Source organism: Talpa europaea, assembly GCF_964194135.1.
Source record: "Talpa europaea genome assembly, chromosome: 11".
Classification (NCBI taxonomy): domain Eukaryota; kingdom Metazoa; phylum Chordata; class Mammalia; order Eulipotyphla; family Talpidae; genus Talpa; species Talpa europaea.
Window position 1 is genome coordinate 7,488,069 of NC_140078.1, and position 135,609 is coordinate 7,623,677.

At 49.0% G+C, this 135,609-nt stretch overlaps 2 protein-coding genes and 1 pseudogene across 3 annotated transcripts; 2 read left to right on the top strand and 1 right to left on the bottom strand.

Moving 5' to 3' along the window:
- Positions 1-8,577: 8,577 nt before the first annotated feature.
- Positions 8,578-91,269, top strand: KCNB1 (potassium voltage-gated channel subfamily B member 1; the record flags this gene model as incomplete). Its single annotated transcript, XM_084247441.1, has 2 exons — positions 8,578-9,144; positions 89,260-91,269. The coding sequence occupies 2 exons, from the start codon at positions 8,578-8,580 to the stop codon at positions 91,267-91,269; spliced, it is 2,577 nt and encodes an 858-aa protein (XP_084103567.1).
- Positions 91,270-116,111: 24,842 nt separating this feature from the next.
- LOC311179398 (somatomedin-B and thrombospondin type-1 domain-containing protein-like) lies at positions 116,112-125,073 on the bottom strand (annotated as a pseudogene). Its single transcript has 3 exons — positions 124,989-125,073; positions 122,271-122,424; positions 116,112-116,235 (listed from the first exon to the last, which is right to left on the bottom strand). The product of its transcript is annotated as a somatomedin-B and thrombospondin type-1 domain-containing protein-like (transcript).
- LOC311179912 (mortality factor 4-like protein 1) lies at positions 118,615-119,629 on the top strand (the record flags this gene model as incomplete). Its single annotated transcript, XM_084247526.1, is given in 2 exon segments — positions 118,615-118,908; positions 118,912-119,629. Coding segments are annotated over 2 exon segments (969 nt in total). The 3' UTR covers positions 119,587-119,629.
- Positions 125,074-135,609: the final 10,536 nt, after the last annotated feature.

The window sequence follows — 135,609 nt, forward strand, 5'->3', positions numbered from 1 at the left end:
TCACGACTCCATCTCTTCAAAATTCACTGCATGTTCTTTCTCCTTCGCCAAGTATGCATTTGTTCTAATATAAAAAAGGAGCGGAATCAATTAAATTAACTTTGGGGAAAATTAAAAAGAGGAAATTGGTTTGTCTCTCGAAACTTTGAGTGAAAATAATGTCCCTCCCACTGTTTTCCTCATCTGTGAGGCTTGTGGAGGTACAATGGGTGGGATTAGGCCTGGTTGGGAGTGACAGACATCTCAAAGTAACGCAGCAGCGTTTTAAATTAACTTCATAATAGAGTTTCCAAAAAGAAAGAGAAACTAGCCAAGATCATGGGGAGGCAGTGACACTAGATCTGGGTTTAGAAAGGTGGGTAGGAGTCCACCTTGTGGGAAAATGATTGGGGCGCATTCTAAGCAGCAGAACTGCAGGAGCAAAGACCCTGTGTCCATGACCTATTGCTGTGTAACAAAGAACCCCAACATGCTGTGGCTTCAAACAAAATGATTTTACTTATAGAATGCTATCACACTATGCTGCTTCAACTAAAAAATTATTTTATTATTTCTTATGCTTTTGTGGGTTGATGGGGCTCAGCTGGGTGGGTTTTCTGGTCTCACCTAGGGCCTTTCAAGTAGCCACGGTCACATGTCAGATGGGACAGCAAAGCCAGGACGGGTGGCATCTGCTCTCTCATTCTGAGTAATTTTGGGGCGTCTCACTCTCCTCGTGGCCTCTCCAGCAGGGTAGTGGGAAAGACTGTAGGTGGTTCAGGGCTCCCCAAAGCCAAAAGTGGAAGCTGTGCAGCCTTCTGCTGGCTCAGGTCTGGAGTTGGCCTCACTTCTGGCACATTCTGCAGTAGATGGGAGTCTCAAGGCTGGGCTTGGACTCAGTGAGAAAGGGACTATACAACAGGGATGGCCAGGAGGTGGGTACCAGCTACTATTGGGCCAGCGAATGGTAAGTCTTTGCCTGAAATACAGGGATGCAGCAGTAGGTGATGATGATGCTGGGAAATAGAGAGGACCAGGGTCAGTCAAATTTCTGTGCCCGCAATCCTAGGTTTATGTATAGGAGAACTTGTATACAAAGGAAGGAAAAATCTAGAATTCTGGCAACTCTCTCCAAAAAAAAGTTATCAGTTGTCTCCCATCTACCTAGAGGAAGTGATGGGTAGAGGCTTCCAAGCTCATACGGGAGGAGCCCTTAGCAAGCCTAGCACTGGAGGGGCAGTATCTTCCCTACAAGGAGGGCATTTCTCAGCCATTGTCCTCAGCTTGGAAGTTCTGAGGCTAGAGTAGAAACTGAGACTTCTCCAGTCTTTTACATGCTAAAGGTAAAAATTAGATCAACTCCTCCTTTGTTTAAAACTCTTCAACACTCTTGACATAAAATCCAAACATCTCCCCACAGGCCTCACCTACATGATTTCTCTCTCTTACCTCTATTTTTTCCTTCTGCCCTTTCTCCGCCCACTCTTGCCTTCACACACTCCACCCTGGCCACACTGCCGTCTTCATCTCTGTCAACTCTCCCTCCTGCCCCAGGGTCTTTGTACCTCCTTTCCCTTCTACCTTTAGTCAGAAAACCCTTCCCCACAATTTCATGGCTTGATTACCCTGGTTTACCATTCACATGAGTCTTCGTTGCCCCCTCCTACTTTTGCTTTTATCCCTCACAGCAAAGATCACACTAGATTCTTTTTCAATGTCTCTGTTTATGTCTCCATTAGAATGCGAGCTCCACCAAGGCTGCGTTCCCAGCATGCAACATGAGCTCGGTGCCTAGCAGGTGTTCAGGAAATATGTGCAAAGTGAGTGAATGGTCTTTTGCTGGTCTTGGGAGAGTCTTGGGGGAGTCCTTTATCCTGGACGATGAGGAGTCATGAGGATGGAAAGCAGGAGAGACTTGGTGAGACTTGTGCCTTTAAAAGTCTACTCTGGTAGCTGGATTAGAGGAAGGGTAAAACTGGGGAGGGAGACAAGAAAGGAGGCAGATGAGATCGGGAAGGGGTGGTCAAGGGCAATGGACAGGAGGTAGGGAAGACATCAGTCCCCAAAGGGCAGGGGAGCTGGACTTTAATGAATATTATCTTAGGAGCATCAATTAATTAGCTGTTGAGCTCTGTGGCTTTTATTTCCTCCTTTCGCTGACTTGCTCCTTTTCCATTGCATCTTGGAGTACCCAGACTTCTCTGTGGGGAAGAAATATGAGTTTACTTCTAATTGCTTGCTGGAACTCCAAGCCTCAGTCCTCATCCTGGGAGTCAGTGGCTCTGGCAAAGCCTGGGCCATGAACAAGTTCACTGGACTATATGAAGTTCACCTCCTTCCCTCTGTGGGACCCTCTGGCGGCACCAACGTTTCCTCCCTTGGAATGGAGTGCAGGGATATATGCCAAGGGTTAGCACCAAACATTTAATATAGAAAACACTCCAAACATTCTATATAGTAATACTCCAAATGTTTGGTGGCAGATGTATAGGGATGGCTGGGTGAATGGGTAGATTCATGGACAGATGGATGGATGGAGAAATAAATAGGCAAGTGTTGGACAGAAATATGAATATTTGGGGTTGATGCATGATTGAGTGAGCACATGGATGAGCAGGTAGATGCATGGGTAGGTGAATAGATAAACAGATGGGTGGTTGGAGAGTCAGAGGGTAGATGGACGGTTAAATGAGCAGGAGGGTAAATGTGCGTGGAAAGATGGGTGTGGGTGGAATGTGTAAATGAATGTAAAGAAAAATGGATGAGAGAGTACATGAATTGAGAGGTGAGTAGGTAGATAAATAGGTGGCTATGTAGTTGAACAGTTCATGGCTGAGTATATGGATGAAGGCATCAGTGGTTGAATTGATGGGTAGGGGATGGGTAAAAAATGGAAACAAAATTTAAATGTTTGCATTGATCAGAAAACTAGGTTTACCCATTTACCTGGAATGTGGACCAGGAAACCCCCCAAGGTTTGATAAAGGTAATCAGACTTGTATATAGACCAGGCACTGGAGTCAGACATCTGGTCACTCAAGGATCATACAACAGCTAATAATAGGTTTTTTTTTTTTTTTAAAGATTTATTTTATTTATTTATACAAGCACTGGGTATAGTCAGAAACGCAGGAGGGTGAGAAAATTCACCAGAGCCAGAGCGGGGAACAGACCAGGCAGACTGACGAAGTACACTGCTGAGGGGAGCAGCGGGCGGCAGGAAAGGTCTGCGCGCCATGTGGGACCCTTGCTTGGTGGCCGGGGATTGAACCGGTGCTGCAGAGGCTACGGGCAGCTTCGCAACCCAGCGCTCAACTGCTGTGCCACCGGGGAGGCCCTAATAATAGGTTTTTATATCAGAATCTTCAGCCCAAAAAATGAGAGAGTTAGAATCTTAAGTGAAGTCAGTCACAGGCAAAACCTTTAGCACAGTGCCTGGTATTTAGTAAATGCACAATCAACAATAGTGAGTAAATACCAGCCTTAGGCATGGTGCTAAACACTTTATGTATATGATCTCATTAGTCCTTTCAGCAGCCCTGTGAGGTACATTATGCCAGAAACCCCATTTTGCTCATGATTATATTATTATTATTATTATTACTATTATGATTGGGTAAATCAAAAGAGGAAGGGCCTAGAAAATGAAAGTCCAAGCTGGGAGAAAAATCCTAGACAAGGCCAAGGCAAAGAGCAACATCCACTCAGAGTAACCCTGAGTCACAGCCATTCTGAGATGCATATGGTTTCCCTCGAGTCTTGGGGTACCCCCCCAAGCACCCTCATAAAGCAATTATTCCTTCCCAGACGTCTGTGGGCAAGAGGGAAGAGGGGATTAATTAGTCCTGTAGAGTGCCCAGGAGGGCTGAGAAACCTGAGCAGGACACTCAGTGGGATCATAAATAAATGATGGCTGGTATTCTGGAATCCAAGAAAAAAATCTGACTTCAAATGGACACATCTCTTGCCAGCACAATTTAGAGGGGAATTCACTTGTATTTACATGGACAAATTGGGCCAACTCGACCTCACTTAGCCTCAGGGAAAAATCTCAACCCCTGTCAACTGGAGGTATGCTAAAAGGGTGCGCACAGAAGACATTCTGAAAGGTTTTCAGCCTGGGAGGCTGGGGGGTCCTGGTGCTGGTGCTCACTTGCTGCCTAACCATGGGGTGTTGTGTCCCTCAACAAGCTTTTTTGTTTTTCCAACTGTAAAATGAAATGGCTACACTTGAACTCTTATTGAGGGGGTTCCTTCTTAATAGAACATTTGAGTTTTACTATTTGTTTTGCCCTGCTTCAAGTACATTCATTTTCTTTTGTAGATAAATGACAAAGTGATAACTCTGTCTGGCTTAGGTTTAAATAAAAAGGGGGCCCTATTTACTAGCTTACTTAATGGGAAAACCCATAGTTACTGGCTTCAGGCATGGCTAGATCCAGGAGCTCTAATGACATAGGCAAGATTCAGTATCTCAATCTCTGGGGTCTATTTTCCCCTGTATTGACTTTATTTCTAAATAGTATCTCTGTCACGAAGACAGAATATTCTAAGAAATGAAGGCCAGATGCTTTCAAATAACATACAGTCTTTTTATTTGGGGAATTTTAAAAATTGGGCACTGTGCAGAGCCTGGGGATACAGAGACAAGATGCCTCTTTGGACTTCCTTGGCCTTTGTATGCAAGAAGCACAGGCCTACATTTTGCCAAGCCCACACTAGTAACGTAAATGAAAAAGTGACTTGAGTGGGGACCTGAGGGAGAATGAGAGACCATAGCAAACTGGAGAGCACATCCTACCTAATGGGGCCAGCTATGACTTAAGGGGAGCCACTATTCTGTGCATGATTGCTGTGTTTTACAGGAATGGGCGCAATATTCATCAATTTCTCTACTTTTTCAAGAAAAGCCAGAAATCCAGATTTTTTTAACATTTAAATATTAAGTCAATTTTTAAAAAATCGTGATGGTCAAACAACATGGGTCTGCAGGTCACCAGCTTGTGACTTCAGCTGCTCAACGTAAGGGATTGTCCAGAGGACTGAACTCTGCACACACTAGCCATTTCTTTTAAAAAATATTTACAAAAATCAGTTAGGTGACTTGAGAGTGTGGACTGGAGCCAGGGCAGAGGGAAATAAGAGAGTTAATTTCTGTCTACCCTGCCTCCAGTCCAACCAAGAGATTGGAAACTCCTGAAATCAGAGGTGTGTCTTATATATGAATTTCTTATATGTAGTCATTATTCTTATTTATTTATTCATTTTTTATTCTTATATGTAATTTATTCATTCTTTATTCTTCTATGTAGTCAGTATTTATTCATTCATTCAGCAAGCATTTTTCGAGCAGTTTACTCTGTATCTGGCCTCGTGTGGGGCACTGTGGGATCATTGTGAAAACACTGTTGGTGGCCTACCCAGCCTCAATCTCCACTTCTTCCTTGTTAAACAAATTTCACTGTTGTAAGTGCAGTGATGGGCCCATCCCTATTGGAAAGATCCCATTGCCAGTGATTGGGCTAGGAGGGGCCAGGTGGCCTGGATTAAGATATTTGGTCCCATTCCCTTCTCCAACACCCCTTCTCAAGTTCATTTTCACCTGGGAATCTTTGCTCTATTTGGCTTCCCGTGCCTGCACCTCCTTCTTCAGAACATCACATAGTTGTCTTCTGTTAAATTGACTTAGAATTTCTCAACCTTGACTCTATTTGCAATCTGGGCTGGAGAATAGTTTGTTGTGGGGGTCTGTCCTGTGCATTGGGAGAGAACCTTTGGCTTCTACCTGCGGTGACGACAACTTGGACAAGGATTATGATGGAGGTGACGAGAAGTGAACAGATTGAAAATGCAGATTATGTGCCACTCTGTAGAAATGAATCCTTTGATTTAATGAAATGAAGAAAAGGACCAGAGAGGAGAAGATCCTTACCTTGGGACCCCGTGGCCTCTTCACAGTATTTCTCCTCCAGAACAGGCGACTCACCAGCACCAATTTACTTATCCTGCAGTAAATATATATATATGAAGAAATGAAGGAGTAAACATGGGGTCCAACTATGCATCCCGGGGGGGGGGGTTGTTTTCTCAGTAAATTCTTCTGTTCTGTATTCATTTCTGGAGATTATTTGATTGGTTCTGTCTCCCCCACTGGACAGGCTACTCCACGGAGGATGGCCCTTCTGCGCCTGGCGCAGGGTCTGGCACACAGGGAGTTCCCCATCACCAGCTGTCCAGCTTGAATGAATGAATCATCAGGCTACATCAACCAGCTCGCCCCTCACTCTCTCTCCTCACCTCGCCTTATTTTTCTTTCCATCAATGATCCCCATTGCCAAATCGCATGTCTTTGCTGAGGTATTCACTGTCCACCTTTTCCCACTCGAATCTGGCATTCCATTCCAGAATTTGATTTTTGAATCTACTACGGAAGCTCAGGAAATCAAGAGGTATTTAAAATTGCAATCTGCTCCCACTCCCACGCCTGCCTCCTCGGCTCTCCTCTGCTTCATCATCCCCCAGCGCTTATCGCCGACATATTCTTTGACTTTCATGTTTATGGTCTGTCTCCAACCAGCTCCACCAGGGCCCCAAAGTTTGCGTCGATTTGGTTAATGGCCGTATCTCAGACGCCCGCGTGCTGGCACTCAACCCACGTGTGGACACAACCGAAGAAGGTGGGGATTGCCAGACAGGCCGTGGACGTAGCCGGGGGAGCAGGGCCAAGCGCCAGGTGCTCCCCCTTCGCCCCAACTCCCAGCGGGCCTCGCCAGCAGGCCGGGCCGGGCACGCAGGAGTTAAGCCGCGCGCGCTCGCGGCCCGCAGGTGGCGCCGTCCCGCCTCGGTGCCCAGCTCCCGGCGCCCCGAAGTGCGGGACAGAATCGCAGCGAGCGCGGAGCCGAAGCTCAGCCCCGACTTGTTGATCTCGCCCAAGCAGCCGCCGCCGCGGGAGCGCGAGCCGGAGCCGGAGCCGGAGCCGGAGCCGGAGGAGGTGGAGCAGGAGGCGCCGCCCGACCGCGGTCCTGCCGCCCGCGCCTCCAGCGGCCGCCCGTTCCCCCAACATCGAAGCTCACCCCAGCCCCGCGGTGCCTGCAGCCCCCGCGCGTCGCCTGCCCGCCCGGCTAGGCCGGGCCCAGCCCGGCCCCGGGGACGCCGCTGCCCGCGGGCGGGGGCGCCCGGGCAGCCGCGGCGATGCGCGGTCCCCGGCCCCGGGAGGCGGCCGTCCTGGGGGTGAGTGTTGGGGCGCGCGGTCGGCGAGGGGGGCCGCAGGGGGACACGGGCGAGAGGCTCGCCGGCCGCGCCTCGGCCTGTGGGCTCCGCCGCTCCAGCCCCGGGCGGGGGGCGGGGAGGTGGGGTGAGGGCTGGGGCCTGGGGCGCGCGCGCTCCCTGATCCCGAGCGAGGGGAGAGGGCGTGAGCCTCGCAAGCAGGGGGGCTTAGGGGAGCCCCGGAAATCACCAGTGCGCGGCGGAGGAGGGCACATTTTGAAAAGGCCAGAAAATTCAGCTCGTTTCCCCGCCTCCCACCTCCCCCACCCCTTCCCTTCCGAGCCCCGGGAAAGGCGCAGAACCCAGAGTTATAAAAAGCCATCGCAGGAGAGCGGCGAAGAGGGGGGGCGGGGGGAGGAAGAGGAGGGGGGAGGGAGGCGAGGAGGAGGAGGAGAAGGGGCGGGGAACAAACGAGGGGAGGCTAAAGCTGGTGGACCCTCGCGACCCTGCGCGCCCCCCTGCTCTGGGGTGGCAGGTGCAGAGGGAGGGCGGGACCCCGCGCGGAGCGTGGCCTGGCGTCCTCTGAGCGCACCTCCTCGCGGAAGCACCTCCGGGGATGCACCCGCAGCCAGGGGAGAGGGGTCGCTCCAGGACAGCGAGGCTGTCGTGACCCCCCCATCTGTGGTGACCCCCGACAGGTTGGCACAGAACCCCCCAAGATTTCCCGCAAATCTTGGGACATCACTGCCACCCACCCACCCCCCGCCCTCAAATCCTAATTCTCTTGGAGTGAGAGGAGGAACAGATGAGAAGTCTTTTTTAGAAAAAAAAAAAGTTTTCCAGGGAGCACCCCTCTTTGGCTATTGCGGGGCCTGGTCCTGGACTTGGTGGGGAGACCCAGAGAGAAGCGAGTTTCAGCACTCGAGGGGGGCGGACAGCGCCCCGAGCGGCAGGGTCGGGCCTGGCCCTGGAAGGCCGGGGTGGGGCCTCCCGGGGCCCCCGGGCGCCCCTTGGGGGCCCTCACTGCTCCCCAGGGGCGGCCCCTCCTCCCATCCGCGGGGCGGGCAGGACTTCAGCACCAGCGGAGAGGACAGCGCCCGGCCTCTCGGCCCCACCTGAGCCGCTTAAGCTGGGGAAGGTCAGGGCCAGCTGGGGCCCCAGCGAGGTGGGGCGGGGCGCCCCCCAGGTCCCCGCTTGCTGACCTGCGTCTGCTTTCTGCCTCGCAGCCCTCGGGATGGAGGTGAGAAAACGGCCGTGAGGAGCGCCCGCGCGGGCCCCTGCACCCCCAGCTGCCCACAGCGCTCCCTGCCCCCCTCCCCCGCGGCGGCCAGCCTCGCCGTCCAGTGACAGCGGCCTGGGGGGGCGGGGGGGGCGGGGGCGGCCGGACCAGCGATGCCGGCGGGCATGACGAAGCATGGCTCCCGCTCCACCAGCTCGCTGCCGCCCGAGCCCATGGAGATCGTGCGCAGCAAGGCGTGCTCCAGGCGCGTGCGCCTCAACGTCGGGGGGCTGGCGCACGAGGTCCTGTGGCGCACCCTGGACCGCCTGCCGCGCACGCGGCTGGGCAAGCTCCGCGACTGCAACACTCACGACTCGCTGCTCGAGGTGTGCGACGACTACAGCCTCGACGACAACGAGTATTTCTTTGACCGCCATCCCGGGGCCTTCACCTCCATCCTCAACTTCTACCGCACCGGGCGGCTGCACATGATGGAGGAGATGTGTGCGCTCAGCTTCAGCCAGGAGCTCGACTACTGGGGCATCGACGAGATCTACCTGGAGTCCTGCTGCCAGGCCCGCTACCACCAGAAGAAGGAGCAGATGAACGAGGAGCTCAAGCGTGAGGCCGAGACCCTCCGCGAGCGCGAGGGCGAGGAGTTCGATAACACCTGCTGCGCCGAGAAGAGGAAGAAGCTCTGGGACCTGCTGGAGAAGCCCAACTCCTCTGTGGCTGCCAAGGTGAGTCTGGAATCTGGGGGCTGGGGGCACTGTCTGCGTGCCCAGATTGTGCGCCCCATGGCTGGGGGACTCACTTAGTTCCCAAAGATGAAGACCAGGAAGGGGGAGTAGCTATGACCAGTCCTGGGAGGTGAGAACCAACTCCAGACTTTCCCTAGGTGGCAGTGATCATCCCGTGCTTTTATTATCCAACACTTTGTGGCCCCAAAGAAAAGAATCCACACAAACTTAAAAAAAAACCCAAACCCACCGGAAGAGCATGGACACTGGACAATAGGAAAGAGCGAGTAGGGACTCGAAGTCTTGCAGAGCTGGAGCAGGGTTGAGTTTGGTCTGTTCTACATGAGGCTTCCTTGTGGAGTCCCTGCCTGGGCTGGAGGTGCGTCACCCTGGGATTTTAATGCTTATCCCTATATTTATACCCTCACTTTGCCCCGAGGAAGGGATGAAAACAGCTTACAGACATGCCTGGAGGACACTGAGGTACTGCAGGCAGCTTTAACATAAGTATTTAACATAACATAAGTATATAAAGGGACTTGGGGGGCGGGGGGAGTGTGCTCGCCTGTCCCCGGCAGCAGGCTGTGGATGCCAGTGGGCGTAGGGTCCCCCCTGGTTTGTTCTTTCTGTATTTATGTGGTGAGTTTCTTCCAAGAATGGTTTGGTGCAGCTTATAAAAATGCTTTGGCTGAGAAGAGGATGCGAATTTCAAAATAGGAGAGAAAAAACGAGACAACGTGAGAAGGGAAGCAGGAGAAGGAGGCAGGACAGGTTCACAGGCCAGGGAGGTCTGTGCTCTGATGGGCAAAGACACAAGCTGCAAGGGGCTGGGAAGGCCTGGGCTGGGGCAGGGGTGGGGCTGGGGCAGGCCAGGCAGGAGGTCCCAGGTTGATGAGCAAATTCTCTGTGACAGGCTGGGATTCAGGGATGCCTCAGAGAGATGGGGGCCTGTCTTCACAGCCCAGCAAGCCAGGCGTAGAGTAAAGGACAACTACTCAGCACTATAAACAAAGATCGTGTGGGCCCAGGGCGAGCCAGAGAGAGAGGTGTTCCAAATCCAGGAAGACCATGCTGGGAAAGATAACTCCCTCTCTGACAGTCACTTGGCCTAAAGCAGGCAGGGAGGAGGTGGGGGGACATGTAAATGTGTTCGTGGTCAAAGTAGGGGTGTGAAGAAGCCCACAAACAGGTCCTGATGTATCAGCTCAAGGCCCCCCTGAAAGGCTCAAGGCCTCGCTCAAGGCCCCCCTGAAGGGCTGGGTCTGAAGGAGACTTTGTGGGGGTCCTTTCCCCAGATCTGGCTGCCCAAGGAGAGGCCCCTGAGAGCAGATGCAGGAGCAGGTGGCTAGTAGGAGCATGGAGGGAGGTCCAAGTGTTTTCTCTCTTCCCTGTCAACCCTAAAGAGGATGAAGAGATTCCTAAGCCTGTTTTCCTCTTCCGAGGCTGTGTGCTACCTCTGGCCATAATCCTGTCCCAGGTTTTGTGTCTAAAAAGCCTCCCTCTTAACTCAGAGTCACTTACCCTTAACCGGCTTAGAGGATCAACAGACTTATTTTGCTATTTCCAGGCCTGACACAGGTTCCTCCCATGCATACCTCCCGTTATGGCCAAACATGCTTTTCCCTCTTCCCTGTCCTGTCTCTAAGACTTGAGAGTGAGGGGCAGGGAAAGGGAGGTCCCCCTGCAAGAGAAGAAGCTGGCAAAGGGCTTTGTCTGGCAGCAGGGCGAGGGAACTCAGGCTTGCAAAAGGCATTATTTGGGAATAAACAGCTTCATCTCTTGGGTTAATCTGTTTCCAGGGACGAGTTTCATGACCTCTTCATGATCCCAAGCTCCAGCTGCCGGCTCACATTCCTGGCAGATGGATGGTCGAGGATATTCTGCAGCCAGAGCTGGAACAGGGAGGCAGGCAGGCTCACTGGCCCTCAGTGTGAAATCCTGACTGCCTTCGATCAAACGCTTACTGTGTGTGGATGTAACAGAATTACCCCAACTCTGTTATTATCCCACCTATCACAAATAGGGAAGCTCAGAGAAGTTAAGTAAATTGTCTAAGGTCACACAGCAGGCAAACAGGCACATCCAGAAATTCAAACCCACATGTGATTTTGAAGACCCAGTTCTTTCTACAATGATAAGTGGCACAGCTTCCTCCCAGTCTCCCTGCTTCCATTCCGCTTTTGCCCCCTGCAATCCATTGCCCACATAGCAGCCAGAGTGAGCTTTTCAAAATGTAAATTGGATCCCATTATTCATCTACTTAAAATCCTCCAGAGGTTTCTCATCACACTCAGAATAAAATTCAAACCCTTCACCGTGTTATATCAGTTCCTGCTGAACCCAGCCCCCATGACCTCTTTGAGCACATCTGCTTTCCTCTGGTTCACTCAGGACACCTACTGGTCTCCTTGCTGTTCCCTGAACAGTTCAGGTTTTATCCTGCCTCAGGACCTTTGCACTTGCTCTTCCGACTGCCTGGAATGCTCTTCCCCAGATTGCCCCAGGACTAGCCATTTAGCCTCATTCCTCATTCGAGCAGGTTCCTTCCTACATTTCTCCTCCTCAGAGAGATCTTTCCTGACCTCTGTCTAAAGCAGCCTCCTTCTCCATCCTCTCTAATGCATCGTGCAGCATCTTTCCCGAATAAGCTTACGAACCATCTGAGATTCTATTTGCCTCCTTGTGTTTCTCTGCTTCTCCCCCACAAGAGTGAGTGTCGGAGCTGCATGCACTGCTCTATTCCCAGCACCATGCCTGGTGCGGAGATGCTCCAAATAATGATGTGGAGTGAAGGATGGATCAGTCAGCTGGTGTTTCAGGGTTCAAAGATCTGCCACTCCTTTCTCGCTGCCCACCTGCGACCCAGTTCCTGTCCTCTCTCCCTTTCTGTCACCTGCACTTCGCCCACCCTGCTCGAATCCCCCCCCCCCAACTTAAATGTCAAGTCAGACCAGCCTTGCCTGTGGAAATTTCTTAGAGGTCACACAGTGAGAGAGTCAAATAGAGGATCATTTCTGGGTGGTTGTGAGATACAGAAATGGCCATATTGCTTATGTTTTAAGAGACCCAGCTTCGGCCTGGCACCACTACCTCCGCACCTCTGATCCTAGCAAGTTCTTCACCTCTCCAGGCTCTGGCCGTCCACCTGTAAAATTGAGATTAAAAAGTCCATCTTGCAGGATCATGAAATCCTAGCCATATAGCTTCTAGTAGATAGGGCTTATTATTAAAAAAAATTAAGGACAGAGTCCTTTCTCTGTGGCTGGTGGGCTGGCTTGCAGCAGACACTTCTTTTGCGGTATGGGAGACTGAGCTGCCGCTGTTAATAATTGATGGCAACTCAGAGACAAACCAAAGCGCAGGCCCTTGCCTTCACTGCCAGGGGAGTGGAAATCAAAATCCATTAGGCAAAAGGCAGCGTGATAGATTCTTGTTTGGAAGCCTGGGTCAGCCCCGCCTGAGTGACAAGGGTGGGGGTGCTGGGCTACCACTGGGCTTCTGCTTTCTCTGAAGACTGTGCAGATTGATCTTGGTAGGAAAGAGAGGGAACTGATGTGCCAGGCCAGAATTTGTGTGTTCCCTGAAACAGTCTCAGGGATAAAACCCTGTGATAATTTCCTAATGTCCAAAGTAGCTGCTGTTTGTGGTGCCAGGCATGGGTTAGCAGTACTTGGTATCCACCATCTCATTGCAATTCCTTCAGCTATCTCAACAGGTATTTGCTAGTTTGGGCTGCAAGTAACAGAATAGAAAACATGCAATTGCTTCTCTAAGGAGGAAGATGCATTGTCTCACATTGTTACCAAGCCATGGGGTCGCTAGATCAGAGAATGACGTCATGTCTTTCGAGAAAAGAAGTCCGCTTCATCGTCCGTCTGTGGACAAGGAGGCAGGAGGGAAATGCAAACCTGCCTCCCCCATTAAGAAAAGGAATGAGGGCATCGAGGTTTTTTTCCAACCAGGGCTGGCTGAGAACAAAGGAGTTAAATTTTATGGGCTGAGAAGCAGGCAAAGGGCAAAGAAATGCAGCCTTGGCTGAAGTTCTTGGCTCATCCCAGGACACTTCATACATGAAGGATGAAGAGGTTTTTCTTCAGTTAACTGCAGTTTTGGATTTCTGCTGGGGGCCCCTCGCCTCTAGGCAGCCCCCTCCTCTATATTTGTGTCTTCCGGCTCCCAGCTGGCCTTGGCGCTCAGCTCAGCCTTAGCCCATACGCCTATGGGCCCTGCTGTCCCCGTGAGAGCGCGTCTCAGAGAGTTTAGATCCTCTTTTTGCTCTCCTTTGTGCTCTTACGGTCTGACCGTTTTCCTCAGTTTCAACTTAACAGGACTTTCCAAGGTTTCTGTTAATGGCTCAAGGCTACCTCCAAGATTCCAGGCTGTTTTCTTCTTTCTCCTCCTCCAGCTCCTGCAGGTGGCTGGGGTTCAGGCTGGACGCCTCCTATTACACGATGGCGCCACAGTTCCAGTCTTCTAATGTAGACACGTGGTGTCCAGCCGGTGGAAAGGGGCATTTCCTCCTACACCCCACTCTCTCCCACTTTCCCAGGAACCCTGAACAGACTTTTCTTAAATCCTGGAGCAGGTCCTGTCCTCCTGCACTAGCTGCAAGGAAGCCCTGGAAGGCGGGTGGCTGGCATTTTCAGACAGGGAGGGCGTGGGTTTTATGAGTGGTCTTAAGACTTTTCCATGGAGAGGAAATGGAGGTTCCGAGCAGTGAAGGCACTTGCCTAAGCTCACACAGCTAAGTGCGCAGTAAATATTTGTCAACGGATGAAAATGGCAGAGTCAGGGTTTGAGTCTAGGTTGGTCTGGACCCCAAACCTGAGTTTCTTCATCCTCGATCCTAGGCAGATGGTTCAAGCTCCCTGAGCTCCAGGGAACTTGTCTGCTGAGTGATAAGAGCCAGCCTCTTGGCACCGTGTTGATGATTCAGTGAGATTTCAGAAGGCGATGTCATTTCCAATGGAAAGTATTTTGTAAATATGAATCGTTATTATTGTTATTGCTGTTATAATATGAAAGCGTGTCCTTTGGAGTCCGACAGATACGGTTCATTTCTCAAGTCCATCTTGGCCCACCAGGAATATGACCTTGGGTGAGTTCCTTTTCTGAGTCTCAGTTTCCCCATCTAGAAAATGGGGTTATCACACATCTGCATAAAGAGCTCAGCACATGGTCACTGGTCATGACAATGGCCATTCTTGGTGTTATTGCTGAATTTATTACTCCCCTGGCTGGTGATGTCTTCTACAGTGTTGCTGAGTGCAGGGTGACTGCATTTCTCCCTTTGGGATTTCATGCTTCTGATGTGACAATGCTTCCGCTTCCTTGCCCTGAGTCAGGGGGATTCATGTATTACATTGAGAAAATCAAGGGAAACCAGCTCAAAACACATGGGGCCCCTTCTGTGCTCTGAGTCTTCTGGAGAAACTTTGCTGGTCCCCGGTCTATGATCCTGGGTGCTTGTACCTATTCCTGGGAGATGAAATGCCAAAGATCCAGAATCCTGCGGTGGCTCACACAGACCTAGTTTGAGTCCCAGCCCTATCATTTCCCAGCTCTAGACTCTGGGCAAATGATTTTACCACCTATAACTTCTCTTTCCTAATCTGTCAATGAGGATGACACCGCAGCCCACCTCCATGGGTTGCCCCTATGAATCAGTGTGCCAGTGCATGTTAAGTGTTGAAGCCCTGCTTCCCGATCCTGTATCCTGCTTTGATAAAGGAAAGCATAGCGCTGCTGCAGCAAACTCCTGGGCCACATGACAGTTGGGGAAAGATCAGGGACCTTTTCTAGGTCTTTCGGTCCCTCTCTTGCCCTCATCAAGGGTTGGGGATCTTCCATTGTTCCAAGATGCTTGGCCAGGATGGGACTTTGGCAGCTAGTCGCTCAGGGGTTCTGAAAGGTTACAAGAGGCTGGAGAATGTGAAATGTGCTTACAATGCAAAAGTGCCGGCCAAATGAGCGGTTTGGCCAAAGTTTAATTAACTGGAAGAGACTGAGCATGCATTAAGCACCAACTCCATACCCAGCACTCTGTGTACTTCCTGAATGTGATAGCGGTCAGATGATTTGAGAGCTAGATCCCCAAGTTCAAACACTGGTTCTCCCCATTAACCACGTGATTTGAGAAGAAGCCACTGCACCACTCTGTGCCTGTCTCTACATCGCGGTGCCTTCTTTCATAAAATGGGCCAGTAGCAGCGCCTGCCTCACTGAATCACTATGGAATTAAGTGAGTTAATTCACACAGAGCACTTGGAGTAGTTCTGGCGCAGAGAAAGCCCTCAATAACCGTTATGGGGTTTTGTTTTTGTTTTTAATTGTCTTTGCCTCCTTTAATCCTCCTGACAATCCTGCCAGATAAATAAGCTCCTCTTCAAAGCTATTATTCATATAAAAAGAAACATGCTAATTATGAGGTGAGCTTAAGGAACTTGCTCATCAGGCCAGTGGGGCAGGGCCAGACCAACCCTGAAGCACAAGAGAGTCCCTGCCATGGGGACCTTCTCAGCCCTTAGTATTTCAGCTCCACCAGCCCAGCCCCTGCTGCCAAACCATATAGCTCTTTGCAGCCGCACAGAGGCTGCAGCTGCACAGGGAAGTCCAGCCAGGACCCAGGACCGGAGCTAGTGTCCCTCCCCTCCTCCTGATCAGTATTTTCTGGGATCATTCATTTCACACCTAATCCGCCTGTACTCTGATCCTTGTTCAGAATCTGGTTCTGGATCGCAAAGATCTGTGGGAAACCTCATTTAATCAGTGTCTCGATATTGAATTACGGGCTAAGAGGCATCTTACAACAAAGATCCTACGGGGATCGTCTTAAAAGATATTCTAGGTCTGACTGGACTCAGGCAGCCACAGCTCCAGCTCCTGGGAAAATAGCAACAGTGGCAGCACCCCTGGCTGTCTGGTGTTCACTGTGCGGGCGCCTGGCACAGTGGCCTGGTCCATTCATTCCCACAGTCACCGTGCAGGATTATCCCCATCTGACAGCCCTGGAAACGAGGCCCAGAGAGGTGAAGTAACTGGCCCCCAGTCACACAGCCGGCAGAGGCTCCCTGACATTGGCCTCTGCGGTGCCAATGACCCTGGGGAAGGGAGCATGATTCCTGGACACCATCCCAGCTTCCCCTTTTCTTGTTGGGGAACCTGAAAAGCTGGGAGGTGAGACCCGTGTTCCTGTGTTCCTGTCTCCCACCTGACTTGGTCCTGGCTCCAGATCCATGGAAACTTGTCTCCAAAGGCTGCAATTACCTGAGTGTTATTTTAACAGATCATTTAGTCGATGAGGCCCTGCCATCTCCCTGAGGTGGGAGAGGCTTGATTTCTGGCACCTCTGTTAGAAGTGGCCTGCCCAGGTGCTCTGGGGAGGGAGCTGTGCAGCCAGCCCCCGGGCACGGGAGTGGAAGCAGCCAGGGAGCCAGCCTTGTTAATATCCTGAGCACCAATTCTCCTGAAACATTTCCCCTGGTGACATAAATAACAAATAAGACGTAATGCCTGGCATATTCCTTGATGCAGGCCTGAGATTGGCCCCACCACCCCCGCTTCCTGGCTGGCGAGCTGCAGGAGGCTCCTCACCTCCAAGAGACAGGAAGTGAGAATCAAATAGGGCAGCAGTGCTCAACCCCAGCTGCTCTTACCGATCTTCTGACCTTTGAAAAACATGCATGACGGAACCTCACTTCCAAAACAGAGCCCCTGGGGGATGGCGTCTTTCATTTGTGCTAAAATACTACATGACATAAAATTCACCATTTTAACTACTTTTCAGTGTACCATTCAGTCTACCTAATTTACATCAGTATATTCACATGGGTGCTACGTATACTCACATCAGTGTGCAATCAATCTCCACGACAATTTTATCCTGCAAAACAGAATTTTAAGTGGGTTTGACTGTTCTAGGGACTTCAGGCAAGTGGAATCCTTCAGTCTCTGTCCTTTTGTCTGTCTTACTTCACTTAATACAATGTCCTCCAGTTTCCTTTGTTTTGTATCAGGTGACAGAATTTCCTTCCTTTTTAAGGCTGAATAATACGCCGCCATATGCACCTATGCTCCACTTCTGGATTTTCCATTCATTTGTCTGTGAGGCTTGGATGGCTTCTACCTTTTGGCTGCTGTGCACAACGCTGCTATGAACACGGGTGTACAAATAGCTCTTCCAGATCTTGCTTTAAAAGCTTTGGGGTCTATGGCCAATAGCAGGATTGCTGGACAAGAGACAATTCTATTTTTCAGGTCTTTGAGCCACCTCCGCAGTTTTGCGGTGACTGCATTCCCACCCGGCACGCGGGATCAGAGTTCCGCGCATCCTCGCCCGCTCTTGCTATTGTCTGGTTTTCGTTGTTGATTGTAGCCTCATTGTGGGTGTGAGGTGGTAGCTAGTTGGGGCTCCCATTTGCGTTTCTCTAATGATGAGTGATGTTGAGTACCTTTCCCTCTCTTGATTGGCCACATGTATGTCTTTTTTGGAGAAATGTCTGGTCAAGTAATTTGCCCATTTTCTAATTGGGTTCCTTGTGGTATGAGCTCTTTATGTATCCTGGATATTAATCCCTTATCAAATAAATAATTTGTAAGTACTCCCATTCCACAGGTTGCCTTTTCACTTTGCAGCCGTTTTTTTATTTTGATGAAGTCCAATTTGTCTATTTCTGCTTTTGTGGTCATATGCAAGAAATCACTGTGCAAGTCTAATGCCACGAAGCTTCCCCTGTTGTTTTCTTCTAAGAGTTTTGTACTTTTAGCTCTTTTGTTTAAATCTTACACCCATGTTGCGTTCATCTTTGTAAGTTCTGTGAAGTAAGAGTGGGTGATTTTGACTCATAGTGGGGGGCGGAGGCAGGAAGCCAGTCTTGAGGATGGCCCTGGGTGGGTGGGGTCTGAACCCTAACAAGCATGGAGCCTGTGCCCCGTGCTGGGGACAATTGTTACTGTAATTGTTGGCAGGATAGCAAGCAGTTTCTGACATACCCAGCTTCACCCCAACATCCTCTTGCGCTCATGAAAGCTTGAAAGGCAGTGAGACAGTGAAACTCAAGGGTGAGTGACACATGTTCAGGATGTGACCGCTTCTCCCCACCCCTCCCTGACCCAGGCCCCCCCCCCTCCCAGCTCAACCATTCCAGGAATCTTCCCATCTGCTGCTTCCACTCTCCGTCCTCAGTCTGTCCTCCACACAAAGCCAAGGGAACTTCTGTAAGTCGGACAGCTCGCTATCCCTGCTCAAAATCCTCCATGGTTCTGTCTCAGAGAACAAGCCAAAGTTCTCACCTCCCACCCACCTACAGGGCCCATGTCTGGCATCGCCTCACCCTCCCCCCGCACCCTTCCAGCATCCTTTCCTACCACTCTCCCACTTCATCACTCCATTCCACCCACAGGAGTAGCTCTGCTTTTCTTCAGACACACCAGGTGTTCTCCTACCTCAGGGCCTTTGCACATGCTATTCCTTCTGCCCAGCACAATCTTCTCGGAGACAAGACTCACCACCCAGATCTCAGCTCAAATGTCAAATGATATCCTATGTAAAATCGTTCCCCCAGTACTCCCTATTCCTGTCTTGCTTAATTTTGCTCCGCCATTCACAGCAAACAATTAATTACACAATGACTTTTTCTCTTCCCCGCTTGGATACAAGCTTCAAAGGGCAAGTTTTGTTCACTGTTGTGTCCCCAGTGCCTAGAACAGTGCCTGCCAAAGTGTGGGCGCTCAACAAATGTTGAATGAATGAACGATGTTATCCTAGAAATAACAGAATACATACCAATTGATGAAAAAAGGAATTTGTTTGCAAACTTTGGGACTTTCATGATTATTATTAACACATTTCTAGAAGTCCGACTCTTGTCCATGTCTCGGGGTTTTAATCTCTGGATGCAAAATGTTCCTGGTTTTTCAACCAGAGTCGATCTCTCAAGCTCAACACTATTGACATTTGAGGATGGATCATTCTTTGTTGTGCGGCCTGCCCTGGGCATTGTTTTAGCAGCATCCCTGGCTTCCACCCACTAAACGCTGCATGGAGAGTGGGCATTAGCGAAATAGAGCATGAATGGCTGTCAGAAGGATGTTGCAGTATTTCAGGCAAGAGGAGATAATGCCTTGGAAGAGGGTGATGGCTGGGGAGTCAAGGAAAAGTGGCTGGATTGGGGATATATGTGGGATGTGGAGCCGTTCCCGGATGTGGCTCAGCCTCCACCTGCAGCCACAGTTATTGGTCTGTGTGATGGGACACTGGCCACTTTCTAGCCATGAGTCCTTGAACGAGGTGGCTCAGTTCCCCCATCTGTAAAATGGGCTCTATCATAGCCCCTAACTCTTAAAGAGGAAGTAAGGATTAGATGAGATAATATCGTAAATAACAAGAAGCCTATAATACCCACAAGGTCAATCACAACTGTTATTGTTATGATTGGTTATGTTTATTCATTCGGTGAGATTTATTGAGCACCTACTGTGTGCTGAGCATTGGCCTGGGAGCTAAACAAAGACATGAGCCCCCATGGTACTGATGTGACAGGAGTGTGGAGAGAGTGGGTCATTCAAAAAATAAATAGGGATACTGACTGGAGCAAAATAACTGTCAGAGAAAAATCATGAGACAGGAAATTGAACAGTGACTGAGTATTTGGTGTTCTTAAGGAATTAACGCTGTTTTTTAGGTGTGATAATGCTGTTGCGATTATGTTTAAAAACTTTACTTTTGGAGATACATACTTAAGAACTTATGAATGAAATGATAAGATCAAATAAGTATGTGATATTGGGGTTGATGACAGGGGCTGGGAAGAAAGGTCAACAGGGAAAGGGAGGGAGAGCTCAGGGTTTTACCAGAGTGTCAGAAAAGGCCCTACCAGGATGAACCAATTAAGCAGAGACCTGCAGGAGTGGAGAGAAGAAGGCATGTCAGCCTAGGGGGGCAGTATTCCTGGTGGAGAACATAGCACATGCTAAAGCCCTGGGGCCGACCAGGAGCAACCAGGTGGCCTGTGTGGCTGGAGCACAGTCGGACATTGATGACTTTATCTTTCATTGTTGAACTTTGACCTGTCCTCTGAGTCTCTGAGCCTCCACACTGGCCTCCCTGCCTCCAACCTCCTCCCTCCATTCTGTTCCCTGCAGGGACCCAGTCATCTTTCTCAAGTGCAATATAATCCTGTTACTCATCCCCTTCCCCAAACCTTCCCATGGTTCCCACTGCCCCAGGGCGAAGCCCAACTTCCTTAGCCTGACCATCAAGACCCAGCCAACCTCTCCACCTGCTTCTCTTCCTCCTCATTATACTCCACTCACACTCCACCCACCTTTCTGCTTTTCCCAAATTCCCCTTCCTTCCCTGCTCCTGCTCTATATCTTTGCCCAAGCTGATTCCTCTGCCTTGCACCCCCTTCTTCCTCTAGTCTGCCTGCAGCCTCTCTCCTTGCACCCTTCCAGGCCCAGTTTCTCCCTTCCTCCACCACCCACACCCCCTTCAGGCAGCACTGACAGCTCCCTCCTCTATGCTCCAGAGAGCTGATGTTCATAGCCTCCTTTCTCGAAATACTGCGAGGTCAGCTTGTGGATTGTTCTGTGGATGCCAGGCCCCCAGGGACTGGAATGCTCAAGAGAACAGGCTCCGAAGCCCAACTTCTTGGGTTCGTCCCCGCTCAGACACTTTTGAGCTGTGTCCCCTTCAGGGAATGACTTAACCGCATTGAACTCAAGGTTCTTGATCCATCAAATCGGGGAGCCTCACAGCTACCAGGGAGATTGTGGCAATCCTACATGAAGCACTCAGAGCAGTGCCTGGCACACAGTGATGTGTTCCGTCCACATTAGCTATTATTGCAGAGAAGCGCTAGCAAACATTTGTTGAGTGAGTCAATAGGCAAACTTGCACGATCGTGTGACAACTGATCAGGGGGATCTCAAGGGTCTACCAGGTCTAACCCCCATTTCCTGCCACTTTCCTTGTCTCTATGTGCCTGCTACCATCCCCACACTTCCTGGGCCAAGGAGAAGTGACCACTTATTTTCCCTTCACAATGAGGAGAAACAGTTACATTGGACCCTGCCCCTGATGGCCTCGCTTTTGCTCTGCAACAAGGCTGGCCTCCACCAGCACTGCCCACATGGCCTGGCAGGTGGACACCGTCTTTGAGAGAGCGATGTTGCATTTGCCAGCTCCACGCCATCACTCACATCCGTAGGTAATGGACCCGGACACAAGCAGCTTCTAAAAATAGACCATCATATTTCACTAATTGCTACATAAGGCCCCCTCCTAAGGCTTTCCAAGGACTTTGTGATCCTTGGGGTCCTTGACCTTGGCCAGCTCTGCTTCTTGGAATCCTTGTAGACCCAGTTGTTCCAAAAAGACATGATTGCCCTGCCAGGGGCATGTGAGAAGCAAAGGAACATGGAGATGAGATGATATTTCATTTGCTTATCATGTCCAGGATTATCGTGTCTTTTTGAACAGATCAATTTTCTCTTCTCTCCTATACCATGGATATATTTATACATCCTTTATTGTTCCTTGAAATAGTGACCACAAATTGGATTTAGTCGCTCCCTCCTGTTCTTGGGAACAATCCCTTTGGTTTCAAAGGTAACTTCCTTTCTGGGCTTCTCTGGTCCTTATCCCTTTGTGTGGATATATGTGCATGTTTTGAGGTCCTGCTTCAGTGTTTTTGTGTGACAAACACTTGTTGCATATTTCTTTATGCCAGTCACCCCGTGGGGTGCTTGGAAAGCACTTGTGTAATTATTAGGATTCTTTTGGTTTCAGGTGACAAACATGCAACTCAAACAGACTTAAGCAAAAAATGTGATTGAAAAGTCCTGTGTTAGTTAAGGGTTCAGGTAGGGCTGGATCCAGGGACTTAAATATGTCATTAAAACTTGGTCTTCAATGACTCTACATTCTCTTCTATGTTGACTTCTTAGCAGGCTAGAAAGTTCCAGTAACTCCAGGCATCCCTCCTGGAGGAAAAAAAGCCAGTCTCTTTCCCAGTAGTTCCAGCCAAATCTCAAGGATGATTTTCATTTGCCCACCCCTGAGCCAATGACATAGGTTGGTCTGGGTCACAGGTTGGTCTGGCTGGAGCTGGGATGAGACAGAGAAAGGGAAAGAGATGGATCCCCAGAGAAAAATGAAGTACTAGTACCATGAGAGGGGAGAATGAATGGAAACTGGCAAAAGTAACCCAGAATCATCACAAAGTTTACAGCGTGCTAGAGGGAGGTGGGCATTAAACACAAATTAAATGAAAGAGTCATCTCAAGGTGTAAGATGTGAAGGAAAGAAGGAAGTGGATTTGACCAGGGCCTCTCAGCGTGGATGGCTCCTTCTGAGAACCTGGACTTCATGACTCTCCTTCCCGAACTGTGTGTGAACTGATCGCTCTCTTACTAGCTCACTGGTTCTGTCTCTCCTGTACCGTTTCACATGCTCCCTCTTACAGTCTGGTTTCTTCTGAATGTGTATTATGACCCCAACTAAAGCAGGAAGTTCTCAAAGTCCTCATCATAGCTTACTCACATTTGTTTCTAGAGCACAGGGAGTGAGCTGTCTGCTGTGTGTAGAAAGTCCTGTGGGAACAGCTGCCCCGTGGATTCACCTGTCATCTGTGGCTGCTCTCGGTAACAATGGCATTTACAGGAAAATTTTGCCAACCTGTGTTCTAAAGTCACCAACCCTGCCCACTGTGAGGAATGAGTCAGATATCCTATGGGTAGAGAGAAAGGCCCCTCAGTCCCAGAGAATCTGTCAAGGAAAAAGTGCCTCCCCAAGCTCCCTGTCTAGGGACAATGGGGGGCCCATCTCAAACTCAGATGGCTACAGGGGCCACATAGATGGTGGAGCAGCCATATGGAAGAGCTGCAGTAAGGCAAGTTCAGGGAGGAAGCCAGTTACATTCAGCCTTAGTGTCAAGGAGGCAGGAGGGAGTGGTGGAGACTGTGGCAAACTCAAGGCATGCATCTCCATCTGAGGAGGCAGCTGATATTCAGTCGTAGGCTAGGTTCTGGGCCCAGCCAGAAATTTTTATTTTCATGTGAGATATTCCAATTTTTAAATGTTGACAAATAATTTTAAAAAATTTTTAAAAAAATTGAATAGACCAAACCCTAGAACACGTCTGGGGACCAGATTCAGCCTTTGGGGCTCTACTTTTTGACCCTTACAGCATAGATCCTTAGAGGACTAAAAATGGCAGCGGAGGGGGAGTCATTTCTTGCCTCAGAGGACTTCCCGTCTGGAAGGAAAGGGTGGCAGAAGTCACAAAGCCCCCCACCCCTTTCCTTTCTCCTGCCGTCAAGCACAGAACAGAGCGGCCAGCATCACTGAATGCCCCATGCAGGTGGAACTTGGCTCCAAAACTTAAGACAGCTCATCCCTTGTGGATACCAATTCAAGTTAGGAAAATTAATGGGCAAATCCTGAACTTATTAGCTAAGAGGATCCGCTTGCCTACTCGACATCCAACAAGAACAGGAAGAAAATGTGACTGGAACAGTTAGAACAGGCACTAGATTTAGAGTCAGCAAACCAGATGACTCTGTACCTCAGGTTCCTCATCTGTAAAATGGGAATAACGAATTCCCCAGGGTGGTGCAGGGGATGAGATGAAAGACGTGAAGTACTCAGCCAGGTGTTTGTATTATCCGGACTGTTATTTCCACCCTTCACTTACCTCGTCATCCGTGCATTTGGTTTATTTCTCGGGGCTGTGGGCCCAGGATGTGCTTACTGTGTAGAATCAAATTTTATAGTCTTGTGAAGTAATATCAGCTCTACAAATTCAGGGTAGAATGTTTGGGGGTTCAGAAATTCTCGATAGAGATTGGGGTGCCTGGGATTGAAAGTCTGGTGTTCAAGGTTGGAATTCTGCATTTTAAAATCACTGCCATGGTGTTCAGTGTTGGAGCTCCGCCATTCAAGGTCACAGCTCTGAGGTTCAAGATCAGAAGCCCACCGTCTGTCTGCAGTCAGAATCCTCAAACCCGTACCTGGACCCAGGGAGTACGTGGCTAGAGTGTCTCTACTCACGGTGGAAACTCTAGCAGGCAAGGTTGGAATGCTGATGTTCCAGGTTGGAACTCATGTTCAGAGCTGGAATGCTGAGGTTCAAGGTCAAGACAGTTTGGTGGCATTCATAATAGGAAGCTGGCAGGCACCGTCAGAACGTGGGTATCTGGAGTCGAAACATTTGCTCTCCAGTCACTTCAGGGGTCTTGCCTCTATTGTGTGATTGGCATCAGCTTCATCTTTCAGCTGCCCCCTGGCCGACAGCAGCACCTGAAGAAATGCAAACCGCAGAAAGCCCTCCAGGCCCCCATTTAGAAGTGGGGTTCTGCTTCTTTTTCTTCCTGTTTCTGACACCCATCCACTCAGGAGGTGCCAGGAAAGCTGACATGATCCTAGCGGCCACTAAAGAGTGGCCCCCATGTCCCAACCCTGCCAAGGCCCCTGGAGCCCGCTGTCAACTGTGTCTAAACCCTCTTACTGGCTGACCTGGAGCAAGCCCAGGGAGGAAGCCCTGCCAACCTCCTGGGGCACCTGGATGCTCTCCCCACCCTGTTATCCAGAGAAAGGCAAATGGTGTCAGGCAAGGGGCAGAGCCAGGTGCCAAGGTCTTGTGGCTACCCAGCGGGAGGTGAGCGGCTGGCACGCACTTGAGGCAGTGAGAGGTTTGGTCACTGTGGTCACCACAAATGCACCATTGGTGCCAACTGAGGGCCAGCTTCATTGATCGTGGGGTGGAGAGGTGTGAAAAAGTCATCTTTAAAGTCTACTTACAGTGGTGCAAATATTGGACACTCAGTGGGAAGGGGTTGGCAGAAATGATTTGCTGGGTCAAGTCCCTAGAAAATGGTTATAACATAGCCTCCCATCTCCCCCAGCCTTCATGCTACACCCCTCTATCTCTCCTTATCCACATTTTTCCACCTGGGGTGTTATGCGTTTATCTGGCTCTTATTTTTCTCATCCACTGCCGTATAAGTCCTAGTAGAATAGTAGAGAGGGACTTAATTCTATCATCCACTGCTAACCCCATGCCTACCATAGAATTGCTGAATAAACTTTTGTTGAATAAATAGGTGAATGAATGAATGAATAAGTGACTGCCCCTTCAGCTCTGAACAGAATCTTGGAGGGGGGTGAGGGGACGTGGCCGTAGAGAAAGGCGTGAACTCCTTTGCGACTTTTCATTGCTCTCAAGGTAACTTCTGAAGTGTTTATCTGACCACGAAGGCCCCATGAGAAGGACCGCCCCATCCTTGAATTACACATAGATCCTGTGGTTCTTATCTCCTTTCTCAGATCCTCAAAATACCAGTTCAAGCCAAGCCTCAGGGCCTTTGCACATGCTGTGTCATTTGGAAAAAACTTGCTAGCCTTCCCCTAACCCCCTTCGCCTCCTCAGCCACCCTTTGTGACTCTGTTTAAATGCCTTTCCCTTCACTTCCCAAACTTGCTGTCCTTCTGGAACTCATTCTGGGCCCTCGTATTTCCTCTGAAATGTAGCCTCAGACCTCCTTGGCACTATTTTTGGATTCCAAAGGTCATCACTGTGGGAATAAATGATCTTTCCTGAACTGGAGGTTCCTTATGAGGCAGGTGGTCACAGCCCCTTCCCTTTCACTCAGAAATAAATCAGAACCTAGACCTTCCTCCAAGATACAGACATTCTCACTCAAGGGAAGAGGACTCTGGGTCTCCCGGGGAAATGGCTTAGCTGCCCCCCACGCCTGAGCCACACTACCCCATCCCTGGGGGTCATCTGTCCCCTCATTACTTCTCACCCTCCAACTGTGCAGACTGAGCCCAGGCCGCCCTGGGCCCTGGGCCCGTTTCTCTCATACATGGCTGCTGCTCATACCCCAAATGTTACAGATGTTAGCTCTCCCAGATCAGTGTCCTAAGAGGAAGGTTCGGTCATTTTGCGGAGGAGGAAAATGAGCCACAGAGAGGTGGGGTAATACCTCCCAGGACGCAGAAGAGGTGGAGGGCCATGGTGAGCCCAGGCACCTGTTCCAGAGCCCCGGGTCCAGCCAGCACAGCTCTCTCTGCCCCATCCCTCCCCGAAAGGGCTTCTTCCTTTTAGTCCCAGCTTTCTGGCCTTACTCTTTTTGCTCTTTCCCCATGTTCTTCTCCCTTTTCTCCTTAAGTAACTCAGCCTCCCCTAGTTATTAAACAGCCCTAACTGTGGGGATGTTTTGTTGTATTTTTTTAAATTGCAGAAATCATAGGGGCAGTGATTTTCTTCTGCATATCTTTCTGGTGTAAAGCAAGGAGGAGGAGGGGGGTGGGCGTTACCACTTAATTTGCTGGAAGGTATAAATCTCCCAGTGGCCTGCAAGGCTCAGTACATCCAAGCCCCCTACCTCTCTGACTGCCTCTTCTGCCCTGATCTCAAAGCTCCCCATGTACAGCCACACTGATCTCATACTTTTTTTCCCTGCCTTTGCACACTGTTCCTTCTGCCTGGAGTGCTTTTCCTCTGTCCTTCACTCAGGTATTACCTTTTCATCCTGAAGTGCCCAGATCAAAAGTCACCTCCTCCAGGAAGCCTTCTTCAATTTCTGAATAAGTCAAATCCCCGCAGTTATGGTTTTCTGAGTTCTGTGTACCTCTCTGATGGCCCTTGTTCCCATTGTCATTTCACATCTGTTTAAGTGGTTATCTGATAGTAACCTGCCTTCCCCCACCCTGTGTGGCACTCCAGCTCCCCGAATGTGAGGCCTGTATGCCATGTTTACCTGTCTCTTCTGTACCTATGGTTGCGGCTACCTGGTAAAAGCACTATGTAGAATGGCTTGGATAAATGGATGGGTGAATTTAGAGCTTCATCACAGTTGGCAGAAAACAAACATCATATTCCTTTGGATGGGGAGTGGGTGAGCGTCTGCAATGTCCAGCTGAAGCTCCAACCAGAAGGTTCTTATTACCCAGAAATGAAAGCAACAAAGGCACCAGTTCTTTGTTAACTGCAGTATCTTCCCTGGTGCCCAGAGCATGGTGAATGACAATTACAGCATCTTCTCTTGCTTTTTAGAGGTAGTTGCTTGGGTTTTATTTTATAGAGTGGTATTGAATTTTCCTTAAGTAAATGTCACATATGAAGCCTCCAAACTCAGAAAACAGAAGTTCTGAGGGAGGTTTTCAAATGAAGGAGCCCAGCAAATTTGCCAGAAATAGGGTTGACTTGACTTGGAAGCCTAGCTACCTTTGGGAGCAGGGGGACGTGGTTCAAGTCCCTGCTCTGCACCTCGATGCCTGCAGCCCGGGGGAGATGACATTTTTCCCAAGCTCCATCCTCTAGCGCAAAGCCAACAGAAAGAGAGGCCATCTTCCCTGGCTGTTCCAGAGAAGGTCCCTTCTCTGAATGTGATGGAGGGGGGCGGGAAACTTGGGTTATGTGCTCATCTCTGAAACAATCCCCTCAGGCAGAGAAGGGCAGAAGGGAGGGGACCAGCCAGGGGCAGAGATTATCCCCAGCCCAGGGGCAATATGTGGAATGGGATTTGCTTAATAGAGTGGTCTTCCTTACCCATGGGGGGTATGTTCCAAGACCCTCAGTGGGTGCCTGGAACTGCAGATAGTACTGAACCCTATTTTCCCTGTCCTTTTCCCTGTCACACACACCTATGATAAAGTTTAATTTATAAACTAGGTAAGAGATAAACAGCAATAACTAATCATCAAATAGAACACTGTGCTATAATAGAAATAATGTGATCTCTCCCATTATGCATAATGTGTTCAGATCATGGTTACCTGTGGGTGTGGAAAGCAACATTTCAGATGGGGGGAATACTATTTTCTTCTTTACATTAATCCATTTACTTTACTGAAATCAGTTTGTTTTAAGAGGAAATTTGCTACCATGAAGAATCTGGTACCATTTGCCATAAATCTTGTTATGAAATTCCAGTCAGATGCTGGAAGCTGACACCTGCTCTCTTTGGGTTAAAAGGGGAGGCGTAGGTGTGTTAGAGAGGTGTTGAAATCCCATTAGCTTCAAACAGGGACTTTCCCCTTAAGGGAGAGTGAGGGTTTCAAGGAGGATGGAAAAGGCTAGCACTTTCTCAGGCTGAATGGCTGCCTGTGTCCATGTGGGGAGACCTGTCTTGACTGCGCATGACAGCCTCCGAAGGGTCTTTGAGAAACCCCATTGCCAGGCCACCCGCCAAATGAATCAGATTGTCTGGGGGTGGGACCCAGAGAATGGTATTTTTCAAAGCTCCCAGGGAGATTCAGTGAGCATGAAGGTTGAGAAATCCAGATTGCGGTGCACCCAGTTGTATGTCTTACTCTGAGACACACGGGTTCAGCAGGTCCACTGGACCCACTGGCAGATGGGGGGCAGGGCGCTGGTGAGCATGCATTGGAGAGCAGGCACCTGTTTCTCCAAGGAATTATCCCAGCAGGAGTCCAAGGAGATCATTTAACTCTCTCAAATGCTCAGGAAAGCCACCTGCATCTCGCAGTCCAGAAGGATCCAATTTCCAGGATGAAATCCAACTCTCACCCGGATCCTGCCCTCTATCTGCTTGTTACCTGCACTGGCTGTTACTTCTCTGTCCATCTGGCAACTGTCCCAGAGCCAGCTCTGCTGCTTGCCAGCTGTGTGACCTCGGGCAAGTCACTCAGCTTCTCTAGTCTTAGGTTCCTCATCTGCATACAGGGAGCGCATTGCTGAGCTGTGTGATCTTCCACTCTGGGTCTGAGACCTGTGGGTCTCATCAGAGTCCAGCCACAGACTCCTTAATCCCACACCCAAGCCCTCAGTCAAGGGCTCTCAAACCCCAGCAGAATTCAGATTCCCAGGTCTACCCCCAGGCCCTGGATCTGCATTCCAGCAAGGACTTCAGTCGATTCTGATGAACGAAGATGGTCCTCCAAGTGCACTTGAAAAGCTTGCGGCTGATGCAGAGAGCCCGCCATGCAAGTCCTTGTCCAGAGATCCAGCCACACAGCCTTGCCCTCCTCACAGCAGCCTCCTCTTTACAGGTGGGAAATGGAGGCTCAGCAAGGACAGGTATTTGCCCGAGCCTCTGACAGTACTTGGTGGGGCTGGGATTCGAAAGCTCAACCTGCCTCACTGCCCAACTGGTGTTCCCTTCCCTCCTCAGAGCATCATTGTGGAACAGAAGCCCCGCCCACCACTCAGCCTCCTTCCTGATATTCATTTTTCCATAACATTTATTACTTTCTTCCCTGCCCTGCTCCTGAGCCACTTGAGTAGATGCTCCATGTGAGCTGTGGTTTCTGTTTTGCTACTGAAGTATCCCCAAGGCCTGAATTAGTGCCTGGCACACAGTAGGTGCTTAACCAACATTTGTTAATGAATGAAGTCTCCGGACTGAGCCTCAGTTTCCCCCTGTGTAGAATTTAGTCCTTGTCTCCCCCACCTCTATGCTGAGTGATAAGTGCTCTGCTCTGGTCACTGTAGAGTTCTGCGCCCTGAGGAGAGGGGTTACCTTGACGAGATGCCCAGGCAATGTCCCTGTCGTGGCTGAAGGGCCTGTAGCTTCCTCAGCTGGGGGCAGGCTGCAAGCCAGGACCTCACCTTCCCGAGGACCTGCTGTCTCACATCTCCTGCCCCCCACCCCCAACCTTCACAAGAGCGGATCTCAAGTTCTCCCAAGGCTGTCCCGGGGCATCCCCTGAGGCCTGGCCAGGCCTCTTGTCTTTCATCACCTTGTAACTCCATCCTCTCAGCCCGGTCTTCCCACCATCTCCATCCTGTCTTCTCTCAGGGAGGCCTCCGCAGCCGGCACTTCAGCTCAGAGCATCTGAAAACTTCCACCTGACATTCTTCCTCCCAGCCGGACTCCAGGTCCTGCCAGCGTGACAGGTCACCCGTGCTCTGTTCACCTCGCTGTGCAGCAGGGCAGGGCCGTTTAGTTCTTTATTGTTCGTTTTCCACATGCAGGATTCAGTGACCTGCGGGACCCTATGGAGGGGCTGGAAACTAATCCTCAGTTCAAGCCAGACTTTCCTGGTCTCCCCTCCATGGTTGCCCTAAGTCGGGAGTGGAGGTGATGAGTCCGTGCCAGTGCGGTAGATGCTGCAGGTGCTCACCCACAGCCCTCTCCTGAGCTGGCACCCCCTCACCTCACAGGCTGAGTACCAGCCCGTTTCCACAACACCCCCTCCCACAATTGCCCTTGACACCTGGGAGTCACCTGCCCAGGAAAAGACACCCTACAGCAGCACCCTCCTGCGCCAGGCAGCTGGGAACCGAGAACGCACAGAGACAGGGTACAAAGTTCACCTTCCTGAGGGCAAGAGCAACGCAGGGTACAGCTCACACTCCAGCATGCCCCGTGGGCTCAGCCAAGCCTGGGTCCTACCAGACCAAGACTCAGCTCCCGCCAGCCAGGCCCTGCCTCCTTCCCTGGAGCCTCCTCCAGGCGCGTCCTCTGCGGATCTCCTCCTCCAGGGCCCACTGCTGGGGACACCCGCCCAACAGTGCCCACGGGAAGCAATCAGCGTGGGTAACACTTGGAGCCACACACAGGTACATGCCAGGGACTGACAACTGCAAGTGACACACCTGTCCATCTAGGGCATCGCCACCTTCACCCACTTCCCTCTGCTTCAAGGCTCTCATTGACCCCGCGTCCCAGGGCAGGCCAGGCCCCTCCCCACCGTCCTGCTGGGCTGAAGATTCTGCTGCTTCTGCTGACTTAATGGGGACAATGGCCAGAGCAGCCCACAGGCCAAACGTCTGTTCGCAGCGGGCTTTTAGAGGCCTCCCGCCCTCTCTGCCAGGAATGCTCCCCGTCCCCAACGCGAAAGCCCTGGCAAGATGGGCCTTGTTTCCCCTCAGCCGGCGTTTTCTGAGGTTTAGCTGGCAGCCTTCCCCGCCAACCTTGGCCGGCGTAATGAAGTTGGAGCGGCTCCGGGCCAACCCCCCATTAATGTGGCCTTTGAGAGTGCCTCAGGGGCTCCCAATCTTTTGGCCTTCTCAGGTCTGGAAGGGGAGGTGAGCCAGCCAGGGAGAAAACCATCGACTCAGCGATGCTAAGGTGCAGCGTGACCTTGGACAAATCATGGCCCCCCTAGAGCTAAGGTCCCCCAACAGGAAAGGAAGGCAGTGGATGATTCCTCCCAGCTCCCCCCATGTTCATTTATTGCAAAATATTTACAGGGTGCTGAGTGTGTGCCACACACTCTTCCAGGTGCTGTGTGACTTTGGGCAGCTGCTGGACCTCTCTGTGCCTCAGGTTCCTTACCCAGAGGGAGTGGTAACTGTATCTAGAGTCTAAGGTTGCTGGAGGGAGAGAGTGGGTTAGGACTTGCACCCTAGAATAGTGCCCAGCACATAGTAAGGGGTCAATTCAGGGGACGATTATTCTGGGGTGAACATTATCCCATTTTACAGAGTAGAAAACTAAGATTTTAAGCACTTGTTTGAGGTCATTCAGCAGAAGGACTGCAGGAGATGTGGACAGGGCTTCCTGATGGTCTGCACCCACTGCAGGGAGCCCCTGTACCCCCTTTACCCTTGGAGCCAGAGAGGCTGAGCTGCGCTGAATACCGACCTCAGGGCACTGACAGCTCCCGAGCATGTCCACAAGCCCCACATACTTCTGCACCAGTGTCTGTGGCTGTGCACACTTGCTCACCATTCTGGGTGCCTTCCAGGTATCTGTCATCAGGCAGCTGTCATTTAAGCCTTAAAGCAGCCCAGGTAGCACATCTGTGTGCACACAGCCTTATGTGTACCTGTCTGCAGCTCTTTCTGAGCAGACTTCTGAGTGGTTCCCCCACCCATGTGTGCTGATTCCTTCCCACCCTCGGGGGCTGCCCAGGCCATGTGAGGATGCACTTGAGCCCACAGTGGGGAGTCTTCTGGGCACCTGGGCGCTACATGCGCTGGCATCAGTGGACCACACCCCACACACCGGCCATGTTGACATGCGAATGGTGTGCCAGGGCCCTGCTGTGCAGGCAAATCAAGCCCTGTTATCAGACAGTAATGGCAGGGGATCGACAGCCAGCTGCCAGTGCCAGGGAGGGGTGGGGACTCACGGGCACCAGGCAATTAGCATCTCTAAAGGGCGTAGCAACTGAATGGTGGCTAATTTGCAGACAAGGCCCCATCAGCCAAGACAGCAGGGGGATGACGGGCCTCCCTGGGTTTGTAAGCTGCTTGCTCTTGCCTGCAGGTTTTACCCTGGGAGGAGCCCACACTTCAAGGGTGTGAAGAGAGCCTGCCAGCTTACTCCAGCCCTGCCTCTGTCCTGCCCACGGCCTTGGGAGCTGGGGGTGTGGGGAGGTCAGAGAGGGTGAGCATCTTGTCCAGGACCAAACAACCAGGAAGTGACAGACTCCTGACCTTGACTCAGACTTGCAAGCTCTGTGTGGCTCCGACACTCCCAGGTGCTCACATCAACTTTCAGGATTTTTTTTTTTTTTTATCATTTCCTTTTGCTAAAGAGACTATTCTTTTGCTACTTCCCCTTCAACAACTCCCTATTAAAATTTAAGTGAGTTTATTTTTTTAAAGACCTACCATTAAGGAAAACCAATATCTGATAGTCAGAAATTGAAGTATGGGGATCAGTTGTGCCTGTTTCTGTTTGCTTGGGGCTCAGGTGGTTCCCTGGACACTAAACTTTTCAGTTTTAAAATCAGGAGTTTCCAGCAAGCTGGGTTGAGTTGGTTACCCCCAAATGGAATGCATGTTTAAAAGTGAAAGCCATGAAAATGAACCAGACAATTAAACTTGTGCTGACCGCTGTGGTCTGCCACCAGCTCTAAGCCTGGAGCATGTCCTCTGAGCTAAAAACCTAGCTTGGTGAGAACTGGGGGGCTCCGCTTTCACCCTAGACACCCCCTAGTCCAGGGGTCACTCTAACTGGCTTGATTGGGTCGGAACAAAAATGCAGCCCATGGTTATTGCCAGAGGAATGCATAGCTCTGATTGGTCAGGCCTGGACCTAAGGCTAAGGTCAGTCTCACCCAAGCCACCTGTCTCCATAGTGGAGGCCTGACTTCATTCCCCAACAGGGTAGGAAGCCCCGAGGAGATGAGCCCTCGGCCCTGGGGCCCTGGCTCCCCACCCCTCCTGCTCCCTGAGTCCCTCCCATACACAAAGGAGCTTGGGGGGGTTCAGCTGGGTGATCTCGAAGTAACTTGCAGGTTCTGATGATCTGAGACTTGCCAGGCACTCTCTAACTATTGTCCCTGGGACAGTTCTTACTGAGGTGGGGGCACAGCTGTCCCTGCTTTCTCCCTCTCTCTTGCTCAGAGGTGGATTAAAGGAGCATAGACATTTGCAGGTTCAAATCCCAGCTCTGCTGTTTCTGGCTCCTTGATTTGGGGCAAATCACTTCCCTTCTCTGAGCTTCAGTTTCCTCCCCTCTCAAATGGGAAGACAGTAGTGACTTCAGAGTGGTCACACAAGGATTAAAATCGGCAAAAAGGCTTTGGTAAAGGAGCTCTGTCTGTAAGGGCACATTCGGGGGCAAGAAACAGAAGCCAAACCAAACTGGCCGAAGCAATGAAGGGCGTTTATTGGACCATGTAACTGAAAAATCTGGGTGGCTGTGCCGCAGGGTGGGGGCGGCATCCCAACAGCCATGTCCAGGACTCCCTCGGCTCACCCTTCTTTGTGGTTCAGTTTCGCTCTTGGACTCCCACTCACCCGAGTCCACAAAGCCTTCAAGGCTTCACCTGCGCACACCCCGCCATCTGGAAGGAAAGTAGCTCCCCGCATCCAGCAAAGTCCCAGAAATCAATCCCATTGGCCTGATTTTGGACGCACCTCCATCTCTGAGCAGTCAGTGTGCTAGGGGATGCCCTGAACTTCTGGCGTGCAGTGGCTGATTGGCTGGGGTCTCTGTGGAGTGCTGCTGGGCATGATGTCATAGCGTACCAGACTCGTGATGACAGCGATGAAAGGGCTCTTGGGGCCATCTCTGGCCCTCACCATCATTTCACACGAGGGAAAACTGAGGCTCAGAGAGGAGAGGCTGGTTGGCAATAGAGGTGAAAAAATGTGGGCTGAGGTCTGCCTTTGGCTGAGTGGCCATAAGACCCCACTCATCTTGCAATCCTGGGGACCACCCTGTTGCAATCTAGGGGGATAGAAAAGACAAGGTAGGACCAACTAGATGCATTGTGCACCTACTGCGTGCAGGTGTTCTTCCCCTCTTGACATTTATTCCCTTCAGCTCCTGGAAAGTGGGTTTTGTCGCTGCCCCCATTTTACAGGGTGGATTGTGAGGCCAAGGTGGCTTGCTCAGGGTCAAGATTAGCAGCATGAGCAAGGGTGAGAAGCTCACTCTGTGTGAAGTCCACTCAGAAGGACATTTGCATTTATTGTGTACCTACTGTGTGCTGGGCGCTTCCCAACCAACATCTCTTACTTGGGTGGTCCTTGGGTAGATCCAGCACCCTGTCTGCCTGTAGGAGGGGTGTGGTCTTTGGAGGTAGGTAGTGGAGACCCCTTGATTTCCAGAAATGGACTATTTTTCAGGTTGTCTTTGCTGATAGAATCTCTGTGGCTTTTTTCTGGCTCTTCCCTTCTATATCTGTCTGCTGTTTGTGTCTCTCTGCTTCTCATCTCCAACCCCCCCCTTTTCTAGCCTGGCACTCCCCTACTGGGAGCCTCTGAATTTTCCAGGTTCTGCTGACACCCGGTCTTTGTCTCCTGGGGCCCCAGGGCTCAGCCCCACCCTCAACAGCCCCCACTTAGGCCCCTCCCCAGGACTGGTTTCGTGCCAATGTTTGGGCTGCTGTGGCCCTGGACAGGCTCGAAAAAGGAATTATTTCTGTCTCCTTGCATAGTTCTCAGCCTGATTCCCAAAATGGGAAGTGGCCTGGGAGGGCCTCCTGGCTCCCAGCTCCAGAGGAGGAGGGAGGAAGGGAGAACTTGGCAGAGTTGGGAAAAAGGAGGGGGCTGAGCAAGTGACTCCACACACCATTCCCCCACCCCCACCACACACACCCCTTCCTTTGCCCTGCGGTTAAGTAGTGGGCCTTTGGGGTATTCCTAGGCCCAATAGTGTGTTAGATGTGCTTCAGAGGGAGGAAGGGGGGAGCTCCACCCTGGGGGTGGCTGGATGAGGGTAAACAGGCTCAGGAATGTGCATGGACCCCATCCCCACAGCTAAAGTGAACTGGGTTAGGGGCAGAAGAAACCCCAATGGGAGAGCTGCTGCAAATCTGGGGGGGGTCCCCTGAGCAGCTGGCCCACACAGAATGCTTTGTTCTTTCCTGCTGAGCCTGGTCCTCCCCCCTCCTCTCCCTGGCACCTTTCCCTGATTACTTGGGGCTGGGTCAGGGTCAGATTCCCTGTTAGTCTGTGAGCGCAGGGCCTTTTTCCAACACCCCGCACAGCCGTCCAAACTCTGCCCACCCTGGATATCATTGTATGGCCAGCTGGGTCACTGGCCACTGGGTCACTGAGTGTGTCTCACCCACTGCACATCATGGTTGGACAACCCAGTGTCTGAGGGACTGCCAAGGTGGCCGACCGCCCTCCTGATACCCTGATGGCCACCCAACAGCCTGACACCCAGTCAGGCTGACCAGCTGGCTGATTCACTGTCTGCCTGTGTCTGTCTGTCCACCTGGGTGTCTGGCTGACTCGTCCAGTGTCTTACTGAATGAGCGATCTGCTGTCTATCTGTCTGTCTCCGTGTCTGACTGAGCAATTGCTTTATCTAAATAAGTAAATGCATAACTGACTGACTACTTTGTCACAACCTCAGCTAAACGGATGGCTGATTGACCATCAGTCTGGCTCCCTGGGTGTCTGCCCAGTGGCAAAATGGCTGACTGATGTCTGCTTGTCTGTCTGATTGGCTGACAGTCTGTCTGGCTGTCTGCTTTCCAGGGTGAGGATGACTGAACCTCTCTCTCCATCTCCTCTCTGACTGCTGACTAGCTGTCTCCACACCTGACTGGCAAGCTGGTTGGTGGTCTCTCTGTCTGCTGGGTATATGTTATCTGAATAATGGATGATGATAGAAACTCTGTTCATCTTCTTGTCTGACTGCCTGCCTGACCCACTGTCCATCTGTCTGGCTGTTGTCTGACTGTATACCTGATCAAATGGGTGAGTGGCTGACTGACCGTTTGCCTGGGTCTGGCTGACAAGATGGTTGACAACTTGAAGGGCTGTTCCACCACCTCCATGTCTCTCCGACTGGCTTGCTGGATATTTGTCTCTTGGCTCCCAAGCAGGGCACCACAGGCTGTCCCAAGCAGTGGTAGGGCATGTGGGATGCTCATCTGGAACACCCACGTCGGCAGCCATGCTTCTCTCCCCCTCCGCGGGCCAACCCAGAGGAGCTAAAGTTCTTTCCCTGCCAGAGGAGGGAGGGGAACTGGCTAGAAAACTCAGCATCTGTTCTGTCTTCTCGATTTCAAATGTTTGCACTCCGTGGGAGTGGGGAAGGCAGGATGAACCGTGTGTTCCTGTCACCCTTGCAAGCACCTTGGGGGACCCTTTTCAAATCCTTCCACCTTGTTGCTCAGTCACTAGGGTGGATTTCCAGGCCCAGGGCTGACCCAGGCCATCTGAGGGACAGATAGCCACCCCCTGGGAGGACAGACTCCCTTTGTCAGCACACCCCAGCCCCTCAGAAGGAAGCCATCCAGGGGAGGGTGAGTAATGCTTTGCAGGGAGGGAGAGGGCACAGCCCTTTCCTGCTGGAGTCACTTCCCCGATAATAGAATTTGGCCCCGCTGTTGGGAGGCTGTCTGACCTCCCTTCCTTAAAGACACAATTCTGCTGATGAATTTTATTTCAGGATAAATCTATGTATGAGCAGGGGAAATGGTCAGGAAGTAAGAAGAGGAGTTTGGGAGCTTTTGGATGGAAAGGACTCTCCCAGGAATTAGCTTTAACTCATGCTTTCCTAGTCTTTCTTGGGACTCCCCAGGTCCTCCCAGATTGACTCTAGGAGATGGCATCAGTAGTGGGAAACTACTTCAAAGGTCTGGGGAGCTCTGGGGATCCCTGGACAGTGGACAGTAGCTTTTAGAGATGGCTGTGCCTATGAGACCAAGTTCAAGCTCAAGGTGTGACCAGGATCAGGATTCAGCTGTGACAAGGGGGTGGACTGGAGGCAGAGGAATGCCCCTCATAGTTGGGGAGAGGAGAAGAAAGTCATATAGGAGGTAGTTACAGGTGCGGTTAACCAGATAGCAGACTACCTGAGTTTCAGTGCTGCTTCTGCTTCTCATTGTGTGACCTGGGGCAAGTTACTCATCCTCTCTGGGCCTTGGCTTGCTTGTCTAGAATGGGAATAAAAATAGTATCCGCTCTGTAGTTATCCCTGGCCAACTCCCCTGACCTGTAGGCCTCTCCTCTTAGGTCCTGACGCCTGCACAGTCCCCCAGATGTCATCATTGTAACACTAGTGACAGTGGAAGCACCTTCTCCAATGTCTGTGTAACCCTAACTATAATATATGTTCCCTGGGGACCAATGTCTAACCCTTCTCGCTCACCCCTATGTCCCCAGCACCTAGTAGGTACCTGCTCCTAGTAGGTGCTCAAGAGCCAGTTCCTGAATAGGTGACAGGATTTACAGTTTTGCAGGCTTATTTACAGCAGGCCGGGCACTGTGCTTTGCCTCCCTCTCATTTTTTTTTTGATGCAATCTTTTTAAAACTGATCATTAAAATGAATGCATGCACATGATAAAGGCTAATGCAAACAATACCGAAGAGTTTACAATGGAAAGATAGACATCTCACCCCCACATCGCCACGCTCAGGAAAACCATTTTCTTGTACATCCTTATGTAATCTTCATGTGTTTGTATAATCATACTCGCCTTCCGCCAGCTCCAGGGAAATAGGGATTTTGGTCTCTTCTGTTCACTACTGTATCCCTACTGCTTAGAACAGTGCCTGGCAAATAGTAGGTTTGCAATAAGGATTTGCAATCAATGCTTTTTCCTAATGCAATGGGATTATTTCATACATACTGTTCTGTACCTTGCTTTTTAACTATTAATAAATTAATAAATCTTAGAGATCTTTCCACATCAGCCTAAATGCATTTACCTCGTTCATTTTAATGGCTAATTGTCTATGCCGTGGACATACCATCATTTACTAAAGACCCTACGTGGAGGTAGTTTCTGATTTTTGTTTCCCCTCACCTGTCATAAACCTTATTTAAGCTTCACACTTGAGCTCTATAAGTGGTTGTCTCTGATTTTGGCTGAGAAGACTGATTCTCAGAGAGGTTAAGTCACCTGCCCAAGGTCACACAGCTCACTCCAAACCCACTGCATGTCCCAAGTGTGCCACTCACTGTTTTCCCATCACCCACCTGCACAGGGCGTGGTCCTCTGGTAAGTTCTCTCCACCTTTTGCAGTGCCTCCCAGGAGCTTGAGCTGGGCTTAAGTGGGTAAGAGACCCAGATGGACCCACAACCTATTCCTCCAGAGCTACCGTTAAGACAGCACAGTTTTGACCCCTGGGGATACTTGACAATGTCTGGAACATTGTTGATGGTCACAATTTGGGGGGTGGGCAGAGGCCAAGGATGCTACCTCATGACAAAGAATGATCCAGCCTCATATGTTTACAGTGCTGTGGTGGAAAAACTAGATTAAAGGCACAGATTCTGGCACCAGACTTTCTGGGGCCAAACCCTGGCCTGCCACTTACTGGCTGAGTGACCTTGGGCAGGTTATTTAACCACTCTGTGCCTCTTTTTCCTTATATGTAAAATGGAAAAAGGAATAGTCCGTCTCTGCAGCACTATTGATGCTAGCTAGTCCAGGGAAGCCAACTAAATGTCCATCTGTGGATGAATGGATCAGAAGAAGTGACACAACCAAGATATAGAATACTATTCAGCCAGAAAGAAGTGAAATGCAGCCATTTTCAACACAGTGGAGGGAACTTGAGGGAATTGTGTGTAATAAATGAGGTCAAAACAACAAAGACAAATACAGACATTTCCATAGCAGACAATTTGATAAAGTAAAATAGTTACCAAAACTGGTGGACATAAGTAAACACTGTGAGGGCTCTGAGGTTAAAGGGGTTTGGGAGGGAGAGAGAAAAGGGCAAGAGGCTATAAGGGGTGATGGTGGGGGTGCAGGGAATAGTCTCTCTCTTTGAGATTCTATTTGCAAGGCACCATGGAAAGTGCCTGACCTATGGCAGGCTCTCAGCATGTGAAGCCATGGTTGGAATCTCTGCCCAGAACTTGGTGTTGGAGAGAGCTGGGGAGAGTGTGCTCTGGAAAGAACCGGGCAGCCAGGCCGCTTCTGCTCCCGCAGCCCCACCTCCCCCAGGGAGTGTGACCACAGTCCACAGACAGAAATAGAAACCCCAGGATACTGTTGACCTCTGCTTGGTCAAGAATGGAGGAAAGGGCCTCCCCAGTGGTGCAGCGGTTGAGCACTGGGTTGCGAAGCTGCCCGTAGCCTCTGCAGCGCTGGTTCGATCCCCGGCTGCTCCCCGGCCACTGGAGGAGGGTCCTACATGGCGCGCAGACCTCTCCTGCCGCCCGCTGCTCCCCTCAGCAGTGTACTTAGTCAGTCTGCCTGCTCTGCTCTCCCCTCTGGCTCTGGTGAATTCTCTCACCCTCCCGCGCTTCTGACTGTACCCAGTGCTTGTATAAATAAATAAATCTTAAAAAAAAAAAAAAACGAATGGAGGAAAAATTGCTCAGCTGCCTGTTTCCATTTGGGGGGACTGCTGAAAAACGGTTCCCAGGAGACACTCAACATAGGGGTTTTCAAGAAATTCAGCATGAAAAACTCCAAACCATCCATTTCACAGATGGGGAAACTGAGGCCCAGAGAGGTGCAGGACTTGCTTACACAGAAAGGTAGCGACAGGTATGAGCTGGAATCCAGCTCAGGTCACACAGGGCTCTCTCACAGAGCCTCCCAGAGCCCGCATCAGGCCCAGACCAGCAGCTGGATCCTATTCACTCTTCCCTCTTGCTGAGCATCTCTGGAATCCAGCCTGCCTGGAGCAGTGTCATGCAAGTGTTTACAAGCATGGCTTTGACAATGGACAGACCCTGGTACAAGTCCCAGTTCCAGCAGTTCAATGCCATGACCTTGGGCAGGCCACGTACAATTCCCTGAGCCTAGTGGGCATAACCATATGTTGCTGTTGAAGGGATTGGAGGAGACGTGTGGGTCCTCAGCACACTGCTGGTAGGATGCAAATCAGCTGAACCTCTTTGCAGGGCAATGTGACAACATCTAGGAATATCTAAAAGTACCTGAGCTGTCATTCAGCAATTCTACTCTTGTGGTTTTGTATGTGGGAAATGAAATATGTACCTGGATACTCTTTGCAGGATTGTTTGCAATGGCAAAAAATTGAGAACAATGCAAATGTGGATGAAGAGAGGGCTGGTTGGAGGATCTCTGGGCATCTGTACAAAGTCCCTGATGTAGTCACACAAAGTGTTGGGCAGCTCTGCATATACTGATGTCTAACAACCTCCAAAACATATCGTTCAGGCAAGAAGTAAGATCCTGAAGAGTGGGTATAGTACATGCTACCTTTTTTGCAGGGAAGAAAGAATATAGATCAATACCAACGCTTGCGTATGTACAATACACCATCTAGGAAAGCCTGCAGCTGCAAGAATCAAAAATTCAACAAACAATGGCTTGAACAAACACAAGCCTGGAGCTGGATGTCCCAGTGCTGGGATAGCTGTTTGAGAAGTCAGACACCTTCCTTCTTCCCACTGCCTGCTTTCCCATCCTGAATATGTGGTTTTGATCCTCACAGTCCTAAGATGGTGGCTCTATCTCCAGGAAAAAAAGGAAAAAAAAAAGCTAAAGGGCAAAGGGAAAATCATAAGACAAAAACCTTCTCTTCCAGATGCTTTGTCTTTGGTGGGGGAGGGGGGCCACGCAGGGAGGGAGTGAATGTCCTGCCCAGAGACTTCCAGCTGCTTCTCATTGCTGAAATGGCTGCTCCTAGCTGCAAGGGAGTCCAGGAACATGAGTGTTTTTATCTAGGTGCATTGTCATCTGAACAAAATTGAGGTCCTGTTAATAATAAGGTAGAGGGTGGATATTGGGTAAGCAAGTGGGGTCTGCCATTCCCATGTCTGGAAGGATCCATAAAAAACTGGGAACAGGGTTTTCCTCTGCTTAGGGGAGCTGGGTGACAGGGAACAGAGACAGAAGGGACATACCCCTTTTAATTGTATACCCATTTGTACCTTTTTGGTCTTCAAACCATATGCATGCATTACCTTTTCTTATTTAAAAAAAAAAAGCATAATTGTGCAAAAACACAATTTTTAAGAGGCAATGCATATAAAATGCCTGAAACATCCTAGGGTTCTCAGTAGAACTGGTTTTCTTTCTTTAATCACTTGGCTTGGCATCAGATGTGGATTAGATTCCCAACTCTGCCACATCTCAATTTTGTGACCTTGGGCATATTTCTTCATCTTCCTGGGTTTCTGTTTCCTCCAGGATATGTAATAATAAACTTGTATCATTTGGTATTCAAATAATTGTATGCTTTCAGCAGCTCCCAGGAGACTTCCTCCCAGGGGCCCAGTGCTATTGGGGATGGCTTCTGATAGACTTTTTGAAATGAGTGAGTCTTGTGGGATGTGGGTGGCTGGGACCAGTGCTTCCTGGAAAGGGAGTAAGTTTGTGCTATGTGAGACAAAGAGAGAAATTTGCTGGTGGGAGTGGGTGAGGGAAGAGAATGAGCTCTGGGTCAGTGCTGCTGAAGATATGACACCACCCTCTCTCCCCCCACCACCCAACAAATAATCCCACCACCCTTACCAACAACTACCTTACCTACAACTACAACAACTACTAAGGTTTCACATACAAGGAACCTTACAGGCCTGCGAGACTGGTTTCTCTCCTTTAGCATCATGTTTCAGTCATATAGTAATAGCAGCCAGCATTTATTGAACGCCAAACACGTAGGAGACACTGTTCTAAGTGATTTTATGTACTTAGATTTATATACTCATTTAGTTCCAACAACAGTCGTTCAGGGTGCCTGCTATTATTGCCCCCAATTTGATAGATGAAGAAGCTGAGTCTCCAGTTAAATCTGTCAGAATGATAAAATATTTGGCGGATTGGGTTTCTTAAAGAAATAGGCAGTGGACCCAGACAGGGTCAGGATACTTGGACATGGGGCACGAGGCAGAAAGAATGCTGAGTCCATGGGAGTTTTCTGAGTTCTGGCTAGGAGCTGTGGGTTGATCGGGTGTTGACCTTGGAGATTATGAGATGTTCAGACTGTTCATTAAGTAGGACTCCTCCTCTCCAGGCTGTGGGGAGCTTCCAGTAGACTGGAAAGGACTGTAAACCACACCCCATCACCTGACCCCTTCTCCACACCTCCACTTCCACCCTCGGGCTGAGGGCCCCCCTCTCTCTCACCTGATTATCACCATAGCCTGGGCTCCTGACTTCCATCCTGCCTGCCTCCACCCCAGGCCACCGACATTGGCCGCTAGAGGGATCCTGTGAAAAACCCCTTGTCTGCTCAAAATCCTCCCAAGCTCCCACCTCACTCAGATGAAGCCACAGTTCTCAGCATGGCTGACCAGGCCACCATGATCCAGTTCTCTGACCTCACGCTGCCGCTGGTTCCTGGGGCTCCAGCCCCATTGACTTGTGTCTCCCGCCCCAGGGCCTTAACACAGCTGCTTCTCCTGCTGCTCTCCCCCCAGATAGATGAGGTTCCCTCTACCTCTTTATTTAGGCCTGTGATGTAATGTCATCTCCTCAGAGTGGCCTTTCTGAGCCACACCTCTCCCTCACCATCCGAAGCCCTCTGGCTCAACACTCTCTTCCCTTCCCTCTTGATTTTTCTTGTCACTCAGAATCAAATTAGTCTCACTTGTCCCCTTGTCGCCTCCTGGTTAGCTTCCTGAGCAGGGCTTTGTTTTGCTCACCTGACTCATGTAGGTCCTTACAGATATTCATCCACAGGGCAGCAACTTTGGTAATTTATCAGGCCGGATAATCCACACATTTAAGGTGTACACTTAATGGGTGTTAGTTGATAGAGAGTGATGCAATCATTGCCAGCATCAATTTTAGAGCATTTTTATCACTCCAAAAGAAACCCCACACCCATGGGCACTCACTCCTCTTTCCCCACCCCACCCCAGCCCTCGGTAACCACTAAGTGAATCTCCGTCTACCTGCCTATTCTGCACATTTCATATACATGGAGCCTTACAATACAGGCCTGTGAGACTGGTTTCTCTCCTTTAGCATCACGTTTCAGGGCTCACCCATGTTGAGGCCTGTGTACTTCATTTATTTTTTTTCTTAAAGATTTATTTATTTATGCATACAAGAACTGGGGTGTAGGCTACAGGTGCAGGAGATGAGAGGATTCACCAGAGATAGAGTGAGGAGCAGAACAGGCAGATCATCTGAAATACACTGCTGAGGGGAGCAGTGGGCGAGGCAGGAGAGGTCTGCTGTGCCATGTGGGTATCTCTCTGGCCAGGGATCGAACTTGTGCTGCGGTGGCTGCCGATAGTTTGATGGCACTGTGTCTTTAACCCCTGCATCACCAGGGAGGTCCCTCATTCCTTTTTATGACCCAATAATATTTCAATTGTGGATGTTTGTGTTGTTTTCCACTTTTGGTTATTATAAATAATGGTGCTATGGACATTTGTGTACAAGTTGTGGTGTGGACCTGTTTTCATTTCTCTTGGCTGTCTACCTAGGAATGCTAATTCTGTTTTGCCTTCTGAGGAACTGCCACACTGTTTTCCAAAGTGGCTGCACCATATTCCCCCCGTAATACAACCACGTGCTGCTTAGCGACAGATGCAGTCTGAGAACTGCACTGTTAAGTGAATGCATTGTTGTGCTAATGTCCTAAAACATAATTACTCAAACCGATGGTACAGCCCACCATCCACCCAAACTGTTTAGAGGGTCCAGTGTCATATATGCGATAAAGCTGTTATGTGGCTCGTGACTGTACCAGTTTGAGGTTGTCAGGTTGTCAGAGAAACCCTTTTTTCACCAAGAATCAGATCATGCTCTCCCCATGCACATGCTTTTTGATCCTTGAATATAAACCCTTCAAAATAAGGAGTCACATGAAAAACTGCAGTGAGGTTTTCCAGAAGTGAAAGCAACAAGTGCAAAGGTACTGGGGTGCATTCGGTAGATTCTAAGAACAGTGGGAGGCCAGTGTATTTGTTAGGACATCCTTTTCCCCCTAACATATTGGCACAGTGACTGAAGGGGTGTGTAAAAGGTGAGGTCGGCAAAGTTGGGGGAGGGATGTGGATCGGGGTGAGCAGCCTTCCACGCTGAAACACTGATGGACCCTCAAGCTAGCGGGCATTTCATCTGTACGCCAGCTGTGCGGCAGCACTGTACTCCCCGCTCAGAAGGGCCCCCCCCTTTGTTTCATGCTGTCCTGTCACTGACTTGAAATTCATAATTTCTGAACCAGGGGGCCCATTTTCATCTTGCACTGGGTCTCAAATATATATCCTGTCCTGAACGACAGGGAGCTGGGAGCTTGGAACCCCTCCCTCACCCGAGCCAGCCATAATGCATGCTTTGTGTTGAAATTTAGAGGCATTATTTGATCTGTCTAGTCTAATCAAGTGCCTTGTGAATGTTCTCAGATGCTCAAGGAAAGCATTTACCCTTTAGAGGAAATGAGAGCCCATGAAGTTGAGAGCTAGGGCTTGATGGCGTATTTAGCAAGGGGAGGTGGCAGCAGGGTGGGGGGGGTAGAGATTGTGGGGGGCACGTTATCAGGGACTTTGTCCATTAAGATCTTTAAACAAATCGCACGGTCTCCCAGGATCCCAGAAGCTCCAGGAAGGCAGGGAACGCGTGCTGGAGAAGTACTCTGTTCGAAAGCTTTCCTCATCATCACTCGCCTGTTTTGCAGAGGATGAAGCTGAGACTCCATACCCGGCGCCAGTGCTGATTGCCTGCCATCCTCTGGGTAGTAGGAGGAGAGGGAAGAGGGAGAGGAGGTGGGGGCTGGAGAGCACAGCGGGAGGAGGAGGACAGTGGGAGGCGTGGAGGGAAAGCCTCCATGTTGTGCCATACGTGGGCCCGGCCCGTTGTCTCTCTCCACAGAAAATCCAAACCTTTCATTTCATGGCTGCATTGGGAGCAAGGCAAGTGTAGTGATATCACATACCCAAACATTTTCTGTGATCTGCAAGTTCTTTCTTTTCCTTCTAATTATAAAATAAATTCAAGCATCGGGGAGGGGCTCCGAGAAGTCTGGTGCCTCCCAGAGAAGCTGGGCCTGGCAGGAGGAGAAGAGGAGGAGGAGGTTGGAGAGAAGGGGCAGGGGGGAGAGCAGAGGCTGCTTCACATGACAAAGGCACCCAGGCCTGCTGTGGGAGTTGGCGGCAGCTCTCAGCCCAAGCCTTGAACTCCTGCCCCTACCTCCCCTGACAAGCCCCTTCCTACCCCCCTCAGAACCCCCACTGCCTCCCTGAGACCCTTGATCTCTGATCACCCCCTGCTTCTCCTAAGACACCCTCCCTCCCGCTCCTGACACCAGCTCTTCCTGCTTCCCCCAGCCCCCTACTTGCCTCCTGCTTCCCCTGTCACCCCTCTTCGTAACCTCTGCTCCCCAAACCCCCGCTCCCTGGCCCCTCACCTCCCCCCGGGCGCTCAATCTTCCCACACTTCAGTTGCCTGATGCTGCTCTCTGGCCCTGCGTGGGAGCCGCCCCCTCGCCCCGCCTGCCCTCCAAGCCGCGGCCTACTTCACGGAGCGAGCGGACCTGTCTCTTCTGACACGCCACCAGGCCACACCTGGCTCACAGCCAGCAGCATTGTTACCTTTTGCTGCCGTTAACTCTGCTATTTACTCCCAGTGAAATGACCTTAATTTACAAGGCATTATGACTAATACCAGATGATTATGGCCATTAATATTTATGGTTGACACTCCCAGGAGGGGACCTGGGTGCTAATTGGCACTCCTCTCTGTGCCTCTCTTCTCAATGAGGCTTCCGATTTCTGCTGTTCTGAGGAAGCCTCTTCCTTTCAAAGGGAAATTGCACGCGGCAGCGCCTTCTTTCTGGATGGCTCTCCAGTTCATTGCCTTCTTTCCTGCTGGCTTTGTCAGCGCCAGGGCAGGGCTGATGCACTGGGGTCATGGCCCAGGGAAGGTGGCTGCGTGGAGCTGCAGGGTGGGTCCATGGGGGGAGGCATCAGGGAATGTGTACATTTGCCCAGAAGCAGCCCCCTGTGGCGGATACCCACGCCTTCCTCTATCTCTAATCAAACCTTTTCTGGTCTTTTTATATAAGGTGGAACCTCAGTCAGCCCTTCCCAATGTCGCATCTCTGGGTTGGCTGAATACACGGGGTGTTCGGGGCATCTGCATTTGGGACCCAGTTGGAGAAGAAAGATCACACTCCCCACCTTTCTTCTGGATATCAGGCTTGGGGGCACCAGGAGCTGATGGTGCCTGAGCTGAGAAGAAAGACATACTTGTCATCTCTCCATTTCAGGTGGAAGATGTGCTACAAAAGGCAGCACGTTGCCATGGTCACCGGCCATGCTTCTTTCCAAGAGAGGGGGAGAGCGTCCTACCTCAGGGCACCCACTCATGCTCATGCCCCATCGGCTATGATGGGTTGCAGTCTCAGAACACCTCTGGGCCAGATGGGTCTGTACATGCAGGAGGGCGCTGGGGTGGGATAGGGTGCTTGTATCCTGAAGGGATACCCCACAACCCAGCTCCAGTAAATGGCTGCCATATAAATGGACACAGGTTTGACAAACCTTCTGATTATCTAGGAAAAGTGAGAAATTGGGATTATAGGCATGCTGTCCCAATTATTGTTACTGTTGGCAAAGAATGCAGACAAATATTTTTTAAGAACAGTGCGGGCCAAACCAAACTTGTCATGAGCCAGCCATCTTGGTTGGCCAATTGGGCAGCCATTTTGTATTCTGAGCACGACTCTCCTCACTGGCAAAATGGCAGCCTCTCTCGGTGCCCTTTTGGGGTCATGAAGAAAGTGAATCCAGGAAGACAGCTTTGTAAGTAGATGAGAGGTAGGGAGTGCCCAAACTCCCAAAATAGACTTGGATTCAGGAACTAGAAATTATGATCAGGCAGATCATATGTCTCTAAAGGATTGTTCCAAATCTGCCAGTTGGTGTTGATACTTTGGTTTAGGAGTGGGCACGTGGGTTCTGGCCTGCATGTGTCCCCGACTAGCTGAGTGACCTTGGAGTACCATCTCCCCTTCTCTCTCCTCAATCTCCCCATCTTTCTGATGATGGGGTGGAACCAGTTTTGGAAGATTTCTGGTGCTGACTGTCCCGCCCAGGTTTACTCTAGAATCATTCACTCTATATGGGGCCCAGGAACTTCCAGAGTTGGGGTTTCACTGTCAGAGTGGGTCTCCCCCACTCCATTCACTTATCCTTTACTGATGACAATTTGAGCAACTACTGGCAACAGACACTGAACTGGGAATGGGAATAAAAAAAATAAGTAGGACAGGTGAGGTCCCTGCCCACGTGGGCTTACATCCCCCTGCAAGAGGCGGAAAAAAATCAAGGGAGTCATTGAATTTCTACTCATCCACATGGCCAGATGGTTAGCTTGACTCCTGGCTTAGGGTAGCCACTGTCCATCTTTCTAGACTCAGCTGAGCTATTACAGCCTCCAAGACACCATCCCTAATCAATTCTCCAAACCCCCTTCCACCTGATGCCCCCTCGGCTCTGTTCTAAGGGTGGGGTTTCTCAACTTTAACACTATTGACATCTGTATATTTCTGTTGTCTGGGGCTATCCCCAACGACAAGGTTTTGCACAATATTTAGCAACATCCCTGATCTTTTAGATGCCAATAACATGCATGTACGTGCATGTGTGTGCACCCAAATGTGTGCACCCACATGTACACACACACACACACCCCAACAATGTCTCAAATTTCACCTGGAGGGAAAAATCACCTCTAGGTGAGAACTGCTAGTTTGAGACAACCAAGGCAGCCCCACTCCTTTTGCCAGTGGTGGTGGTTTGGGCATCAACATGTGATACCACCCATCACATCTGCTGGGGAGTTTCTGGGATGGTTCCTCCATGTTAGAAAGTGGTAAGAGGATGAGAGGATAATATTCCTGCTCCTGGGTGTGGTCACATCTCCATGTGATGGCTAGAGCGTGGCAGCCATCTTGGGTCCATGAGGTTAGCCACCCTGGGAAAGGAACCCATCCTCTGAGGATGGTAGAGCAGATGATAGAGATCTTGGATCCTCGAGGATTTATTGAGTCCTCAAATGATGGGGTAACCCTGTCTCAGAACTTCTTGTTATATGCAATAATAAATCCCCAACTTGTTAAGTTTTCTTTTTTCAGCATTTCTACCTCTTAAGCCAATAGCTTTCCTCGTAAGTCATAAATCATACCTTATCTTACATGCCAACTTCCTCAGACAGCCCTCTTTCTCAATGAAAATTAAATCTCTTTATTATTCTGAACTTTTCTCTTTGGTAATATTCATCCCAATTTATATTGATATTTTGTGTGTCTACTAAGATCTATTCTCCTCCACTACACTGTGAGCTCCTTGAGGACAAGGGACTTATTTTATCTTTTCTTCTATTGTACCCAGTGTGTGCAACAGATAGTACCACACAATGCTTGGTATATAGTAGCCCCTCAGTAAATATTTTTTTAATGAAGTAAATGGATGGGTGACGTAAACGGATGCATCCCTTCCCCATCCATGGGGAATTGGATGGATCGATTGATGGAGACATGAAAGGGCATGTGTTTGCAGGCTTGCCTGTGCACTTGGTAGAAAATTCTCAGGTCCACAAATTCCAATGCTAATCCTAAAGCTTCAGAAGTAAAGGGAAGACCCCAAAAAGCATCTCACTTAGTGCTAAGGAGAAAAAGCTGAGGAAATCACATTGTGCAGATGCTTCACAAAACAGCAAACATATCTTCTTCCTTGACTCCTATTGGGCCTATCAGGGTTATTTGAGAAGTGGTTCCAGAACTCACAACACACAAGCAGCAGGCTGGGCACTACAAGGATGGAGATGAGGAAAAAGGCACACCCTGGCCTAGAATTCAGGGGGAGGGGCCTGAGAAAAGATGTCTGTCTCTGTTCAGATGAAATGTGGAGCATCCTTATATCAGTGGCAGGTGGGCATGCCCTGGCTGAAGCCCCCACCAGGGCAATGAAGAAGTAAACTGGGATTTCATGGGACAAATAGGAAAACCAAGCCCCACAGAAAGCAAGGAACTTTCCTGGGGTCCCCTAGCAAATGGCCCCAGGTTCCCATCTGGGCAAGTCCAGAATCTCAGCTGCATTATAAGTTAGCTTTGAGATTCACATACTGGCCGTGTGGCCTTACGCAAGGCATTTTCCCTCTGTGAGCCAATATTTCTTTGCCTGGATAAGGGGGGGTGAGGACACTCCCTTACACTAAGCAAGCTTCAGTGAGCTATCACAAATAGAGCAGCTGGACACTGAGTGGTACCCAGTGATTATTCTCAGTCCCTTTTCTCATTACTGGCTAGGATATCTGGGAAGACTATCTGGAGTAGGTGTCCTTTATATTCTGAACTCTCTGGGAATAAGCCCTCAGACAAATCCTTAGGACTCAAGGTTGAAATCTTGTCTTGGGAAATCCTTCCTGAGACATACAGGAAGACAGCATGGGGCTTCCCATTGCTGGGGCCACTTCTTCATTTGTATGTTCCCCCATCTAAAATTTCTTTGTCATGAAAATGCTTCTCTTGTTTATTTGTTTGTTTGGTTGAGATGTAATTCACATAGCAAAAAATTCATCCATTTCAAATGTACAGCTCAGTGGTTTTATTTTATTCACAGAATTGGGCAGCTGTTGCCACAATCTAATTTTAGAACAGTTCCATCATCCCCAAAAGAAGCCCCATGCACATTACCATTCCACCCTCCTCCCAGCCCCTGGCAACCTCTCATCTACTCTGTCTCTATAGATTGATTTGCCTCTTCTGAACATTTCATAGAAATGGAATTATGTGGTCTTGGGTGACTGATTTCTTTTACTTAGCTTGATGTTTTCATGGCTCATCCATGTTGTAGCCTGTGTCAGTACTCCCTGTGTCAGTACTCCCTTTTTTATGGGTGAATAATATTCTGTAGTGCGGGTACACCATGCTTTATCAAGTTGATGGACATGTGGATTGTTTCCACTTTTTTAAATTACATTACTTTGTGATTAAATTAATCACAACTGTGATTAATGCTGCTCTGAACATTCATATACAAGTCTTCAGGTTAGACATAGATTTTTATTTCTCTTGGGTATCTACCTAGGGGTGGGATTGTTGGGTAGAATGGCAATTCTGCTTAACATTTTAAGGAGCTGCTTTTTTGGTCTCCCTACTCCCCCAGAATCTGTGGTTTAATTCAGGTTAGGGCTGTTCTTGTGGATCAAGCCTTTTACCTCCTGACTGAGCATTTCCAAGTTCCCATCCTGTACCTGAAGACTCTAAGGGATGCCCAGTCCACAGTAAGATGTTGTGGATCCAAAGCCTGCCTCTGCCACTTCTAAGCTGTGTAGTCTCAGGCGGGTGGCTGACCCTGAACCTCCATTTCCTCACCTGCAAAATGAAATGCATTCCATTCCTGACTTGAACGACAATCACAGCAGTCGAAATAAGAGAATGTGAGAACTGTGTGCAAAATCTGAAAACAGCTCAAGTTGTTATTTATTCATTTAGCATCTATCTACCAAGGTCCTGTTATTTGCCAGGTGCTATGTTACATGCTGGAGATGGCGACAAACCCATGTCCAATGAGATTTTTCAATTCTTTTTGGTTATATTGGGGCCAACATCTATATAATCTTGAGCAAACTATGCTTCCTTCTCAGGCCTCAGTTTTACCACCTGTAAAATGGATGGGCTGGATGCACCCAAGGACATTAGAGTCCCTTCTCTCCTCTAGCCTGCCAGTAAAATGGACACAAATGCACCATCCAATGCCTGGTGACTTCTGAACTCCAGGCAGCACATTTGGGGGGGCTAGGGTGGGCTTCTCCTAGCCACTCAGAACAAGCAAAGATGAACTATCTTCTTCTTCACCTGCACATCTCTGGAGCTTAACAGTACCCACACCCCATGAGCTTCCGGCCTAACTGGCATGATTCCATCACATCTGCCAGTTCTTTCCCATCATAGAATCCAGCCTGGTGGTCCAGACCTGGCTGCCGGGCCACAGCTGAGAAAGGGGCCCCCCGGGAGTGTGTGTTCCTCACAAAGAACAAAGATGTAGGCAGCAGCCTAAAATAGACACGGAAAAACACCGCTTTTTGTTTGCTCTTTGGAAGGGTGGCTGAGTGATCCGCGGTAGGGGACCCAGAACGTCTGTATTGAAAACACTGTTATTAGAAGATAGTCAGAGGGGGGAGCTGGGAGCACAGGGTGTTGGTGGAAGATGACACTCCACTCATCCCTGCATGCACCCCAGACTGGGATGTGGCCCCGAGAAAACCCTGAACCAGACTTGCTATTGAGGGTGATCTTCACCTCACTTCCCCAGACCACTGCCCTTTCCTTGCTCCAAAGTCCTCTGTGGCTCCCCACTACCCCCAGAAAAAGTTGGAGTGACTTAGAAAGGCATTCAAGGCTCTCCAGTCCTGGCCTCTTCCCTTTCCAGGCTACTCCTGGGCAGGCCAAGAACTAGTCCTACGCTCTCCTGCAGACCTTTGCTTATCCAGTGCCTCCACCTAGAATGCCTGAATTGGTCCAGAAACTCAGTTCTTACTGGTTGAAGCAAAAAAATTGAGGGAAGAGGAGGGCGGGATGGGGGCAGGGTGTGCCTCTCCAGGCCCCGCTAAATCTAGGTGCTCCGACCATGTTGTGAGGCTTCCGTCCTTCCGTCTTCTTGCCTTTTCTCCTTTGTGTGGCTTCACTGTCAGATAGCAAAGATGTCTGTGACACGCAGGCTGGCATCCAGTCAGCACAGAGTCAGTGGGTGCCAGGACTTCTGAGCACCCCACTTGCCTCTCACTGGCCTGGCTGCTCGCGAGGCCCAGCCCTGTGCCAGGCGCCAGGCGCCGTGGTCACCAACGAAAGGTTCTCATCGGCCAGGGCTGGGCCACGTGCTGGCACCTCAACCATTCCCTGGGGGTCGGGGAGGGATGGTTCATGGAAGGATACCAGGAGACAGTTACAGATAAACAGTGAGAAGGTGGTGAGTGTCCGGAAACCACTGGTGTCCACCACGATCCCCAAATCCCTTGTCCACACTCAGCCCAATTCCAACTTTTTTTTTTTAAGATTTATGTATTTATTTATGCGTAGAAGAACTGGGGTGTAGGCCAGAGGTGCAGGGGAAGGAGGGAGAGGATTCACCAATGACAGAGTAGGGAGCAGAACAGGATCTACTGAAATACACTGCGAGGGGAATGCGGGAGACAGGAGAGGTCTGCTGTGCCATGTGGGTCAGCTCCCTGGCCGGGGATCGAACTCAGGCTGTACTAGTGCTGAGACTTAACCCCTAGGCCACCAGGGAGGCCCCAATTCCAACTTTAAACAAATTTCACTGGGATGCAAATATCCAGGGGAAGAATGGCTACACACCCTCTGTGCAGACTTAGCCTCTCTGGGTCTTGGTTTTCTCATCTGAGAAATGAACAAGAGGACTGGAAGCTTTGTCTCTCATCTTTCCTGCTCTGACATAAAGTGAATGGCAACAGAATAGCCCTTCCTAGTCCGCCCACCTCTGAGAAAGAGACCTGCGAGCTGCCAGGGGTGACCGCCATCAAAGGCAGCGAATGGCTTTCCTTCCTTCATGCCTGCTAAGCAGGTGTGTCCTCTTTTCTAGGCTCTGTATCAAGCATTTTACCGGTGCATTATTTTGCTCAACTTGCAGGCAACTCTCTGAGGCTCTGTGATGTTATACATGCAGAGACTGAAGCCGAGATGGGAGAAACAGGCAAGGATTACACCCCCAGCTGCTGGCTCTTCACCACTGCTCACTCCCTCCATCCCAAATCAAACGCCCCCTAGACACCTCGGCCTGGAGGCCCAAGGTGGTGAGCACAAACACTCCCAGACCCTCAGGGCTGAACCCAACCACATAAATGAAATAAGTGAAACGGACCAAGTGCACGAATGTCTGCTCCCTGCCTGACCAGGCAGCCGCCACTCAGCCCACTGGTTGTGTTACACAGGCAGGAATGCGTGTCTTGATCAGCCAGTTTTTCAAGAGCAGTTAAAGTTTGGGGTTTTAAAATGAAATGCCCCAAATGTTATCAATGCTAGCAATGAATTTAATTTCTTGAAAAATATGTAGAGCAAATGAAACATCTGTGAGCCGGTTCAATGTACAGGTCACCCATTTTTAATTTTCCTCTCCTTGATACAAATAGAAGACTCTAAGCCACAGTCTATGTCATCAATGCTATGTATTTGGCCTTATCCCAGAGACTGGAGTGGGTGCTTTCTCCTAGAGTGGTCTTGGGGGTGTCTCTCTGAGGAGATGAGATTTGCATAGAGACCTAAAGGGAGTGACGTTGTGGCTATTTGAGGAAAGAACTTTCCAGGTAGAAAGAAGAACAGGCGCAAAGGCCCTGGGGCAGGAAAGTGCCGTATATGTTAGAAAAACACCAGGCTGGTGGGCTCGATTGCAGTTAGAGATGGTGAGACAGTGAGAAGAGAGAGAGAGCCAAGTTCTGAATTATACAGGGCCTGTAGAACCCTGATTTAATTCAGAATGAACACTGAGGGGACAAATTGATGAATGAATGAATAGATTCCAAACTGCTTTCACTGGAATTGTCTTATGGGTGGCTGACTCATCCTAGGTTTTTACATCTTCACAATGATCCTAGGAGATGGGTCTGTGGTTCACAGCCCCTAGTTGCCAACAGTTTTTAGCTGCTGTAATGGCACTTGGCTAGAAGCCTCAGATGGAGAGGGGTCTCCATGAGAGAGAATCTGTATGAAAGAGACGGACCAACTGAGAGGAGCCAAGGTAGAAAAGATGGCAGTCACCAAAATACCCATTAAGTACCCTCATCCCAGCAAGGCAGGGTGCCAGGCTCCCATGGGGGACTCTAAGCTGAACAGCAAGCCTTTGAAATTTCCTTATCCCCAAGTCCCCACAATCCCCACCTACCCCAGCCGCTCCCGGTGAACCCACTGGCTATGGCCTGTGGCAGGCCTGCTCCTGTCCTCGGCCGCACTCGGCCTATGAGACTATTTTCTGCCTAGATTCAGGCGCTGGCATCCCAGCTGCTGGCAAGCGAGTTGGGTGGGGTTGCCATGGCGACCCTCAGGCCTGGATTCCCAGAGATGCTCCCTGCATCCTCCCGAGCCTGCCACTGCTGATTGCTGGGGGAGAGCGTGACTCACCGTTAAATATATCGCGGCCGTCCCAAATTGGCTGTTCAGCCCCAGCAGCCGGATGTGGGGATAGGCAGCATCTGGGGGTGTGTGCGGTTGGGAGGCTGAGAGGCACGACCTTCTGTGTATCTTGGGGGCCTTCCGCTCCCATCATTCCCAGCTGTTGCCTCTACAATCCCAGCTCCTATCTCCTGCTTTTCCCAGGCTCTATGGGTTTCCATCCTGGCTTTGTCACTTGATAACTGTGGGACCTTCAACGAGACACTTCAGGTCTCTGGACCTCTGAGTCTCATCCGTAAAATGGGTGTTGTGCAAGAACAGTGGAGGGTCTGAGGTTTCACTTGCTTGCAAGTTAACACGGGATCCTGCCATGGGAGATGGGAGACCCTTGGGTCAGAGGCAAAGGACTTCATTCCTCACACACAGCAGCTGCATGAGCTTCCTGCTTGATGGAGTCACTGTCTCCAAGCACGGGAGCGATGCTAACTCACTGCCTGAGGATCCCCAGGCTCAAGAAACCCCCAGGCTTAGAAGGGGCTGCTGGGAACCTGCCCAGCCTTTGTTCCAGTGGTAGACATTTGCTACTGGTTAGGAAACAGCTCTTCCCTCTGCTGGTTTGCTCGGCAGGCCCCCTTGAGCAGACAGACCAAAACGATTGGCGTCTCTTGCTTGAAAGACTTGCAGACATTGAGAGGCCTGGGAAGACTATTCTTCCAGCGCATGTGTGAACTGGGGGGAGCCAGTGAGTTTATATGTATAAAATACTTCACACAGTATCTTCACAGAATAAGCACTTAATAAGTGTTAGGCGTTATCATTATTATTCTCAGCTCTTATCCCTCTGATAATAGACTCTCTTTTGCACGTGTAGGAAGTCAGAGGCTTTCTGCTCCACGACTTAACCCCAGTTGGGTGACTAAGGAAATCACAGCTTCTGTCCTTTCTGACCAGGACATATCAATTTATCTCCTCTGCCTCATGATGCCTGCACACCCTGAGCCCCAGGGACTGAGGACAGTGGACAGTGGTGGTGGACTATGGGGGATTTGGTGGTGGGTGCACTACGGTGGTGATACCTGACTGGAAGGAGCTTAGTGTTACCTACATTAAAAAAAGTGCTAAGAGAAATAAATAAATAACAATCTCAGTCCTTACTCCCATCTCCTTCCTCTGACTTCACACAGTTCTTTATTTTTTATTAAGAGTTTTACTTCGGAATAATTTATATACCATAAAGTCCATTCATTTTAATTGTTCAATAATGTTTAGAAAATTTACGGAGACACATAGCCATCACTCTAAACCCGTTTCAGAACATTCCCAAAAGAAACTTTGTGCCTACTTGCATTCACTCCCCACTGCCAAACCCTGCCCCAGGCACCCACAGATCTACATTCATCTCTATGGATTTGTCTCTTCTGTACATTTTGTAGAAATGGAATCGTGCATGTGGTTTTTGCGCCTAGCTTCTTCCACTTAGCATCATGTTTTTGAGGTTCATCCATGGTGTACCGTGTGTCAGTACTACATTCCTTTTCATTGCTGCGTAATATTCCATTGTGCAAATATCCTGAAGGATCATAATGTTCTTTTTTATGGGTATTCCATTAAGGATAGTGATAATCTTCTGTATGGGATCCATTTACCTCCACAGGGTTCCCGAGAGAATTTCCCAAGACAATGCTGATAAGAGCTTTTTGGGTGCTGTCCATGACAGCAGACATTGACTCTTATTGTCCAGAGCATTGTATTGGCATTCCTTGGGTTTTATCCTCTTGTTATGGCCATTTGGGGTGTTCTAGCTAACTTAAAATAAGAGAGAGGGACAGTTTGGCAGATGGAGCTTTAGACACTGTTGAAGTCACATGATAAAACCACTTCTTTGAAAAGCAAGTAAACCCACTTCCGTGGAGCTAGTCCAAGCCCTAGAAAAAGAGGTATTCACAAAGATTGCATAGGCTGAGCTTCCCCCACGTCTTCCCAGATCCATCTCCATGGCAGCCCCACACAATAAATGAAAGAAAAGAGCCGAGGGAGAGGCTTCTGGTGCTTTCCTATATAGCAGTCTCATACCCTTTGATATTCCAAATAGGACTGTAGCTACCAGATAATTCCACATTCCATGAAAAATATCTAAAATCTTGAATTAAGGGAAACCTTCTGTTCTCCACCTTTGCCACCTTTATCCCTGACCACAGAGGCTTGAGGCTCTGGAGGTCTGTTTGATTAACAGAGGATTCATTCTCAAAAAGAGAAGAATCCAAGCTTGTTCTTAGCTATTCTGGTTAATAATGAGACTGGGATGAGATGGGGGAAGTCAGCCAAAGAAGCTTTCTAGCCTGATTTATGAGCCTCCCTTCAAATAACCAGGTCTCTCTGTTATTATTAAGTCCTACACCTAGATTTTGGCTTCCTGCAGGACCCCAGACAGTCCTCCCAATTTGGGAAGGTATCTGGTTTGCTGCAGCGTAGCATACCACTAATTCACTGAGTAACCCCAAAATCAAGGGGCTTGAAACTAAATCAGACGCTGCTGTTGTTGTTCCTGAATCTGCAGTGTCTGCAGGGGGCGGGGGACAGGGGGTAGTTCGTTTCTGCTCTGTTCATGGTGTGTGCTAGCTTGGCTCAGTTGGGATGGCTCAACTGGGGTTCACTCACAGGCCAGAGAGTTGTTCCGGGTTTCAGTTCCTCTCTATGAGGTAGCTTGAGCTTCCGCACAGCATGACTTCTGGGTTCCAAAAACACGGATCCTGCTCAGAAGCAGCTAATGAAAGATGCCAGTTTCTCAAGATCTGGGGCCTGAAACTGGCCTGGCCTCATTTCTGCCATGATCTACGTGATACCATGCAAGCAACTGCAGAGCCCAAATTCAAGAGGAAGGAACTTAACCCTCACCTCTTGAAGGAGGAGTGGGGAAGAATGTGGGGGTGAAGTTTTACGACTCACGTGACCTACAAATTCTTGGCATGTCACCCATTTTGGAGAAAAATGCTCCATAGGACTAGTAAACCATGAGAGCTCATTCCAGAACAAGACATTCCTTCCACTCATATTGGCCAAAGTTAGTTTGGGCCAAATTCATTTTGCCTTGTGGGCCAAGTGTGAAGGAGGTCCCCACCCCAGCTTTTGGGAGAAGATGGCCAGAGCTCTCTAGGTGTCTTTCAGGAACACACAGTATTCAATGAGTCATCACCTCCGCCTACACTCAGGGTGCTGCATGGCTGGTCACCTTTGTCACTTGTGTGGCCTAAAGTCCTTATTTTTGTCAGGCCCTGATCAGTGAGTCAGTGCTTATCTGCAGGCTGCTTAGGCAGCAAATTCCTGTGCCAGTGACTTTTGAGGATCTTCCTTGGATTCAAGCAAATCACCTCTCTGAGCCTCAGTTTCCTTTGGTGGTAGGCAGAGATGTTGTTCAAGAATGTTGTGAGGAGGAAGACAATGCAGGTGATGGACTCTACAATGCCTTGTCCATTATAGCTGTTCAGTTAACACTCACTAGCAGTATTATGAATGATTGTTTTCTGCATAGTAATGGTTTCCTGAAAACCCCAAGGAAAGCCAACTTGGTATAAAATCTCATTTGCTGTTTATGAAGAATCAATCCCTGTTTCCTCTCTGCATGTGGGTGTCACATGAATTTGGAGCAAGCTTTCACTCTACCTTGGCTCCCAGAAGTTCTCATTGTGTTTATTTGATGGCCCTGAGTGTGCTCTCCCTCCAATCATAAAGACACACTGAACATGTATTGTCCCTGCAGTAGCTGGACTTATGGCCAGCAGATAAACTGCCCAAGCCCAGTGGGAAGCTGAGTTTGTATTTCCTGGAGACAAAGATCCAGGAAGTAATTCAGAGCCCATTGAGCTAGCCAGAATCCTGAAGAGTCTGTTTGGAGACCTGGAATTCATTCATTCATTTGTCTTCAGCAAAGCTTTTCTTAGTATCTACGGGTATACCAGCACCTTGATAGGTGCTGAGGATACAGCAATCAAGAAAAAAGAGTAAGACCCCATTGTGGGGCCTCCCAGGTGGCGCAGCGGTTGAGCGCTGGGTTGCGAAGCTGCCCGCGGCTGCAGCGCCGGTTCGATCCCCGGCTGCTCCCCAGCCACCGGATGAGGGTCCCACATGGCGCGCAGACCTCTCCTGCCGCCCGCTGCTCCCCTCAGCAGTGTACTTCGGTCCTTCTGCCTGCTCTGCTCCCTGCTCTGGCTCTGGTGAATTCTCTCACCCTCCCGTGCTTCTGACTGTACCCAGTGCATGTATAAACAAAACAAACAAACAAACAAAATAAATAAATAAATGAAAAACATGCCTCTAAAAAAAAAAGACCCCATTGTGCATGAAACTGGAATTCTATAACTAACAAAAAAAAAGACATAATTAAAAATGTAGTCTGTGCTCACAGATGTAACATGTCAGGAGGAAGAGGACAGGTATTGATGGAGGAGAGGTGTCATTTGAAGTACAGTGATCAGGGAAAGTGGTTCTGGACAGGTGACATTTGTTTGAGCTGAGACCTGACAGAAGTGAAGAAAGAAGATGGACATATAATGTGAGGCCAAGGCCAGTGTAACTGCAGTGGAATAATTGAGGGGAGGAATAGAAGCAGAGGTTAGAGGGGTCAGGAGGGGCCAGGCCATGCAGGGCCTTGTGGGCCATTCTAAGCTTTTTGTTTTTTGTTCTCTTAATGCACTGGGAGTCATGGGTGTGTTTTGAGCAAAGAATGATGTGATGTGGCTTGGGTTCTAATGGAATCCCCTGGACAAATGTGGAGGATGGACTGTGTTTTACTGTTGGGGATCAGAATAGAAGCAGGAAGAGAACAAGGAGATGGTTGGTACAGTCTAGGCAGAAAAGGATGGTGACCTTTGTAGAGGAGATGTTTGTAGGGGCAGTGAGAGGTAGGCAAGTTCCAGATACCTCTTAAAGGCAGACTGACTAGTCTCGCTGATCATTAGATATTCTGAGATTCCCTGTGCTGGTGCTGAACATCCCTCTCAGGCCTAGCAGGACAGTCTCTGGCCCCTCCTAGTGCTCTACCCATCTGGCAAGAATGAGCCCCTGCATCCAGGTGCCGGGGACCATGGCTCCAAGGTGGGCCCACCCTGGCTTCCCCCAGGTGGCCTGTCTCACAGATAGTTCTGGTCTGGGGACCCCCAGCATGTATAACACTCTCTGCTGGGCTCTGGCAAGTCATTGCCCAGTCTGACTCTCCAGTTCCCTACTGTAAAGTGGGAATTATGAAATCAGCCTGGCTACTTCCGAGGATGGTCGTGAGAATGAGGTGAGATGCAGACTGAGCTTTGAAGGCAGCGCAGGGGGTCGCGCGCGGGTGAAGCACTTGTAGATGGTGAGCAGCGCCCTTGGTGGTTTCTCCCATCAGTGGGCAGTTGGGGAACTTTGACCTTGTTCAGGGCAGGCCACAACCCGAGCTAAACCAGCATCTCTCGCTTCAACACAGTGGCTTAATAGCCTAAGTTGGTTCAAACAAGGTGGGGCTTCTAGCTAAGCACTGTGAGGTGCTGTTTCCAGAAGCAGCAGTTTAAAACCACACAGCCCCTAATTCATGGTGAGACCAGCTTCAACGGGAGCCTCATTCCCCGAGTTACTTACGCCTGGCCCTGCCTCTCCACCCAGCTTGGTGACCTCTTTGGTCCCCTGGGAGCAGCTAACTTGGGCTGTTCCTGTCCCCTGAGCCTCCTGGGTCTCTCTCTGAGGACAACAGGGACCGGGTGCTTTTAGGTCAAGAGAAACCTGTGAGACTTCTATTTTTGCAACCTCCAAAATATTAAGCTTTTTTTTTTTTTAAATTAAGACTTACCTAAAGTGATGGTATATTAAAAATAAGAAATTGAGCATATTCATGCATGGAATTACAATACAATATGAGCATGAGACTCACCATGTTGCCACAAGATTTGTTTTATCTGTTTATCTCTTTATATTTTAAATAGCTGGTATTCTGTAGGAGCAAGCCAGTAATGGGGTGTAAGGGTAGCATGGTTTGATGAATGCAGTCTTTTTTCATCACTATTGCTGTGTCCCTGTTTGTATACTTAGACCATTTCAGGATAAGGTCAAAATTCTAAAAATATTAAATGTCAGTGTTTTGAATAGGTAATATATTTTCCTAATATGAAAGTCAAAGTGTTTAAAAGGGCACACAGGGAAGTTCTTTCCCCACCCCTGTCCCTAGTCCTCCTCCCCAGAGGCAGCCACTGTTGTCAATGGTTTCTGATTCCTTCTAGAAAGAATATATTCACATATAAGTCAGTTCAAATCCTTGTATGTGTATAGTCTTTTGTCTTCGTTTTATTGAAACAGGAGCTGGTTATACATACTGTTCTTGGTTTTCTTCGTGCAAAGGAATGATTCCCTATTTATGCATAGTAAACCACCTCATTCTTTTTTATAGCTGTATAATATTCCACTACATGAATGACCCACCTTTGATTTAACTTTTCCCGTTGATGGACACTGAGGTTGTTTACAAATTTTATGATCTCATAAACCGTGTGTAGTGAATAATGTTATATCACAAAAACTCTTGTTTTAGACCCTTAAGGATTGTGAGGTATGGGCAGAATAGTCCCCCTTTTACAAACCTACAATCCCTTCCTGGAAGCTAAGACCTGATTAAGAGCAACCATCACCCAATGGGGAAGAACATTCCAGACAGAGGGGACTGCAATGCAAAGGTCCTGGGGCAGAAATGAGCTTAGCATATTAGAAGAACAAGAAGGATCTTGTACCTGGAGCAGAACATGTGAGAGGCAAAGAAGAAGAGGTGAGGTTAGTGAGGACTTCAGGGGGCAAGTGGGCTGTGGTGAAGCAGGAGGGAGTAAATGAAGAAAGCCACATCTGTGACAATTGAAAAGACATTATGTTCTGAGACCCACAGCCCCCCCTGATTGCTGGTTGCTGGAAAGACTTGTGTCCCCTCCCTTCCTGGATCCCTCAATCCTTCCCCAAAGTTACAAACAGGGAGAAAGAGCCCAGGGCCCTGTCACTGAGCTAGAACCCACGGAGGCTTCAGTGCACTTGGCTCTGGTCTGGGCCAAGCCCATTTTAGGAAGGATAGGAACTTGGACTAAGGTGATTGGGTTCAGAATTCCCCATCCTGGAACACTCTTGCCTCCATTTTTGTGTGGCCAGCCTTTCTGTCTGTCTCAAGTCAAATATCACCTTCTCAGGCCACCAAATCTCAAGTGGTCCCTACTCCTTCCCCGCCTCCCACCTATACACCCTGCTCCTGTCCTCGATTTTTGGAGCCACTAGAAAACCTAGTAGTTTCTAAGCCAGACTGCCTGCCTGTGGGCTCTGCCCCCTAATGGGCTTCAGGAAGATGCTTCACTGCTCCTAGGGGTGTGCCCCCCTGTAGATCTGGAAGGCAATTCAACATGAAAATGCTGGGAAAGCCTGCTCGGGCCTGGCTCCACAGGTCAGTAGTTTGCTCTTGCACCTGATACCCATCCCTGCCTTAAATACTCAATCCTTATATTCATTTTCTTGCATGTGATGCATCTCCCCTCTGAACTGTGAGCTCAGGAAGGGGGTGTTGCGGTGGGGTTCAGTCTTGTATCCAGTGTGATATTTACAGAGACCCTGAGGGCTGAGCTGGAGCTAGCTGGAGCAGAGGAGGTAGCTCGATCACACAGCCCCAGAGTGGCAGCAGGAACAGAGTAAAGAGGGGTCAGAGGTCTGCAGGGAGGGAGGAGGGGTGTGGGGAAGAGAGAAGAGCCTGCCAGGCCTTGGGGGCCCAACTAGGGATCCTGGGTTCATTCCAGAGGCACTGGGGAACCATAGAAGGCTGCAAGCAAAGGGTTATAGACCGATATCTGGGGTTCTCTGGGGGAGGAGTGAGAGGAGGCAAGAATGGGATAAGAACCAAAAGAAACATTATCAGAAGTGTCCTGCAGACTCTCCCCGACTCCCTTTTCCCCCTCTCTCCTTCTTCCTCTGCCTCCTCCTTTCGCTGTCTCTCCTCCCTACTGTCACCTTTCTGCTTGCCTTCCTTTCCCTCCTCTCCGATCAGGTTCTCTCCCACACTGGCCTTCCCTCCCTCCCTCCCCACCTCTTCCTAGAAAAACAGAATCTTCCGCCCTCCCGCTCTAGGGCTCTAGGCGGCCCCACCCCTTCCTCTGGCTCAGCTCCTTATTTTAATTAAACTGCGGAAACTGTTTTTACTAACCTGACATCTTACTTAAGAAACCCAAAGAGGAGTTGCCTGGGGCCTAGGAAGGAAAGTTGCCTGGGGATCCTGGAAAGGTTTCTGTGTTCCCCCCACCCCACCAGCTTCCCTGCAGGCGGGTCCTTAAAGGGGCAGACAGCACTGCCTACTAGGTTAAAAAGACAGGTCTGACTTGGTCCCTAAGCTCCATCTCTCACTCTGGCAAACATTACTCTTTGAAGCCCTTTCCTGACCTGTAAAATGGGGGTTTTCCTAGTTCCTCTCTTGGAGAATTATTGAGGTTTAAATGAGTTGACGGTGCTTTTCAAACGGAGGGTCATAAAATCAATTAAGTGGGTCACAACCACCATTGAGAAAATAAGAACAAAAATGTCAGAGCGCTTTATTATGAGATTCTGCTTCGTGGGCAGAGCATTTATTGGGGGCAGGGGGGCCTCTCTAGGTTGTTTAGTCAAAGCGTCTTTCTCCAGCCCCAGTCTAGAGCTTGAAAGCTACAATTAAGGCGCTTGGGGGAGTTCTTACCTTAGGTGTTCAGACTGCGGCTGCCAAGCAAGAAAAGATTTCCTGTTTATTTCCCTGCGATGTCAGTTGGTCTTGTCCCATTTTACAAATAGGAAACTAAGGCTCAGTGAAAGAAGGTGCCACCCCATCAAGATGAACTGCACACCCAAGCGAGCAAGCCAGCGAGCAAGCAAGCGTGATAAGGCCTGAGCAGGCAGCCCCCTACCTAGAATCTGCAGGAGGTTGGGGGATAATCATCTGGCTGCTAATGGTGTAATGAGGGCTCTGGGCAGCCAGGGCCTGGCAGGATCCAGGCCAGAGAGAGGGCATCTGTGAGGAGGGGCAGCCAGTGGAGCAGAGTGTACAGACTCTGGAACCTGTGGGGAAGATTCTATGAGCCCGTGACCCAAAACATACCCCCAGCTAAGATGCAGAGGCCTGAGTCTCATCCTTGGTTCTGCTGCACCAGGGCCACGTGTCTGAGGGCTGAATCCTGCCCAAGTTGCAATGGGCTGGGGCTGGGGGGGGGGAGGGGGGCGGGGAAGGCTCTGTCAATCTTTAGGAGCCTCACTGCTCAGATGTTTCAAAATGCTCCCATGCGTCTGATTCTGGAACGAACCTCAATTCTCCACTTAGGGAAGGCCAGTGTATTCATTTATCCAACAAACATTTATTGAGCACCTACTATGTACCTGAGAAGTGAGGATGCATAAGGAATCAAGAAAGACACAGCCCCTGCCCCCTTCGGGACCTACATTCTAAGGCAGGAAACATTAACAAGTCAAAAATGAAATGATTAGTGCTTTAAAAGCCCTGAGAGAGTATGGGATAGTGGGGAGGGAGACTACTTTACCAAGGTGCCAAGCAGGGCCTCTCCTTAGAAGTGAAATCTGAGCTGAAATCTGATGAGAGAGAAGAAAAGGGACCTGCAGAGACCTAGGGAGAAGCATTTCCTGCACACACAAAGGCCTGAGGTCTGAGGTCGGATAAGTTTGCGATATTAGAGAAGCAGCAGGGAGACCAGTGTACACTGTGTAAGCAAGGGAGTGAAGGTGAGGTGGGAGAGGCAGCCCAGGCCAGACCAGATAGGCACTGAGGAAGCAATGCTTTTAAAAAAACAGCCTGAATGGAGAATGGACTGTTAGGGTGAGGGAAGAAGCAAGGATACCAACCAGGAGGCCACTGCAATAGACTTTGCAAGTCATGTAAATGACCTGGACCAGGGTGGTGGCCATGGAGGGGTGGAGGAATGATCAGACTCTGCATCCGTTTTAAAGGTGGGGCCTGCTGGAATTGCTGACAGTTAAAGAGCAGTTGAGGTGGGGTGTCAGGTTTGTGGCCTGAGAGTCTGGGAGGACAGAGGCTCCATTTGCCAAAACAAGAAAAACCAAGTAAGGAGTAGGTAGTAAGGGGTCAGGCTGGCCTTGTTACGTCTAAGAGGCCCAGGAGACATCTCAGTGTCAAAACAAGCCTCCTCCCTCGAGCCTGGTCTAGCAGCCAGATGGTGGGGTGTGCTGGGGAGCCCACCTGTGGCAGAGATCAATTCCCAAGACCCAGTTCTGCTGCCTGTGGCCATCTGGGTCACCTGGACCACAGGCCCTCGCACCTAAGAGACCATGCCCCTCTTTCAGTTCTCTGACCCAGGTACCCCAAGATCAGTGAAGAAGGGAAACCAGGCCACTCCTTTTCCATTGGTCCCAGATCTCCCTGCCTGTCTACCTTTGCTCTCTCTGTGCCCTCGGCCTTGCATTCCCTTCCTCTCTCCTCTCACGTCTCCAGGTTCTTTCTGTCCTTTTATGTCAAGCCCAGAAGACTCTAAGAAACCTTCCTGATTTCCACTTAGAAAAATAGCAACTTTATTTCATATGTGTCAAGCCCTGCTAAAAGGACTTTATCTTTCTGAATTCATCTAATCTTCGGAAGTAGAGATTATCACTTCTGTTCAGCAGGTGAGAAAGTTAAGGTTGAGGGAGGTAACTCACTATCTCAAGGTCATACTACAAAAGTGGCAGACTGGAAATTCAAACTCTTATCTCTGTCATGTTTTATAAGGCAACTTAGGTGCTTATCCTGCCTAAGAAACCTTGGATTCCTCAAGGGCACAGACTGAGTTTATTTCGTTTCTGCATATCTATAGTGTGGCACAAGCTCTCCATAAATGCTTGCTGGCTGGCTGACTGGCTAGCAGAATGGATGGATGGATGAATGGATGGATGGATGGAAGGATGGATGGATGGATGGATGGATGGATGGATGGATGGATGGATAACAAGTGTGTGAGTAGATGGTTGAATGGATGAATGGGTGATACATGGATGGGTAATGGGTGAATAATATATGGCAAGTGGGTGGATGGATGGAGTAGAAAATGAGGTAAGAACAGTGTGAAAGATAAAAAAATTTCTAATTCACTCTTGCACATTCTCAGTGAGGCTCCCCTCTGACCTTGAGAAGCATGCAGTTAGGAAGCAAACTCTTTTCAGAGAAAGCAGGGAACAGTTCCACCATTCATTGACCACCATTATGCACCAGGCACCATCCAAAAACCTTACATGCATGAACTAAATCAGTTCTCACAAAAGCCCTATAGAGAGCCTTATCCCATTTCTTGGATAAGAACACTGAGGCTCAGAGAGATCGAGCCACTTGCCACAAGAGGAGAGCCCATGGATGGCCACAGCACAGCCTGTTGATGGGGTGTTGATGGGACACTGTGGTAGCCCTTGAGGGGTCCTCCCACCCCAGGGCCCTGCAATGTCTCCTGCTCTCTGCAGTGCTCCCCACAGTGCTCTCTGCCTGGGCTTCTTCTCATGGCAGTTTCTTCCCACAGGGAGATCTTTGCTCGAACATCTCCCAGGAAGGCCATGACTGACCACCTACTTAGCATGCCCCCTAGTCACTCTTAGGCCACAGATCTGGCTGTTATGATAGAGATCCAAACAGCAATGGCTTAAACAATATCAGTTGCTTCTTCTCACTCAATAAGGAGAGGTTGCTGGCTCTTGAAATGTGTGTATATTCCTGAGACGTGTGTGGCCTCCACCAGGCGGGCGCACATGGCAATTGACCACCGGCTCTGAACCCAGCTCCGTCCAAGTTCAAGACTGACCATCACCTCTCGCCGCAGAGACCAAACGGACCCTGAACAGGGTCTTATCTCCTTGAGCCTCCATTTCCTCACCCCAAAATAGGGACACAATAATACTCCTATCTTGTAAGGGTCCCGGGAGTGAGTAGGTACCAAGTGTGGAGAACAGGGTCAACAACCAGGCCCCCAGGCCACATCAAGCCCTTTTTTTTTTTGGACAAAAATTCCTTATTCTTCTATGGCCTAGATGCTTAAAGTGGGTTTTACATTTTTAGGTCATTGCAAATATCAGAAATATGTATATCATTTCATGAGGTGAGAAAAGTGCATGAAACTCACATCTCAGTGTCATGAAGCTTTCCTGAAACAGCCCTCTCCTCCCTGCTGATTTCTCTCTGACTCTGGCTGCCTGTGCGCGCTGGTGGACCCATTGCCCTCAGAGCATAAAATATTTACTCTGTCCTGGGCCCTGTGCTGAAGAGCGGCGTCTGGGACAAACCAACGTGTGTGTTAACTCTTCATCTCGAGCTCTTGGGGAGCAGCTGTGAAGTGGGTTTAGTAAACTGGGTTTACTAAGCACCAACTGTGGGCCCCCCAGGCTAGGGGCCTTCTAATTGCCTGCACTTTCACAACACCTCCCTGTGACTCCCCGTTTTATAGATGAGGAAACAGGCCCAAAGTGGTGAAACACTTGCCCAAGACCACCCAGCTGGGTGTTCTGGTTCGGCTGGCTGCCCCTCAGATCCTCACCGCAATACTCCTAGACAATATACCTTCCCTCAATACACAACCCCCCAAATCAATGTAATGCCCTAACTTTAGTAGAAAGGAGACTGAAAAGAAAAATACTTTATATTAAATTTATATGCAGAAGCCTGGTCACGACGACGCCAGAAAATACCATGGAAGGGCCAGGTGCTCACTCTATACATAGAAGCACAGGGAGGTGAAGCAACAAAAACAGCCACAGGTGTGCCTGGGGCTCCGGCCCCACCAGCAGCACCCGCCTCACAAGCAGCACCCGTGTCAGCTGCGCGATATTCCCGAATGGTGAGTAGTTCTTGGAAAAGTTCTGAACAGAAGCAAGTACAGTTCTTCCCCCTGCTTCATCCAATGGGTACATTTCTAGAAAATTCGGGATATATTAGAAACTTGGTAGAAGAGTCAGTGCAGGCTTGGGGAATGATAAGCAGAGCTGTCTCGTGCATTTTTGGTCTCTACACACACACACACACACACACACACACACACACACACACACACCCCACCCTGGAATGCCCATCCTCAAGGCATCCTCACCAATTTCCAGCCCATGCCCTGGGCACTACCACCCAGCTGAGAATTACTGGATCCTCCCCTAGCTAACAGCCCCTGAGTAGCTGCCCTGCCGTTGCTAGCTGCTGTCTGTGAATCTTCCATTCTCAAGCTAATGGCTTGTTTATTTACACTGCCATCAGCAAGGTCTCTTGTCATTTTTTTTTTTCCAATTTGCACATGACCTTGGTGATCTTCCTTGGAAGTGAAGAGGCTGCCGGCCCAAATGAACTCCTGGCCAGTCCAAACCAGGCTGCCGACTCCCCTGCCTGCCGGAGAACACCCAAGAAGTCTGCAACCCCTGGCTGAGTCCACTGTGGATTCTCAGCCACTCCAGACTAGCGGTGTGGACACTAGCCAGCTCTCACATGTGGTCACAGCCAGAAACTGGCAGTTTGTGAAGTCTGGAATCCCTGCCGGTTGCTTCTTAAAACTAGAACCATCCCGAGCATGGACCAAAGACTTCGAGTTCGAACAAAGTTTCTTAACTAAGTATCTAACTGGCAAGAACTGAATTGTTCCTGCTTGAGAAGGAAGAAAATAGAAAGAGGAAAATTCTTTATTTGCTCCCTCACCTTTCTACCTTTCCCCAACCATCTGCCCCATTCAACAGGTACCTCCCTGCCTCCAAGAGAGACCACTTCTGATGTCAAGTGCATCATTCCTTGGTATTTGAACTTCTAGATTTCAAGCCCTTACAATTTAAAAGTCAAGGTTTTCATCTTATGGCATGGTTATCCTTGGCACGGAACCCTTGCGGAATATGACCCTACAGTGTTTTATTTCTAATCTCCCTTGCCACCTGCAGGGTTGGAGTCCTCATACCCAGGCTGGAGATGAGAAAACACAAGTTCAGAGAGGGCTGAGACTTACCCAGAGCTGCCATGCGGGTCATTGGTGGCACGGGTTTGCCCCAGATCTGCTACTTCGGGGCCCTCATTATAGTCGCCCTGCTGCAAAGTCATTTTCCTTCTCTCGGGGTAGAAATAGCTGTTTACCCTATATTCTATGAACAGGTTTCCAGAGGCCTCCAGAATGTGTGTGATCGAGCCAGCAAATTCAAAAATACAGCGCTTATTACAGAACTTAGTATTAGCCAGCCAGCCACCCACCCGGCCGGCTCTAATTAAAGGCCTGTCTGTCTTCCGCTTTACAAATCATGGCTTTCTGGGCCTATAATTTAACCAGTCACAATCAGGGCCTGGCGAGTTGAGGGTGGAAGACTGGCCTCCCCACTCCCAGTCTCATTGAGACCAGTGATGGAGAGGCGGGCTACCATTAGCAGGCCTTGGATTCGAACCCCACTCTGCCACTCAGGGGCAGGATTAGGGGGAGTAGGGAGGCCCAAAAATCCAGGATCCGTGTGACTCAGTTGTCCTTTTCCCTCAGACTCCAGTAAGGCTCAGCACAACCATGTTACTGAGCCTGTCCTTATTTAAAATTTAGATATCGTGTTCATCCATGTAGGTTTCTTTTTTGGGCATGAAGGTTGATTTTTTAAATATTGCATTAAAATACTGCTTCTCTTGATGACTGAGTTTTGGGGGAGTCCTTTAAATTTTGTCCCCTAATTTTTTTCATGGAGTCTGTGCCCAGCTGCCACTTTCCCATCTATAAAATGAGGATGCTAATAGCACTGACCTCACGTGGCTGCCAGATCTGAAGTCCTCGGCAAACAGCTGGCACTCAATATTGGCTGCCCTTACTGGAGATGCCATTGGCATTGGGGGCTGGACAAGACTTGGTGACGCAGGACTGGTTGTGCGTCACAGGACGTCCCATCTTGGGTACCACCCACTGAGTGCCACCAGCCCCTCCCTCTGCCCCCGCCATCACTGTGACAACCGGAATCACCTGCCCACCCTCACATTTTCAAAAAGCCTCCCAGGGGGCACTGCCACCACCTCTGGGCCAGACCACGTTTGGAGTCACAGAGACCTGGGCTGAAACACAGGTTGTGTCTAGCTGTGTGACCTTAGGCAAGTTGCTTAACCTCTTCCAGCCTCTCCTTTTCTCTATCTATAAAAATGACAGTAACAATATCTCCTAGGGGTAATTTGAATGTTTGGATTTCCAATTTGTTGTAACTGCTACTGTTATTATTATGTCATTTGTATTCAAAGCCATAAGCTCTTCTGGGAGCTGAGCTCTTTGGTGGCACTTTGTGGGGGAGGAGGGAACCAGCTACCAGATGAGGTTGTGAAGGGGGGATGGAGCGATCTGAACTGACTGCATTTACATATTTTAATTAGTTTGCAACATTAACAATTTGGGAGATTTCACTCAAAGATTTGTTTCTCTAGAGAAGTTGGAAAATGAGGCTATCCTTGGGCCACCTCTCTTTTGCATACCCCACCCCTGCCAGCTCACCCTCCCAGACGTGGAGAGAGGTGACCCCTAGTACCTTCAACTATTCTGAGGGGTGAGGGACAGTTTTACATGCAGCTGGCTTCAGTGGTTCACACTTCCTGCCTTGCCATGTAGACAACTGAGTTTTCCACCTTTGGCTGACTTCTAGGGCAAGGGACAGTGCATTGTTCAGGACCGGAAGGAAGGGTTTTAAGAGGAAGCGTGGGCGTTGTCAGGGAAGATAAGAAGTCCTGTAGGAATTCAGAGTACCTCAAAAAGTGGCTGAGAGAACCAGGGTTTTTTGTTTGTTTTTCAATCTTACAAGTTCCTTGCAAATTGCTAAGCGCTCAGAAAATGTTAACCTTCTAGGAAGGGAACCTCAGAGAAGGCATAGCAGGGGCTAAAATCTGGAGGCTGGATTAATCGTTCATTGCCCAAGGAGACAGGCAGGGGCCCAGAGAGTCAGGCAAGAATCAGGAGGCCAGTTCTGGTTGTGCCGCAGGCTGGCCTGGTACCTGAGGTGGTTCTCCCCTCTCTGGGATGTTCCCAGCTTCCTAGTTCAGAATGAGGGACAGGAAGGATTTGAACCTGGAAGGATCCTTTGGGCTCACAGTATTAGATCATCTTTTCATTACACCCCCGATGATGCCAGTGGACTGTGGACACTCACACAGCGCTGTTTTTGTACATAGTTTTGGCCCTGCCCAGGCTGTGTTCTCTGAAGGCAGGACTGACAGCTCTGAGAACAGCCAGAGAACGAGGTTGTGTTTATGCCTCTGCCTGTCTGTGAGCTGGAACTCTAGGATCAATTCCAAACACAGGCAAGAAAAAACAATGGCTGAAGAGCAGGGAGTGCATTGAGTGCCAGACTGGGGTCCTTGAAGGATGCAGGAGACAGACGATAAGGACAAGAAAAGGGGTCCGAAAAGACCACTGTTCTGCTCCAATGGATTCTCTTTGAGGAGAGGATCAAAGGTGGTTGTTTCATCTGTGGCAGCTGACACGGGGCCAGACATGCTTGAAGGCTGAATAAATAATTGATTAAAAGAAAGATGAAAACAAATGCAGGAAGAGAGAGAAGAAAGGCTGGATGGATGCTAGCAGACTGAAGGATGTTGGATGCTGGATAAGTGGATAGAAATGGATTCATTTAAAAATGGAGACTGAGTGGAAGAAGGAGGAATCATGGGAGGGAGGAATGAGGAAAGTAGAGGCTGGCTGGATGGGTGGAAAGAAGGAGAAAGGAGAGAGGGTGGGAGGGAAATGGCTGATCCAAGGAGGGAGGGAGGGAGGGAGGGAGGGAGGGAGGGGTAGGGAAGGAAATGACTGGGTGGGAAGTTCGGTGGATTGACGGAGAGATGGAAGGAAGGCCTAGTTCTACCTCCGAGAACCAGCCCATTGCAAAGCATTTACTGGGTGAGATGCCCATTGTACCATGTTAGGCGCTGTGGCATGATAGGTAGCTGACATGTTAGGCAGTGTGGCATGTGAGGCACTGTAACATGTGAGGCACTGTAACATGTGAGGCACTGTGGCATGTTAGGCACTGTGGCATGTTAGGCACTGTGGCATGTTAGACACTGTAACATGTGAGGCACTGTGTCATGTTAGGCAGTGTGTCATGTTAGGCACTGTGACATGTGAAGCAGTTGGCATGTTAGGCACTGTGGAACGTTAGGCAGTGTGGCAGAAACAGGGAAGTAACCCCCCCACACACACACACAGAATTTACCATCTGGTTGGGGAGAAAGGTTCAGAGGCTGAGCCCATTAGCCAAGGCAGCGCAGATGAAAGCAGAAGTCCTTCCATTCTGCCCGCAAACTGAGTTCTCCCGCTATAGGTTCTCACACTAGAGAATGAACCTGACCAGGCTTCTTCTGGAGCCCGGGACTGTCCTGGAGCCCAGCAAACTAGCAGCTCAGTGAGAGCAGGGTCTAGATCTGTGCATCTAGTGGAGCCCATCTTCACACACAAGGCACTCGATGACATTTCTTCAAAAGTGAAAGCGAAAAAAAAAAATGAATGCGTAGGTGAGTAAATGAATGAATAGAAGTCTGAGCAGCATTGCCTGTGACAGCATTGCCATTGGCAGATTCCATCACCTTAGCAGACCTCAGTTTCCTTACCCCTACCATGGAACTAACAATGCCCAGTGTAGATAATGAAAGTGCTTTGTAAACTGGGGACATGTTTACAGATTGGGAGTGTGACATTAATAAAGGTAATAGTGGTAGCAACAGCATCAATCGTAGGTGCTATAGTGGCCTCATGTTCATAGTCCTTGTGCTCACAGTGGAAATAGAAAAATTAGTGAAAGTGGTAATTATGATGGTGATGGCGGTGATGGTTGTAGTCATGACGGGAGTACGCATGTACTGTTGGTAGCAGGATGGAAGGGATTGGATGCCTTTCCAAGATGGAAAAAAATGTTCTGATTTTAGTCGCAAATGACAGAAATCCAATTCAAATTGGCTTAAGCTAGAGGGGGCTAAAAGGGAGGAGGGGTGACTTATTGATTCAAACAACTTGAAAGTACAGCAGTGGCTTTGACGTCTGTCCTGGACACACAGGCCCTCGGACCATATCACCGCAAGTTGTCCCTGCAACTCAGTCTCTTGCTATCTTTTGCCTTCCTCTGGGTGGACTTCACCTGCAGATAAACTTTGCACTCTTCTAAGCTTGCAATCTCCCAGCAAGACAGCCCCCCTCAAAAGAGAACCTTTCCTCCCCAGTAGTTAAGCCAAAGTTCCAGGATTCACTCTCATTGGTCCATCTTGCATCACATGCCTATTCCTCAGCCAATCACTGTGAGCGGGAGAGTATTTGCTGACTGGACCAATCTGGATTACATGATCACTTGTGAAGCTGCAGCTGGCCAGGGTGGTGTTTTCAATGCAAGATGTGCAAGGCAAGGGGCAGGTGGGGTAGTTCAGAGGGCAATCCCTGCGAAGATGGCAGAGGTCAAAGATAGCTGGTACTTGGCAGACCCTTGGTGGACCCACGGTCAACAGTTGAGAGTTCCTTGATTCACACCCTGTTCCCAGGAAGATGGTCTGTGCCCTGTGTTGTGGCAGGAATGGGCACAGGGCAGGTTTCTATGATCCGAGCAGAAGGGGTAGAGGAGGAGAGAGTCCTGGAGCCCTCAGTGGCTTTTGCAGACTTTTATTGGGATTTACCAAGTACATGGCAGGCAGGGGTGCTGGGGGTCAGGGGTGCTGGGAGGCCAGGAGGCTGGCAGGCCTCCCAGCCCCCAGCAAGTCTTCACTCTTTTAGGGCTCTCCGGCGTTCCCTGGGGGCCTCTGCTTTCCTGCTCTCTGCTCTTCTCGTGGTTCTGCTCCTCTTGGCACCCCCGTGATGCTGCCTTTATAAGCTCAGTCTCTCAGCCCAGGTGTACGCACTTACACATGCCCACACCCCACTCCAGGTGCCCGCCATCAGGCATGCATTCAGGACCGCAGGGATCCATCATCCATCCTAATGGTGGGAGGGCAGAAAAGCCTGATACTTTACTTACCCTCCACCTGTAACCCACAGCTGGTTGTGAGAGCTTCACTGTCTGGAAAAGAGCTTTTCTGCATAAATGTTTATTGAATGACTAAGTGAATATTCTGCTGCTGCTCAAAAGGCTCCCATAGCTCCCCATTGCCTCTCACCTGCTGACCCGTGGATTTACTTCCCCTCCTTCTCCATCCTCTGCTTTAGGCTGATGTGAATTTTAAAATCTTTATTGACTCACTGATTGCCTGCCCTCCCCTCTACAAGCTCCATCAAAGTAAGGACCATCTTTGTCACTTTTCTATCTCCAGCGCCTGGGACACCAGTCCTCCTTGTCTCAGGAAGAACCGCTACTACCCTTCTTGTTGCTCAGGACAAAACCTGGGGTTCCTCCTTGATTCTTCTTTCATTCACCCCACACACCTGAGCCATCAGCAATTTGGTTAGTTTCATTTCCAAAATATGCCTCAAATCTGTCTTCTCTGTTCTCAGTCACTCTCACCTGGATACCTGCCAGGCATCCTCAGTTAGATTCCTGCTTATATTCCAATTGCCTTATAACTGTTAGCAAATGCAGCCAGAGGATCTGGAAACCTACCTTAGGCCCTGTCACTGGTCTGCTGAGAAGCCCTCTGTGGCTCCTGTGGTTCTCACTTCTCTCTTCGACCTCATCTCTAACACCCCTCATTTTCCTCCCAACTCCAGATACACTGCTCTCCTTTCTCTTCCTCTTACTTGACAATCTCTTCTTTGCTTCAGGACCTTTGTACTTGCTGTTACCTCTTCCTACATCACCCTGGCCCCAGATCTTCACATGCCAAGCTCTTTTACATCCCTTAGATCTCCGCTCAGAACCTGCCTCCTCAGAAAGGCCCTCCTAGGCCACTTGAGCTAAAGTAGGCACCCCTTCCTACCTCATTTTTTTAAATCTCATCACTTAGTTTTCTTGAGAGGTAGCAGAGTGGGTGGTAGAGAATGGGAGAGTGCTTCAGACAAGTCAGGAAGCAGGGGAGAAAAATGCAGCTAGAGGTTCTATGGAAGAAACAGCCCAGTTTCCCTACAGGCCACTTTACAGATGGAGGAGGGATGAGAGCAGGCCGGGATTCCATCCCTGCATCCCTGAATCACAGCACCCAAGGGCCCAGCTGCGGCCCAGCACTTCCCAGGGAAGCCATGACTGTTTCTCTGGCGCTGTTTAAGACTTTCCCTCATCGCTGGCCACACTTCCAGTGATTTATTCCAAGGCTTGCAAACCCAGATCCCTGCAGAAGCCAAGCAGCCTCATAAACAACTCACCCAGGCTGTCACTGAAACTTTAAGAGAGTGCAGGCCAGGACTGGCAGCTACTCAGGTCCAGTGGGGGATGCCACAGAGAATCATGGGCCCAGAGTAGCTAGGGTTTCAGATCTTTCTTGAGAAGCTGGAAATCTGGACTCATAGGGGAAATACATGTTGGCAAATACTTCACTGCCTTGGATAGGTGGAACCCTCCAGCTGGGAGTTGGGTGGCCTCAGCTCATACTTGCCATGGCCACACACTCTTCACTGGCACCAAGTGCCGGGCCCTGGGGTTCACATGTTCCACCCATGATTTTATTGCTGCCTCTCAAACACCTGTGTGGTGGGGACTGTTATGACCCCCATTTTACAGATGAGGGAAACTGAGGTTCCGAGAGATGACATGACTATACCTGCCTGGGCTCAACCTTTCTTTAGAATTCACTTGCATGACCCAAAAGATAAAGAGTTTCCAAACTAAGAGTTAAGAGCACTTATAAGCATTTCTGGAGGATCTGGTGGTGCAGGTAATTTCTATATGATATTGCAGTATGATTCAGTCACTTCCTGCTGGTAAGGTCCTGGGCAAGTCATTTACCACTATGGATCTCAGTTATCTCACCTGAGTGAGAAGAGAATTTTGTTATCCAAGTCACCTTGTATTTGCAAGTGTCTGAAACACAGTCCAAATTGGCCTCGTCAAAATAGACTATTGATTGATTCATATTATTGGAAAGCTCAGAGTACCAGCTTCAGAAATGGCTGTATCCAGGTGCTCAATTAATGTCATCAGAAATCTGCCTTGGTCTCTTGGCACAGAGTCCCTCTGCATTGGCTCTATTCTTGCACAGATGCTTTCCAAAAGACTGCAGATGACTCTCTGGCCCTTTCACATTGACATCCTACAAACTCAGCAGCTCCTGATCAAAGAGAATACTTCTATGCTAATAATTCCAGGAAAAAGTCCCAGGATGAAACTTGATTGACCAACTTGAGTAATTCCCACTCTAGTAAATCAATTGCTGTGGCCAGGGAGATGGATTCTCCTAACTGTTCAGCTTGGGTCTCATAGTGATCCCTCTTGGACTGGGGAATAAGATCAATTTCACTCAATACATGAGAGTAAAAGAGGGTCAACTCCCCCCAAAAAAAGTGCTAGACAGTCTAAAAACATCCACCACAATATACCCACTTCCTGGGTAATTATAAGTATCAAATAAGGTAATGGGCTATGCCCAGTTCTCAGGACTTGCTCAATGAACAGCTGGCTTTTGTCTTCTCCCTCCTGGAATGCTAAATATCAAGCTGACCCAGCAAACCCATCCCAGAGGTAGGCAGGCCTGCGTTCCATCCTAATTCTACTGTTGACAAGTTATTTAGCTACTCTAAGTTTCAGAGTGGTCCTCTGAAAAACATGATAAGAGGACCTACCTCCTGGGGTTGCTGAGTACCTTGTGACATGGCATACAGTAGGTGCTCAGTAAGCAGTAACTGCCATGCTTGCCAGCCTTCTCTTTTCTATGCCCACTTATCCCAAACTGGGCTGACAGTCATTCCCCACTCCCAAGCCTTTGCAACTGTAGTTACCTCTTCCCACAACCCCTCCTCGCCCCATCTCTGCCAGCTGGAGTCTATCTCTAGCCTTCAACGCCCAACCCAAATGATTCCTCCTCCAAGAACCTCATGACAGGGCAATAAAAGGGCGGAGGAACATAGCAGAAGGGCACTGAATTCAGTCTGGGAAAGTAGAGAAGGCTTCTCTAAGGAGTGAGGTTTCTGCTGAATCCTGAAAGAGGGAAAAAAGAGAACTGTGTGTGGGAAGAGGGGGTGGGGAAGGGCTCTCCCGGCCTAGGGATAGCAAATAAGAAGGTGTCACAGGCTCTGTTGACTCCTCTTTTGTAACAGGAAAATAAGAGGCCACAGAGGATCCCAAGAAGGGAAGTGTCAAGAAAAAAAATACAGTGACACTCATTAAAGATGGTAAGGCAGACTTTCTTCGGGACCATCAGGACCCACTGCTATGGGATTTTTACAGTGGGGGAGAGACTGGGCTTGACTCCAAATGCAGCATGAGCTGGTAGGAATGTATAAATAATAATGTACATACTGTAGCGTTACTAGGCCAACCACTCTTACCTTGCTTAGAGTCTAGGCCTGGCTCCTGAAACAGAGACCCAGAGAGAGAGAGAAGGGCATGTCTCTCAGCAGTGCAGATATACATAGTCCAGGGTTGGTATGGTAGTTCTACAAAGTTGTGTTGGCCCTAGCTGGGCTCATTTTACCTTTTTGTGCTACCATTTTCAAGTGTGTCTTTTAGCCTCATGGCTCTTCATGACTGCCAGTGTTCCAGCCATCACATGATCTTCCTGGTACCAGGATGAAGGAATATCTGGAAAAAAGAGTCAGCCTTCCCCAGTTTAAAGGCTATGCCTTTGTTCTTGGAGGTTTCTAGGGTCTCTTGCAACACTTCTACTTCCATCTTATTGGCCAGATACAAACCCATAACTCCACCTAGCCACAGGAAAGGCTAGGAAAACTAATCTTTAAGCTAAGAAGCCATATTAGTCCATTGAAAATCAGGATTCTTTTAATTTGAAAGAAAAGAAAGTTAATACCTTGCAGTCTCTGGTATACATAGTTTTCTTCAAAGTAGCCTAGGGCCCATGGAGAAGTCACCACTGAGTCCCAAGAATTGAGGGGATGGAGGTCACAGAGAGAAGTTCCCAAGAGTCACAAGTCCAAAGCTCAGAATTCCATGCCCAGAGTTCCAGGCCATTTCATTTCTTTCCTTCTCCATTTAGTGCAGATTATTTCCCTGCACTTTGATGAGAGAGTCTCCCCTTCAAAAGTTGAACCAAGAACCCATTGCTTTTCCGCCATGAGTGATTTCATCTGAATATCTGAGAAATGCTTCTGGGACACGAGAATCATTGTCCTTATGTCCTAAAGCAAGTCCTTAATGGAGCATGAAGAAGGGAGTCAGATGCTAATCACTGGGTCTTCTACCCTCAGTGTGTGTGGCCTGTTACTGTGTCACCTCATCTCCTCTTATTCTCCCCTTACTCGCTCTACTTCAACCTTCCTGGCCCAATGTCTTCCCACCTCAGGGCTTTTGCACTTTCAGTTCCCATGCCTTGAATGTTTTCCCGACTGGTGTTCACATGACCAGCTCCTTTTTATCAGGTCTAAGTTCAAATGTCACCTCCACCAGGAGACCTTCCATGACAACCTTAGCTAAAGTAAACACATCTCATAGTCATTCTCTTTCTTACTGATCTGCTTCACTTCTTCACTATTCATGTTACCCCCAAGTATCCTGTTGACTTGTTATTGTTCACTGTGTCTCCCTTCCCTGTACTAGACAGTCAGCTGCACACAAGCTGGAATTTTGATCTCGTCTGTTCACTGTCACATCCTCACAACCTAAAATAGCACCTGGCACATCACCTGGAAGAATGAATGAATGAAGTTAATCTTTATAAAAACCTGACCATGTAGGTATTATTATTCCTTTTTATAGATGAGGAAACTGAGACTCAGAGAGATGAAGTTCCTTGTGTAAATTTACACAGGGGTACATAATGTGTAAGGGGTACAGTGAACATTGTTCCAGGGCAAGATCTGAACCCACATCTTGCTGACCCCACCCTTCTAATCAACCTCCCACCAATGAAAAGTAGTAACAGCTCATTGTACCAGCTCCCACCAGTAGAAAGTTCTTATATTGAGCTGAAGTCTCCTCCTAATTTTAAAACACGTGAGTCACTGGATCATCATCATGTGTCAGTCACCACCTACGTCGTCTCACTGAATCCTTTGTGAGGTAGTAACCATGGTGACTCCTCTCCCTGCACAGATGAGGAAATTAAAACTCAGAGAGGTTAAGTAATGTGTTCAAGGTCTCACAGCCAGAAAATCAGGAAACTAGGATTAAAATGCAGGTCTATGTTCCTAACCAACAATTTCTGGTGTCTCCGTCTTCCTGGAAGTTTGTTCGCTCATTTTTCAATTCATTTATTCTACTTTCTTCTTGTTTTGATGAGTGAAAAAAAAAGAGACCTTTATGCTTTTATTGTAAAAGAAAGTAGATGAAAATCCACATTACAAAGAGTCTTTCTGATCAAGGTGACCCTTTTTTTGGGTCAACTTCTTGTCAGATCTGATGAGATCATCATTGTTTTTAACTACCTGCTGTCACCATTTAGGGGGTTCATACCTGGAGGAGGCTCAGTTTCACTATTGTCTTGATGTTTACCTGTGCCTGCACTACTAATACTACTTCCAAGTTTGTTTCTTTGTAGTGACCTTTGTAAGCCACATGTCTGTCTGCAAGGACTAGTTTGGTTAAAACCAAAGGATAGAATTTTCAACTCAACCAGATGAATGAGCCAGAATACACTACACTATACTGTAATAACAAACAAATACAAACTCACGACTTTACACATCAAAAGTTCTTACTTGTGATTACCAGGAAGGACCCAGTAGCAATCCAGGACAGCTCTCCTCCACATGGTGACTCAGGCATCTTTTAACTCCATCATCTCAACATGAGACTCCCATTCTTGCTGGGGGAGAGGAAAAGTGTGAAGAACTCACACCCACTCTTAAATGTGTCCAGCCAAAAGTGATATACAACTGCTCCAAGCATGGCCATTAGCCACACGTAGGCACATGGTTCTGCAGAGAGGAAATAGAGTCCTCTTGTGCATCCAGGAAGAAAACAACTGCACAGCAGTTAGTGCTAGATGTCTCTTCACACCAGGCATAAATATACTGCATTACTGCAATCATACAGAGATGTGAGGAGACCCTTGCAAACGCAAGGGAGTTGAGACCCCCATATTCCTTCAAGGCACTTCTCCATCCCCAGGGCTGTGTGATGAGGGGAATGAGCAGGATGTCAACATTTCTTAATGGACTAAATATCAATAAAATTTGATTTCTTTTTTTCCTATGTTGAAAAGTTAATTTGCCAGTAATTTCTTTCTTTTTGTCTGCCGTGAATGCTTTTTGTTTTATCTAGTCCGGTCTTTTTATTTTAATTTTATTGTGGGATGAGCACTCACCATGAGATCCACCCTCTTAACGAATGTTTTAATGCACAAAGCAGTGTGACTGACTCTGGTACCATGTTGTGTAGCAGGTCTGGGGAACTTATTCATCAGATGAGGGTCATTTATTTCTGCACCCCAGTCCACCCTATTGTGCACATACCCATGTTGAAGATCAGTTCCTTAGCCCGTTATGAGCATTTTAGAGGTTTCAGAGCATGTACAAATCTTTACAAGGGAGGCCAGGATAGGAGAGAAAATGACGAGTCACTTCTGGGCACAGGCGAGTGTCAGTTCTCCATGCTGTCCCTTCATTTCCTGGAGGCCACATACTGAGAAGATAGAGCCACTGGATCCCTGAGTCGCTGTTTGGAAGGGAACTATGCTAGAACCCCAACATATTCTCAGCGGATGTTACATGAGAAAGGCCAGAGATGTGAAGATACCTCCCTACCTAAGGGTGCCCAGCCAGATTTAGAAAGTAGGTCTCTCAACCTCCCACACACACCTATTTCACTTCAATATGAAATTTCAAGTGAGGCTAAAATACTGGATGAGAAAGAGCTATTGTTAAGCTACCCAAATGCCTCTTTCTAAATGTATATTGGACATTAACCAGCAAATCTGGTTATTGTCAGGAACGCCCAATCATGGAGCCATCATTCTGACATTACCCAGAAAATGGTACCCAATCCCAGCACCACACTAAGATCTTCAGCTCCTTAGCTACCCCAGCCACCTTGGCCAAGCCCTTAGAATATCGTCTGCACTGCCTGTGCTTCCAGACTCAGGGGTTAAGGGGTTAAGTTTGTGGCTCAGCAGAACCTGTGGGCACTGTCCTTGCCTAATGTCTCCTATTCTTCTCATTTTTTTATTCACTGCACTGCTCTGTGCAGCAGGGATGAACCCAGGCCATTCATCACAGTCACCACAAACAGTTCCTCCCTCAGCCCCTCAGGCCCTCAACAAATATAAGGGAACAGGGATCACTCAGGCAGGAAGGGCATTGTCTCATGCCCGGAACCCCAGACTCCCGCTCTGCAAAAATCAAAGTCAATTCCCCCTGATCCCATTATCTTTAGATGGGCAAGAGGTTGTAATGCTAACAGCTCCCAGAATTTCTGCTTTGACAAATCTTATGGGAACTTAGTTGACCTGTTAGGAAAAGGGTGCTGAACCCAGGGGAGTCAGATCACCAAGGGGCGATGGGTCAAGTGAAGTACAATATAAAAAAAAAAAAACAAAAAACCCAGACCCCAGAACACTGGGATAAGGAAGTCCTCAGGTGTTCTAAGACAAAGGACTTCAGAGTCTACCTGGCAAGGAATTAAATCCTGCTTAGGCCACCCTTGGGTATTGTTTTTTTTAGGCCTCAGTTTCCCCATTTATAAAGTGGGGGGATGGATACAGCACAACCTGCAGATTATTAATGGGACAAAATGAGAGACTTTCTTCCACAAATATTTATTGAGCACCTATTATGAGATCTAAGGATTCAAGATGGAGAAAAATCAACCCCTGCCCTCAAGTTGCTTACATGCTACAGAGGTGAATATAATTGCAAAATTGCAACTTGGGCAGCATTATGAAAACAGTGATGTTGTACTATGATGTGATTTGACCTGGTCTGGGAGGTCAGGGGTGGCTTCCCTGAAGAAGTGATGCTTGAGCTGACAAAGAAGGATAAGTAAGAGTTAGCCAGACATAATGGAGGGAAAAGCAAAAAGAACAGCATGTGCAAAGGCCCTGTGGCAAGAAGGATGGTGGAGACTAGAAGGGACATATGGAAGGTTAATGTACCTGAGAAGAGAGAGCAAAGGGGAATGTGGAACAAGATGAGACTGGAGAGTTAAGCAGGGTATTGACTAACAACTGTAAGAGGACCCTGAAATATGTGGCTTAAACAAGGTAGAAATTATGAGGTAGACCAGGAGTTGGCAAACTTTTTTAGTAAGTGGTCAGTCGAAGTCTGGGATCCAAGATAATTACTCCAGCTCTGTCCAACACATTTTCCTTCCAGCCAACAAGAAGGAGTCACATGGCCACATCTACCTGCAAGGGAAGCTGGGAGATGTAGTCTTTATTCTTGGTGGTAGTGTGCTAAAACTCTATTAGTGCAAAAAAAAAAAAAAAACTAATATAGCTATAACTCTATAGTGGAAGAAAAGAAAAATAGATATCACAGATACCAGTGAACCAGAGTTACTTTAGGGAGACCAGAAAGGTTTGCTTGTGTGGTCCGATAACAGGTGACTTGGGGCAGGATGATGGCTTACAGTGGAGAAAGATCCAAAGCTGTTTGTGAGCCCAGAATTGACAAAACATGGTGATGGGTTGGATATAGGGTCAAAGGATGGGGCAGAGTGTGGCAAGTGTGACCCCTGGGTTCCTGTATTGAGCAGTTAGATGCAGATCTTGTCTGGAAAGCTTTTCAAATGCAGAAGCAGGTTGCTAAGTCTTCAGTATAGCATCAGGTAGGTCCAGAATTGCAAACCCAGTGCCTGCCTACAGAGACCTGACAGATAACGAAAGCAGTGAAGGACCTGATGGCTAACTGGGGAGGCTGTGCCCTATCTAAAAGGAAGGTGCTCCTTCAGCCATCAGGAATGAAGGCTCAGTGTAGATGCTTATCTGAGTTTCCAAGGGAATCTGAACATCTGGATTTTTATGTGACATCTCACAATCTTGAAACTTGTACAGATAAGTAAAAATAAGATGCTCGACCCCAAGGCCTCCAGTTCATAATGCCTAATACGCCCAGCAGCGCCTCTGCTCCCCATTTCCTGCTTTATGACTCCTGCGCTCTCTTGGTGAAAACCTCTGTCTTCATGCTTTGCTGCCCAAGCACAGGATCCCCGCATTCCTGCCCAGGAGGCCCCTTGCAGGCTCTGGGCTCCAATTTCATAATAATCCCCCTCCAGGGGTCCCCACCTGTAGAGGAGGGGGCAAAAAACGATTCAGCCTGTTCCCAATTCCCTTAATCGGATCTGGACCAGTGACCCTTCTAATTAAAACTCCCAGCTGTAATCCCCTCTTAAAGCTGGGGGAAGCAGAAGCACCATAAAAGGAGCGAAAGGCTTACTGGTCCAGAAACCACCTCCAGCCACATCCTTGAAATGGTCTTGGGGAGACCCACAGACCTGAAATTGAGTCCCAGATCTACTGCTTCCAACTTGTGCAGCCCTAGAAAAGTCACTTTGTTGTCTGAGCCTCGGCTTCCTTCATTTACTTGTTCATTCATTGATCATCCATTTAGGGAGCACCTGGTCTTTGTCAGGAAATGTTTCTGGATCTAGGGATACACCAGTGAACAAGACAGACCTAGCCCAGCCTCTCATGGGGCTGACTTCCCACTGCAGACCTAGAGGGGAAACATTTCCAGTTCAGCCAGATCAGTGCTGTGATGGGAGAAGCTCAAGCGCACGGGGCACCCAGGGCATGACCCAGCCAGAGCTGGGGGTCAGAGAGGGCTTGTGGGAGCAAGTGGCCTCTGAGCGGAGGCCCAGACAGGCAGTAGGAATAAGCCAGGAGAAGTGAGAGAGTAATGACACTGCAGATAGAGGGAACAGTAAGAATCTGGAAACATGCGTCACCATGGTGGTGGGCTTGGGAACTCTAAATAGTTTTGCCAAGACTCAATATGCAATATGCAGTGAGCTATGGGGGGAATGGTTTGGAGAGAGAAGGAAGGTGTCTTAATATAAAATCCAAGCTTCTTGTCATGCTTCATCAGGTCCTTCTATCTCTGTGGTCTCATCTCCTCCCACTTACTCCTTTCTCACGCCACCCCAATCATGCAAAGCTCCTTTCTGTTGCTTAATATACCAAGTTCATTCACCTCAGGGCCTTTGCACATGCCATGGCTTCTTCCTGGAATGTGCAGAGCTTCCATAACATTCTTCATCTTTAAGTATCAGTCATGAGGACAGCTCCTGAGAGAGCCTCTCTTGACCACTTAAGCTCATGTGGACACCCCCAGTGCCACTCTGCTGATCCCCTGGATTGTTCTCAGTAGCATGTAGCACATAACATATTTGATATCATCTTGCTTCTTTACTAGTTTATGTCTGTCTCTTCCTACCAGCTCCTTGACACTAGGGAAATTAGCTTTCTTATGCTGCATCTCCAGTAACTGGAATAACACTTAGTAATGGCCCAATAAAAATATGCAACCACATGCAAAGGAATTGGACTTGGGGACCATGGCAGGGTTTCCAGCTGGGCTGTAGTTTACTCAAATTTCAGCTGCTCTCCTGTGTGGTTGTGAGGATTAAAGGCAACAGGATACCCTTTATGGAAAGCAACTTTTTCTACAACTTTAGTGAGGTCTATTCTACATATCATATGACTTACCTATTTCCAGTATGTAATCAGTGATTTGACAAGTTGTACAACCATATCCTAGCTCAGTCTTAGACTATTTCATCATCTCAGGGAGATCCCGCGTGCCCATTAACTGAATCCTTATCCCCACCCTGGAAACCGCTCATCTGCCTTCTGCTCTGCAGATTTGTCTTATCTAGACATTTCTCGTAAGTGGAATAGACACGTGACCTTTCGGACCTGACTTCTTTCACTTAGTACCATGTTGTCAAGATTCATCCACATTGTGACGTGGGTATATTTTTTCTTTTTATGCATGAACCATATTGTATGACTAGACCGCAGTTTGTTTACCCATCATCAGTTGACAGACATTTGGGTTGAGTCCACTTTTCGGCCGTTGTGATGAACACTGCGTGAAAGTGCCTGTGTGTGAGAAGCAAGTTTGCGAGCCCTACACACCAAGGGCAGTGCTCAGCTTGCCAGAGTGTCTAGTGTCACCCTGCAGAGTTGTCCTCACATGCTGTGTGGCTGTGGATGAGGGCCATCCCTCTCTGCTTGAGTCTCCCCATGTTTCCAGAGCAGAGCTTGGGCCCTTCCTGCTCAGGTATTCTGCGCCTCGTCCGTGTACGTGGAAGAGCTCGGAGTGTGTGGAGGAAATGATAACACTGTATTGCTGGAACCAACAGTGGGCGTCCTGCAATAACCACCAGAGCCAACAATGAGGATGAGGAAGGCCTGGCTCCAGCACCCCTAAGTCCCACCCTGGGCTCCTCCATTTGCCAAGAGGGGACTTTGGTCCCCTCTTCTCCAGGAGGACTGAAGTCTTCTCCCTGCAGACAGGTGGGCTTCCAGGATCCAGAACCTCCTTGCTGGGAAGGAAATGAGACAATACCAAGCTCCTGGTCCTGGCTCCTGCTCTGCTCCCCAGGTTCCTGAATCCTGCCCAAATGCAGCTGGACTTAGATCTGGGGAAAGCTAGGAATACAGGGACCCTGTATTCAGGGGACCTGAGCACAGGCCAAGAGGTCTCAGGGTGTCAACTGCTGCCCCACCTCTGGAGTACCCCATCCCAGACACCAGATCAACACTGTTCATTTGGGCTCAAAGCTGTTTAGAAGATGCCTGCTGCCTTTGCCGGCCAGTGAGAGCCCCAGCACTGGTCCTGGGCCTCCCAAAGCAGACAGACTAGACCTGGAAGTAGGAATGACAAGAAATTGCCAAATAGTAATTTACTAACAAAATTATTAAGTGACTATTGTGTGGTAAAGGCTCCATTACTTTCACCCCCATTTTAAAGATAAGGAAATGGGAGGCCAGGGATGTTGCTCAGCGGGACTGATTTGTCCCTGGCCATAGAACCAGGAGGAACAGCAGGAGGCTCACGCCCAAGCCAAACCTGAACCAGCAGATAAAGAACGTAGGGCTGTGGAGTAACAGAAGCAATAAAAGGTGCCCATGGGCCTTTAGTGAGCGCATTCAATTCTCACTGCAACCCTGCAATGCAATGAACAACTCTCCCCCAACTTACAGATGAGGAAACTGAGGCACAGAGGATTCAGCTCAGGACATTTCCCCAGCCAGGAAGCATGACCCTGACTCTAAAGCCCCCTGCCCTGGAGGACAGAGTCCTGTGAGTGGGCCCGAGATCCTCTGCAGCTTGGCCCTCTCCCTATTTGACACCAGCACCTCAGGGAGAAGAGCGGGTGAGCTCCGACCCTCCCAACAAAAGTCTGAACAGTGGGCTCCCACCCCCCCAGATCCAGTGAGGCCTCTGCCCACCTCTCCTTCTTTCCTGGACATCCACAGGCTGAGAGAAGGAGAGAAAGACATATTCTCCCGTATGAAGAGGGTACCCGCCTTAGAATAACAGGCCCCAAGGACCGTACAATAGCAGGGTACATTATTCATGGGTCTGTTGGCAGAACATCAATTATGTGGGCCTTCCCTGGAGTTGTCCGGGTTAGAAACTGGAGCAGGCTTCCCCTGCCAGCCTCTGGGAGAAATGGGCGTGCCCAGTTCTTAAAGAAACAAACTCCCCAGGAATTTGCTCTTCTCAGGCTGGCCGTAGTGGGGACCCAAGGCCTGGTTGGCCATCTCATGAAGTCATACCCACCCCGTGCCTCATCCTGGGCTGGCTCTTCATGTGTAATCTCCTTTCCTTCTGTTCTACAACTTATGGGGGCCTGACTGTTGGTGTATCTCAGGCAGCACAAGTTAGGTGTTATTGGCATGTGGGCTAAGCGATCCATTGTAGGGGCCGTCCTGAGCATTGTAGAATGTTTAGCAACATCCCTGGCCTCCCCCCTCCAGATACCAGTGACAAACACCCCACCTCCAAGTTTTGATAACCAAAAATTTCCACAGAAATTGACATGGGCCTCAAAATCATCCCAGTTAAAAACGACCAGTATATCTCTATTTTACAAATAAGGAGCTGGAAGCTTCAATGCCCACAGCCACCCAGGAAATAACAAAGCTAGACCTACCTCCAGGACCTCCCCGCCGACCCTCATGTGGGAGTTCCCCAAGTATGCCGCCATGTTCTGTCCCAATAACTACTATTTATTTTAATGAGTATTTGATACATGTATCCCTAGAAGCAAAACCAGTAGTTTTGCAAGTATTGTTTCTTAGGATAAGGCTAAAATAAAACAAAGTAGGTGAGTGGGTTTTTGCTTTGGGGGGTGGTTACTATTAAAGCAAGAGTGGGACAAGAAGCAAAAGAACACTTACTACATGATGTCCAAATGGAGCAGAAGGAACCGATCATTTGTTTAGAGATCATATGATTTCTTAATATAATTTTGCAAAGGGATGCAAAATAATTTTGGTTCTTTCTGGATGAGGGACCCACAGCCCGTGCCAGTGTTATCATAATGCCCTCTGATTCTCCACCTGGATGGTGGGTTCACAGAGACCCTGGCTGGGTCTTTGATTATGGTGACTAAAAACATATAAATTAGATGTCATTCTGTACATATTAGATCATCTTATAAAACATTTACAAAATTCTTGTTTTCCAGTGCTCAAAAAATCAAGAAAATAAAACTCAGAAGTCTTTTTTTAAAGACATGAGATAAGGCAGACATGACAATAGCAAAAAATCAAGCTGGTAGAACAATCCAGATGGGGGGGAAACCTGCATCATCAGATGCTTCTTTCCATTTTCTGAGCTGGCCTAGAGAGACACCACAGTCTTTACTATGTGGCATCTCTAGTGCCTAGCACGGTGCCTCCAGGTAGAAGATGATAAAGTTGCCATTTTGAAAACTGAACCCTGCCCCTTCCCCTGCAGTTCACAGAGCTACGGCCACAAGAGCCTTGGGTCACCAGCCTGGGCTAGGGGTTGGGGGCTGCAGAGATCTAGCTCAGAACTGACCCCTGCCTATCCTCACCCCAAGCTCTGAGATTCTGGGCAGTGGTGGACACATTCGCACACACACACACACGCGCGTGTGCACACACACACACATATACCTGTAAATAGGGTCTTTAGTATCCCAAGGTTTGGCAAGACAATGAAGAAACCCAGAGGCTGGAGTAGCCAGCCCTGATGGTTCAAGTCTAGATTGTACTTGACCATTGAATTCAGAGGTCCCGTCACCCACTAACGACCTCTAGGTGCCTGAACTCAGATTTTCAGATGTGGGTTGACTGAGCCTAGCTTGGATTCTCTGTCCATCTCTGGGCCAATCAACAACAGTCAGCATTAAATGATAGCAGCCTGGTGGCCAGCCCAGCCCCAGCAAGGGCAGCAGAAGGGCTGGGGCAAGTCTGGGAAGAGAACAGATGTTGGGGTAGGGCAGGGAGAAGGCTAACAGACAAGTTTAGGGGTTTAGATTTTGTCTTTAAGAACCTTGGAAATTTATTAATTTCCAAGTGATGTGATAGGATTTGTTGTTGTGAGAGCAGACCTCCAGAGCAATATATTACAACCACTTGCATTTCTGCATAAGCTGCAGGCTAGTCCATGAGGGTCCATTCATTTCCGCAAACACCCAAGTAAGCCTTTTCTCTGAGCCAAGCTCTCTTCTTGATCCAGGGGACTCAAAGTTAGTGAAGTCATGATCCTGAGACTCAAAAGCATGAAGTTCCAATTGGGAATTAAGAACATGGGTCCAAGATGCCTCTGCCTCCCTGGAAATAGCCTGCAAAATCTTATTTGTCCAGCAAAAGGTTCCAAGCTGTCATCTGATTCTAACGCAGTTTAGTATCTTGTGCTCTGGGGTCAGACAGACTTGGGTGAAAATCCCAGCCTTGCCACGTACTAGCTTTGGAGGCCCAAGTTTTCCTCATCTGTTCAATAGAGATATGGCCCTTAATGGGATTGTTATAAGAATGAGATAAAGATAAAGAAGAGGGCCTCCCTCGTGGTGCAGGGGTTAAAGTCTTAGCGCTAACAAGCTATCACCAGGTACTAAAGCATGAGTTCGATCCCCAGCAAGGGAGCTACCCACATGGCACAGCAGACCTCTCCTGTCTTGCCCTCTGCTCCCCTCAGCAGTGTATTTCAGTAGATCTGCTTGTTCTGCTCCCCACTTTGCCTCTGGTGAATCCTCTCTCCCAACCCCCCACATCTCTGGCCTATGCCCCAGTTCTTATATGCATAAGTCAATCTTTAAAAAAAGATAAATAACATACTAAGAACAATTCCTGCCTAAAAGGTAATGATTTTTATGATCATGAGTATCATCTTCCAGAAAACAGTGCCTCCCCCCTGTATCAGATACTAGTCAGCAAATGATGGCTCACAGGGCAATTTCAGTCAACTACCTATTTTGTAAGTAAAGTTTTATTGAAACACATTACACCTTTCTGCTCAGGTATTATCAAGGCTGCTTCATGCCACCACTGCTGTTAAGTGGTTGCCACAAAGAACTCATGGGCTCCAAAGTCTAAAATACCTGCTATCCAGCCCTTTATAGAAAAAGTTTACGCACCCCTGAACTATGTGATTATCTTTAAATCATTTCACTCCTCTCAACCTCTGTTTCCACATCTGTACAATAACTGGATTTAAACAATATTTTTTAGCTCAAACATCCAGTTATTAAGTGGTTAGCAGGAAGTGAAAATGCTCTTATGTCTTGAAGAGTGTCCTGTAGACCCAGAGTATTAAGGTGACCATCTGTTTGGTGACTGAGAACTAAATCCTACTCTCTTCTCCTCACAGATCCTTGCCATAATTTCCATCATGTTTATCGTCCTCTCCACCATTGCCCTGTCACTCAACACGCTGCCGGAGCTTCAGAGCCTTGATGAGTTTGGCCAGACCACAGACAACCCCCAGCTCGCCCATGTGGAGGCTGTGTGCATTGCCTGGTTCACCATGGAGTACCTGCTGCGATTCCTCTCCTCACCCAAGAAATGGAAGTTCTTCAAGGGCCCACTCAATGCCATTGACTTGTTGGCCATTCTACCATACTACGTTACCATCTTCCTCACTGAATCCAACAAGAGTGTGCTGCAGTTCCAGAATGTTCGCCGTGTGGTCCAGATCTTCCGCATCATGCGTATCCTCCGCATCCTTAAGCTAGCACGCCACTCCACTGGCCTCCAGTCCTTGGGCTTTACCCTCCGCAGGAGCTACAATGAACTAGGCTTGCTCATCCTCTTCCTCGCCATGGGCATCATGATTTTCTCCAGCCTGGTCTTCTTTGCTGAGAAAGATGAGGATGACACCAAGTTCAAAAGCATTCCAGCCTCTTTCTGGTGGGCCACCATCACCATGACGACCGTTGGGTATGGCGACATCTACCCCAAGACTCTCTTAGGGAAAATTGTGGGGGGACTGTGCTGCATCGCTGGGGTCCTGGTGATTGCTCTTCCCATCCCCATCATTGTCAATAACTTCTCTGAGTTCTACAAGGAGCAGAAGCGGCAAGAGAAAGCAATCAAACGGAGGGAGGCGCTCGAGAGAGCCAAGAGAAATGGTAGCATCGTATCCATGAACATGAAGGATGCTTTTGCCCGAAGCATTGAAATGATGGACATCGTGGTGGAGAAAAATGGAGAAAATATGGGTAAGAAGGACAAAGTGCAAGATAACCACTTGTCTCCTAACAAATGGAAATGGACAAAGAGGACACTGTCAGAAACCAGCTCAAGTAAGTCCTTTGAAACCAAGGAGCAGGGATCTCCTGAAAAGGCCAGATCATCTTCTAGTCCTCAGCACCTGAACGTCCAGCAGCTGGAAGACATGTACAATAAGATGGCCAAGACCCAATCTCAACCCATCCTCAATACCAAGGAGTCAGCAACACAGAGCAAACCAAAGGAAGAACTTGAAATGGAGAGCATCCCCAGCCCCATCGCCCCTCTGCCCACTCGTACAGAAGGGGTCATTGACATGCGAAGCATGTCGAGCATTGACAGCTTCATTAGCTGTGCCACAGACTTCCCTGAAGCCACCAAATTCTCCCATAGCCCTTTGGCATCCCTCCCCAGCAAGACTGGGGGCAGGACAGCCCCAGAGATAGGCTGGCAGGGAGCTCTGGGCGCCAGCGGTGGGAGATTTGTGGAGGCTAATCCCATCCCCGAGGCCAGCCACCACTCTGCTTTCCTCATTGAAAGCCCCAAGAGTTCCATGAAGACCAACAACCCCTTGAAGCTCCGAGCACTTAAAGTCAACTTCATGGAGGGTGATCCCAGTCCACTGGTCCCCGTTCTGGGGATGTACCATGACCCTCTTAGGAACCGGGGGGGTGCTGCAGCTGCTGTTGCTGGACTGGAGTGTGCCACACTCTTGGACAGGCCTGTGCTGAGTCCAGAATCCTCCATCTATACCACAGCAAGTGCTAGGACACCCCCCCGGTCGCCTGAGAAACACACAGCAATAGCGTTCAACTTCGAAGCAGGTATCCACCAGTACATCGACGCGGACACAGATGATGAGGGGCAGGTGCTCTATAGTGTGGACTCCAGCCCTCCCAAGAGCCTCCATGGGAGTGCCAGTCCCAAGTTCAGCGTTGGGACAAGATCAGAGAAGAACCACTTTGAAAGCTCCCCCTTGCCCACCTCCCCTAAGTTCTTAAGGCAGAACTGTATTTACTCTACAGAAGCATTGACTGGAAAAGGCCCCAGTGGTCAGGAAAAGTGCAAACTCGAGAACCACATCTCCCCTGATGTCCGCGTGTTGCCCGGGGGAGGAGCGCATGGAAGCACACGAGATCAGGGCATCTGAGCTCCCCAACGTGGTGGAGAGACTCGTGGTGAGGTCCAGAGAGGGATGCTGTTCAGCTTACCTGCCACAGAGCTTTTCTGCATGAACTCTGAAACAGAAAGGCTCTGCCAAGCCCCCAGAAAGAAGAGAGACTCCAAAGAAGGCTCCCCAGAAACTTGAGAGCCAAGGACAGGTCCACCAGAATGAAGCTGGCCGAGTCATCGGATATGGCGCCTCCTTGTCACAACTCTACTGCCCTCTTTGGGAGATGACATGAGCAGGACTCACAGCCACCACTTCCACATTCTAGACATAACCAAGACCACCTGCTCCCAGTCTTTGCTTCTGGCTCTCCGTCACAGCCTCGGAGGGGGATATCTCCACCCCTCCCGGCTTCAGCTGGAGAAGAACGCTGGAACAGTGGCTTGTGTTTGTTGAAAGAGTGGGTTGACCGATTGGTACTGGGTGTTGCCTGGATGCCTCTAGGAACTCCTGCCATCACCTTCTGGGTCGAACTCACTCCCGGAAGGCTCCAGGGAATGCTTGTGTCATGGGGAAATCTCTGCGCCATAAGCCACGATCCCAGCTCACAGCCCTTATTGCTCAAATGTCTTCATTGACTTCAGTATTCCGTAGTAGCTGAGATTTTATTTTGAGATATCATCAGGGTGAGTTGCACCACTTGTACTCGATTCTAATTGCCCCCAGCAATCTGGGAAGGGTTCAGAAGGTGGGCGCTCAGCAGGCAGTATGAACTCTGAGCACTGTTTTAGGATGGTAAGAGGAAAACACTTTCTGTACATCGCTAGTGTAGACTCAAAAGATATGCAAGTGTCAAATATGCAAAAGATATAGCTTATTCAAAGAGACTGTATGTTCCTGAAGAACAGAATAAAATCTGATTTATTTTTACCTGCAAAAACAAAAGGAAAAAAGAAATCCCCAATTGCAATGCCCAGTTCAGACTTTTGAACACTGCCTGTGGTGGCAGGGACAGCATCTACTATAATAGAAATTCTTTTTTGTTTCTGTGGTATTCAAGTTTAAAAAAAAGTTAAAATAAAAAGCACTTTATGTTTTTCAAAAATAGGTTCTACCAGGGACAGTGTCAACATCTTGCACTTTAAAACAAGCTCTATTTCCCGGGGGCCACTTGTTGGAGCTACCGTTAGGTTGTCGCTATGTGCCTGTGTTGGCCACGTGAGGGAGGCTGTGCTGGTATCGCTGGCCGCCGTTCAGAGTCTCCTTCCCTGCCCCAGAAGCTTCCCGTAAGAAGCTTCGGGAAGAGTCCTTGGCCCTTGCAGGGGGCCTCTCATACAGTCCCGTGTACAGGAAACATCTCAGCAGACTGCAGTAGATGGTTGGGTGTTTTACTCTGTTCTCTTTCTTGTCAACCAGCTGTTGGTGTGTGTTCAGTGTCACTGTCTGTACTGCAAGCTCAGCTCTCCTTTCTGCAGCCATCAATGCAGCCAGTACAGACAAAAGCAATAAGTATTTGTGTGCATCATGAGCGGCCCCGGCGTTGGTCCTGCCCATCCTAACTTGGTGACCTGGTGTGGGCCTGTCTGATTTCAGTCCAATGGCACAAGCTGTTGGCCATTCCTCAGTTCAGTGACATCGGGTTGAGCCACTGCTGAGCCCGATGGTATGCCATGGGCCCATCTGTCAGTAGAGCTGGCACGTTATTGATCTGCCTGTCTTTAGCACAATGGAACGATGTCATTCTCTTAATACAATGTTGATGGATGATGTCCCGAGTACAGTAGTGTAGACGTGTTGATCCTCGACACAGTGACAGGCATATGTCTTCCTGAAGGAACAAAACATGGTTGGATTCGCCTGTTCTTCATACCATATGTTGTTGGTCTGCCTGTTAGTACCACCACCTGTGGGTTCACAGTTATCACCAAGTCTCTCTGCCCACCCTCTGTACTGTGGCCAGAGGCTGGGCCAGCTGTCATGGGTGTGATGACATGGGGTCCTTCCACCACCCTTAAAATGCACTGCTGCCTACACCCGCCCACTTCCTACTGCTTCTCAGCATCACAGAGGATCACAGATCCCACCAAGGGGGAAAATGAGCTCCGAAGTAGGTTGCTTCTCTGGAGGTGTCTTCAGATGGCTCTCACGGCAAACGCAAGGGGCCGTAGGAAGCAGGGACAGCGTGAGGTCATCCTGGGCCAGTGGCACCCGAGAGGCAGCAGCAGCGAGCGCCTCCGGGGCACTTGGCTGAGCGCACGGCTCGAGCTGGGGTCTGCGAGGAATGGCCAGGGGACAGTCCATCCCGGGCCTCTCCCGTGTCTCTTCTCTGTTTTCATTGCCATTTCCATCCACCATCAGCACAAATGTGACAATTCAGGGAAAACAAAAGCTTTTTGATAAAAAGTCAATAGTTGTGATTTCCGATTCAGATATTTTTAGAGCTGATGCTATCTGTAAAAATTAATAATAATAATAATAATATTATAGTCTATTTTACATATCAGGAAAGTGAACATGTTTAAATATAGCCATATATAGCGAGAAGGAACTCACCACCCCTTCTTCAAATCGAAGCATTTCATTTGTTGGTTGAAGCAGACGAGCAGTGTACAGATTGGAAATGATTTCTTTCTTTCTTTCTTTTTTTTTTTTTTTTTTAACAATAACCAATTGGTGCAACTCTCCTTGTAACCAAAGCCCTTTCTGCCTTGTGTGGTCATGCGGGACCTCGCCCTTCGTTTCTCGTGTATTTTTGTCTGACCTTAAAGTAGCATTTCACCGAGTCACTTTTGAAGGATGAATTCAGAAGTATCATTGAGAACCTACCTTTCAGGCTTAATAGCCAGAGTCCTATAGAGTTCTTATAGAAACAGAATAATTGAAACTCAGCATATACTATGCTTAGAAAGTATTGTGTTTTGTTTTGGCTTTTTCTTTTACTTGTGTATGTATCATGGGAAAATAGCTTTTACCCTGTGCCCCATTCCAAATAGAGTATTCTAAGTTTTCCCAGGCCCCCACCTGCCAAAAAGGAACATACCCAGATTTTTAACGTGTGAACGCCCTCCCAGGACGTGCCCTGGGAAATCTCCCCAAGAGTCTCCACTGAGATGCTAAGCTTGATAGCTGGGTCTTGATAGAGAAGAAGAAAGCCCTGGTTTGGAGGCAAATACTGCTTTGACTTGGTGGTCCATGTCCCAACCATTCCTGAACCAGCGAAAGCAGAAAAAACACAAGTCAACCCAAAGAAATAGAATGAGAGGCTGGCGGTGGAGCCATCCCTGGCCCCTGGAATGAATTCAGCGAAGCTCATCGGGTCCAACTTGAGTTCCAACTTCCACCATTACCAGAAAGGATGAGGGGCCCGGGGCCTCTGTGTCCTGAGCACCAGGGGAGAGTGTGACCAGCAGAGAGAGGTGGGCAAGCTATAGAAAAGACACTTTCTCCACCTTTTCATCTTTGGGTGAAGAAAAAAACCACAGGGCTTCGGTGCAGTGGATTTCTCAGTGCCTTCTTTAGGGATTTTATCTTAAGCACACTTCTTGGGGAAAGATTTAAGAGGAGAGCACATTTGTGCCCGTGAAGCCCCTTCCTAAAAGCATCGGGGGTCGAGAAAGAAGCAGCAGCAGAGGAGAAAGAGCAAAAATCCTGAGGGGACCACTTCTTACAGCCCACCCTCCCCTGAGGACTGCTGACGACCAAGGCGTCTTCAGACTGACTCAGCTTCTCCTCCACCGTGTCTTAGTAACTGTAGCCTCGTTCCTGCCCTCTCTCCTCATCGGATCCACATTTCTAAGGAGAGAAAAACAAACAGTATTCTCTTCTGTAAATCAGTGATGCGGCATTGATGTTTGTTAACTATTGTCTATTTTTGTCTTGCTCCAAATCGTGGCTGGAGTGTCTGGACACGGGAAGATTTTAAGTCACCACAGACAAGGGTCGCTATAGCCAGGTCTCTCTCTTTCTCCTTTCCATATTTCTCTGTCAACTCGTCCTAAGTAATATAACCCCAGGCTCCAGTCTCCAGTCGCATAACTTTGAATCAAATGAGAGCGTGCTCAAACACCTCCAGAACACGGTCCTCTGGAAAAGGACTTCTGTGGCTTCAAAGTTGGCAGGAAGACGAAGGGGCTCTTCTGAGTCCTCTAGCAGGCCAGCAGAGAGCCTCCAGCCAGCCCTGAGCTGAAGTTTCCTCGCCTCTCACTACTTACATGACAGCATCCAAATGCATTCACTCAGCCAGGGGGACCCTAACCAGCCCTGACGACACCCAGAAATAAGAGTTACCTCTGCATTTTCTGTTGCCATTTTTCTGGCTCTAGAACTATCGGATGCGTGACTACGTCATAGAATGTCCATGCATCTCAGAATAGTCTATTTTTCTGTTTAGATACAATATAAATATATGTATTTTTAGCAAATTTATAATAGGGCATTGAGTCTAATTTCTTCTTTTGTAATACAGAATAACATCTTAGGAATTTTAGTGTTGGTCATAATCACAGCTGGTATATTCTGGTCCTTTTCATTTTTTCCTATTGCCCCTTGAGCTGTTTTTTCTCCTCCTCCTTTTGATTCTGATATTTGGAACGTGGGGGGTGGAGGGGGGAGCTTGGGGGCCTGCCTCTCTCAGGCAGGTGTTTCCTGACCGTAGGCCTCGCGTCTGCTGGCACTGTCCCCTTCCTTGTTCTGTTTGTGTGTTTCTCCTACTTGTTCTAAGAATCCAAGGCTCAGATGCAGGAGCGGGACCAGGGACACAGGCCCTGGAAATCGGGTTAGGATGGGGGCCTATTCAGTGCCTTCCCTACACCTCGCTGGGGCTGTAAGGGAGCTGATTTTCTCATCCCCAGCTATCTCACAACCGAAGATCTCATGGAAGCAAACTTCCCGCTGGCATTTCCAAGGTCCAAAACACACCCGAGCCTCTCTCGGCTGGCCCAGCGCCCGCTGCCCTGTGACATTAATAGGCCCTGAAGACCAGAGTATTTTCGGGTTCTTGCAAACCTGGTAGAACATGCTGGGCCTCAGATCTCATCAACCTTTCATCAGTTCCTCATGTCAGTCCATTTCCAACAGCTCACCAAAAAGCAGTGGCCAGACACCCAGCCAAACCCCAAGAAGACGTGTCCCCAGAATCTGCCATCTCATCCCCCTTCCCTTCCCAACTGCTTGGCTCTGTGCAGCCAGAATGTACGCAGGGGCCGCAGTACTTTTCCATCTTCCACCACTCCAGGCCTTGGGGAGTTTCTGGACCGTCCTGATAATTAATTCCACCAGGCATTTTCCAACCTTGGACAGGCAGAGGACACCTCATGAAACAGGATCTTCAGCAGAGAGGGGTTCTCCATCCATCAACGCATGCAGGAGGGTGAAGACAAGACAGAATCTCCTGCTTGCATTTACGTGGGGGGTTCTGATCCCCTCTGCCTCACTGGGCTCTGGCTTCTGCCCAGATCAGACACAGGAACCAAATCAGGACCCCCACATGGCATCCCATTGGCTCCACCTCAAGAGGAAACCAACCCAAGTATGTATTTATTATTGTGAACCAAGACCCTAATCTTATTTCTCCCACCCCCAAATTCCTGGTAATATGGTTGAAGCAGAGCCAAATAAAACAAATGAGAATTTTTGTTTAACTTTTGCACAAGAACAACATAAAAATTGTCTCCCAGTGGTTTGCTAGGTCTGATGCCCAGATTAGCAAACACGCTTGCCTGTGACTGTTTTCATCTAGAAGGAATGTATAATTTGGGTTTCCATCCACTCTCCCTGACACAATCTTAACCTGGAATTTCTCCTGAAAGCCCCAAAATGCCAACTTGAAGAAATAGATTTGGAAGGAGCTCTGATCATCAAGCCACACCTCATCTTCACCTCTAACTCCCCATTTTTCTTGCAAAGATCCAAAGCTACCCAGGAGGGGGTGGTGTGGGGGCAGTTTATCTGCAAAAGAAACCAGCTGCTTGCAAGTCTTAGGATGTTTCTTTCACATGTGATGGGCAAGGAGTCCATTCAGTTCAAAGGAAGGAAGCACGTCTAAGAGGTGGGGCCACCTCACCATGGAACGTGATGTCATGTTGGTAGTGGGTTCCCTGACACCACCAGTGTGTAGAGGGAGTCTGGAAGGTATAGGAAGTGGATGTTGCAAAGGGAGCTTGGCTTTGCATGCAGCTGGACTGAACAACCAGGGAAATCCTCTCATTCTCTCTCTCTCTCTGTTGTGGCATGTGTATGCATGCGTGCGTGCGTGCGTGCGTGCGTGTGTGTGTGTGTGCGTGTGTGTGTGTGTGTGTGTACTGAATACTTGGGCACAGATGTAAGCCCCCTGACGCAAAGGCAGGGAGCGCAGTTAATAGGAACTCAAATTCTAAGATTTGGAATTTTCAGAGGGGATGTCAGAAAGGAAACTGGCAGCCGGTCACCCTTCTCCTCTCTGTTCCTCATCCTGGACACTTTAAATGGCCCTTTTGACCACCCAATAAACCCTTCCCTAGTGCCCTAATAGGAGCCACACTGGTTACCTTCCCCCAGGCCAGCCAAGGAGCCATCCTGTCTCTGGCTGGCCATCTCACGGTGCTTCGGCCCTCCTGCCAGACCCTGTGCCCTCACAGGCCCGATGCTTTCAGTACAAGAGACACAATTATCCTTTACTCACGAGCCAGCTGCCTAATGAACAAACTGCCCAGGCAATAGCAAATTGCACCATTTCCAAAGGGCTTTTTTTTTTCTGGCAAATAAAACAGGAAACCCACTCAAGACCTTGGTAACGTCTCCACCCGGTAAAGTAAGTTCAGAAAGGTCCAAAAAGAAGTGACTGAGTTTTACAGCAAAACAAGTCTTTGGCTACCCCAGGAGGGATCCCGGCCATCAGCCACACCTAGAGCTCCTTCCAGAGGGGACCTGGACACTGCATTCCCCAAGGAAAGCATTTGACAAAAAAGTTCTTAATTCTCCCCGCAACAGTGTTTGGTGGGTTCGAAGCAGGTGGCACTCTATGCTCAGAGCGACCCCAAGTCCAGGCAATTGCAGGTGGTTTTACTACAGCAATAGGTTTGGAGGGATAGACTGAGAAGTTGCCTTCCTCCAGAACCAAAACAAAACAAAAACCCAGTTTCCAAATCTCCCTGTGATGCTCTGTCCTGCAGGAATAGCCCAAGTGAGTGATTGCAATGACATGACAGTTCTGGGAAAGCAGGTGAATCCCAGCTCTGGCCTCTGTGGTCACTCTCGCGAGTTGTGCATAGTACCCGTCTCCCTGCCTCCCTGAGCTAGTCCAGGTTGGAGAGAAACAGGTAATCACAGAAGATGCCCAAAGGATATAGGCCTCCCCAAGGGTCTTCACTGGAGTTTGGGATTTTTCTCTAGATGCGCTTGACATTTAAACGGCGTGGTGCATGACGGGTGGGGAAGAAGTAGGTCAGCAGATGCTGGGCTGGGCAGCTGGCCCCTTTGCTGTCCAGTCCCAACCTAGTTTCAATCCAAGGTCAAGGGCTGGGAACACCATTCAGTGTACCAGAAACTCAGGGTTATCCCCCATTGTATACCCTTGGCACATGGCGTTCACCTAACCTGTTTCTTTGAGTGAGTAACCTTGCAAATGATTGACTACTGAGCGATCAAGTGGATGAGTGAATGTGTGAATGAATAGGGGAGTTCATTAGTTCTTACAAGACCTGAGGTCTGGATAACTGAAGGAAGGCGAAATGGGAAGCTCTTCCCATTGAAGCCGGTAACAGCCACACCAAGACCATCTTTGACTCATTCTGGAGCCAAGATCTCATCCAAAGTTGACACTTGTCTGCCCTAAGGCCACAACCTTCTCAGAGCTACCCTTCTAGGGGGTCCTGGGGCACCCCCAACCTTCTTCCTACTCTCCCACCCTACTTTTTCAGCCTCATGTTCTAGTTTAGCTCACACGGAACCTATGGGGAGACCACGTAGTGGCTTTCCAATGGGTTAAGCCAAGAGTCTGGAGTAAGGGTTTCTCCTGGTCTGGGACTTGCTAGGGGCAGGGATGTGGAGCTGACATCTGAAACTGGATCGCATTCCCTGAGCCCTGGGAATCCAGCTGGAAAAGAGAGCCAGCCTGTCCTCTGGCTTTTAGAGTCCACGGTGTTCCTTTTTTTCTGAGCCCAGCCCCCCCCAAGGCAGCATGCGCTCCAGTCCCATGAGCTAAGACCCTCTGTCTCTCCCAGGAACCCACAGTGTGAAGTTGGGGCTTTTCTGCCAGCAAAGCCATTTTGATCACCCCACCCATGATGGGGGCCAAGCCAATCACATTAGCCATAAATGACCAATGTCCTTAGTCGCTCTTTTCCCTGGGTCACATTCGTGGGTCCTGTTCTTCTCTGGTCAGTTCATGTCTCTAGTCCTTCCTGTAAAGGTGAAAATGAGCATTGTGCATACACACACACACAGAAACAAACAACAAAAAAAGAGTGTCTTTTTATGCATGTGATAAGATGACATTGTGACCTCCAGCTGCTGTCCTGTCTTGTAAAATACGTCCAAATGTTTAAGAATTTCTAAGCAAATGGTCCCTTAATGAAGTCTGCAGAGTTCAATAAAAAGGTATGGAGAAAACAAGCCTGGCAGAGTTTGTTTTATTTTCTGGAGGGCACAGGGAGGTAGGAGCATGAAGAGCTATAAGAGAGCATGAATCTGGGAGCCTGGGAACCTGGAAGGTCAGCACTAGCTGTTGCTCTTCGCCTGAAAGAGAGGGGGCATGAAAATAGAACTGATTTGTCACTCCAATATGCAAGCAGAGGTAACCCAACCCTTGCTGTGTTCATGGGTCAAAGTCCGGTCACTTGGTTCGCATGTCAACCATGCCTAGAGAGTCCTTAATACCTTAATGACCTTAATAGCTCTCACTCATAAGAATGTCTCACAATAGAAGTTATAACTTCAAATGCCTGCAGGAGCCAAGCAGGTAACATAAATGAATAAGGCAATCTACTAAGAGACATAAGGGAGTGGTCGCGAGTATGGCCAACTGAAGAACACACTACTTGTCCAATTGGTCATTGCGCACAGCAATGTAGACCCAGATCTACTGAGTTTTTAAGAGAAGTCAGAAATCTGGATTTGTGGGGAAATAGCCCAACTGTTAGATGTTAGTGACTAATTCTAATTTTCTTTTAGTCCTATTATGACTCAATGAAACCTTTCTGTGGGCAGACAATAGCCATAGGTTAACCTTTTGTGATCTTGGCCTTGGTTGATGGGCCTTGATGATTTTGGTAATAGTTATCTATTGCTGAGTAACAAATTACCCCAAAACTTAGCAGCTTGAAAGATGTATCACCTCATTGCATGGTGGGTCAGGTGTTCTTGAGCATCTTTAACAGAGTGGTTCTTATTAAGGTTGCAATCAAGAATTAAGACCTCAGCTGCTTGTGAGGTTGTTGTGAGGTTGTGAGGTTGCAATCAAGAATTAAGACCTCAGCTGCCATCATCTGAAGACTTGACTGGGGCTGGAGTACCTGCTCTAACAGAGCTCAGAAAGCTCATTCCTTACCATGTGGACCTCTCCACTGGCTTGTCATTGTTGCAGGAAGACAGCTTCCCAGTGTCAGTGATTTGAGATAGAGCAAATAAGCATGTTTCTGTGACCCAGTCTCAGAAATCAGACACCATCACTTCCCCCAAAGTCTGTTCATGGTTGTGCTCACCTGTGGAATATAAATAACCAAAAAACACACACAGGCAAAACACAGCAGGAATAAATCTTGGACTTGGTGAAAGAACTTAAAAGTTACCAGAATGAATGGGGGAAGGGGTGGAGGTGGGAGACAGAGGGGTTGCTGGCACGGGTGGTTTGGTGGAGGGTGAATGCAACATGTGCACATATGGAAGAGCCAAAATGTAACCCCAATGTAAAAGTTAAAATCTTTTAAGATTCTAATGATAAAAGTTCCATCCATGTTATGTAATTGACAACATTTCATCTTTTTAGTGGTTGACAAACTAGCATTTCTTCATTGAAAGAACAATCTATAATGGAGTAGACTAGACTAGACTAGATCAGCATGTATGGCTCATGTAAGGTGAACACAGATTTGTGAAACTTTCAATAGGTGCGTGCGTGTGTGTGTGTGTGTGTGTGCATGCAAGCACACTTCACAGGTCCACAAGTCTTAGTCAAAAACATCTGAGAAGCCAGTCATCTATCTGTGGCCATTTGGGTTGTTTGCATAGCTTAGCTACTGTAAATAGTGCTGCTATGAACATAGGCGTGAAGGTGCCCTTTTGAATTAATGTTTCTGTGTCCTTTGGGTAAATACCTAGGAGTGGAATTGCTGGGTCATGTGGAAGCTCCATCTTTACAGGTTAAGGAATCTCCACAATGTTCTCACTCGTAGCAGGAATTTAGAAAACCTAAATAAGGGATCAGGAAAAAACCTAATTATAATAAAGTAAAAATCAAAATCAACAAACAACTATAAACCAGAGACACACTATGGGGGGGAGGAGGGAGTAGGATCAAAACAAGCGGGGTAGGAATTGTATGGGAACTATAACCAAGATGAAAATGCATACATTGTGCAAAAAATGAAAAATGATGTAAAAAATGTATAAAATAAAAACAAAACTTCTGAGAAGCAATAGCCTAAGGGAAGCAGGCCTGGCACAGGCACTGCCACATTTCAGGAGCACACTTCCTTCTCTCCTTCCCCTCAGACTCCCATCAGCCTTGGCTTGGCCCCTGTCTTCTTTCCTGCCCTCATGAATATCACACAGACCCAAGTTCAAAAAAGGCTGTGCTGTCAGTGACTGTGCAACTGTTCCCCCTCCTCCGGAAGAGGAGCAGGTGTGGCGATGCCCCAGTCCTGAGCTCATTGCCTGTCTGGGGACGTGACCTGGACATGCGTCCTCACCCCAAATATTAGCAGAGCTGATCATGAAGAGCCAACTGGAGGCATTTAGAGGTTCCGCGCTGCAAAGGTTTGGGGCTAATTCAACCCTCTCTAAAGAGTCACTGTGGGAAACCAATGCCAAGAAGGTATTTTTGTGCTTCTCTCTCTCTCTCTCTCTCTCTCTCTCTCTCTGTGTGTGTGTGTGTGTGTGTGTGTGTGTGTGTGTGATTTTTCTCGTTTCCATTCCTGAGTATCAAAAGAGAGAGTCTGGGAGAAGATATTAGAATCAGAAAAGCAAAACTTCTAAGAGAATCTACTCTCCTGTCTTCCAAAGGGAAGGGAATTTGACACTGCAGGTGAGACAAGAAGGAGCAGATAATTTGATGGGCAATGAACCCCATGCTAATAAATAGGAAGTTGTAAAAGGGAAACATGGGCTTTTAAGCCACAGCTCAGTCTAGAGTTTCAGAGAAGAAACTTGGGGTCTGAAGAACCTGAGTTCAAATTCTAGCTACACCATTTCCTTGCTGTTTGACCCAGGGCAAGTCATTTTCACTCCCTGAATCCTGGTTTTCTGATCTGAAAGGGGGAACTAATAGCATCTACTGTGCAGGGCTGCTGGACAGCTTCAACAGAGATGCAGAGCTTACTTAGCCCAAGGTCTGGCATGCAGCCCATGATCCATAATGGCAGGTTTTATTGTGACCACCATTATTATTCCCGCAGAAACCTATGTCTGCCCCTGAATGGAGATCAACTGTCTAGGTTGAGCACTTCACAATGCCAGAAATCAGAGGAACATAAAATTATACCAGTCAACATTTATTGAGCATTTATTGTGTGCAACGCACTGTTCCAAATACTTCACAGGCATTGAGATTAATTCTTAGCAACAACCCTATGAAATACAACCTATGAAATTATCATTGTGATAATCATCAAACAACCTGTGAAATTAACACCATCAACAACCTGGGAGGTTATCACCATCCTTATTTTACAGATGAGAAACTGTATTCATTAGCTATTTTCTGTATAACAAATTACTGCCATACTCAATGACTTAAAATAACAAGAAACATTTATTATCTTATACACTCTCCGTGGCTCTGGATTTGGAAGTGGCTTAGCTGGATGGTTCTGAAAGTGACTCTCTGATGAGGATGTCAACCAGTGTGCTGTCTCATCTGAAGGCTTGAGTGGGGCTGGAAGATTGCTTCTCTCACATGTCTGTAGCCATGAGGCAGAGAAAATGGCTGAAGGCCTTGTTTCTTCACCACAGGAATCCCTCTACAGCGTTTCTTTCATGTCCTTACAGTATGGCCAATGGCTTACTGCCCAGAGTGGGTGATCCAAGAGGAAGAACTGCTACAATGTGTTTATGTCCCCCAGATTTTTTCATTTTGGCAAAATATGCATAACATCATCTTTGCCATCTGTAGCCATTTTTAAATGTACAGTTCAGAGGTATTAAAGGCATTCACGTTGTTGAGAAGCCATCACCACCTCCCATCTCTAGAACTTTTCCATCTTGCAAAATTAAAACCCCTTAACAATAATTTCCCACTCTCCTCCCACCCCAATGCCTCCCCCAACAAATACCAGTCAACTTTCTATCTCTGTGAATTTGATTCCTCTCAGTACCTCATATCAATGGGGTCATAGGGTGTTTATCTTTCTGTGGCTTGCTTGTTTCCCTCGAGTGTCACATCCTCAAGGTCCATGTTGTAATCTGTATCAGAATTTCCTTCCTTTTAAAGGCTGAATAATATGCCATGGTCACATTGTCTTTTTATTATCCAGCCTTGGAAGTCACACACACCGTCACGTCTACAATAACCTCTTGGTCACACAGGACAGCCCAATTCACCATGCAAGAGGACAACACAGTGGAGTAAATACCAGGCAGTGACCTGGCAGCCATAATGGAGACCGATGACCACGGAACTGAGACCTCAGAGCTTTCATGAGCTACCTAGGTCACACAGTAGGCAGGTGACTGAGTGAGGCTTTGAACCCAGACCATAGGACACCAGTGTGATGTGTAACTACACTATGTATGTACCCCCTCATTCTACACCTTGATGCTGGTGAAGAAAAGGGCACCTGGTGGGTGAAGATGCCTGGATTGGAGCCTCAATTCCGGTACTAATTCACTGTGTGACCAGACACTGCCTCGCTATCAGCCCCCCATTTCCTTAGGGCAATAATAACTACTTCCCACCCTATTGAGGTGAACAGAGAAAATGAATACATTGTATAAAACTTAGTCGACAGACACAAAGGTGAAAATAATCCATTTTCTTCTTCTAAGTTTTTTGAAAATGTTTATTTATTTACTAGGTAATCATTTCATGGGGTTCTAGTCGGGAAGGTTTGAAAGGGTAGGCACCCCATCCTTCAGACACCTACTTTCCCTCTCCAGGGGCAACCGCTGTGACTAGTTGCCTGTTGAAATATCACATTTCCTTCTTTTCTAAAACCAGCTTTATTTCCAAGGACATGCTGAGCTGGAGAGAATGTCAGTTCAGTGCCCCATGGGGCTGGGGACCTATGTCTCACCTGGCACCAAGGCATGAAGCAGGGAGAGGGAACAAGGCCATCAGTTATCTATTGTGTAACCACTTTAGTGACTTTGGAAACCCTTGTCCCTTGTCCAGGCAAATAGAACCCTTGGAGCCAAGGGGAGGAGCTGAGGTTCTCACGCAGGTCCAGAGCCAAAGTTGTAAGCTCTTCCTCACTCCACTAAGCTCAAGGAGCTCTCCTGGCAGCGTGAGGAGAACCTCAAAACAGCAAGAGCAGGGCCTCCCTGGTGGTGCAGGGGTTAAAGTCTCAGTGCTATCAAACCATCACCAACCACTGTGGCATGAGTTTGGTCCCTGGCCAGGATGCTGACCCACATGGCACAGTAGACCACTCTTGTCTCCCCGCTGCTCCCCTCAGCAGTGTATTTCAGTAGACCCACCTGTTCTGCTCCCCACTCTGTCTCTGGTGAGTCCTCTTGCCCCCCACACCTCTGGCCTACACACCAGTTCTTGTATGCATAAATAAATAAAATAAATCTTTAAAAAAAAAAAACCAGCAAGAGCACAACAGCCCAACCAAAGTGAACAGCCTGTCCCTCACTGGAATAATGTACTGCTTAGCATTTGAGCTGTGGATGACATGGGGAGAGTAAAGAGTAAAAACTCTTAAACTATAATGTAAAGTTGAAATGAATTCTAGATATGACTAAGGCACCATAGCTTCAAGGAGGCTGTGTTGATCAGGGCAGGGGAAGGGGTTTTTTCTGGCCTCCTGAAGCCTCCTGAGCCCACCCCTCTGCAGCCCCACCGCACCAGGGTCTAACTTCCTCTGACCTCAGTGCTGGTTAACCCAGCACTAGTGCAACCAGAAGGCCTGGGTTCAAATCCTGGCTCTTCTACTTTCTAGCTGTGTGACCAGGAACAAGCTATTTCACCTCGTGACCTGGAAGTAGTGACAGCTAGCTCTAAGGGCTGTAGTGAGGACTCAGTGAGCTGTTGTTTGTCAAGTCCTCATTGTCAGTAAGTATTAGTTACTGTAGGTTGCCCCTCTCAGCCCGAGACTGTGAACTCCACGCGGACAACATGTTTTACTGTGTTAAAGCACCCAGTGCAGAGTTTGGCATGGGTAGGCACTCAAAAAGGGTGTGAATTATCAAGGCATTCACTTCACAGATATTTATTGCGCACCTTTTCTGTGCCAGGTCCTAGGGACACAAAGGTGAATACGACAGACATGGACTGCGCACTCGTGGGATTTACAGTCTCATCAAAGAAGCACCAATAAATTGGCAAATAAGTACCCAAGAAGGTGTAGTCTACTTACTGCTTAGTGCTGTGAGAGAATGAAGCTGGTATTGATACAGGGTGACAGGGGAGTGTTACTCCAGATGGACAGGGAAGGTGTCCCAGAGGTGGTGATGGTGAGACAAGATCTGATTAACAGAGTAGCCTCGGGAAGAACTGGGAGAACAGCCTTTCAGGCAAGGGCATAACAAGTGCAAAAGCCCTGAGCCAGGTGCACTCCCAAGATCAGCATGGCTGGAGAGGGGTAAGTGAGCAGGAGAGTGAGCAGGTAAGTGGGCAGGTAAGTGGGCAGGAGCGGGAGAAGTCAACGGGCTCCAACAGGCAGCAGCTTGTCAAGCAGGGTGAATGAACAGCATAGAATTGACTCTGAGGGCAGTGGGCAGCCGTTGGAGGGTCTAACCCAGGAATCTGCACAGTCCTTGCATCCAGAAGCCTCCCACATAAAGAAAATGGTCCCAGCCTAAATCAAGAGGCATTGCTCATCCAAGACGGCGTCCGAGCTCAGCCCAGCACGGCTCACCCTGGGAATCTCTACCATCCATCCTTGTCTCGCCTCCTCACTAGCCAGATTCTGGGCCCATTAATATAAATGAGGTCCTTTGCTGACTTGATTTCCAAATGAGTTCAGCCGTTCAAGATCTCTATTCCAGGAAATGTGAAATTTATGTAATGAAAATTAAAAGAGAAACTAGGGGAACGACTCCTTAAGTGCCCGCTTCCCGGGTAAGTGAGCCAGGTCTCCGCCTGGCAGGAGATGGATGGAGGCACCACCCAAGGGCCTCTGGGAGCCTGGGACCAGCAGTGAGGCAGGGAGCATGCCAGCTGCATGCAGGGAGGAAAGTTATCATAATAATAGCTCATGTTCTCTGCGACCTGCCCAGCCCTGTTCTAAGCACTTCACTTACACAGTTGATCTCATCTAGCCCTCATGACAATCTGATGGGGAAGGCACTGCTGTTCCCCCCATTTTACAGATGGGGAAGCAGAGGCTCATATTGCAGAAATTACTTGATCAAGGTCACAATAAAACAATGGTCAAAAATGGAGTTGGATCTTTTGTTTATTATCCCTTCAGACTCTCGTGTCCAGAGCTCAGACTCTGTAATGGAAGACTCAGGAGACATGGATTCATATCCAAGCTCCAACTACTGACCTATTGTGTGACCTTGGTCAGGTCACTTGCCTCCCTCCCTGAAGGTCAGGTCTTTCTCCACAGTTTCAGCTCTGAATTAAAAGAGATAATGTATGTATGGCCCAAACACAGGATTTCAGATGCCCTCTCACTCCACAGATATTTATTCAATATCTGGGGATTGAACCAGCACTGCAGATGCTGCAGACAGCTTCACAAAGCTGCGCGCAACCACCTGGCCACCAGGGAGGCCCTATTTTTTTTTTTTTTATTGTAAACTTTTTGAACTAGAAAGTCTTAGGTTAATAGCTTCAGTAATGGCTTGATCCAGGGGCTTTATAGATGTAATGATGGTTCAATATTTTTTTTTTCCCTTTTCTCTATCCCATGAACCCTTACTTGGAGATTTAGAGTTAGCTCATTCTTACAGCTACAAATCTTGGTTGAAAGATAGCTTCTTTTTTCCAACAGGGCAGCAAAAGCCCTAGATTCACTCTGATTGGATCAATTTGGATCATATACTCATCCTATAACAAACCTCTAGAGCCAGAGGGATGGATTGGATGGATTATGCTGATTGGGCCACCCAGATCACATACACATGCCTGGAGCTATGGGGAGGGGTACAGAAAGCCCAGACTGAACCACTTGGACTGTGAGGAGGAAAGGTTAGGTTCCCCAAAGGAAAACCGGAGTACTGTTAGCAGAAAAATAAGGAACCAACGCTGGACCAGCCAGAATACCAGATGGTGTTAAATAAATATATGTTCAATCGAATGAACAAATATCTGTCCAAGAGGATGTTTGTAAGGATAAAAAAATATAATGTATGCAAGTCCCTGGCAAGCAGTCAGCACTCAATAAATCTTGTCTTAGAGGAACAAAAGGTGCTTGAATTGGGTTTGGATTCTGGTCATGGGCTGATGAGCACAGATGCAGGAAGAAACCAGAAGCAAAGGCTTCCCTCACCTCAGGCAAACCTCCTCTGCTTTTGCTTTCCATCCCTGGGGCAGAGCAGGGCCAGGATGGAGGGGGGGGTGTGCGGAATAGGGAAAAGGTCATGGGAGAAATGGAGCAATCAAAACCAAATTTTTAAAAAGAAACAGTAATGCAAAATCCATGATAAACAAAATGCTAACATTATTGCTTATATCCAAATGCCCAGACACACACATTTATGGACATATTCACAGACATGTCTATTTACATTTACCTACATGGATGCACAGGGCACAGCACTGCACAATTCCAGAAGTCCTATTCCATTGTTATCTGCATAAACAACACCCCCTAAAGTATTCAAGCTAAGACACAGCAGCCCTATGTATGAGCAAACATGAATACGCATCTCCATTCCCACACAGATACATAACCACCCATATAGCACCGAAAGTGGTAAAAACACCATACACCACACATGCAGACATGCCAGGAAATACAACCACACAGTACAGTCTCATACATGCTCACTTTCCTGCCACAGGACCTTTGCATTTGCTGTTCCTACTGCCTGGGGTATTCTTACATCAATAACCACATAACCTCCTTCAAATTATGTTCAGAGATCACTTTCTCAGTGAAATTCTGACACCCTCCCCTCCTACTGCTACCAAGAATTGCAACCTCCCTCCAGAGTCTGTATCCCATACCTTGTCTTGTTTTTCTCCTTAACACTTGTAACCATCTGACATAATGGGTATTTTAACTTCTATCATATTTAATGTCTATCTACGCTGCAAGCATGTCAGTTCTATGCAGGCAGAGATCTTTGTCTGCTGTGTTCCCAGCCTCCAGAACATTGCCTGGCACACAGTGGGTGCTCAAAATAATATTTGTTAATTGAATGGGAAAAGTCAAGGAAATAGGGATCCCTAAGTATGGTTGAGACTAAATTTCCCCCATCCCAGCAGGAAAGCAACCTAGAGTCAGATGCAAGTTGATTTCAAGAGCTTAGTAACAACACAAGGTACAATCTAAGTTATAAGGATGGCATCTCATTTCATTGCCCCTAAAGTACTCTGTCTGTCTGTTCCTAACTCACATGGGAGGAAAGTTAAGGCCCTGAGAGGTCAATTCACTTGCACAAGACGCCACAGTGCAGACAAGGCAAAGCCATGAATCAAACCAGACCCTGGCCCCACACAGATGCTTACACACACAAACACACGCACATGCACATAAACTTATTTAGTATCACCAGGCCCTTCCAGACTTCAGGCAGCTCTCAGAAATGAAATCTGCCTTCCCCCAGAAATGGCTGTTCAGGGTGCCCACTCTCCAGTCAGCCCCCACCCCCCTTGTCCTCACTATATCCCAGTCAAGCACAAACCTTCTTCCTCCGTGACGCAGGAAGCTGTAGGCTGTCCGGTTGTCATGGAGACGGCTGCTAGCTCCTGTAAACAGTCCCTCCTCCCAACTGCCTGGCTCCCTCTTACCATTCCCAGAAGCTATTCTCTGGGCCTTTATTTCACACTTGACCCCTTCTGAGTAGCTGGGTAGGTCCAAAGGTCTACATGTTCTATCCTGTTCCCACCTGGGGGTCACAGAAATCTTGAAGCAAGAAACCTGGGTCCTACCTCTCTTCCCACCCTCTTGACTATGTTACCTTGAGCTATCTCTTCCCTTCCTGTCCTGTTTGACAGGTAATCACAAAGCGCTAATAAGTTCAGGCATTCATTCATTCAACCAGTAATGATTAAGCAGGTGCAGAGTTGTGGTCTAGGTGCTAGGATCCAGTGGTGATTAAGGCAAACCAGGCCCTCTAGGAGAGATAACAAACAAGTTCTGGGAAGAAAACAATCTAGGTGGATTTATGTGACTGGAGGGAACTGGGCAGGGGCCACTTTTCTTAGGGTGCTCAGGGAAGGCCTCTCTGGGGAGATGACATTTGAGTTGGACCAGCATGAGAAGATAGTCAAGCAAATATATAAGGAAAGAGTACTCCAGGCAGAATTCAGCAACTGCAAAGGCCCTGAGGCAGGAATGATGTGGCCTATTTAAGGAGCAGAAGACCCTTTCCTCTAAACGATGCCCATAACTAGTAGAAAGCAGAGCCAAGCCGTGAAGAGCGACATGGCAAAGAGAGGGAGAGAAAGTGAACCATGACAAGGGATGTTGCTGCAGACAGCAGCAGGAAGTGACCTCACAGCCAGCTACCACAGGCCCAGCTTCCAGCTCCTGGAAGGGCAGCCTTCAAACCTGGGGGCTGCCTCTGCACCAGGCAAAATAAGAGAATAGCAGTTATGCCTCCCTGGTGGCACAGTGGTTGAGCACTGGGTTGCGAGGCTGCCCGCAGCCTCTGCAGCGCCGGTTTGATCCCTGGCTGCCGGGCAAGGGTAAAAAAAAGAGAGAGAGAATAGCAGTAACAACACCATCTGTTCTAGATGCTTTACAAATATTAGCTAGGATGATCTTCACATCCCTGAGAGGAATTATCTTCATTATCTTCATCATCATCATCATCATCGTCTCCATTTTACAGTTGGAAAACTGAGGCAAAGAGCTCCTTGTCCAAGATCAAATAGCTGAAAACAGACCTGGCTGCAAAGCCTAGACCCCCAGCCTCCATCACAGACACACCATAAATGAGCCCCAGGACGGATGGGCTGAAGCAGGAGGAAGCCCCCACCCAGCTGCAGCCCATTGTTGACGGTGTTTGAGATCATGGACCCACGTTAGCAAAATGTTCGTATTTTCCAAAATAGGCCAGGGTTTTATGGGAACTCTCCTGGTTTTAACATGTGGACTCAGTGGCTTGTTTTGACCATCAGGCCATCCAATCAAACAGTGTCATGCCAGATGCCGCGGCAGGACCAGCTAAATAATTCGCAGGGCCTGTGCTCAGACACACTGAGAAGGTCAAGACGGTGATGGTGGAGCCTTAAGCCGAGCTCCAGGCCCATCTGAGCATGAGGCTGGTGGAACAGCCCCGGTCACTCATCCAAGAAGCCAGCCTGGCCTCTAAAGTAGGTGCTTTCAAGATACTTGTTGGATCAAGTGGGAAGGAGGGAAAAAGAAAGGAAAATGGACGTGTACCCACCATTTACCCAACCAAGATTTATGTGGTAGGCAGCATGCCAGGCATTTAACCCTCACAGCAGCACTGGATTATTATTCCCATTTTCCAGATGAGGAAACTGAGGGTCAAAGAATTGATTGCTGGGAATGCTTGACATAACTGATCTGAGATGGCCGGGGCTGGGGAAGCGGAAGGGAGAGACAGTAAGAGAGGGGAGCAAGGCCAGAAGAAAAGAAGCTACCTCAGTTCTCGTTCCAAGACCGCGTGGAATTTGGGGAGGCTGCCACACCCCGGAGAAGGGCCTGTGGCATTTCTGAATCACGGTGCCATCCGCCCCGCCTTGGCTCTTCTCCGGCGATCCAATTACTAAATGCAGCCGCATTCTTTAAAAATGTCTTTCCTCTTATGTAATGTAATAGTGACAAACGCCAAGCAGATGGTGCTGTGACAAGCTTTTTAAAAGTTGATTAGGAGCTCATCTTTCAGAATTAATGTATGGGCATTTAAATGAGCTCAGCCGGCTGCAAACCCCCATCAAGAAACCCCGCAAGATAAAGGGCTTCATGGATTGACCATGTTCTGCTCCTCTCCCACCGGGGTTGACGTGACAGGTGGGCAAGTTGACCTGTGAGCGATAGGCAGGAGGCCCCCTGGTTTGGACAGAGGACAGAAAGGTCTTGGGCCCCAAGTGCTGGAGCTTCCTCAATCAATTGCCAAGACATTTTTTTCAAAATGTTATGTAGTTGTCGAGAGAGCTCTCTCTCGCGCTCTCTCTCTCTCTCTCTCTCTCTCTCTCTCTCTCTCTCTCTCTCTCTCTCTCTCTCTCGCTCTCTCTCTCGCTCTCTCTCTCTCTGGGAAACGGGTTAGTCACAAACTATGTCAGATGCTGCCAGTGAGCTGTTGCCCAGCCCCCACCACCACCATCCTTCTCCCTCACTGTTCAGGGATGAGATCATTTCATTTAGAGCCAATTATAGATGGAGAACACTGGGGATGTGCAAAAAGCCCTCCTTGGAGCCCTCCCCTCCCACCATCACAGGCTGTACCCTGTGGGATGGGCAGAAATGGGAAGCTGGGAGTCCAGCCCTGAGTTCAAGCCCAGGGTTTTAAAGACCATGCGTTTCTAAGCCCTAGCTGGGGTCTGTTCAGTGAGGAGGCTGGGCCATTTGTTAAGCGAAATCTGTTGGCCTCAGAAGTTCAGAGTTGAATGAGTCCAGAGAGATCGTCTCCGTACAGAGGGGGAAACTGGGGCTCTGAAAGGGGAAGGGGCTCGCTCAAGATCACGCAGCCAGTTGGTGGCAAAGTCAGATAACTACACGGTAGCCCCCCCCACCTCCCATGAGGACAATGTCTGTTGTCTGGGGCCTGCCCAGTCCCCACTCCTACTGCTTCTGCATGAACACTCTGAGTTGTCTTTGGATTTCCAAGGAAACCTAAGTTTTCTTTGAGTTGCCAAGAGTCTTCTCCGCTCTTGGTCCATGTGGGTCAATTCAGACTGATCTTTCCCCCACCTAGAGGGATGTCCCCCAGGCCCAGCCCCAGCCAATCAGAGTAGCGCATTTCTCACCACCTGATTGGTTCATAAATGAGCACGTGAGACGAGCCAGAACTTCAACTGAGGCCATTGGAGGCCTTGGAAATGACAGGCTCTGGTGATGTGGAACTGAGAAACCCCAGAGTTCCTAATGGCCTTTTTTGCTACTACAAGATGCCTAAGAATGAAGCCAGCATGGAGAACAAGGCAAATAGAAAGTGATATAACAGCTCAGCTTCCAAAACCCTGGATCAAGCCATACCTGAATTGCCTTCAAGTATCTATCCTGGAGATTTCTAATCACATGAGCCAATCAGTTGCCTTTTTTGCTAAAGTCAGTTGAGTTTTTTCACTCACCCCTGCAAAGGACCTTGACTTGAGATGTTTTGCTTGGGCCCAGGATCCAGGAACCTCACTCACAACTCTCTGCCTTCATCCTCAACACAAGGAGACAAAATTAGGCCTCTTTCAAGCCTTTTTATTTATTTTTTTTAAGAATCATCCAGATGGATACACCTCCCCGCCTCCAGAAGATTCCCTGACTCTAGATCAAATCCAGCCACATGCCCCAGAGAGAGCACTCAAGGTCAAGGTTCCATTTCAGGTAGCCAAGAGGTGACTCAGCTGTCTGGATACCGGCGATCAAGCTGTCGCCACCACTGTCCTCCTTCCCCAGCCCAGGCTGGGGAAAAAAAGTGGTAGCTAAGTGGGGATCTGAAAAGCTAATAACTCAGAACAGGGCCTCTTCGGGCACTTGGATCTGCTTGGGGAGACAGCAGACAAATATGCGAGGGGCGAGATCATGACACACTGTCCTATGGTCAGAACAAGTATGGGCAGAGGCCACAAAATCTGGCTTCCAGGACCCTGGCCGGCTTTGTAGGCAGGCCTGTCTCTGGCCGCCTGGCTGGTGTGCACTCTCTCCCCTCTACTGCCCTCAACTCTTCACCCCAGACCAGCCCTTCCTGGCACTGCCCAACCGCTTCCCAGGGACTCACACCGCCAGAGGCAGGGGCTGGGCAGATTCCCAAGGGCACGCGCCACACGAGAGTCCTGGCTCAGGACTGAGTGGCAGCCACATGTGGGCTGGCTCCTGCCCAGCCCCAAGGACAGCTGAGGGACACCACCCCCCGACACCTCAACCTCATCCTGTGGGCACCTGGGCCCAAAGGCAGGAAAGGCTAGGTCAGCAAGGCCTGGGAGTGACCGCCCTGCATATCCCAAAGTTCCTGATCCATTACAGCAGTGCTTCCAGAAAGAGGGGACTAATACTTGAACACTGATGAGAGGAATAAGCCTTGAAAGTCTGTGCTAAGTGAAAGAAACCAGACACAAAAAGCAATTTGTATAATTCCATTTATGAAGAATGTCCAGAAGAGGCAAATCATTGAGACAGAAAGTAGGTCAGTGGCTGCTGGAGGGGTCTGATGAGCAGGGAGCAACCGCTAATGGGTACGAGAATCTTTCCAGAGGGATGAAAAATGTGCCAAAATTAGACTGTGAGAAGGTTATACAATCCTATGTATACAATCCTATGTGAATACACTAGATGGGATTGACTTGTACACTTTAAATGAGTGAATGGCATGGTCTGCAGATTATATCTCAATTAAAGTTTTGAAGAAAAACACAGGAAGAACTCCCAAAGAGGCAAAATTGGCCCCCTTTTCAAGTCTAGCATCCATTAGGTACTAGAGCTCTTGTCTATGTGAACAGGGGAAAGCAGGAACCACGCTTCGCTCTGTGGGCGGCATCAACACCTAGCAAGGTTTGCAAGGTTCCTGCTGTATTTATTTTTCTAATGTTTTTCTGATGATGGCAACTCACCTCTCACCTGTTCACTCCTTTGTGGATTCAACAAACACTTATGTTTGTTGGCACTCAGTATGGTGCCAGGCACTTCTCCAGGCACAGAGGCCAGGGCAGTGAATAAGACCACCGAAAGCCCTGCTCTTGTGGGGCTGATGCACTAGTACAGGTCCAAATCCCCACCCTGACGCTCACTGAGCTGTGTGGCCTCAGGCAAGGCACTTAACCTCTCTGTGCCTCAATTTCCTCACATGTGAAATGGGGGGCGGGGTGGTAATAACATCACCTAACTCAGGATGCAATGAGTCAATATGTGTAAAGAGTTTAGCACACTGGAGGTGCTTAAAGAACATTTGCTACAATTATTTCATTTCATTGTAATAAATTGTTTTCATTGTGATAAAACCTTTCCTCTTGAAACACAAGTATTTAAGTATAATACTTAAATACATGTTTCCTTTTAAAATGCGTTTACTGGGACCTCCCTCATGGCACAAGGGGTTAAGCTCTGCACTATGAAGCAAACAGCCTCTGCAGCACGAGTTCAATCCCCGGCCAGGGAGCAACCCACACGGCACAGCAGACCTCTCCTGACTCGCCCGCTGCTCCCCTCAGCAGTGTACTTCCGTTGATCTGCCTGTTCTGTGCCCCACTCTGTCTCTGGTGAATCCTCTCACCCCCCACATCTCTGGCCTGTACCCCAGCTCTTGTATGCATAAATAAATAAATCTTTAAAAAATAATAATAAAAATAAAATGCATTTACTGGGCTTCCCTGGTGGTGCAAGGAGTTGAGACGCAACCTATGCAGCTATGCCCAGCCACTGCATCACGAGTTTGATCCCCGGCCAGGGAGCTGCCCACGTGGCACAGCAGACCTCTCCTGACTTGCCCACTGCTCCCCTCAGCAGTGTATTTCAGTCAATCTGCCTGTTCTGTTCCCCACTCTGTGTCTGGTGAATCCTCTCACCACCCCCCCACACCTCTGGCCTGTACCCCAGTTCTTGTATTCATAAATAAATAAATCTTGATTGATAGATAGATAGATAGATAGATAGATAGATAGATAGATAGATAGATAGATAGATAGAATGTGTTTACTTAAGTTTAAAAAGTGGGGGTGTTGGACAGTCAAAGAGTAAGTGTTTAGGTAAAGAGAAGAGGCCAAAATGCCATGACAGGGCCTCCCCGGTGGCATAGCAGGTTGAGCACAGCCCTGTGAAGCTGTCCGCACCTCTGCAGCACGAGTTCGATCCCCAGCCAGCTGGGGAGATACCCACATGGTGCAGCAGACCTCTCCTGCCTTGCCCGCTACTCTCCTCAGCAGTGTTTTCAGTCCACCTGCCTGTTCTGCTCCCTGCTCTGTCTCTGGTGAATTCTCTCACCCTCCCACATCTCCGGCCTGTACACCAGTTCTTGTATAAATAAATAAATCTTAAAAAGAAAAAAAGTCATGACAGTGTGTCCAGGAGATGCAGTTTGGGAAGCTGAGAACCAGACAGAGCTAGCAGCAAGGCTGTAATTCGGCGGCACGGAGCAGAGACTGACGGTCATGGTGTCTTCAGTGTCCACATGAGGACACGGCTTGCTCCTTCCATCTCACACTTGCGCATTTCTCCCCTTTCCCTCATCCTGCAGGATCCCAATGCTGGGGTCTCCCTGCCCCCAGGGAGGCTTCACAAAGAGAGGATCTGGATCTAGATGAAGATGAGGCTGTGGACCTCAGGGCGGGAGCAATCCCGGAGCTGGGGCCACCCCAGCTGCTCCTGGGTCCCACTGCACTGGGGGTGGCTGATCGCTGGCCACAGCAGCAGCTGGTTCCTGCAAGAGAAGTCACATTAGGACTTCTCTACGCTCCAGTGATGCTGGCCTTCGTGGTCCCTCTCTCCATGCCAAAATTATTTTAAACCCTAGTTTACGAATGCTTTGTATCAAGACAAATACAGACTGGATTTCTTGTTAGATTTTCATTACTACATTGTTATTATCATTATTATTGTTGTTGTTTTCCTTCTGATTTTATTTTTTTAAAGATTTATTTATTGATGCACACAAGAACTGGGGTACAGATGTGTGGGGTAAGAGGACTCACCAGAGACAGAGTGGGGCACAGAACAGGCAGACTGACTGAAATACACTGCTGAGGGGAGCAGCGGGTGAGTCAGGAGAGGTCTGCTGCGCCATGTGGGGAGCTCCCTGGCCGGGGATGGAACTCGTGCTACAGTGGCTACGGACAGCTTCATAGGTTGCATCCTAACCCCTTGTGCCAACAGTGAGGCCCTCCTTCTGATTTTAAAAGAAGTTAAAGTTAAAGCATTTTCATGGACCCTAAAATCTAGAAGTCTAATGGAAAAGTTGGCCTTGGGGCGGCCACAAAGTGCTGACCCCAGAGGTGGCAAAGAGTAGTCTGAATGCAGCTACTTGGGTCTGCTGAGGTGGTGCTCACACCCTTTCTGGGCAAACCTGGCAAGTTGCTCAACCTCCCCATGCTACCTTTCTCTCCTGTGCCGGGTGGCAACACAGGGCAGTGGCTGCAAGCTCAGGCTCTGGGCTCAGGGGCGCGGTGACCCAGCTCCCAACTCCTCAGGGGAGAACAGAGGTAGCCGCGCTCATGCCGCTTGAAGAGCTGGGCGGCTTCTATGAGACGCCATGTGCAGAGCAAATCAAAATGACCGTGACCATCATAGGGAACCATTTCGATAAAAAGCGTGAAACTTTGATGCCCCCAGGCAAGCACATGGATGAGCCTTAGCAACCTCAGGCTCCGCAGAAGCAGCCGCATTCTAAAAGGTACATCCCACTGATTTTATCTACATGAAGTTTGAAAAAGGCAAAATTAAACCGCAGTGGTTAGGGATCCACACCAAAATGAGTGAAGTTATAAAGAAAACTGTACTCTGGATCCCCATGAAAGTCGGGACGGGGCTCCCCTTCATGGGGAGGGTTGGTGGTGAAGACAGGGCACATGGTGGGGCTGGGGACGGATCAGGTTCTACTCATTGTCCAGACAGTGACTACCTGATATTTCTCCTTTCCAAACATTTGTTAACCTGCTCATATGTTTCAGTCAATTCCCTGAAACTTTTTTTTAAAAAAATCAAACTTTTAAAAATACAAAATAGTAACAGAAAGGACAAACACTGATGATGTGCTGTTATGCGCCAGGCACTGTTCTAAGCACAGATGAAGATGTGCTTAGAACAGTGGTCGGCACGTAGTAGGCGCTTCACCAAGGATAAGATTTAAAGTCACTTTAGTCACTGAGATGAGGTGGAGAGGTTGGAGGGGGGTAGAGAGTGACGGCCTCCCTAGGGCGTGATAATATTGTCTGCCATTTATTTAATGAGCGCCTACTATGTAGCAGGTCCATCACATCATGTACCATGATGCTGGCCAATGCCCTTGTCTCCACAGGGCTTGAGATGCCTAAGTGAGCTCATGGGGCAAGTCCCCCTTTGGCACCAGCACATAGTAGGCACGTGAGCACAGCAGGTGTTTCCTCTGCTTGTCCCAAACTCAGAGACATTGCTCAGGCTACATCAGCCTCCTAAAATCGTGGACTGACAAGCTAATCCCTCCCCAGCCCAGGCCCTTCACATGCCCATCCTTGCCAGCTGCCCAGGGAAAGGATCCGTCTCACAGCTCAGCTCCACACTCGCTGTTATCCTCGTTTCTGCCCATCCTGCCTGGTGAGCTCATGGCCCCATCACCAATTCTGTCACCTGTTCTGTGAGTTTCTCCGGGTGGGGTAGAAGCGAGGAGATGCCTCTCGCTCTGGCACAGCCTTGGCTCTCCTTTCCACGCCTGCCCATCTCTCGTGGAAGTCTTGGGTCTGCTGAGGCGGTGCTCTCACACCCTTTCTGAGCAAACCTGGCAAGTTGCTTAACCTCCCCATGCTCCCTTTCTCTCCTGTGCTGGCTGGCTGACCCTCATCTCAGCCTCACCAAGTGTCCCGTGATCCCAAAGTATTTGCATCCAAAAAGAGAAATGTGGCATTCATCAGAGTCTTAAGGCTACAAAGCCTTATCCCAAGATGGATCAATAAACTGAGGCTCTAAGAAGTAGTATCTAGCCCAAAGAAAGACTATCAAGGGTGAGGTCGGCGGCGCTGTCGAGTCGCGCCCGGGATGTAGAGCCGGCGGAGGGGCGCAGGGGGCGGCAGTCGGCGGCGGGACTGGGGGAGGCGCGAATCACTCATAAATGGCGCCGAAGCAGGACCCGAAGCCTAAATTCCAGGAGGGTGAGCGGGTGCTGTGTTTCCACGGGCCTCTCCTCTACGAAGCCAAGTGCGTGAAGGTCGCCATAAAGGACAAGCAAGTGAAATACTTCATACATTACAGCGGCTGGAATAAAAACTGGGATGAGTGGGTTCCCGAGAGCAGAGTGCTCAAGTACGTGGACACCAACCTGCAGAAGCAGCGGGAGCTTCAGAAGGCCAACCAGGAGCAGTATGCGGAGGGCAAGATGCGAGGGGCTGCCCCAGGGAAGAAGACATAGAGTCTGCAGCAGAAAAGCGTGGACGTGAAGACAAAAAAGAACAAACAAAAAGCTCCTGGAAACGGAGATGGTGGCAGTACCAGCGAGACGCCCCAGCCTCCTCGGAAGAAGAGGGCCCGAGTAGATCCTACTGTTGAGAACCAGGAGGCCTTTGTGAACAGGGTCGAAGTCAAAGTGAAAATCCCCGAGGAGCTGAAGCCGTGGCTCGTCGACGACTGGGACTTGATCACGCGGCAAAAGCAGCTCTTCTACCTTCCCGCCAAGAAGAACGTGGACTCCATTCTGGAGGATTACGCGAATTACAAGAAGTCCCGGGGAAACACAGATAACAAGGAATACGCGGTGAACGAGGTGGTGGCGGGGATCAAGGAATACTTCAACGTCATGCTGGGCACGCAGCTGCTCTACAAGTTCGAGAGGCCGCAGTACGCCGAGATCCTGGCCGACCACCCTGACGCGCCCATGTCCCAGGTGCACGGGGCGCCACACCTGCTGCGGCTCTTCGTGCGCATCGGCGCGATGCTGGCCTACACGCCCCTGGATGAGAAGAGCCTGGCGCTGTTGCTCAGCTATCTTCACGATTTCCTCAAGTATCTGGCGAGGAACTCGGCGGCTCTGTTCAGCGCCAGCGACTACGAGGTGGCCCCGCCCGAGAACCACCTGAAGGCGGTGTGACGCCCTCGCCCGCGCAGCACGCTCTTCCCCGGCCCTCCTCTTGTATAGACGACGTACCTTGACCATGTTAGCGTGTGACAGAGTTGGTGTTCGTTTCCTGTTTGATTTTAAACAGAGAAAATAAAAGGGGTTTCCGCTCCTTTCCTCTCTCTCCATTTCAAAGCTGCCCCCCACCCCACTCCCGGGTGCCCGTGGAGGGCGCGGAGCGGCGCTGTCCTGCCCACCGCCGCGCGGCCAAGCTCTGCTTCTGAGTGCTGGTGGCCCCGTCCCCGTGACACTGCGCACTTTCATGCTGTGTCCTCGCTCACGACAAACGCCCCGGTTGCTAGTGCCAAAGGTCACGTCCGCGCGCAGCCGACCGCGCTGTCGGGCTGCCCGCTCGAGGCCTGCAGCGCCGCCCGCAGCCCGCGCCGCCGGCGTCTCCCCGCTCAGACCGTGAAGGTGGTGGCCTGTCCCCTGGTGTCGTGTTTGTGTCTGGTGCACGCTTCACACGGTAGACGCAGCGCGCGGTGCCGCTGCAGTTTTCTGGAAAAGTCAGTCTTTTAGGAGTTGTTTTTCAGATCTTCAATAAATTTTTCTTTAAGTTTCAAAAAAGAAAAAAAAAGAAAAAAGAAAGACTATCAAATGGAAAAAGCTCAGGTCTAGGACTGAGATGAAGTGGAGAGGTTGGAGGAGGGTAGAGAGTGACGGCCTCCCTAGGGTGTGATAATATTGTCTGCCATTTATTTAATGAGCACCTACTATGTAGCAGGTCCATCACATCCATTATGTAACATTTTCTCAAACTATAAGTTTGAGAAAGTTTCATAAGTTTCATAAGTCAGACATGACAACAGCAGCTCTTGCTACTGGGTGCCGATGAGAGGAGCTGTGCCAAGGGCTTGAGACTTTGCCCACAATCTTAGTGTTGGGGACAGTGAGGGGTAGTTGGAGGGCTTGCCCAGAGTCACAGGTAATCAGGGCCAGAGGTGGGGTTTGAATTCAGATCTGTGCAGTCCCATTGCCTCTTATTCAGATACCTGTGTCCCCAACGCCCCACCTGGCACCAGCATTCCCTGCACTGGGTTTGCAGGAAACAGGGCTGTTCAATTTTTTTTTTAACATTTATTTATTCATGCATACAAGAACCAGGGTACAGGCCAGATGTGTGGGAGGGTGAGAGGATTCACTAGAGACAGAGCGGGGAGCAGAACAGGCAGACAGACCAAAGTACACTGCTGAGGGGAGCAGCGGGCGAGACAGGAGAGGTCTGCTGCGCCATGTGGGCTTCTCCCTGGCTGGCCAGGATCGAACCTGTGCTGCAGAGGCTGTGGCCAGCTTCACAGCGCTGCGCTCAACCGCCTGTGCCACCAGGGAGGCCAAGGACTGTTCAATTTTAAAAGGAAGGAAATGAACACGCTGGGAAATGGGAGAATTCCTCCCTGAACAGAACCCTCACTCCAACAGTACAGTCATCTCTGTCCTGGAAAAGCACTGTCAGTGGGAAACAGTCTCAACCAGACTTTAGGATTTGACTTTAGGATTTGAGTCATTTAGGGGTGCGGTCATTTAGGTTCAATACCATTTCTGCTACTTGCTAAGTATGTGACCTTGGGTACCTCTGGAGAGTGGGGTCCTAAAAACATCTTCTGTGGGTTCTTAGAATGCTTCAATGGAGTACTAGCACGCATTATGTCGCCCCCTCCTCCTATGTGCCCCTCACTCACTCCATTCCAACCACAATAGAAGCACATTCCTGCCTCAGGACCTTTGCACATGCTGTTCCCTCTGCCTGGAATGCCCTTCCCCCTGGAGATCCACATGGCTATTTCCCACATTTTCCTCCAGGTCTCTGTTCAAATGTCACCTCCTTAATGTCACCTTTCTCAACTATGTTTTCATAATAACAACCCCCAGGATTGGCCTTTCATTCTGCTTTCTTTCCTAACACTTATTTCCTATATGGAAAAACTACAGATATTTGTCAATATTGTCTCCATATGAGAAGGACCACATCTGCCTTAAACACATCATCTCCCCAGTGTCCAAAACTTTACCTGGCACATGCTCAATACTAAATTTTCAACAAATATTTATTGTTTGAATGAATAAACATGAAAATGTATATTAACCCCTGACACATAGTAAACACTCAATGAATATTAGCATATTATTACAATTAGTATGTTAAGTGCTTTCCAAGACACCTTTCTGGTGGTAAACTGTCTAAGGGGCTGATGTTAACTAAGCCCAGGTCAAAGGCTGCAGTGTAAACTGAACTAAGTCACACTGGCTCTCTGAGTCTCAGTTTCCCCATCTATAAACTGAGGATAACCTAAAACTTGGCTTGTGAGGATGTAATAATAAGGCCAGCACCCTTTTCTAGAACACTTTCTAAATGCCAAGTGCTATGCTAAGTTGACTTGGACAGTCTCACTTAACCTTCACCTTGCCCCATGAGGAGGTGCGCTTATTATCTATATTTTCAAATGAGGAAATTGGGGTTTGGAGAGGTCAGGATAGTTGCCCAAGGCCGCACAGTTGGAAGCGGCAGGAGCAGATGCTCGGGCACTGGGACCAGGGCCCTGGTGGGTCCAACCCTGACCAGGGAGCAGCCTCTTCTGCTTGTAGCACCCGTATCTCTCCCGCTAGCAGCCAGAGGACCCCCTGGACCTACAATCTCAAGCCCAAGTCCCAGTGTTCACCCTCTGGCCCCGCCACTGTCTCCATAGCAGTACCGGCTCCTGGCATCCTGGGCAGTCTGCTCACACCTCACACAGACCATGTGGCCCTAAGTCAGATACCTGGTCCCTCGGGCATGGGGTGTCCTCATCAGGCAGCAGCCCTCTGGAATGGCCCCTAGCAGGAGCTGGACACAGTACCTGTAGCCACACTGGAGACACTACTCCACACAGTGAGCATTTATAGTGCACCTGCTCTGTACCACACCCTAGGAGGCTGGTACTATCTCTCCCTGATGTAGATGACTTCGGGGCAACCCAGCACACATACAGTTGCTTACAAGAGACTCAGTTTGTTTGCGTGGAAGTCACCAAGGGCACCACATGCCAGACCCTCTCCCAGGCGTGGCACCCGAAAGACCATGTCTCCCCACCACAAAGTTAGCCTCAAAGGCAGCAATGTTTGCTTGTTCTCTTCAAATCTCGTCCAACTCCTAGAAGACTACTCTGGTTAAATAAAACTTTGCTGAGTCAATCACTTGGTCCCATGGAAGAGGAAACCCCACGAGATAGGTGTTGGCCCAGTTGACAGAGTAAGAAACTGAGGGTCAGAGAGATAATACTCCTAGGAGCAAATGCAACCACCTAATCCCCAAAAGAGCTCTCCACTGCGTTTTACTCAAGTTCCTATCTGATAGAAATGATTCCACATGAGAAGTCTTTAAAGGGGAAGCTTATTTCACACACGGTATCTGAAATAAGACTCAATATGCCAAATTTCACTGCTACCCAACTTTTTCTACAAGGAGCAGAAAATGGCGCCCCCTGCCGAAGGAGACGGAGCTGGTCCAGGACCCTGGAGGCTCGGCGTGGGGCTGCTGCCCCCTGGTGGCCACAGCCTGGGGAGGCCGACGGAGCGGGCTGTTTCCTTCTAGCAAGGCCCAAAGCCTGCCTCCAGCCCCTTCCTCTCTGAGCTGTGCCCCGAACACCTCAGGCACGGGCCCCTCAGCAGAAGTCTGAGAAAAGTGAAACTTTGGTCTTCCTAGGCTTTCTCTTCCCGTGTTAGCGGTTTGTTTGGGGAACTCTCGCCTGTTGTGCCCAAGGTCAGCAGACTCAGCGAGCATAGCCTCCAAGAACCCAAAGACAGCTGATGCAAACACAAAAGGGAGTTTATTTCAGACTCGAGTCCGGGTTCACGGCACCTACCAACGCCGTGGCAGATACCGAGAGCCCCGAACAAAGGAAGCAGGGGTCTTTTAATAAGGTTAAATTGTGCTGGCAGTTACTCATTGGCTACAAGGATGCCTTCTCCAACTTGGCCCGGCTGTCATTCTAAGCTGACTGGCCAGGCCAAGATGCAGCTCCAACCTGCAGCTCCAATGACAGCAAGTTCGCCCTCATTGGTGACCGGAGAGTGAGGGTGGAGTGAGGGTCCAAACTGTCTCTGGAATGCAGTCTTCTCCCAGCAAAACCTAAAATTCTAAAATGGCAGTTACACAAAGCAATGGCTAAGAATACTTATGCTTGGTTCCATATTGCCGTCAGCCTACGGGCTCCTGGAGGAGCAATTGATCAGGGTGGCCGGCCCTGACCCCTCACACCCGCCATGTCAGTGGGCAAGTGATTCATATTGACCATTCGGATGGGAGTTTGTCCTCCCATTCACAGTGATTGGTTCAGTGATGGGCCTGGGATCCAAGCAGGCCAATGAGGTCTTCTCCAGAAATGGCCGCTCCTGGAGGAACGAGTCCTTCAGCAGGAGGATGTGGGCGGCTAGTGGCCATCTTGTTCCCCAGGCGGAGAGGGGCTGCTTGAAAATGAAACCAGTGTGTGGAGAGAGAGAGGGAATGAAAGCAAACCCAGCCATATTACTTGCCCTCTTGGCTGCAGTCACGACTGAGGTCATATTCTTTCAAAACTCCCCTCCCAGTTATGTAAACCAATAATTCTTCTCAGTTGAGCTAGTATGAGCTGAGTTGCTGTCTCCTGCAATGACCGGTATAGCATCTCCAGTGCCACAGCCTTAATTCAGACCTTATTCTTTCCATTGATATTTGCTGATTACCTACCATCAGCCTAGGAGCTGGACTTTATCACCATCCCAAAACATGCTGGTCTGTCTCCATCCCTGTCACTTTGAAGGGCTGCCACACTGGTCCAAACACCTTCATCCTCACCTGCACCACTGAAGTAGCCTCCCGCTCATCTTCCTCATTCCCCCCTTGCCTTTCGGCACTCGGTTCTCCAAGTTGCAATAAGAGACCCTGTGAAAAACCCAAGGTAATCTTCTTGATCCTCTGCTCAAGTCCATGACTCCTACTTCATGCAGAGTGTCCAACCCCCTCCTAACACAGCCTACAGGTCTCTCATAACCACACCCTTCCCCGATATACTTGACCTTATTTCTGATTGTCTCAGTCTCCCTGCACTCCAGCACCAAGGTCTTCTTGCTGACCCTTGAGCACAGCAGCTGTTCCCTGCCCCAGGACCTTTGCAAGTGCTGGTCCCTCTTCCAGACATGATCATCCCCCAGGTATCCTCCTCAGCTCCATCAGGTGATCCCTGGCTGTTCCCAGGAAAACTGAGGTCTATGCAGGAAAAGATGAGCTGGGCAAGGTCAGAGGTGAGTAAGGGGACAGCGAGGATTTCAGGCACATCCCCACTTTCACCCCACCACCACCACCACTAGCGCCTCCAGCCAGGCTTTTCCAACTGACAATCACCCCGGACACCCCAACTCACTCAAGGACTGTTGGCACTCCACTCTCTGGTGACTCAGATACTCCACGCAGCCAGCACGCTCCTCTGGCAGCAGGAAACCAGGCATGGCTTGACACAGTGGCTCCAGTGACCTGATTTGGCCACAACACAGGAGACCACTGGAAGAGAAGGCAGCTTCCTCAGGGACTTCTGAGGAGTTGACGGGTCAGCAGCTGTGTCTTCTCCACCTGACCCACAAGTCCAACCTCCCAAACTCCACACTGGACACTAGAACTCTTGCAAACCTGAGCCCAGTACCTGACACCTTCCTTGAAAGTGTCTCCAGGACTGCTGTTTCCACTTCTGCATTTATACCATGTTCCACTTAGGATTCCATAGTTGATTTACCCATCATCCTAGTGATGATCATTCAGGCTGTTTCAGGTTGACGCCACTCTGTCATCACCAAGCAGCATGAACATGTGCCACCCCTCAAGTCTCCCCATAATTTTCTCATATTACCGAGGTCTGAGATCATATGTGATTATTCATATCACGTTACCCACCCCGAGTAGAACGTCAGCTCCATGGAGGCAGGGTCTTTGATCCTGCTGAGTCCCAGCACAAAGCACAATGCCTGGTGCCTAGGGACCCAGTAAATTAGGGGTCCCTGAAGAGGGAAAATCTTGCCTTAGAGCAACAAAGGAAATATGACCTCATGTTGGCATTGCCAAAAAATACCACCAGATGGCGGTGTTTCTCAAAAACAAAAGCTGTCCCTGAAGAAATTCTACTTTATTCTTTTTCTGCCTGAAGAAATTCTACTTTATCAGTGTAGCTGAAAAAGAGGGCCTTGGGGGGATGTTCAAATCTGTTCATTCAGCTCTGAAGACCCAGAAAACATTGTGCCAGCTGAGCCTGCTGGAGCCAGAACGAATTTCCCACAGTTGGTTGAGTTCCTCTGCCACCACTCTGCCTCCAACACACCAGGTTTCACTAGAAAAGTCTTTCAGGGTGATCCCAACTCCACCTCCTTCTCAGAACCTCTCTGCCCAGTCCCCAGATAATCCTGTCTACCAAAAGGATTTTCCTGGAAAGCAGCTCTGGCCTCTCACCTGAAATCCCCCAGTTGCTCTATCTCCTGGTGTAGCATTTCATAATGATATGGAAGATCTTCGAAAGACAGCACAGGTGAAAAAGAAAGACCTCTAACAATGTTTACAGTTATCATTTCTATTTTATTTTTTAAGGATCTTTGTGTTAAATGATGACATCTGTATAATGTGTCTCTAGAAGGGGATGTAATAAATTAGTAAGAGTGGTTGTCTTTGGAGATAGGAACTGGTAGAACAGTAGCAAATTTCTTCTGAAATGTTTCGTGCCTGTATTACCTCTTCAAATAAATGTGAAAAAAAAAAGTTATGTGATTGCCTCCAGAGAACTGAAAAGGGGGTGGGAAAGGGTGAAGGGACTTGGAAGGATGTGACTTTATTCTTTTATAATAAAATATTTAATTAATTTATTTTTATGGTTTTTTTTTTTTTTTTTAGTTAAGTAGTGTTGGTTTACTTTGTTTGTATTTGTGAGTAGAGGGTCCTCATCCTGGTGTATTATCACCATATTGCACTCAGCTTTCTATTGTAAACTGTTACAACAAGCATGTGTTACTTATGAGTTTAAGGAAAGAGCAATACATTTTTTGCCCTCAAACCTCAACTAAGGGCCTCCCCGGTGGCGCAGCGGTGGAGCGCTGGGTTGCGAAGCTGCCCGCGGCCTCAGCGGCGCCGGTTCGATCCCCGGCTGCTCCCCGGCCACCGAAGGAGGGTCCCACATGGCGCGCAGACCTCTCCTGCCGCCCGCTGCTCCCCTCAGCAGTGTACTTCAGTCCTTCTGCCTGCTCTGCTCCCCGCTCTGGCTCTGGTGAATTCTCTCACCCTCCCGCGCTTCTGACTGTACCCAGTGCATGTATGTTATGAACAAGCAAAAACAAACAAATAAGTAAATAAATAAAAAACATGCCTCTATAAAAAAAAATTAAAAAAAAAAACAAACCTCAACTAAAACAATAAAAAAAAATTTTTAAATTTAAAAAAGTCTCAACTAGCGCCCAGGAGGCCTGTGACACACAGGCCCCCAAAAGGATCAGCTCCTTCAGCTAAACACAGACATGTTCTGGATTTGAACCAAGGTTTCCTGGGGGCAAATTCCCATCTAGAGACAATGGAAAATGTGCTCTCCTCAGAACAGAGACTTTATTTATACATTACATCTACATTCCAGGTGGGGGCCCATGTGGGAAGATTGCCCAGGAAGATAATGGAGTCATTAATCTCTACTTAAGACTGGGTTCCCCAGCCAACTTCCCATCTAGGTAATTAAATCAGATGGCAGCCCCCTATTAGTCTCCACCACATCTGCTAGGCAGAGGGACAGAGAACCTCTTGCATGGCCACCTAGCTGCTCTGGAGGGTCCATTTCCTGGGACAAGCAAGCTGAGCCCAGTCTGGGGTCCTCCATTTTGCCTGGGTTAGGAAGTCCAGAACTCAGGCAAACAAGAACCTTCAGCTGGCAGGGGTTGGGAACTGTTGTCTGAGCTTCTGCATTTGTTTTTTTTTTTTTTTTAAGATTTATTTATTTATGCATACAAGAGCTGGGGTACAGGCCAGAGATGTGGGGAGTGAGAGGATTCAGCAGAGACAGAGTGGGGAACAGAACAGGCAGATCGATGGAAATACACTGCTGAGGGGAGCAGCGGGTGAGACAGGAGAGCTCTGCTGCACCATGTGGGTTGCTCCCTTGCCAGGATTGAACTCGTGCTGCATTGGCTGCGGATTGCTTCATAGAGCAGTGCTTAACCTCTTGCGCCACCAGGGAGGCCCCTGAGCTTCTGCGTTTGTGTGGTTACCCAAGTGTGCATTTCTTTTCTTCCTAACCTCACACTAAACATTATTTTCTTGAAAGCCACAGCTAGACCACCAATGTTCATTCCTTCTTGGGTAACAGCAACAAGATGTTTCCAGAGAGTGCCTCCTCCCTCTGCTCCCTGATCCAGAAGGGAGAGCTTGTTTTGACTTGACCCTCACTAAGTGGTCCGAAGTCAGCTGGGAGCTTGTGGGAAAGACTCTCAGGTTCCATCCCAGACTTATTGAGCCAGAACACTCATTTAAAAAGATTTCTGGTGGGCCTCCCTGGTGGTACAAGGGGTTAAGACGCAACCTATGAAGCTAGCCACAGCCACTGCAGCACCAGTTCGATCCCTGGCCAGGGAGCTACCCATATGGCACAGCAGACCTCTCCTGACTCGCCCACTGCTCCCCTCAGCAGTGTATTTCAGTCAATCTGCCTGTTCTGTTCCCCACTCTGTCTCTTGTGAATCCTCTCACCCTCCCCCAACAGATCTCTGTTCTGTACCCCAATTCTTGTATGCATAAATAGATAAATCTTTAAAAAAAAAAAAAGATTCCTGGTGATGTGAACACATTAGCTGACATTACATGTATGCAGAAGAGTTTTGCCTGAGATCATCCTCTGAGATTCTGATTCCGTGTAACGTACATTTAGTCAAGTGCCCTAACCTCAGTGGTCACACACAATGACACCCATGTAAACACCACACAGGTAATTACTAAGAACACAGCACCCCCAGAAAGTTCCCTGTTGCAACTTCAGGGTAGGGTGATGAGCTGCCATAATTTGCCCAAGACATGGGACTTTCGGTATGAAAACTGAAGATGTCCTGAGCAAATCAGGACAAGTTAGTGCTATACTCAAAGCGCTCCAAAGGTACCCACTATTCTGGTTTCTATCTGGCGGTAATGTTAAGAGTTGCCCAGATAATTCTAATGTGCAGCCATGGCTGACTGCATGTCTTGCGAAAACATTGCTGGAGCTGGGGCTGGACTCTAATTCACTGGGTCAAGGATAAAGCCCCAGAATGGGCATTTCTAGCAAGTTGCCCTGGGGCCACGGCACTGCTACTCCAAACCCTTGATTCTTAGGAATTCCATACCCTCTGCCGATAATTATTTCATGTTTGAGCATGTGATCCACCTCTGGGCAATGACAAGTGAGGAGAAGCCTGCAGGGCACTTCTGAGGCCCATTCCTTTTAAGTCCATTAAAACGCTGTCAACATTTCTAAAAATTTACGTTTTCTAAAAATTGGCCAGTGCTCAAGATCATGAAAGACTGAGGAGCAAATCAAAGAGACTTCAAGGCACAGAACGAAATGTAGGGTGTCAGCAGGGCAGTGGAGCTCAGCAACCACAGAGCTGAGGAAGCTGTCACACGGGGCAAGGCAGACTCAGGTGGAGACCTGGACCAGCAAGGAAGACTTTGGCAGTCGTTTGCTGTGTGACCTCTCTGAACCCGTTTCTCCTGTAAAGTCAGATCATAGTATTGTTATAGAGCAACCCCGATATTAAACGGGTTCCTGGCTGTGGGTCCTCACCCGCGCACTTTAAAGGGACTTATGAATACTCCACTACAGACACGCAAAAGGGTTAATAAAAGGTTTATTTACAAGAGGAAAAGAAATAAGGAAAATGTACAACTCAGGGAGAAAATAGGGAAATAAAGTCTTTAATGCGTCCTGCCCGAATCAACAACCTGGAAACCCAAAGTCACCCTCAGAGCTGGCCAGACCGCTGTGAGCTGGCGGGAGAGCCAAAATGGAGAGAGCCCCCAAAGCCCACGTGTCTGCCTTTTGTATCCACCTGGCTGCTTCACCCCACCCTCAGGTCCCAGCCACCTTCCCTTTGGTGGTGATGGGATTTGGAGTTCCCAGTGTCTTTGGCTTTGACCTGAGGTGGGGGTGGAGTCCACAAAGCCTATATGGAATTTGCTTTGGGACATCCTTTTCCCCCTAACAGTATTACCTCCTATATACAGTTGAAGTGAGGAATGAATTATGCATAATAGCAGATAAGTTATACTCCTAGCATGGAGTCTGGTAGGAAATTCAAGAAATGGTAGTGGCTGTTATACAGATAGGAGGATGACGACTCAATTAGAATAATGGGGCTTACAGAGGTAGCTTTAAACTTGACAATCAAGTGTTCCAGACAGCCTAGCATTTACAATGATACATACACCACACATCAGGTAGCTCCTCTAGCTGTAAAGACATCAGCTCAACATCTTTATCTCCAATGACCAATATACAACATTCTGATTGATTTAAGGAATTTTATTATTCTCTCCAGTAGGATGTTAAAAAGTCTTTAAAACCATAGTTCTTCAAAATAGACACAGGCTTTTCCAACAGTCTTCAGGTTACTTAGAGAGTAAGGGATGTATTCAATCAGAACTGTTATGATTTATTTCTCAGGAAAAAGCGTCTTTCTTCCAATCTTGTATTCCATTCCAACTCCAAAACAGAAAATCCCCTAAAAAAGAGAAAAGCTTGTTATAATCAATGCTTCCGTCAGTCGGAAGTGCTACTTGGGAGCATCTAGTTAAGACTTTAGGAATTAAAGTAGATAAAAACAAGTGCCAGACCAAGAGATGAACCTCCTGTCTCTTCTGAAACTCACTAGTCTACTGTACTGGTTAAGGACCAGCTATTGGAAACATCCTTAATTGTGGGATCCTAGAAGCTGACTAGTAAATAGGTAACTGTGACCTATTTGCTATCTGCAAATCACAGCAGCACATTCCTTGATTACTTAAGGAGCTGGCAGGCCTGGGGATGCCTAGGCAGCTGTGGACCTGATTACGTGACTAACTCCATGGTGGTCTTGGGATAACTGATAGCATCAAATACTTTGCTGATGCTAGTATCTCTTGACATATGATCAAAGTTCCTTTCTCTGTTCCTTGTAAAACTTTGTTCCACATTCCAATCCCACCCTCCAGACTATTCCTCATTCCATTGTCACATGATCACCTTTTACTAGCCTGTCTGCTTTCAACAAACAGCACATGAATTTCTGCTCAAGTAGCAGAGTCTTGCCTTGCAAACCTATTCCACAACTGTTGTCTCTGAGTTCCCACCACAAAGCGGCAACCAAGTTCCTGTCATAAGATTTAATGAATTTAAAGTCTTTAAGGATTCAGGCTTATGAAAGCAACTGTTTACATTTGAGTGGCAAAAAGTAACAAATATTTCACATTTAAAGCAATAAGTGGTCATTTATATTAATTCCAATTCTTATACATGTTTGTATTTACATGCTAAATATGTAATTTAGCACAACTTACGAAGTGCTGCACAGTCCAGCGTAAGGTAGGCACACAACTTACTTCTGATTCAAATCACATGTCTAGTTTAATGTTTCAGTTAAGATGATTTATCTGCTGGAAATATTCCAGTGATGTAAGCAGACATGGAGGTCTGCAGAGGATCCTGCAAATAGGTATTTCCTGTTTACTTTGCAAGACAGAATCAACCATCTTCCTTTCCCTCTCTTCCTTATACGACCCAGTAGAACTAATAGGCCAATAGTGCTGAAGATTTACTTCTCCCCTCCTGGCTTTACACCCAACTTTGTAACTGGGTTCCCAAGAGTCTTCTCAATACTAACCCACTAGGTACATCTAATAATTAATTACCAGTTTACCAGAGGACTGACATGTGGAAAACCACCCATAGAAACCTCACCTGTAGAGGACAGACTGTACACCAAAGCTGCTATCAATCCATTTCCATAGGGCTCCTGACCTGTAGGAACTGAACATATGAAACCAGGATTAAACAACCTGGGTACTGTTGGGCAGGTATTCAACCTCAACTAGAACAGGCACAGGTGAAGTAGGGGCCAATGCATCAGACAAAACTGGCTAGTAATTTAGTTAGAATCAACAGGGTCGATCTGATGGGGAAAAAAGTTAGGTCATCAGCTGCACTGGCCAAATCACAGGAAGAACACAAAGGGGTGAATAGAGAAAAGTAGTTACTAATGCCTCCATTTTCCAGATCCTTTATATTTAGCCCCATGGGCACACTTCTGACAGGCAGACATCACTTACCAATCCTTTCCCACATCTGGATACATCCTGATCCATTCTCAGATTGTCTTCTGCCAAAAGTCAACCTAGATGAAAATAGTGAATAAACATGAGCTCTTACCAGCTAGATGCCCTAGTAGAGTAGGGGGTAGAGGGGCAACTAAAGCTGGCATATCAGACAGAAACTGGCTTAGAAATTAGATCAACAGGGTCGATCTGTCGGGGAAAAAAGTTTAGTCATCACACATGCCAGCAGGAAGCTTCTGGCTTCTACAGAAAAAGCCCTGAACCAAAAATTAGATTTGGTGGCTTTGCTTTTGTGCTGAGACTGCAGTGTCTTGGCCAAATAATGAAGACAATGAACATTCCTCCCCTAAGAAATTGGCCCCTTGTGTCTCATCCCTGGACTCAAATTTTGAACATCCAAAAACATCCCTGAAGGATCCTTAAAAATTTCCTTAAAAATTTAAAAATTAAACACCTACTCATTTTAAATTGATTTCCTCGTTGGGAAACGTTCTCTTAAGCCTATTTCTTCACCAGGAAGTTTTAAAAGCCTATTTTTGAAAAGTATGGCCAAAATAGAGCATGCAGCACGTGTATTGAGAATACCCTGTACCTGAGCCACACTAAATAATAATTTGCTTGAGTCCTACCCTAGCACACCGAGTGTCCTCAAAGCACGTGCTCCCCACTACAGGCCAAGGGACAAACGCTTACCTTAGGGCTCATGAGACGGAGGGCCGTAGATGTCTACACCGGGTTCCTTCGGAGGCCCACGAGCAACCTCCTCTTCCAACGCCCATGCTGTACCCCCTCACCGCGGCAACCTGCGGACCAACAGAGAAGGGCCATCAACCGCCATCTTCCCGCAGTCGGAAAAGAATATGGCCGGGCTTTCTGCGGCCGGTGGATCAGAACTAACTGGCAAATGTTCAAAGACATCACCATTGTCGATCTGATGGGGAAAAAAGTGCAGTCATCATTCACACCAGCCAAGGCCCCTCAGGTTGGCACACAGGAGCTCGTTTCCCCAGCTCGCCCCCAAGGCCAAAGGGCCTATTAAAGGGTCAGAGCAAGGGATGTCAAGGCAGGGGGATGGCACGGAAAACGAGCAGTTATTCCGAATGGGTAACAGAGGGTTGGGGGAGATCTCCACTCACCATACCCCGGTTTCCCGAGCGGGCCGACACCGGGGAGGGCCCCATGGCAGGAAGCACAGACAAAGCTCAGCCAGCGCCGCAGACGCGAAAGAGCGAGATGCCACCCGGGCCTCCCTTATATAACAGGGAAGGCTCTCGCGCCTGCGCACTGAGCCTCAGGCCTGTCCCGGTCGCGCCCGCGCCGCCCGAGGCCCTCTGGGAAATGTAGTCTCCGAGCCGCCCGGCCCGAGGCGCGCTAATGGTCGAGTGAGGCCTCGGCTAGCTCCGCCCCTTCCCCCTGACCCGCGGGGCTGGTCGGGTTTGCTATCATGTCGCGCTTCACACGCGCCGAGCCGCCCCCTATGTCCCCCTACCTGCGGGACGGGCTGAGGCCCGCGACGGCCTGGGGTACACTTGACCCGCTCCCCTCAGTCCCTTCCCCTCAGCGGCGCCCGCCTGAAGCCGCCGGCCCGGGCGCTGGAGGGAGCTGAAGTGACCCCGCGTCGGCCGCCGGGGCCAGGGGCTCGGACCCCAAGCCCGCAGCCCAGCCCCCCTCGGCCCCCCGTCTCCCCCCTCTTCCTCTCCTCCTCCCCTCGCCTTCCCCGGCGGCCCGGCCCTTCGCCCCGCCCAGTGTCTGCGGGAAAAGGAAACCGAAAGTGCGCGGCTCCGGGCGGGGCCGACGACCTGCCGGGCCAGAGCCTGGCGCCGCGGCCGCGGGAGAGGACGCGCCGAGCCCGGTGAGTCACCTGCGCCCCGGGCTCCGGCCCGCGCCTGCCCCTGCTTGCCGCTGCCCCTGCCCGCCTCTCCTCAGCGCCCCCGTCACCTCGGCGCCCCCCAGCCCCTCAGCGCCCCCCATCGTCGCCTCACCATCCCCGGAGCGCCGGTCACCCTCCTGGGCGTCCCCGGCGCCTCCGTCACCCTCCTCGGCGCCCCCCAGAGTCCCCCTCGTCCTTCTCGGCGCCCCCGGAGTCCTACCACCTCCCTTGGCCCCCCTGGAGTCCCCATCACCCTCCTCCGCGCCCGTCGCCAGAGCCCCGACATTCCCGTCACCCCCTCAGCGCCCCTCGGAATCCCCCCATCACCCTCCTCAGTGCCCCCATCACCCGTTCCTGCACCCTGTCACTTCTTCTGCGCTCCTATCATCCATCTTGGAGGCCCTGTCCCCTCTCAGTGTCCCCGTTACCCCCCTCAGCACCCTCGTCACCTCCATGCCCACGCTGCCCCACCCTGGCACCTCCTTTACCCCGTCAGCAGCTCTGCCGCCCACCTCAGTACCCCGAAACTCCCTCAGCACCTGTCCTCCCAGCTCAACACCCCACACCTCTGACATTCTCAAAGCCCCCAAAACCTCTGTCCCTACCCCAGAGTCCCCCATCACCACCTCTGCCTCCAGCGTCATGGTCACTGCCCCCCACCCCATCTCTGTCTTCACCTTTTGCCACGGCCACCCCCTTCATCTACCTTTGTCCTCCCCTCCCGTCATCTCACTTAACCCCTCCTTGACAGAGAGCTCTTCCCTGCCTGGTCGCCCGCTCCTCCAGCGCTTCCGTTAAGGTCCCCCCAGATAAGTTCAGCCGCACCCTCTTCTTAGACCCCTTATCTCTTTAGCTCTCCCTTATCGCCCCAACCATTCTGCACTTAAGCCTTGCAGTGACATTTTCCTCCTGCCGTCTCGAAGCTCTGGCCCTCCCTTCCACCCATAATATTTACATCAGGGTTCCTCAGTCTGCTGAACCCTTTCTTATACCCTCTTAGGGCCCTGGAGACTTCCCCCTGAAATCCAGCTCAGACCTCTCTCCTCACCCCCATTCAGCCCACCCTGATTACTACCATTCTCATCTAATTTGCCCCCCCATGCTAGTCTGACCGGCATTAGTTTTCTTCTTCCTGCCCTTTAGGCCTTGATTGCCAAAGAAATCCACTTAGTCTGCTTTGTTTATGTTCCTAGTTCTCTCTACTCCTCATTTTCCTTGCCTTTTCTATTTTCTTCCCTTTCTTTTACCCTCCAAAATTTCTGAGTTTCTATTTTACTATTTTTCAACAAGAGGAAGGACTCTTACCCCCCCCCCGAATTTATTTTTAATTAAAAAAAACCTTTAAATAATGAATCTGCACCATGAGAGTGAGTTGATAAAATGAGGGAAGCTGTTGACCGAAAATACCAGCCGGAAGGAACTCCTTTTTTTTTTTTTTGGATGAGGATAAAAGCTACTCCTATAATGCCAAATCTAGTCACAGTTTCCAACTATGAATATTTTAAAACTCCCAAGAGGGACAGTCTCAAAAATCCCTTTGCTGAAGACTGGTCCCCCACCCTTTCCCCTAGCCCACTTGATATGAGTTATTTGCCTTGAGAAGTTCTTAAAGGGGCTTTCTCTTCCTCTCAAAGGGCCACTGTTGAAAATCATCAAGTAGAAGAAAGAGGAAAGGAAAGAACTGCCGATTTCTAGCTAGTCCTAAGGAAACAATATTCTGTAGATGCTAAACCTGCTGGTCCATGTAATTTCTTTCTCTTGATTTAGTAGAGGGAAGGACTTAATCAGTTTGGCCGTGTTCCAAAGAGTAGGAGAAGGG